The sequence below is a fragment of the Schistocerca serialis genome, chromosome 3, assembly GCF_023864345.2.
Source record: "Schistocerca serialis cubense isolate TAMUIC-IGC-003099 chromosome 3, iqSchSeri2.2, whole genome shotgun sequence".
NCBI classification, from domain to species: domain Eukaryota; kingdom Metazoa; phylum Arthropoda; class Insecta; order Orthoptera; family Acrididae; genus Schistocerca; species Schistocerca serialis.
The window spans coordinates 95,583,054-95,727,232 of NC_064640.1; the positions used below are offsets into that span (position 1 = coordinate 95,583,054).

The window sequence follows — 144,179 nt, forward strand, 5'->3', positions numbered from 1 at the left end:
TCCACGTGCGTTGTCTAGGCTCTGGTACAGCGTAAGGACTAGATTTGGCAGCTAACATTAGACAGACAGTTGACCGCTGTGGGAAGTTGCCGCCTGCCAAAACCACCCCTCTTGGCAGAGAAGTAGGCTCGTTGTGAGAGCTGCAGTGAGAGGGGTCACGGGAGAGTAATGCAATTTCCACTATCGGCTTGTGGTTGTGTAAGCAGATGGATTGCTACATTTTTTTTTGTGAACGCTACGATTATGAGGTACTTCTGAACATAATGTGTCATCTGCATAAAAAAAACTGACACGTAATAACGGACATGGAAATTTTTTGGGACATAAAGATGTGAGGAAACAAAGAATGGTTCGACTTGATACGATATTTGCTATGAACTGTTCCTGTTTTTACAGATTATTCAAGTCCACAGAGAAAATTTTGTGATAAGTACACTGGTGAGCCAAAGCACTATTGACTACCTCCTTGCCGGCCGGAGTGGCCGTGCGGTTCTAGGCGCTGCAGTCTGGAACCGAGCGAGCGCTACGGTCGCAGGTTCGAATCCTGCCTCGGGCATGGATGTGTGATGTCCTTAGGTTAGTTAGGTTTAATAAGTTCTAAGTTCTAGGCGACTGATGACCTCAGAAGTTAAGTCGCATAGTGCTCAGAGCCATTTGAACCATTTGACTACCTCCTTAACAGCTTCTTTGTTCGTCTTTGGAACGAAATACGTCACTGATTCTCCGGGATCCGACAGTGTTTTGGTAGGCTTGTGAAAGTATTTGGCATTAGACGTCTGTGAATAGGTCATGTAATTCACGCCGGCCGCAGTGGCCGAGCGGTTGTAGGCGCTACAGTCTGGAACCACGCGACCGCTACTGTCGCAGGTTCGAATCCTGCCTCAGTCATGGATGCGTGTGATGTCCTTAGGTTAGTTAGGTTTAAGTAGTTCTAAGTTCTAGGGGACTGATGACCTTAGCAGTTAAGTCCCATAATGCTCAGAGCCATTTGAACCATGTAATTCACGTAAATAAAGGGCCACCGATTTGTGTACGCAGTAATGGCACCCGATAGGCCGAGATGGGTTTCATAGTATTTACTGCAGGCCCATTTTGCCGCCGTGACATCAACATGAGTTCACTACAATGTTCCTCAAATCACTTAGCACGGTTTTCGCTCGGAGTTATATTGTTGGACAGTTATATTGTTGAAACATGACATCGCCGTCGGGGAAGAGATCAAGCATGAAGGGCTGCACATGGTTCGTAGCAGTCAGCGTCTCTTTGATTATTACCACGGGTCCTATGCAAGCGCAGGATAATGTCTCCCACGGCACAACACTGCTCCTACCAGCCTGCGTCCGTGGCACGATGCACGTTTCGAGCCGCCGTTCACCTCAATGACGACGTTTGTGGAGACTACCACCGACCATGTATAGCAAAAATGTGATTCACCCGAAGAGCCGATACGTTTCCAGTGATGGAGGGTCAAATCCCGATGGTCCCGTGCCGACAGCAGTCGTAATTGACAGTGTCGTTGGGTCAACATGTGAACACGTAGGAGTGGTCGGCTGTGGAGCTCCATGTTCAACAATGCACGATGAACAGTGTGCGCCGGAACAGTTGTGCCTGTGCCAGCATTGGGCTTTTTCAGCAGAGGTGCCACAGATCACCATTTATCCTACTTTACGGAGCAGACGAGCCGCTGAACCCCACGTTCTGTGAGGAGTCGTGGACGTCCAACAATTTAGCACCTAGTGGTATTTTCACTGTCCTTCTACCTCTTTCCGTAGATGCTCTCGACAGCAGCACGTGAACATTCGACCAGCTTCGCCGTTTTCGAGATACTCATTCACAGGCTCTGCGCTATAATAATATGCCCTTTGTCAAAGTCGCTTAACTCATTGGATTTTCCCATTTGCAGCCCATATCTTTCCTAGGGTTGTCCCCTGTCCTTGTTTGGTCCGATTACATACTTTTGTTACCGCGTCATATGCCCTCAGCGCCACCAGGCGGCGTCCAACGTCACGGTGGGCGGTGGTCATAATCTTTTGTCTCATCAGTGTATTTCTTCCCAACCTTTCATTATTAGTTATACACTAGCAAACCGCCCCAGCTTCGCACGTATAGCACCAAATGTCTAGGGCCGGACGACTTGCCTGGTGTAGCGGTAGTAGATTATATAAAAGCCTTTCTCGTGAATCTATCTATCTCTTAGTGAAAACAGTATCAAAGTCCTACAGTAGGGCCTGAGATTGGCCTTCACATGCAGTAAAATGCGACAGGGGATTTTAATTTATAAAATGAGTAGAAGATATGTGTAGATCCATAGATTCTGGTCAAGTTTCGCTGCCCTCTAAAGCTGTGGCAGCTGTATGCCCACTGCTTTTTCCACCAAATACCACCTCCTCTGCAGTCGACCAGCTCGTAGCTTCCATCATTGCCATGAGAAGTCACTCCAAACGCGAATTAAATATGGAACAGATAGCAATACATATATTAAACACATACCAGTACAATTATTATAAATTACGCAAAAAATTCTCATTATTCAGTCTATCAATTGGCGAAAACCGTATAACAATGTCCACAGTACTTCCTAAGATTAGTCTTCACATACAGGCAGAGAAACGCGGCGGAGGACATTAATTTATGATATGTGTAGATTATTCTATGATTATGATTATTTAACTCCAGATTGCAAAACCCTCGTACTTGCTCCCACTGCAACGCCAACCACCTGTACCAACACTGTCCCACCCTTCCGTCTGCAACCAATCCCATCTCATTTACTCCTGTAAGTGTAAAGCCAAACACCCCCCCCCCCCCCAAACCTGAACATAGTCCCAATCCGCCCTATCGACATATCACTTCACTCAAACAACTTCCTACGTCCTACTCCTATCTCTGAAGACATCATACTCTTCATCACCCCCCCCCTCCTCCAAACCAAACCTGAACATAGTCCTAGTCCTCCCCTATCGACATATCACTTCACCCAAACAACTTCCTACGTCCTACTCCTATCTCTGAAGACATCATACGCTTCATCACCACTTTTCTTCAAAGAATCCACACATTTGAGCGTCCTCATATCCTCTATCAAGTCAACCCAGCAACCCGTTCTGTATTTCATTTAAATGTCACTGCCACGTACTCCAAAACCGACTCTCACTTCCTATATTTCCGTGTGACCACCCTCGCCTAATATCTTCCTCACTCACCCTTGAGCAACCCTTTATCTCCACAGCACTCAATCCCACGGCACAGCATAGCTAGCTCCTACCCGTCACCTCATTACTCTCACAACCACACACTACAACTTTCCCCCCTTCTCCCGAACTTCGACGCCAGTTCTCTGTCATCATCTTCTGTTCACTGTCCACTGTGATGTCGTCCATCTACCCATTACCTGCAACTGGTCATCAATCAGAAACGACATCATAATCATATTTCTAAACTTTTCGTCTCCGAGGTGATTACCACACAGAGTAAAATCCACCGCCGGCCGGGGTGGCCGAGTGGTTCTAGGCGCTACAGTCTGTAACCGCGCGACCGCTACGGTCGCAGGTTCGAATCCTGCCTCGGGCATGGATGTGTGTGATGTCGTTAGGTTAGTTAGGTTTAAGTAGTTCTAAGTTCTAGGGGACTGATGACCTCAGAAGTTGAGTCCCATAGTGCTCAGAGCCATTTGAACCATTTTTTTAAAATCCACCACATCAGCATCATCTCGTTATTTTTCAGTACTCTCACTTTTTGTTCTTCTTTCTATGTTTCTTAATACTGTTGTTATGTTCTTAAAACCGTAGGCCGAAGGGCTACATCGCTGCTACCACCCTGCACCCCACATGGCGGAATTAAATTATAATAAAGAGAAAAAAGATTTGTCTACAAAATTTAGCGTTGTCCCAGTGGGAACGCCTGTGATAATAACCGCCTCTTGTAGAAAAAAGAATCAAAATTCAAGGAGTCTATAGAACAGTATAATTCACAAGGATCAAAGGGGAGGTAAAATTATTAACAACGAAGGGATATTCTGCGACATAATGAGAGGCAATAAAAAGTTGACCTTAGTAATTTGAAGTACCACAACCATGGCTAATATATTCTGCCAGGAGACAGTCCTAATTGAATGAAATTATAATTTATTTTGTGGAGGACAGTACAGCACCCTTCGTGAATTTCGGCTCAATCTTCTTAGGATTCTCAACAGTCGTGTATAGTCTCCTTTGCATTTCCGTCATTGTATTCTTCAGAGTCTCTCTGCGAAACGCAGGGCTGCCTCTTATACATTTTCCTAAATTCTTTGAAGAATTGAAACAACATTATGAAATTCAGTTATAGCAAATTCGCTTCTAACAGCAATCCACAACCGGGAATTACATGAAACTTAAAGACCGACTGAGAACTGAGCATCCACACCTGGTTTATAATACGCAGTGCTGGCCTGAGAGATACTGGGATATGTTGCACCAGAAAAATTGTTATTAAAAGGGACGAATCAGTAAATAATGAAAGAAATCCCATTATAAGGTATCCTGTTAACGCTATAAAAACAAAAGGTAAAGGAAACAAAAAGAAAAATACATATTACAGTTCTTGTCGCCAGATCGAACACAAGGAAAATGGAAGATTACCCACTTGCAGAGTTTTGAACGAGTCAATAAATTGACCGCGGTGTTTCGGAGAGTTATTAGACCCGTCTAGTAAAGATCTGTCTGCAGCTCGTGGTCTTGCGTTAGCATACTCGCTTCCCGCGCACGGGGTACCGGGTTCGATTCCCACCGGGGTCAGGGATTTTTCCTGCCTCGAAATAACTGGGTGTAGTTGTGTCGTCTTGACTATCATCATTCATCCTCATTACGGTCGGAGGAAAGCAATGGCGAACCACCTCCGCTAGGACCTTGCTTACAAGGGATCCTCCCCATCGCACCCCCCTCAGATTTAGTTATAAGTTGGCACAGTGGATAGGCCTTGATAAACTGAACACAGATCAATCGAGAAAACAGGAAGAAGTTGTGTGGAACTATGAAAAAAATTAGTAAAATATACAAACTGTGTAGTCCATGGGAAGATAGGCAACATCAAGGACAATGGGAGTCAAGGAGCGCCGTGATCCCGTGGTTAGCGAGAGCAGCTACGGAACGAGAGGTCCTAGGTTCAAGTCTTCCCTCGAGTGAAAAGTTTAATTTTTTTTTCAGTTTAAGTGACAAACTCTTGTTTTCATCACTTTTTTGGGAGTGATTATCACATCCACAAGAAAACCTAAATCGGGCAAGGTAGAAGAATCTTTTTACCCATTCGCTAAGTGTACAAGTTAGGTGGGTCGACAATATATTCCTCTCATGTGACGCATATGCCGTCACCAATGTCGTATAGAATATATCGGACGTGTTTTCCTGTGGAGGAATCGGTTGATCTATGACCTTGCGATCAAATGTTTTCGGTTCCTATTGGAGAGGCACGTCCTTTCGTCTACTAATCGCACGGTTTTGCGGTGCGGTCGCAAAACACAGACACTAAACTTATTACAGTGAACAGAGACGTCAATGAACGAACGGACAGACCATAACATTGCGAAAATAAAGAAAGTAAAATTTTCAGTCGAGGGAAGACTTGAACCAAGGACCTCCCGTTCCGCAGCTACTCACGCTAACCACGGGATCACGGCGCTCCTTGACTCCCATTTTCCTTGATGTTGCATATCTTGCGCATAGACTACTCAGTTTGTATATTTTATTAATTTTTTTCATAGTTCCTCACAACTTCTTCCTGTTTTCTCGATTGATCTGTGTTCTGTTTTTCAGGGCCTATCCACTGTGCCAACTTATAACTAAATCTGAGGGGGGTGAGATGGGGAGGTTCCCCTGTTAGTACATTTCATCCCCATCGACACGCAAGACGCTCCTCGGAGTATGGGACCTCATCATCATAGTAACAATAGGCAGTCGATGAGTGATCCTGACGGCGGTATGGAAGTCTGCAGCTACACGTGGACGCCCAGACGTTGTAAAAATATCAAAGCAAGGAAGCAGATTATCGGTTACTTACCTTATGTACACGCTGCCAACGCAAGAATCGCCCGAGCTTAGACTAAGGAAGTTAACATGCCATTCTTGGAAACCTATGCAAAGTAAAACGAATAAACGATTCGAGGGGTTCGTGAATGTCACAGATGTGACATTGACTAAACTAAGCGAAATGTTTGCCAGAGTTGTACAGAAACATATATCCAATATATGTCGAAGGCGAAAGAAGGAACTGCACTTGCGGAGCATAGTTTAACCAAGGGCTATGTCGTCGATTTTGAAAAGGTATTTATTCAGTTAACAATTTCTGTGACAGTAAATGCGAGGGTAATTAAAATACAAGCACAGCACAATCTCGTTAGTCGGTATTACGGATTTGCCTGGTGCCAGCTTGGTGACCTTTGTAAGGAAACTTCGATAAGGCAGGGACGTTGCACTGCTACTCACGTGGCAGTGGCAGCAAGCTGCCTCCCGTAAAGGGGGCATTGTACTGTGCTGGAGCGATAGTTAATGGTGTTTAACATCCCAACGCTGTCCGCCCCTGGTAGCTGAGTGGGCAGCGTGACGGAATGTCATACCTAACGGCCTGGGTTTGATTCCCGGCTGGGTCGGAGATTTTCTCCGCTTAGGGACTCGGTGTTGTGTTGTCCTTATCATCATTTCATCCCCATCGACACGCAAGTCGCCGAAACTCGAAAGACTTGCACCAGGCGAATGGTCTACTCGAAGGGAGGCGCTAGCCACAAGGCATTTCCATTTCCATCCCAGCGCCGTCGTTGCCTATTTTTGTAAGCAAACCATAAGCATCGGCACTTCGTCAGAAGATGACGGGAGAGAGAGTGTTAGCCGGAATGTCACAGGCACTGCAAAATTAAGGCGGATAGGTTGCATAAATCGAGGAGTAATTTCACTTTGTAGTTAAAGGTCTCGGTACTGCACGTTCCAAAGATGCCAAACGTGTAACTAATGGAGGGCAAGATTTCGTTTTGTGACTATTATTATTTGCAGGACGCCATTGGCAGAAGGTGAAGCGGCGATCGGTCGGTCCCGATCGGCCTATCAGCTTCTGAACGCGGAGCTTTTTTCTTTTTTTCGCTTTATATCAGCATTCTGCAACTTCGGAACACTTACAGTTCTTTCAAACGGTGTTTTATTGCAACGAACAAATATGAATGGATAGTTACTGGTCAACTGGTCGAAAGTACATAAGAATAGTCCCGTCAGTGGACATATGCATACAGATAGATCGAAGACTAATGAATGGACGGGATGACGAATGGACAGGATGTTTTTCTTTTCGCAATAAGAATTTCTTGAATACCAAGTAGTATCTCGTCTTTAAGGTAGCTAATATTCAAACTACGAGGGTAATCCCAAAAATAAGGTCTGCTATTTTTTTATAAGTACATAGACCTGTTTATTTCTACAATGGTTTACATCAGTTTACAGCTTGAAGAATGGTTCAAATGGCTCTGAGCATTATGGGACTAAACTTTTGAGGTCGTCAGTCGCCTAGAACTTAGAACTACTTAAACCTAAGTAACCTAAGGACATCACACACATCCATGCCCGAGGCAGCATTCGAACCTGTGACAGTAGCAGTCCCGCGATTCCAGACTGAAGCGCCTAGAACCGCTCGGCCACACGGGCCGGCCTACAGCTTGAACATTTAGCTATTTTTCGACTTAATCCCCATTTCTGTCGATGCATTTTTGTAGATGCTGTGGCAGTTTTTGTATGCCCATTTCATACCAGCTAGCCCTCAATCTGTTCAGAAAGTTATGAACCTCTTCTTTCACCTCTACATCTTCATCTACATCCGTACGCCGCAAGCCACCTGACAGTGTATGGCGGAGGGTACTCTGAGTACCTCTATCGGTTCTCCCTTCTATTCCAGTCTCGAATTCTTCGTGGAAAGAAAGATTGTCGGTATGCCTCTATGTGGGCTCTAATCTCTCTGGTTTTATCCTCATGGTCTCTTTGCGAGATATACGTAGGGGGAAGCAATATACTGCTTGACTCCTCGGTGAAGTAACTATGTTCTCGAAACTTCAACAAAAGCCCGTACCGAGCTACTGAGCGTCTCTCCTGCACAGTCTTCCACTGGAGTTTATCTATCATCTCCGTAACGCTTTCGCGATTACTAAATGATCCTGTAACGAAGCGCGTTGCTCTCCGTTGGATCTTCTCTATCTCTTCTATCAACCCTATCTGGTACGGATCCCACACCGGTGACCAGTATTCAAGCAGTGGGTGAACAAGTGTACTGTAACCTACTTTGCCGGCCAGTGTGGCCGTGCGGTTCTAGGCACTACAGTCTGGAACCGCATGACCGCTACGGTCGCAGGTTCGAATCCTGCCTTGGGCATGGATGTGTGTGATGTCCTTAGGTTAGTTAGGTTTAAGTAGTTCTACGCTCTAGGGGACTGATGACCACAGATGTTAAGTCCCATAGTGCTCAGAGCCATTTTTGTAACCTACTTCCTTTGTTTTCGGACTACATTTCCTTAGGATTTTTCCAGTGAACCTCAGTCTGGCATCTGCTTTACCGACGAATAATTTTATATGGTCATTCCATTTTAAATCACTCCTAATGCCTTCTCCCAGATAATTTATGGAATTATCTGCTCCCAGTTGCTGACCTGCTATATTGTAGCTAAATGATAAAGAATCTTTCTTTCTATGTATTCGCAGCACATTACACTTGTCTACATTGAGATTCAATTGCCATTCCCTGCACCATGCGTCAATTCGTTGCAGATCCTCCTGCATTTCAGTACAATTTTCCATTGTTACACCCTTTCGATATACTACAGCATCATCCGCAAAAAAGCCTCAGTGAACTTCCGATGTCATTCACGAGGTCATTTATATATATTGTGAATAGCAACAGTCATACGACACTCCCCTGCGGCACAACTGAAATTACTCTTACTTCGGAAGACTTCTCCCCATTGAGAATGACATGCTGCGTTCTGTTATCTAGGAACTCTTCAATCCAATCACACAATTGGTCTTATAGTGCATAGGCTCTTACTTTGTTCATTAAACGACTGTGGGAAACTGTATCAAACTCCTCGCGGAAGTCAAGAAACACGGCATCTACCTGGGAACTCGTGTCTACGGCCCTCTGTGTCTCGTGGACGAATAGTGCGAGCTGGGTTTCACACGATCGTCTTTTTCGAAACCCATGCTGATTCCTACAGAGTAGATTTCTAATCTCCAGAAAAGTCATTATACGCGAACACAATACGTGTTCCAAAATTCTACAAATGGTTCAAATGGCTCTGAGCACTATGGGACTTAACTTCTGAGGTCATCAGTCCCCTAGAACTTAGAACTACTTAAACCTAACTAACCTAAGGACATCTCACACACCCATGCCCGAGGCAGGATTCGAACCTGCGACCGTAGCGGTCCCGCGGTTCCAGACTGTAGCACCTAGAACCACTCGGCCACACTGGCCGGCTCCAAAATTCTGCAACTGATCGACGTTAGAGATATAGGTCTATAGTTCTGCATATGTTTGACGTCCCTTCTTGAAAACGGGGATGACCTGTGCCCTTCTCCAATCCTTTGGAACGCTACGCTCTTCTAGAGACCTACGGCACACCGCTGCAAGAAGGGGGGCAAGTTCCTTCTCGTACTCTGTGTAAAATCGAACTGGTATCCCATCAGGTCCAGCGGCTATTCCTCTTTTGAGTGCTTTTAATTGTTTTTCTATCCCTCTGTCATCTATTTCGATATGTACCATTTTGTCATCTGTGCGACAATCTAGAGAAGGAACTACAGTGCAGTCTTCCTCTGTGAAACAGCTTTGGAAAAAGACATTTAGTATTTCGGCCTTTAATCTGTCATCCTCTGTTTCAGTACCATTTTGGTCACAGACTGTCTGGATCCACTGTTTTGATCCACCTACCGCTTTGACATAAGACCAAAATTTCTTAGGATTTTCTGCCAAGTCAGTACATAGAACTTTACTTTCGAATTCGTTGAACGCCTCTCGCATAGCCCTCCTCACGCTACATTTCGCTTCGCGTAATTTTTGTTTGTCTGCAAGGCTTTGGCTATGTTTGTTTGCTGTGAAGTTCCCTTTGCTTCCGTAGCAGTTTTCTAACTCGGTTGTTGTCCCACGGTGGCTCTTTTCCATCTCTTACGATCCTGCTTGGCACATACTCATCTAATGCATATTGTACGATGGTTTTGAAATTTGTCCACTAATCCTCAATACTATCTGTACTTGAGACAAAACTTTTGTGTTGAGCCGTCAAGTACTCTGAAATCTGCGTTTTGTCACTTTTGCTAAACGGAAAAATCATCCTATCTTTTTTAATATTTCTTCTATTTACCGCTGAAATCATCGATGTAGTAACCGCTTTATGATCACTGATTCCCTGTTCTGCGTTAACTGTTTCAAATAGTTCGGGTCTGTTAGTCACCAGAAGATCTAATATGTTATCGCCACGAGTCGGTTCTCTGTTTAACTGCTCACCTCGTCGTTGGAGCTGAATCGCTTTCCGGCCAAATGTTCTTTTAACCTAGGGAACAGGTGACAGTCAGTGGGCGCCAAGTCAGGACTTTAGGGGGTGGGTGATTATGTTCCACTGAAACTGTTGCAGGAGAGCAACGGTTTGCCGAGCGATGCGTGGGCCGGCGTTGTCACGGAGAATGTGTACGCCCTTACTCAACATTCCTCTTCTCCGGTTCTGAATTGCCTTTTGAGTTTTTTCAGAGTCTCGCAGTACCTGTCAGGGTTAATTGTGGTCCCAGCGATTCATCTCCGACGACGAGGTGAAAGAAGAGGTTCATAACTTTCTGAACAGCATGGCGGCGAGCTGGTATGACATGAGCATACAAAAACTGCCACAGCGTCTACAAAAATGCATCAACAAAAATGTTGATTTTATCGAAAAAGAGCTAAATGTTCAAGCTGTTAACTGATGTCAAGCATTGTAGAAATAAACAGGTGTATGTACTTATAAAATATACGAGACCTTACTTTTGGGATTACCCTCGTATCTTGAATTTGTGAGCTTCACTCAAGTTTATTACGGAATCCTCAACGTTGAAAATGTCGCAGTTCGGACTGGCATGCCCACATACGATGAAATCTCACCAGGGAACATCCCTGACGTCATTTTAATTTCAGGAATCATGTATCGGACTAACCTCCCCAATTGCTCATAAAAGGAAGTGTAGTCAAATATTTATAGTAACAGTTTCTGATTATAATTTAATCAAGGACACTCCCTCCAACAATTTTATGATATTCAGTTGAGACCTAGTCGATAATGTAACTGAGACATAGTCGGCGCGTCAGTTAAATGTTATAATGCCTGTACAAAAATATTCAAATTTTTTAAAAACTTGTCGTGTAATCCCCCGAGTTTCAAGACTTTGCTGACAAAGAATTAAGTTGTGCTGCACAGCCTTCTGTATGCTTTCTCACAGATGTAATTGTATATATTGTAGTGAAATTGTTTAAGGACTGAGTTACAATATTTTTTTTATTTTAATATAGTGGTCTAAAAGCCTTTTGCATCTCCCGCGAATCTAAGAATGTGAATGGGCTTCGATTGAAGGGGAGAAGGGATTGAAATAGTTTTATGAAACTAAATTACATCTTTACTGCGAAATAAAATATATAACAAAAAAATTTCTTCGAAAGTGTAAATCTTTGCAAATTTCTGTAATAAATATTTGCTGCTAGACAACATTCAACACCGTGTTGCTACATTGTAACTTGCTTAGATTCTTTTTGGCAGGCTGGTCAATAGGTGGTCGAGACGATACTGTTGCAATCTTCAGTGGCATCTCTGCTGAGGTCATCCAGTGTATGAGAAGAGTTCTTGTGAAGATGCACTGCAGATTTCAACTGAACCCAAGCATACTCAGTGGGGTTCATGTTAGGAGGTCCCAAGGCTAGTGGTCGTCAAACTGTGACCAGCGGGCCGCATATTGCCCGAAGTATCCGTGAAGCCCGCAGTTCAGTCGCATTTTATCCATTATATAGTTATTAAGAATCTATTATCATTTCTACAATGAACTGAATAGCTTACAGTGTATCTTTTCCAATTCTTCGTACGACAGGAGAACTCTAAACGTTACAAGAGTGTGCTGTTACTTACAGCACCTAAGTTCGAATATTCCCAAGAAAACGAATTAATACTACAGGTTTATCTTGGGAGAAGTGCGCATTAAAAAAGCCAGGAACGTCCGTGTCTCCGCCCAACCGGCCCCTCAGCTCTGTCATGCAAAAAATTTGTAAATTTGTGGTAAGTTCCTATGGGATCAGACTGCTGAGGCCATCGGTCGTTAGGCTTACACACTACTTAACGTAACTTAAACTAACTTACGCTAAGGACAACACACACACCCATGCCCGAGGGGGGGGCGAACCTCCGACGGGGGGAGCCGCGCGAATCGTGACAAGGCACCTAAGACCGCTCGGCTACACCGCGCGGCCTTTGTCATTCCAGTCAGTGTCAGTCGCTCAGTGAGTGCCGGTGCTCGACGCTTTTAAGTGTGTGTGTGTGTACTTGTTCGGGTCGTGATTATTAGAATGAATAATGTCTGGTGTACCGCCAGAAATAGTTAACAAGAGAAAGATAGGTGAGGAGAAGAGAAATTTCCAAGAAAAATGGGAAGACGACTTTTATTTTACAAGTGGACACAAAGAACAAACTGCTATTTGCGTAGTACGCTGGAAAACGGTTGACTGAAAGTGATACAGTTTATTTCGTCATTATAGTAAGCATAGTTCATTTATAGTAGCTTTTTGCTTTAGAATCAAATGAAAGAAAAGAAAAAAACTGCTTATAAAAAATCAAAAATTCGTCGTCAATGAAGCGTTGTCGGTAACAGTCGGGTAAAATGAGGTTTCACGAAAGTCTCATATGACGCATGTAACATTCTTTCAAAAAAAAAAAAAAAAAAAAGTAAACTTATTTAATTTTTGCTTTTGGAACCAACTTATGGCAGCTGCGTAGAAGATATTTCAAAATTTATGTTCGAGGAAGTAATTAATTTAGTAAAAATATGCAAATACTTGAGTCTTGCATGTGATGCTAGGTTTGACCCAGTTGTTATTACGTGTTTGTACTGCCAAATGATGGGCTAGTAGAAGAAGATTTCTTGGAGGTCATACAAAAGGTTATGATTTTATGGATGTAAATAACGATTTTTCAGAAAGACATAGCTTACATACGAGCAGTTTTTTATGAGGGTGTACAGACAGCTGTCAATGGCTGGCGTAAAGAAGTGACAGCACTTATTACGGAGAGTTGACTGTAACAAATTTATTTCCCATTCATTGCTTACTGCATCAAGATAGTTTGACAGGTCAAATTTTAAATAACAGGTTGAAGGATGTTATGAAAAACCGTAATAAGCGTCACAAATTTCATTTGTGCACGTGAACTTAATCACCGAAAATTTAAAGAACTCTTGGACGAAATACAAACTTGTTACGGTGATATTGTCCTACATATCGCTGTATGATGGCTAAGTAAAGGAATACTACTGGAACGATTTGTCAGATTGAAATCTGAAATCATTTTATTCTTACAACATAATAGCAAAAATTATACTGAACTTGACAGTGATGAATGGTGGGCACTTGCAGCTTATTTGTCCAGTATTAGACAAAAATTCAGCAAACGTAATTTGAGATTGCCAGGACCAAACAAGACTATTGGGCACATGACTAAACTGTAATTGTAGATAAATTAACCTGAAGACAAATATATGTCTAATTTTCCAGCTGTCCTTAAGCTCCAATCTGACTTAACTACCGCCGAAAATATTTACCAAGTCATGGCGTCCTATTTCAAATAATCTTTGGAATTTTTTTTAAAAAAAAACATATTTGAATACTTCAGAAATATTTGAGGCTGTTTCATTCTCGTAGAGGACCCTTGGCATATTGAAGATGATGATCTCAGTTTATTCTGCCAATTTTGGTTTGATAAAACTTATTTGATGAATGAAATAATTGAACTTCAGCACGACACACAGCTTAAAGCTCTATTTCTAGTACATCGTGAAAAGCAGGATTAGACTGAATTCTGGAGATGGATGCCTAGAAATTGTAAAAATTTACGAGACTGTACACACCTTAACACTATTTTCTTCAACCTACCTTTCTGAAGCTTCGTTTTTCAAACTGAACTAATTGAAAAATAAATATGGTAATGGGTTGTCCAGACATTTAAAAGATGCAATAAGAATTGCATGCAGTTCTAATGACGCATACGCACTGTGGTAACAGTAGTCATGGGATACCCGCTAGTATCGTGTCGGACCTCCTTTTGCACGGCTTAGTGTAGCAACTCGACGTAACATGAATTCAACAAGTCGCTGAAAGTCCCCTGCAGAAATATGCGCCATGCTGCCTCCATAGCCGTCCATAATTGCGAAAATGTTGCCGGTGCAGGATTTTGTGCACGAATTGACCTCGGGATTATGTCTCATAATTTGCCTGAACTGTCCAGAATGTTCTTCAAATCGGCGACCTGACGCATTGTCACCCATAAAAATTGCATCGTTGTTTGGAAACAAAGCCCATGAATGTCTGCAAATGGTCTCCAAGTAGGCGAACATGGCATTTATAGCCAATAATCGGTTCAGTTGGACCATAGAACCAGTTCATTCCATGTAGACACAGCCACCACCATTATGGATCCACCACCATCTTGCACAGTGCCGCCGGCCGGTGTGGCCGAGCGGTTTTAGGCGCGCCAATCTGGACTCGCGCGACTGCTACGGTCGCAGGTTCGAATCCTGCCTCGGGCATGGATGTGTGTGATGTCCTTAGGTTAGTTAGGTTTAAGTAGTTCTAAGTTCTAGGGGACTGATGACCTCAGATGTTAAGTCCCATAGTGCTCAGAGCCATTTGAACCTTTTTTGCACAGTGCCTTAGTGATAACTTGGATTCGTGGTTTCGTGTGGTCTGCTCCACATTAGAACCTTACCATCAGCTCTTGCCAGCTGAAACTCATCTGAACAGGCCACCGTTTTCCAGTCGTCTAAGGTCCAACCGATATGGTCACGAGCCGAGGAGAAGCGCAGTAAACGAAGTCGTGCTGTTAGCGAAGACAGCTGCTGCTGCTGTAGCCCATTAACTTCAAATTTTGCCGCACTCTGCTAGCGGATAAATTCGTCGAACGTCCCACACTGATTTCTGCGGTTATTTCATGCAGTACTGCTTGTCTGTTAGCACCGACAACTCTGCGCAAACGCCGCTGCTCTCGTCGCTATGAGAAGGCCGTCGACCACTGCATTGCCGTAGTGAGAGGTAATGCCTGAAATTTGGCACTCTCGGCACTCTCTTGACACTATGGATCTCGAAGTATTGAATTGCGTGACAATTTCGGAAATGGAATGTCCCATGCGCCTAGCTCCAGCTACCATTCCGCGTTCAAAGGCTGTTAATTCCTTTCTTGCAGTCATAATCATATCTGAAACCTTTTCACAAGTATCAAGTGAGTACAAATGACAACTCCGTGAATGTACTGGACCTTTCATACCTTGTGTACGCAATATTGACGTCATCTGTATTTGTGCATATCGCTATCCCATGACATTTGTCACCTCAGTGTAAAGGCGAAATAGCTGAAAAATACGCATTAAATAACATTTTTATTTTGTACTTCAGTTTGCTTTGCAGTCAGAATACACAAAAATCTAGTTTCGAACACTGTAGCATTGTTTATGGCTTTTGGTATGTGAAGCCTATCGTGAATGAGAGGGACTCATCAGCTGTTTGTTGGTTTGAAAGTTTTAGGCTAATGGCAACAGAATAAAGTTTATGTGCCCGTTAGAAGAACGTAACATGATTTTTTAACGATACTGATGACTTACCTTGCATAAAAGTAGTTTCAAATCAACGTAAGGGTTCAAATGGCTCTAAGCACTATGGGACTTAACATCTAAGGTCATCGGTCCCGTAGAACTTAGAACTACTTAAACCTAACTAACCTAGGGACATCACATACATCCATGACCGAGGCAGGATTCGAACCTGCTACCGTAGCCGTCGCGCACTTCCAGACTGAAGCGCCTAGAACCGCTCGGCCACACCAGCCGGCCAACGTAAGGGACAAAATAGACTGATCTCAGACTCGGCTTTGACAGCGATTCAAATTGTCAAATTACTAATGAGTCCCTTCTTTTCCTGCACACTTCACACGCACTTGTCAAGCAACATAAGCATTATAAGACTGTGCACGATAGGTGAACTTTATTTTCACAGGGACAAGGTAGCCTGGACTCGATTAGACAGGCGCACTCTATTCTTCCTTTTAATTCATTGAGAACTAGTCAGCAGCGTTTTCTTATTTTACACGCTCGCGTACATGGTGGCAGACATTTTGTGAAATTCTGTCAGTGGCCAATCCCCGTCGTTGGCCCATGCTACCACGATTATTCCAGCCAGCGCCAACATTCGACTCCGGTGAATACATCACAAAAAGTCTAACTATTGTGAAAACGGCTCGCGGCAATTTAAAATTCTTATTCCCTATATTGGAGGATTGTAATATCACAGACAGGGTGGATCATTGTCAGAAAATGCACAACAGTTTTATACGACTGAAGAGTCAGGCTCAGCCAGCGACTGTCAATTGTAGGTATTTATTCTCTACCAATTTCGAAGATACATTTCCATTAGTAACAGGTGTTCATGTCCAATAACTTCTGAAGACGGATAATTTACGTATACCTGAAACCGGTAAAGAATTACATACTTCGCATTTGCAACTGTTGGCTGTACGTGACTACTTTGTCGACTGAAAAATATACTGAAGGAATTGTAGTAGGTGCGAGAAAAGTTGCCCGGTCCTCGGAGGGACGAAACTAAGTGAAGGGGCAGATAGATCTGTGGTTACGAGGTAAAAGAGAATGTTTTCCTGTTTGTCTTCCAATGCTGGGCTTGTGTGCCTCGTACTTATTAACTGCTATGGTATAAAATTCACACTGAAATACCACGGATTCGTGAATATTCACTATAGACAGTCTTCTTCAAATGTAGTATATATTCATAGCAAGGAATACGAATTTAAATTAAAGCTAGTATAATACAACTCAATGAAATAAAAATGACATTCATAACATTTGTGAACGTGTCTCGTATTGCCTAACGGATTTAAATAAAAATGCAGTTAGTGCTATCACTCAATTAATTATGCGCTCAGACGGACAGCACAACAAAACTTCGGCAGGATACAACAGTGTCACAATTTTTGGGCTGTTGAGTGTGGCAGTAATCTGAAACCGAACAATCGACAAGAAGTGTTTCGAATGCTGCCGACTTTTAACGATCAGTACGTGGGGGCCGGCTGCCAACTTATCGTCCACTTGCTATAGATAGTCTATTGGGGGTTCATAATACACTAATTTACGTACGTTACAAATTAATAATAAATTCAGTATGTGTGTGGCCTACAATATTGGCATTGTCTCTCGACCAAAAAAGTTTGACGACATTGCCCTAAACCTTTCGGCTGATTCCAGTCTTCTGTTGGAAGGTAGCCAGCCGGTGTGGCCGTGCGGTTCTAGGCGCTTCAGTCTGGAACCGCGTGACCGCTACGGTCGCAGGTTCGAATCCTGCCTGGGGCATGGATGTGTGTGATGTCCTTAGGTAAGTTAGGTTTACGTAGTTCTAAGTTCTAGGGGCTTATGACCTCAGATGTTGAGTCCCATAGTGCTCAGAGCCATTTGAACCATTTTTTTTTTTTTTTTGTTGGAAGGTATTCATGAGGTGGTCTTGGTGACGAGCCCATCGTCGAAATGGTGACTTGAAGGAAGTGCAGTAGGTTGGCGAATCTGTCCCGATACTCTACAGACCTCAAGTAATCGTTGATAGCCATGAGAGGCGTTCAAAATGCGTTCTGATCATGATCGGCCCAAAACAGGAATGAACCACCTCCCTGCTTATACCACGGGACAGCATGCCTGAGACTTGCGACGATACCTGGGCGACGAATCCTGCTTTTCCCACTCATTCATGTTCCATTCCTAGTGTTTCCTGTCTGGGTTGACACAGTTATCCCAGTTACCCCCAAAATGACAGCGAGCAGTTCTGTTTTGTTCCCTTCAGAGTACCTACGAGCCAAAAATTTTATGTAGCGGTATTCAGCTGGTGTTGTCAAACGACAGTGTATGGGTCAAATGGCTCTGAGCACTATGGGACTTAACATCTGAGGTCATCAGTCCCCTAGAACTCAGAACTACTTAAACCTAACTAACCTGAGGACATCACACACATCCACGTCCGAGGCAGGATTCGATCCTGCGACCGTAGCGGTCGCGCGGTTCCAGACTGAAGCGCCTAGAACCGTTCGACCACACCGGCCGGCGACAGTGTATGAATATTCGAATGACGCCTCTATGGTGTACGCCAATTCGGCGACAAACTTTTGTTATTGTGAAGTGTCATGTGTGAACAGTCTACGCTTGAAGTGAGATAAGTTAATCAGAAATTTTTACAAAAGACCTAACAGTGTTCATAAAGGATAGCTGAAATACAGTTGGTGGGGCAGTTTCAAAAGTAGTTTAACGTGTAGTGAAACTAAAGAAGATAGCTCCTGTGAGTTAGTATGGGCTGAGCTTATACTACACAACCGGAATGAAATAACTAGTTCCACTTACCGACCACCTGACTCAGATGATACAGTTGCTGACCAATTCAAAGATAACTCATTTCAAATAGGTACCCCACTCATACACCACTCGAAATGTAAACGGTTGTGAAGACATATTTGCGCTCTTAGCAACAAATAATGTTGAGCAAATAGGGTGATAATGACGGATACAGGAATTAGTGACCACATAGTTAGGTAGTGAGGCTGAATACCGCAACATCCAAATCCACCAAAAATAAACGCAAAATACTTTGACGGAAAATGTGGAGTAATGAAATTTCTGAAATAAATTTGCCTAGGTAACGTTTTTATGTGATTAACATTGCAAGATCACAGGTTAATGTAAGCATGGGATAAGCCATTGTAAATGCGAAATGCTGGTACATTAATAAACGGTATAACCTCCAGAATATTGAATGCAAGCATGCAAAAGTGCATGTATTGTGGTGTACAGGTGCTGGATGTCAGTTTATGGGATGGAGTTCCATGGCTGTTGCACTTGATCGATCGATACGGGAACGCTTAATGCTTGTGAATGGCGCTGGAGTTGTCGTCTGATGTCCCATATTTGCTCAATTGGAGACATATCTGATGATCTAACACGCCAACGCAACATGTCGACACACTATAGAACATGTTAGGTTACAACAGCGGTATGTGGGCGAGCGTTATCCTGTCCGAATGCACGCCCCGGAATGCCGTTCATGAATGGCAGCAGAGCAGGTCGAATCACCAGACTGACGTACAAATTTGTAGTCAGGATGCGTGGGATAATCACACGAGTGCTCCTTTTGTCATACGAAATCGCACCCCAGACCATAACTCCAGGTGTAGGTCCAGTTTGTTTAGCACTCAGACGGGTTGGTTGCAGACCCTCAACTTGCCTCCTATTAACCTTCACTTGGCCATCAATGGCACCGAGGCAGAACCAGCTTTCATCAGAAAACACAACAGACCTACACCATGCCCTCCAATGAGCTCTCATTTGACACCGCTGAAGTCGCAAAAAGCGGTGATTTAGGGTCAGGGGAATACACGATACGGTGTGTCTGGCTAGGAGCCGTGCGTTAAGTAACCCATTTGTAGCAGTTCGTTGCGTCACTGTGGTGCCAACCGCTGCTCAAGTTGGTGCTGCAGGTGCAGTACGATGCGCCAGATCCGCACACCGAAGACGGTGGTCTTCCCTCTCGGTAGGGGCCCGTGGCCGTCCGGAACCCAGTCCTCTTGGGACCGTACATTCTCGTGACCACTGCTACCAGCAATCATGTACAGTAGCTGCATTCGTGCAATATCACAGAAGGAGCTTCTCGATGCTCTATTACACGACCTCGTTCAAACTCAGTGAGGTATTGATAATGGTGGCTGTGTCACCTTAAAGGATTTCTTGACTAACACCAACTCACCACGTTCATTCTCAAAGATAACTGACGCCCACGACAGTTTCAGCGTGTATTTAAAGCAAACCTTATTTGCATTCCTATAGAGGCGCTACTAGCATCACTCTTATGTGACAGATGCGAAATTTGAGTTGACTTCACCTTTCAGATGTAGAAACACGCCTACCAACTTCCGTTCATCTCGCTCAACACCTTGGTGTCATGATTTTTTTGCCGTCAGTGTATATCTATTTAAAAAAGCAGATAGAAATTGGCCTGACACATTCCTAAGAGACAGACAACATTCCTTCAAAAATAACTATCTAACAAGGAGACGGCACGACCGTGGGGCCGGGGATTTGTCCGAAATTTTGTGTGGTGAAGGAGGACCCCTAACACCTCACGTGGTTAAAATATTAGGACGCACTACCCGGAAAATCCCGGGAAAAATCGATCCAAAGTTTCTTAGGTGCAGTATGAGTATAAAATATTAGTGCATTGCAGAGGCGCCGTCTGGCCTAGATGTTTAGGGCTCGTTCTCTTACGTCAGAGGTCTCGGGTTCGATTCCTCCTCCGACACTTTTCTCCCTTCTGTTTCATTTTCTTTTGTTATTCCACCAATTATTCAGAAAGTTTCCCAAACCTGCATTACCTTTAACAAATTAGTTACATTATTGAATAAAAATTATTTTCTTTTTGTCCAACAACACAATTCATGGCGGTGGGTTTTCCATTTTTCATAGTAAAGTATATGAGGAGAAACATTGGGTTTTTAATCAGAATAACAAAGTCGATTGGGAAACATTCAATTTTTATACATATAATAATTATAAACAAGAACCGCAGTGGTAATTATCGTAAAAACAAACAAAGCAATAGTTTTTGCGACATCTTGCGCAACATATGAAAGCGGATTTTTTACAATCACAGGGCGTTTGCAATAAATCTGTACAAAAACATGCCCCATTAATATTTACGAAAATGTTTTGAGTTTCTGATAATTTTGAGGCAAATCATGTCTCGGAATATTGGTGACGATAATTTATGGTGAATTATAGAATGAATTTTTATACAATCTTCCCGGGAATTAATTTCACGATTCTCCTGTAACAATGCGCTGCAATTTTGCAAGCAACAGAAGAAAAAAAATGTACTGGAGGAGGAATCGAACCCAAGACCTCTGGCATAAGGGTCCGAACGCAAACCATGTTTTTTTTTTTTTTCGTTATTGATCATTGTGTTTGGTCGTTGCGGACGTCGCAAGACATCCTGTTCAAGTTCGGTGGTTGATCATTCCACTCAGTTTTTTTTATTACAGAGGCCAACCGGCTCTCTGAACGAACACGCTGAGCTACCGTGCCGGCTGTTTTTATTTTGTTCGTTTCAACTGCTCGGGGCGGACGTCGCAAGACACCCGTTTCAGTTCGTCGTTGATCAATTAACTCAGTTTCTTTATTACAGAGGGCAGCTAACCCCCTGACCGAACACGCTGAGCTACCGTGCCGTCACCATGTAGGCCAAACGGCGGCTCGGCAATGGACTAACATTTTATACTCATACGGCACCTAAGCAACTTTGGATCGATTTTTCTAGGGATTTTCCGAGTAGTGAGTCCTAACATTTTAACCACGTGAGGTGTTAGGGGTCCTGTTTCACCACACAAAATTGTGGACAAATCCCCGTCCCCACGGTCGTGCCGTCTCCTTGTAAGCTTAGACCGGAGCTGATCACCCACGGTAAACAAAACTGGTCAGAAAACTGTTGCAGAAGCAACGAAAAAATCGCATGCCAAGTTTAAAAGAACGCAAAATCTTCTAGACTGGTGATGTTTTACTGATGCACGAAACTTGGCGTGGCCTTCAATGCGATATTCTTTTAATATTTTGTTTCCAGGACCAAACTCTTGTTTCCATATCTGGCCGAAAATCCAAAAAGATTCTAGTCGTATTTAAAGTACACCAACGACGAGACGCAATTAATATCTTCACTGCACGATAGCAGTCGTTATGTTAATGATGAGAGTGGCACTAAAACGGAGTAACTAAATACGGTTTACCGAAATTACTTCGCCAAAGGAGACGAAGTAAATATTCCAGAATTCGAATCAAGAACAGCTGCCAACATGAGTAACTTAGAAGTAGATGTCGCCGATGTACCGAAGCACCTTAAATCACTTAGTAAGAGCAGGTCTTCAGATCCAGATTGTATATCAATTAGGTTCCTTTCAGAGTAAGCTGATACGATGGCCCTTACTTAGTAATCGCTCGCTCGACGAAGGATGCGTAACTAAAGTCTGGAATATTGCACAGGCACACCAGTACTCAAGAAAGGAAATAGGAGTAATCTACTGTGTTACAGATCAGTATCACTGACGTCGATTTGCAGTAGAATTTTGGAACATATACTGTGTTCGAACATTATGGATTATCTCGAAGAAAACAATTTATTGACACACAATCAGCACGCATTCAAAAAATATCGTTCTTGTGAAACACAAGTAGCTCTAGTAATAAGGGCTATCGACAGGGGATCTCACATTGATAGCATATTTCTTGCTTTCCAAAAGTCTTTTGAAACCGTCCCTCGCAACAACTTCTCATCAAATTGCGGGCCTGTGGAATATCGTCTCAGTTGGCGGGTTTCGTGATTTCCTGTCAGAAAGGTGTCAGTTCATAGCAACTGAAAGTCATAGAGTAAAGTAGATTTTATATTTGGCGTTCCCCAAGGAGGCGACGTAGCCCTCTGCTGTACCTAATCCATGTAAACGAATTAGGAGGCAACCTGAGCAATCATGTTCGATTGTTTGCAGATGATGCTGTAATGTACCATCTAGTAGAGTCACCAGAAGATCAGAACCAACTGAGAAATGATTTAGCCAGGAAATCTGTGTGGTGGCAATTGACTCTAAATAATGTACAATGTGAGGTCATCCACATGAGTGATAAAAGAAATCCGTTAAAATTTAGTTCCACGATAAATCGCGAAAATCTAATGGCTGTCAATTCAGCTACATACTTATGGATTATAATTATGCTGCCGGCCGGGGTGGCCGAGCGGTTCTAGGCGCTACAGTCTGGAACCGCGCGACGGCTACGGTCGCAGGTTCGAATCCTGTCTCGGGCCTGGATGTGTGTGATGCCCTTAGGTTAGTTAGGTTTAAGTAGTTCTAAGTTCTACGGACTGATGAGCTCAGAAGTTAAGTCCCATAGTGCTCAGAGCCATTATAATTATGCATAACATAAATTGGAACGATACATGGATAACATTGTGGGGAAAATGATCCAAAAGCTGCGTTTTATTGGCAGGACTCTTTAAGAAGATGCAACGGGTCTACAAAAAAGTCTGCCTGCACTACGTTTTGTCGTCCTCTTTTGGAGTGACGGAGGACATCGAAAAAGTTCAAAGAAGGGCAGCTCAATCCGTATTATCGAGAAATACGGAGAGTGTCACGGGTATGATACGCCGACTGGGGAGGCAATCATTAAAACAAAGGCGTTTTTCGTTGCGGCGAAATCTTTTCATTAAATTTCAATCACCGATTTTCTCCTCCGAATGCTAAAATATTTTATTGGTGACCACATACAAAGGGAGAAATGAGTATCGTAATAAAACAAGACAAACCAAAGCTTACACGGAAAGATGTGTTTTTCTTTTTCCCGCGCGCTGTTCGAGAGAGGAACGGCAGAGAAAGAGTCTGACGGAGGTTCGATGAATTCTCTGCCAGGCACTTAACTGTGAATTGCAGAGTAGTCAGGGATATGTAGGTGAGGCATGTTGATAAACAGAACAAGCCGATTTCTCCCGTTCATGATTTATGACACAGCGTGCGCTGCTGAAGTGCACCGAGAATACACGTTTATCCATATACCCATGACACCCGCTGTGATTTCCTGTAAAAGAAATGCAAGTCACGACACAGTCGACAAAGATTCTTGAGTAATTTATTTGTGTTGACTGTGTTTGCACACTGTTGTAATTTTACAGTGACACGTATTATTAACTTTATTAAATGTTTCATTCATTATGGGCTCTTCTGTGGGAACTGCTACTGCCAGTCTGAATTAAAGTATTATTATTTCTGCGTCAGTCACTCCTTCTTTATCCACTACGTGTTTCGACGGTTACTGCGTCGTCATATTTTGGAATGACTGTCAGTACGGAAAGGGGCTAGCGGCTTCTTCCAGCGACATTGGTTGTTCCCAGAAGGGTATTTTGTACCATGCATGTACAAAAATCATACGGTGTTTGCTGCATTCTGATGTTTTCCCCGTACCTTAAATGACACAGTGTTATGTTTGTTTTGCACCTAACATGTTTTTGTGGACTGCAGTACAATTAAACCCGAAAGTAACTGAGACCTTATTATACGTAAGCTACTTATGCTGCGTATACAGATCGAAAGAGTGTCTGAGATGATACTAATGTGAGGAATTTAAATCATATTCCGACGTAAATGATCTGCATTACTGCAGGAGGTGAGGTAAATATCGTACCGTTTTGATTACTTTTCATTGAGGTGTTTTTTCTTCGTGTGTCTAGTTCGGAAACAATGTCACAAGAGCCAATGTAATCAGTTTTACAGCTTATTCTGTACGACATTTATTGCAAGAAAATATATGACGTTCATCTTAATCCAAGCTGAATGACTAATTGGGAAGGCAAGGTGGATTTGTCTGGGAAATGTTGAAGGAATGGGAACAAGAAGATAGGAACGAATAGTCATCCCTTGCGTAACAAATTGACAAATACCCACAGTGTTGGAATATCATTTATGCAAGAATACGAGACTAATATTTTGGAAATAAATTGGAAATAAAGGGTCGTGGTTTAACAGATGTCTGCGACCGACGGGTGCAGAGCCTGGGTGCTCTCAGCGTCAGAGCTCTGGCCCTTGCGTGTACTAAAAACACAAATGATGTTCGTGACAACCCTTCAGCACGTACGAAACATATGAGTAGTAATGGGTGAGATCCGTTGGCATTGTAGATGGGAAACACTCAAAGTCTAGAAAAATACAATCCATCTTCACTCAGTTTGAACGGTACTTACGTGCTGGTAATCATTTTAAGTAGTAATGACTACCAGTTTCTAAAGCATATTAAAGAATTATTATTGGTGCAATTTAGAATCTTCATCCTGTGTCCTTTATTCGAACCCACTACGTTTCCGACATTGATAATGTGGTGAAGCTAGCCTCAGATGTGTGTGGGTCGTACACTCGAAGACAAAAAAATGAAAACTTCAGAAAAATTCGATACTTTATTTAAGAGAGAGAATTTCACAAAATTAGAAAGTCAATAAAAATTTGGTACACCTCTGGCCGCTATGCAAGCAGTTATTCGACTTAGAATAGGTTGATAGAGTTGTTCGATGAGCTATTGAGAGATATGACGCGTCAGTTGTAGGGTCCGGCCCATCATGCTCCAAACGTTCTCAAGTGGGGAAGATCCGGTGACCTTGCTGGCCAATGTAGGGTTTGACAAGCACGAAGACAACCAGTAGAGACTCTCACCTCGTGCGGGCGGGCATTATTTTGCTGAAAGATAAGCCCATGATAGCTTGCCATGAAGGGTACTAAAACGGACGAAAATATTGTCGACGTACCACTGTGCTGAAATGTTATTTTGTCTTTCGAGGCGATATCACACGATAATAATTAAGGGAAAATAATCGTCTGTGCTTTTGTAAGTTAATGTTCCCATCTACCATGTTTACACGACGCTAAACTATGTTCTCATGTTTAACTCAAGTGCTTTCCTTTTCTATGACAGACAAAACCACACGAAGACAGGAAGAAAACCGCTCTGAAGTTAGTACTGATCAGTGGGATTCGTGATTGGTTTTTCCATTGCAGGCACACCGTGAGACGTACAGGAGATGGACAAATATAAGGAAACATCGCAAGTAATGCATGCTTCAACATAAATGCAGATGCTTGTCAAGCCTGCTGATTGCACTGCCGTATTTGTTCATGAACGGCACCTGAGTAATGTCCTCAATACATTGAAAGTATCAGTCGTGAGCAGAACAGTGTTCTATGTAGTTGTGAATGCATTATGTCGTAGCTAAGTGAATTCTAACTCGGGCAAATTGTTGGTGATCGTACTGTGGGCGCTTCCGTAACCAAGAGAGCCGAAGTGTTTGACGCTTCAAGGGGCACCGTACCGAAGATTTATATAATATATGGGAAATCGAAAAAGCACCATCCCTTAAGTCACAACGCGGACGAAATTGTTTGTCGTATGACAGTGAGAGACGGCCATTGAAGTCGGCCGGTGTGGCCGAGCGGCTCTAGGCGCTGCAGTCTGGAACCACGCGAGCGCTACGGTCGCAGGTTCGAATCCTGCCTCGGGCATGGATGTGTGTGATGTCCTTAGGATAGTTAGGTTTAAGTAGTTCTAAGTGACTGATGACCTCAGATGTTAAGTCCCACAGTGCTCAGAGCCATTTCAAACATTTTTGAACGGTCATTGAAGAGAGTTGTGACGACAAATACGAGAACGAAAACTGCAAAGGTCACCGCAAAATTGAATATAGCATTTGCGAACCCTATGAGCACCAAAACAACAGGAAGAGTGCAACATAGGCAGGGAAGTGCTGGGCCTGCTGGAATCCCAAAACCACTTATCAGTGATGCTAATGCCCATACTAGGAAAATGTGCTGCTGAAGTTCAAAAATGGTTCAAATGGCTCTAATCACTATAGGACTTAACATCTGAGGTCATCAGTCCCCTAGACTTAGAATTACTTAAACCTAACTAACCTAAGGACATCACACAGATCCATGCCCGAGGCAGGACTCGAACCTGCGACCGTAGCAGCAGCGCGGTTCCGGACTGAAGGGCCTAGAACCACTCGGCCACAGCGGCCGGCGCTGCTGAAGTCATAAAACCTGGAGTATGGTGATATGGAAGCAGGTCATTTGATCGTATGAGTCTTGTTTCATACTGTTTCGAAGTTCTAGTCGAGTTTACGTCCAAAGAATGAAACATGAAGGGAGTTCGGTAATTATTTGGACATCCATATCGTCGTATTCTAGGAACCCCGCGGTTCCTCTGCAAGGTCGCATTACTGCCAACGATTATGTGACCATTTTGACTAATCAGGTCCATCCCAAGGCTCAATGTTTGTTCCCCGGTGGAAATGATGTAGTCCAGGACAACAGGGTCTCTGTTCACACACCTCGCATCATCCACGATTGATTTTATGAGTACGGGGACGGAGTGTCGCAGCTCCTCTAGTCAGCACAGTCACCTGATCCCAACATTATTGAGCTTTTGTCGTCAACTTTGGATGGAACCGAACTGGACCAGTAATTATTCATTCCGAGACGAATGGAAGCTATTTTGAATGCCAATAGGTTTCCTACAGTGAAATAGGTATGGTAATGTCTTGTGTTTTTAGTGTTTCCATATTTTTTTCCTTCCTCTCCATTTGCGACATTGGCTGGTGCGCGGAGCGAAAGGCTTATCGCCTTTCACGTCCCGCTGCCGACAAGATCCCCAGACACCGAGTACAAGCTCGAACAATACAAAGACGGGGGCGGAAATCGGTTCTAGCCCTTGCAAAGAAACCATCACGCAGTTTCTCCTACCGGTAGTAGATTCAGTAACGTACACCACTGGCCATTAAAATTGTTACACCAAGAAGAAATGCAGATGATAAACGGGTATTCATTGGACAAATATATTATACTAGAACTGACATGTGATTACATTTTCACGCAATTTGGGTGCATAGATCCTGAGAAGTCAGTACCCAGAACAACCACCTCTGGCCGTAATAAAGCCCTTGATACGCCTGAGCAACCAGAGCTTGAATGGCGTGTACAGCTACAGCTGCCTATGAAGCTTCAACACGATACCACAGTTCATCAAGAGTAGTGACTGGCGTATTGTGACGAGCCAGTTGCCCGGTCGCCATTGACCAGACGTTTTCAGTTGGTGAGAGATCTGGAAAATGTGCTGACCAGGACAGCAGTCGAACATTTTATGTATCCAGAAAGTCCCATAGAGGACCTGCAACATGCGGTCGTAACACATCTGCAATGTAACGTCCACTGTTCAAAGTGCCGTCAATGCGAACAAGAGGTGACCGAGACGTGTAACCAACGGCACCCCATAGCATCACGCTGGGTGATACGCCAGTGTGGCGATGACGAATACACGCTTCCAATGTGCGTTCACCGCGATGTCACCAAACACGGATGCGACCATCATGATGCTGTAAACAGAACCTGGATTCATGCGAAAAAATGACGTTTTGCCATTCGTGCACCCAGGTTCGTCGGTGAGGCGCTCCTGTCTGTGATGCAGCGTCAAGGGTAACCGCAGCCATGGTCTCAGAGATGATAGTCCATGCTGCTGCAAACGTCGTCGAACTGTTCGTGCAGATGGTTGTTGCCTTGCAAACGTCCCCATCTGTTGACTCAGGCACCGAGACGTGGCTGCACGATCCGTTACAGACATGAGGATAAGATGCCTGTCATCTCGACTGCTAGTGATACGAGGCCGTTGGGATCCAGCACGGCGTTCCGTATTACCCCCCTGAACCCACTGATTCCATATTCTGCTAACAGTCATTGAATCTCGGCCAACGCGAGTAGCAATGTCGCGATACGATAAACCGCAATCGCGATAGGCCACAATCCGACCTTTATCAAAGCCGGAAACGTGATGGTACGCATTTCTCCTCCTTACACGAGGCATCACAGCAACGTTTCACCAGGCAACGCCGGTCAGCTGCTGTTTGTGTATGAGAAATCGGTTGGAAACGTTCCTCATGTCAGCACGTTGTAGGTGTCGCCACCGGCGCCAACCTTGTGTAAATGCTCTAAGAAGCTAATCATTTGCATATCACAGCATCTTCTTCCTGTTGGTTAAATTTCGCGTCTGTAGCACGTCATCTTCGTGGTGTAGCAATTTTAATGGCCAGTAGTGTAAAACGTGGACATGGATCTGAGAAAGAGCTCAGTGCCTTAAAACACTACGCCTTCTGGTGGGTGGAAGCACGCCCTCACACAATGGCGGCACAAGACGAAAACTGGACTTCGTTGACAAATCAGCTATGCGAAGCATCTTTCATTTTCCAGTCAGAAAGAAAATGTTAAATTAAATGAGCTGAATTAACACTAACAACAGTTATACACAAATTTTATTGGTATACTATACAAGTAGTACTGCAATCACAAAAAATACAATAAACAAACACCATTTATAATAGACGAACTTTTCGGTTTTTCGTCTAACTGTATTTTTTTTATAGATTACGTAATAATTAATACTATCCGCTATTTCCACTTCAATTGACAGGACTTACAACGTAGAGAGTCTTTCTTGGCTCAACGTGCTTCTCAAGTAGGTCTTAATCAATTTAAACTGAGCAGCTTCTCTCAAACGAAGGTGTGATGAGCGGAACTGGTAACTGTGAGCATGATTCTGACTGTTATTTAAACATTTCGATATACTTCTTCTAAATTATTTTCTAAAATGTACTGAATAAGTTTTTTAGCGTCTTCGATTGAGTCCAGTGGATTCGATTTTAAAAGCTGGCGTTTCTTATAAAGTTCGAAAGGCTGTATGTTGTTGTTTTCGCATTCTCGAAGTATTCTACTTACATCATTACAGTGTTTCAGTAGGTTCTCCTTGGGTAAAGACTGCAAATAACTGATATCGTAAATAAAACCAAATTGTTCAAAATATTCGTTAAACGCTTAGAATCGATATTCAGTGTCAACTATTATAGCATGTATCATCGTGTAGAAGCACTGCGTCTTCAGGCCACAAGTGGCCCATCGGGACCATCCGACCGCCGTGTCATCCTCACTGAGGATGCGGATAGGAGGGGCGTGTGGTCAGCACACCGCTCTCCTGGTCGTTATGATGGTTTTCTTTGACCGGAGCCGCTCAGTTGGCATCACGAGGCTGAGGTCACCCCGAAAAATAACATCAGCGCTTGGCGCCCCAGATGGTCACCCATCCAAGTGCCGGCCACGCTCGACAGCGCTTAATTTCGGTATCCGACGGGAACCGGTGTACAACTGCGGAAAAGGCCGTTGCCCATGTATCATCGTGTTAAAAAGTTAATTCCGTACTGAATTTCAACAGACTGCATAGGCTCATCAGTTCTTTCATAGCTTCTGCAACACTTGTATCAAATCTTGTATTATGGAATTCTTTAAATCAATCACGAAATGAACGTGTTGTATCAATAGCAACTTTCAAGTTCACTTGAATGGATTGCCATAGTTCACTTATATGGATCACACGAAGTAAAATCACGTACATTCCAACAATAAACTCAAAAGTTAACATTTCGTTCAAGACTGCTTCACAGTCGCTAACAGTTTAGAAACCATCAATTTTATATTTGAAGTCATTCTCTCTTTCAATGATATCATCAAACTGCAAATATATTGCTTTTACTTTTCCGATTCTATTTACCAGTCGTATTTCAGACAGATTTCAATGTAGATTTTCATTTAGTTTTTATTAGAGCCAAGCGCTTCTATGATTTTGTGAAAAGCACATGAACTTTATTCATGAAGCAGAAAAACGTTTTATCTGTTTTAGAACTGTTAGCTGCATCTATCAAAAGCAAGTTCCAAAAACGGCATCCGCAACGGCGTGAAGAATGCTGGTGGATTAATATTGAATATTCTTGTTCTGGCACCTTTATTAATGCCAACCATATTTGCGCAGTTATCATACCCCTGCCCTCGACTGTTTTGGATATTTAGGCCAATATTTTGTAGTTCCTTAAAAATATCATTTGTTAAATACTCTCCGGTTGTTTCTGCGACGGCAATAAACCCAACGAAACGTCCTTCTCTCTCTCGGGTTGAGGAATTCCAAAATCTTAACATTATTGACTTTTTGTTCCCCACGGCTCACATCCCCGGTACTATTGAACATTAAGGCATAGTATTTTGCTTGTTTCACTCTGTTTGTAATTTCATTAGCAATAAATTTTGGATATTAATGTAATTAATTCATTTCTGATTTCGTGGCTCAGATAATGTTGACAAAGCTGTTTTTTATTAATACCTTGCAAGTGTTAGATAATATTTGGATAATAATTTAAATATGTCAAGAAAATTTCCAAAGTTTCCGCTGTTGTTCAGGTTAAGGGATTCTCGATGAGTACTAAATGTCAGATTGTGTCAGGCTACTTAGCTGATAATATCGATAAATCTTTCAGACAAGTGTACCGCTACTTTTCTGATTCCTTAATCAGTCTCCCGTTTTCTTTATCTATTGTTTTTCCGTATTTTATCCCTTTATAGAATTCCATCCATTTAATCATACACTCCATGTATCCTTGAGTTTGTTCATATCTTTGCGATGTACTGCTCAGATCTTTTCAGTCACAACATCCTTCTTTTACCACATGTGGCTGCAAATGTGACAAAGGTCTACATGGAAAGCAACAAACTTTATCTTGAGATATGGAGTAAGCTAACCATCTGCGATGTTTCTTTTAGCCGTTACTCAGTTTTCTAGCAAAATGAAATTTAGTAAAATATCTTTTTTTGCGTCTTTGAGGTGACTTTCATCAGATTTCTCTTGGTTTTCTTGGGGACCATTTTGAATTAAGTCATGACGCTGCGGATCTGTTACTGGAAATACCCACTTCCTCGTATTTAATTCTATGAATGACTCTCTTATATGAACAGTTTGCTCTTGATTTTCTTAGTCACAAATCTTTTCAATTTTTAACTCTTTACTCGGCCCAGAATCTTGGATTACAGCAGTTTCACAACTCTGATGCTATATCAGTAGGGTAACATTCATTCGACCCTGAAGCTGTGCCGTTTCAGAAACTAAATAACTTGGAGAAGAGATTCAAAAATGGTTCAAATGGCTCTGAGCACTATGCGACTCAACTTCTGAGGTCATCAGTCGCCTAGAACTTAGAACTAATTAAACCTAACTAACCTAAGGACATCACACACATCCATGCCCGAGGCAGGATTCGAACCTGCGACCGTAGCGGTCACGCGGTTCCAGACTGAAGCGCCTTTAACCGCACGGCCACACCGGCCGGCAGAAGAGATTCATCAGAGGCCTCTGGACCAGTCACAACTGAAGAAGGTTTCTTAAGAAATTTCATCATACTCTAACTCATAGTTTGGTTGGATATAACCGTCTCAGCGTTTCTTCCTCTTTTTGATGCGCCGGGTTCCCATTTCGTCCCTATGTCTCTGTCCCTTGAGGATCATCCAGACATAATGATCTAAGACATATTTTTTGTTAAGTAGGCTGATAAGCACAGTACTTACAATATTTAAAGCTATAGTATAGAGAGAATAGGATGCACGATGGCAGAATAAAATATGTTAAAATATAAAAATCATTTGCGAAATACTTACCTAAAACTTATTACAGTAAAATAAATGACGTTTCATAGAGAAATAAACATGCTTAGAAATGTACGAGGGCAGTTCAATAAGTAATGCAACACTTTTTTTTTCTCGGCCAATTTTGGTTGAAAAAGCCGGAAATTTCTTGTGGAATATTTTCAAACATTCCTGCTTCGTCTCGTATAGTTTCATTGACTTCCGACAGGTGGCAGTGCTGTACGGAGCTGTTAAAATGACGTCTGTAACGGATGTGCGTTGCAAACAACGGGCAGTGATCGAGTTTCTTTTGTCGGAAAACCAGGGCATCTCAGATATTCATAGGCGCTTGCAGAATGTCTACGGTGATCTGGCAGTGGACAAAAGCACGGTGAGTCGTCGGGCAAAGCGTGTCATCATCGCCGCAAGGTCAAGCAAGTCTGTCTGATCTCCCGCGTGCGGGCCGGCCGTGCACAGCTGTGACTCCTGCAATGGCGGAGCGTGCGAACACACTCGTTCGAGATGATCGACGGATCACCATCAAACAACTCAGTGCTCAACTTGACATCTCTGTTGGTAGTGCTGTCACAATTGTTCACCAGTTGGGATATTCAAAGGTTTGTTCCCGCTGGGTCCCTCGTTGTCTAACCGAACACCATAAAGAGCAAAGGAGAACCATCTGTGCGGAATTGCTTGCTCGTCATGTGGCTGAGGGTGACAGTTTCTTGTCAAAGATTGTTACAGGCGATGAAACATGGGTTCATCATTTCGAACCTGAAAGAAAACGGCAATCAATGGAGTGGCGCCACACACACTCCCCTACCAAGAAAAAGTTTAAAGCCGTACCCTCAGCCGGTAAAGTCATGGTTACAGTCTTCTGGGACGCTGAAGGGGTTATTCTGTTCGATGTCCTTCCCCATGGTCAAACGATCAACTCTGAAGTGTATTGTGCTACTCTTCAGAAATTGAAGAAACGACTTCAGCGTGTTCGTAGGCACAAAAATCTGAACGAACTTCTCCTTCATGACAACGCAAGACCTCACACAAGTCTTCGCACCCGAGAGGAGCTCACAAAACTTCAGTGGACTGTTCTTCCTCATGCACCCTACAGCCCCGATCTCGCACCGTCGGATTTCCATATGTTTGGCCCAATGAAGGACGCAATCCGTGGGAGGCACTACGCGGATGATGAAGAAGTTATTGATGCAGTACGACGTTGGCTCCGACATCGACCAGTGGAATGGTACCGTGCAGGCATACAGGCCCTCATTTCAAGGTGGCGTAAGGCCGTAGCATTGAATGGAGATTACGTTGAAAAATAGTGTAGCTCAAAGATTGGGGAATAACCTGGTGTATTTCAATGCTGCATAAAATAACCCCTGTTTCAGAAAAAAAATGTGTTGCATTACTTATTGAACTGCCCTCGTATTTGGATACTGACTTACCTTACAAATATGAAATAAATCACAGCGTATGGTAAATGTTTCAGAATATGAGTAATAACTTATTTACAATAAACAAATAACCAAGATTTCACTTATTGATGAAAAGAAACGTAATCAGAAGTTTTGTACATGCTAGTCTCTGACTCCAGAGTTGCGCGCTTTATTGCCTTCTAATGCGCAAGCGCAGTATTTGCGACAGATATATCCCCCGTGTCTCGTATAATCGGTCTACCTGAACTTGTCTGTAGTTCCAAACATGTGTGCTTGGGACGCTGCTGCGTAGATGTACACCTCAGGTGCATCGTGTAGTAGGGGCTTAACTTTCATAATGGTGCCAGACCATCCTAGATAAATACTACTACACTTGTACAGAAGCAAGTACGGATAACTAAATAGCTAAAATTTTAACAACATGAACAATTTTTGTGCGAGGCCTCCACAGGCGTGAGGCTGTCAGTGGTCGCCGATTTCTTACGCACTCTCTTCGTGATAAATACAGACCTTAGCGCAGAGATGGCGGATACACAATCGGCTGTTCCGTTGAGCTGGTGGATCGTAATGACTAGCGTGCATTTCTATGTAGTTTCCTGTTATTTTTCTTTGGTAGATTACTTATAAACCTGCTGCAAATCTAATTATTACAAAGGAAAATATATCTCAATTTTTCTTTTTATTCTAATGAAGGATAGAAGAAGCAGTGGCTAAAAACAAATTCCAAGGGAAAGTCTCGTAGTTACAAAGAACACAGGAGTTTGCAGCCTACATTATCCTGAAGATAAATTTTTTCGGGAAATAAGAGAGACTTGAACTGACGTGAAGTAATTATTAACAGGGTCCTAGCTTCCAAAACGTTTTATATAGATACAAGCAGCATTCATAATGGTACTGAAGATAGGCTCATTCTCTTTAAGGTTCTGTAGTCCCCCTTGTAAAATGTTGTTTTTGTGAGGTAATGCTGTACAAGCTGATTTCCAAATTTACCTACATATTTCTCCTCTCCTCTCCTGATATTTTTCAATGCACACACTCATAAGTCCAAAGAAAAGTTCAAGGATAAGTAATCAGCGTGTATTTGGATCATTATATAGGTAGGCCTACCAATTCTGATCCGAAACGTAGCTTACTGACGCAATCAGTGTGGTTACTTCTTTATTTTACGTTTACTGTCTGTTAGTTCATAGCAGCTGCGAGTGTGTACATATAAATGATATAATATGTCTTATTAATTTTGTTTATGTTTAAATGCCAGGCAAAACATTCATTGCCATACCATTTACCTGGAGAGTACACATATTATAAGGATATACAGAATCCTGTTAGTAAGCCACTAAAATAATTTCAAACAAATTTGTCATACAACGATACAAATAAATACATGTTAACCTTCCCTTAAAAACCGTGTTTTTCAGTTTTATGGCATTTACCGGACATGCTAACGACTGTTCCATATATTGTATATCATATTCTGTCAAGTGCATTTTACCATTTCTTTTTAATGTGGACATGTATATGTATGCAATATTAAATCGTATACCATCATGAAAACTAATTACAAAGTAGTTAATATACATGTATCCTATGTACCACAAACAGATAGCGGTGTAAAGTCTATCACTGTATGTTACTGCTCTTAATTTCGTGTGAAAAATCATTTAACAGTAGTTTAAAATATTGGGAATGGAAAACCATATGAGTTACAGTTAATCTGATATTTTTAACCGAAAACACAATCACACTAGTCGAACTGAATTCACGTATGCTTACGAATCTGCCGCCTCACCGCCGACTCAAAGCGTGACGTCATCAAAGCTGTGCTACGGCGTTGATTTCACGAAGGCAGTGGCTTAAGTTGCCACTGGCCTCACAGATAGGCATAAATATTAAATCCGACACTCTGCTTGGGTAGTTGGGGAAGTTTAGTTTTAGATTTTCCTCGGAAAATGTTGTATGACCATTTAGTTGATTAAACACCGCTATTCAATTTCTGTATTTGTGCTTGAGAAATAGTATTTTCAGTTTCAATAAAGTGATGTTTTTCTGCACCAGTTCTTGTATCAAACAGTAGTGCATTTCTACCTCACTGGCAAGTTCGACATTGTGTCCAGGAGTACGATTAATAACACAATAATGCAAATTGTGAAATGCAGTTCGTAAAAGCGGCGGAAATGTGGCAAATCAATTGCCTGTCGACGATTGGGTGGTACTTCCCGTGACGTCAAGTCCAACGGAATATCTGAGGGTACTTGTGTCACCTAATAAAATCTTTGGCGCACTTGGTAACACACGCTTGTCGCTTGTATGCCGACGAGGTTGTGTTTCACGGAACTGAAAATGAAATTTACACTAGAAATAGCTGAAGTATGTAAAAGTTAAGAGTGCTCTAGTCCTGCGGGAAAGCAAATCAGACAAATTTTTCTCACCATGGCTGGAAACACAGATGACCCAGTAAGTAACTGTAAACGATTGGGAATACAAGAGTAACTTATTTTTCCTTTTTATGAATAACTCGTTCCTTACAGTTTGAGCACTTGCTTAATATGTACCGAAATATTTCGGAGATGTGTGTTCTGCACTGCGTTTCGAAGCGAAGGCCAGGGACACCCAGACGTGGAGAGGTAATTATTACTAGTATGATTTGTAACTTTGTGCTGTGAAATGAAAGTCTTTAGTTTATACGTCTTTTCAGCATGAAAAACGGGTGATACTGTTTAAAGCGTCAAGATCGCACTCGTAGCTTTTGCTAACTGCGTAGTTCCCTGCTTTCATTATTAGTAGTACGTCACTGTGATGTAGATTCTTGTGGTTTTTAAACGTCCCACCCACTGTACACAAATGCCATTACGTATAGATAGTTTTTCACGGAAACAAATTAGTACTTAGTACGAAAATCGGCTAATCAGGCAAAAAAAAAAAAAAAAAGGTCGCGAACTTAGAAATGTACCACATAGCGTACATAACCATGCCGGAAAAGTGGTGTGGTTCAAAAAATTGCCGATAGCACAGGAAATCGAACTGGGATCCCCTCTTGTTTGAACTGAACTTCGTTGCTACTTCTCAGCGTAAAACAATTAAAATGTTTTATTAGGCCTACCCGTTCTGTTGGAGCAACCTCAGTGTGAGATCGTATAGGTGAGGCTCTACGTTTATGAACATAAATTTTCCTCCGTTTCTGTCATAGGTTCAGTACAGTACGGTACTTAATTTTGGAGAGCCTGATGATTGCGAAAGGGAAAGCTTTCCCTGGTGTGTGTCACGCTCTAAGTCGGTACGTTACTTATGAATATAATTTATGCTTGATTGCTTTCATCATGTATGGAATCCAAATAACGAGTAAAGGGCAGGCCTACCGAAATAGAACTCAAGCTTGTATTTATGGATTTTATCGTTAGTGCACTCTTACACACATTACCAGAATCCGTGGAACTACATAATTATTAAAATTGCACCTTGTGCTGTTTCCTTCATTATTACTAAGTTCTAGAGTTCTTGGCGTCGTTTTTAGCAGATACTAACATTACTGCTCTTCGAGAATTTAATCTTTAGCTTTTTAATTGTACACTTGGTTTTTTGGGACTCTTGATGTGAAATGTCAGTTTCTGGAATGAGACAATATGTATGAGAGGAAATTTTACGTGGAGGAGTTTAACTTGTAAAATAGCCATAATTTCAAAGATAAATTTCAGTATCCCTGTCCCGTAGAACATATTTTCTTGTTAGAAGTGTATACCTTCTGCCTCTCTGCATCTTGTAACACTGACTCATTACCCAGACTACTGTTTTACTGTGGAATGTAAACTATGGCATAAATTTAAATTTACATCGATTAAAAATTATATTATGTTCACATATTTAAAATATATCTACAGTTGTGGATAATGTTGTGCTGTCAATCATTAAAAATTTCAAGTATTTTGTACACCGAAAGACAAACAATCAGTATATAACATGACTTTTCCCAAGTGTGTATTCTTATCCAATGAAACTTTGTTATAATGTTGTGTCCAGTAAGTTTGGATTCATATGGACATTATTAAAATTATAGCAGGTGGGAAGGGGATATTGTTATACATGTATAGCTTCATAACAACTTAGCCTTTTTGCAAAACACAGACTCACACAGATCAGCAAGTAACTTTTAAGATAGTCATTAGATAATTTTACATATAATAGAAGGTACCAGATATTTTCATAAAAATCTAAACTTTGTTTTAGGTGCATTAGGTAGGTGTACAGTTCCTGTGCCTCTACAAATTCTGTAGAATTTTGCTAAAAACAGATTGAGTCAATTTCTAATTGCAAATATGAATATATGTTGCAGGAATTTAGGAGTGCTAGGGGTGGGAGGAAGCGATGGAGGAGATGAAACTTTCATTTCAGCTAAGATTTCATTAATGTGCTGCAAGTGTGTTTGTAGACAGAATGGTGAATTCTGTCATGAGCTGTAATATTTTTCAAATGTTTTTAGCAGCTGTGCTTTGCATTCTCTGTTGCTATTGGTCAGCTGAAGATGTTCATGCAAACAAACATACTAATAATTTTAGTTTCTTGTTTATGGACTACTGTCAGGAAGACTAAATTAAATCTTGTTGTAAGTGATTTCGGTTTTACTTCATGAGTTCCACCGGTAGGTGGTTTTGAAGAGAATTCCATTAGTTCTACACTTTCCATTTGTTGTCTGTTAAAAAGCACTACTGATCATTTTGCTTTAGTTTTGGAGTTTTTAATATTTTGTGTAGTGAAGTCTTTTATATTTTTTATACTGAACGGAAGATTTTGCTACACAGTGTTCACTGTTGTTTCAGTTGTAAATTACAGTATAGAATAGCACAAAGCTCTCTATTCTTACAGTATGCTTTGATTCAAAACACCTATTACTATTTCCCTCATTTGAGTTTGAATGTAACTATATTCCATTTCCTCTACACTGCCCATCATATTTTACAGTACAAAATAAAACACTGTTTTTGCGTAGTTTGTCAATAATCTCACCATCTAACTAATCAAGTGTGAAAAATCTGTTGTTAGTGGTATGTACACAGTCAGAACAACTGTCCTGAGTAGGCCTACTTTAATATTGAGTAATGAGACTGTGTGTTATTCAAAGCATTACCCCAGGTGCAGTATTCTTTACCATTCATGACATGTAATAAATCTACACTGAGGTGACAAAAGTCATGAGATACTTTCTAATATTGTGTTGGACCTCCTCTTGTCCATGCTGCCTCTATAGGCACCCATGATTTCAAAAATATTGCCAATGCAGGATTTTGTGCATAAACTGGCCTCTCAATTATGTTCCATACATGTTTGATGGAATTCATTTTGTGTGATCAGGGTGGGTAAATCATTTGCTCAAACTGTTCAGAATGTTCACCAAAGCAATTGCAAACAATTGTGGCCTGGTGATATGGCGCATTGTCATGCATAAAAATTCCATCGTTGTTTCGGAACATGAAGGCCATAAATGGCTGCAATGACCTCAAAGTAGCCAAACATAACAGAGGAGCCAGTACATTCAATTTAAATGTAGCCCACGCCAAAATGGAGCCATCACCAGCTTACACACTGCTTTGTTGACAACTTGGTTCTATAGCTCTGTGAGGTCCGTCCCACACTCAAAACCCTACCGTCACCTCTTATCAACTGAAATTAGGTCTCATCTGACTGGGCCACAGTTTTTCAGTCATCTTGGGTCCAACCAACATGATTGCGAGCCCAGACGAGGCGCTGCAGGTGATGCCATGCTGTTAGCAAAGGTACTCACATCGGCTGTCTGCTTCCGTAGCTGATTAATGCCAAATTTCACGCTGTTGAAACAGATATATTTTTCGTACATCCCACATTGATTTCTGCAGTTATTTCATGCAGTGCTGATTGTTTGTTAGCACTGAGAACTCTATGCAAACGCTGCTACTCTTGACGATTAAGTGAAGGGTTGTCTGTGGTGAGGAGTAATGCCTGAAATTTGGCATACTCGGCATACTCTTGACACTGTGGATCTTGGAATACTGAATTCCCTCATGATTTACAAAATGGAATCTTCCATGCATCAAGCACCAACTGCCACTCCATGTTCAGACTGTGTTAATTCCCTTCATGCAGCTATAATCATGCCAGAAACCTTTTCACCTGAGTACAAGTGACAGATCAGCCAATGCGCTGCCCTTGTGTATGTGACACTGCTGCTATCTGTGTATGTGCATATGACCATCCCATGATTATTTACCATCACAGTATATGTAGTTTATGTCTATAGCTATATGTTCATTTCTTCACTTAATTGTGCCGACAGGAGTTTCTTTCCCTGTCTAGAAAAATGTTCAGCTTCTGCAACTTCTAAATGATGATATGACAAAATAATGTTCATGCAGGTTCTTAATTCGCTCCAGCACATTACTGTTTGAAAATTAATAGTCTTCTAATACTATGATGAGACATACTAAATTAATGTTAGTGTATAGCTCTTAATATGTACAAAGAGCAAATGTTCTTAAGAATAATTTATTTCAATGTATCAAGAGCCATTCTGTACTTCCTCAGTCACAAATCTTAGCTCTAATAGACATCTATCATCAAAATTACAAACTTTATGTAGTTGGGAGGTACTGTGATGATCACACTACATTTAGTAACTCATGTAGACTTATAACACATTTCAGAAGTGAATGCTCCAAACCAGCCGTAATAAGGTAATATGTTTTTTAATATTTGACATGACAGGCCTGGTTTGGCTTATTGCCACTATCAAGTTATGTCTAGTTGAAAGTAGAGACTGTACTGTACCTATAGTGAAGTCTCTCTGTCATGTCTTGGTAAGTATAATAGTTCTTGTAGTTATGAAACATAAAGATACATTTTTGTCAGATATTTTATGAGTCCCCCCATGAACCATGGACCTTGCCGTTAGTGGGGAGGCTTGCGTGCCTCAGCGCTACAGATGGCCGTACCGTAGGTGCAACCACAACAGGGTATCTGTTGAGAGGCCAGACAAACGTGTGGTTCCTGCAGAGGGGCAGCAGCCTTTTCAATAGTTGCAGGTGCAACAGTCTGGATGATTGACTGATCTGGCCTTGTAACACTAACCAAAACAGCCTTGCTGTGCTGGTACTGTGAACGGCTGAAAGCAAGGGGAAACTACAGCAGTAATTTTTCCCGAGGGCATGCAGCTTTACTGTATGGTTAAATGATGATGGCGTCCTCTTGGGTAAAATATTCCGGAGGTAAAATAGTCCCCCATTCAGATACCAGGCGGGGACTACTCGAGAGGATGTCGTTATCAGGAGAAAGAAAACTGGCATTCTACGGATCGGAGCATGGAATGTCAGGTCCCTTAATCAGGCAGGTAGGTTAGAAAATTTAAAAAGGGAAATGGATAGGTTAAAGTTAGATATAGTGGGAATTAGTGAAATTTGGTGGCAGGAGGAACAAGACTTTTGGTCAGGTGAATACAGGGTTATAAATACAAAATCAAATAGGGGTAACGCAGGAGTAGGTTTAATAATGAATAAAAAAATAGGAGTGTGGGTAAGCTACTACAAACTGCATAGTGAACGCATTATTGTGGCCAAGATAGACACGAAGCCCGTGCCTATTACAGTAGTACAAGTTTATATGCCAACTAGCTCTGCAAATGATAAAGAAATTGATGAAATGTATGATGAGATAAAAGAAAATATTCAGGTAGTGAAGGGAGGTGAAAATTTAATAGTCATGGGTGACTGGAATTCAAGAGTAGGAAAAGGGAGAGAAGGAAACATAGTAGGTCGATGTGGGTTGGGGGTAAGAAATGAAAGAGGAAGCCATCTTGTAGAATTTTGCACAGAGCATAACTTAATCATAGCTAACACGTGGTTCAAGAATCATAAAAGAAGGTTGTATACATGGAAGAAACCTGGAGATACTAGAAGGTATCAGATAGATTATATAATGGTAAGACAGAGATTTAGGAACCAGATTTTAAACTGTAAGACGTTTCCAGGGGCAGATGTGGACTCCGACCACAATCTATTGGTTATGAACTGTAGATTAAGACTAGAGAAACCGCAAAAAGGTGGGAATTTAAGGAGATGGGACCTGGATAAACTGACTAAATGGCTCTGAGCACTATGGGACTTAACATCTGTGGTCATCAGTCCCCTAGAACTTAGAACTACTTAAACCTAACTAACCTAAGGACATCACACACATCCATGCCCGAGGCAGGATTCGAACCTGCGACCGTAGCAGTCGTGCGGTTCCGGACTGAGCGCCTAGAACCGCTAGACCACCGCGGCCGGCAAACTGACTAAACCAGAGGTTGTACAGAGTTTCAGAGAGAGCATACAGGAATAATTGACAGGAATGGGGGAAAGAAATACAGTAGAAGAATGGGTAGTTCTGAGGGATGAAGTAGTGAAGGCAGCAGAGGATCAAGTATGTAATAAGACGAGGGCTAGTAGAAATCCTTGGGTAATAGAAGAAATATTGATTTTTAATTGATGAAAGGAGAAAATATAAAAATGCAGTAAAAGAAGGAAAATTAAAGCGACCTTTGGAGAAAAGAGAGCCACTTGTATGAATATCAAGAGCTCAGATGGAAACCCAGTTCTAAGCAAAGAAGGGAAGCAGAAAGGTGGAAGGAGTATATAGAGGGTCTATACAAGGGCGATGTACTTTAGGACAATATTATGGAAATGGAAGAGGATGTAGATGAAGATGAAATGGGAGATACGATACTGCATGAAGAGTTTGTCAGAGCACTGAAAGACCCGAGTCAAAACAAGGCCCCGGGAGTAGACAACATTCCATTAGAACTACTGACGGTCTTAGGAGAGCCAGTCCTGACAAAACTCTACCATCTGGTGAGCAAGATGTATGAGACAGGCGAAATACCCTCAGACTTCAAGAAGAATATAATAATTCCAATCCCAAAGAAAGCAGGTGTTGACAGATGTGAAAATTACCAATCTATCAGTTTAATAAGTCACAGCTGCAAAATACTAACACGAATTCTTTACAGACGAATGTAAAAACTGGTAGAAGCCGACCTCGGGGAAAATCAGTTTGGATTCCGTAGAAATGTTGGAACATGTGAGGCAATGCTGACCTTACGACTTATCTTAGAAGAAAGATGAAGGAAAGGCAAACCTACATTTCTAGCATTTGTAGACTTAGAGAAAGCTTTTGACAATGCTGACTGGAATACTCTCTTTCAAATTCTAAAGGTGGCAGGGGTGAAATATAGGGAATGAAAGGCTATTTACAATTTGTACAGAAACCAGATGGCAGTTATACGAGTCGAGGGACACGAAAGGGAAGCAGTGGTTGGAAGGAAGTGAGACAGGGTTGTAGCCTCTCCCTGATGTTATTCAATCTGTATATTGAGCAAGCAGTAAAGGAAACAAAAGAAAAATTTGGAGTAGGTAATAAAATCCATGGAGAAGAAATAAAAACTTTGGGGTTCTCCGATGACATTGCAATTCTGCCAGAGACAGCAAAGGACTTGGATGAGCAGTTGAACGGAATGGACAGTGTCTTGAAAGGAGGTTATAAGCTGAATATCAACATAAGCAAAACGAGGATAATGGAATGTGGTCGAATTAAGTCGGGTGATGCTAAGGGAATTAGATTAGGAAATGAGACACTGAAAGTAGTAAAGGAGTTTTGCTATTTGGGGGAAAAATAATTGATGATGGTTGAAGTAGAGAGGATATAAAATGTAGACTGGCAATGGCAAGGAAAGTGTTTCTGAAGAAGTGAAATTTGTTAACATCAAGTATTGATTTAAGTGTCAGGAAGTCGTTTCTGAAAGTATTTGTATGGAGTGTAGCCGTGTATGGAAGTGAAACATGGACGATAAATAGTTTGGACAAGAAGAGAATAGAAGCTTTTGAAATGTGGTGCTACAGAAGAATGCTGAAGATTAGATGGGTAGAGCACATAACTAATGAGGAGGTATTGAATAGAATTGAAGAAGAGGAGTTTGTGCCACAACTTGACAAGAAGAAGGGACCAGTTGGTAGGACATGTTCTGAGGCATCAGGGGATCACAAATTAAGCATTGGAGGGCAGTGTGGAGGGTAAAAATTGTAGAGGGAGACCAAGAGATGAATATACTAAGCAGATTCAGAAGGATGTAGGTTGCAGTAAGTACTGGGAGATGAAGAAGCTTGCACAGGATAGAATATTTTACATTTGGTAACTACAAGAACTATTATACTTACTGAGATATGACAGAAAGACTTTACTGTAGATGCAATATGGCCATCACTTCCAATTAGATGTCACTTGACAATGGCAATAAGCTGAAACAGGCCTGTCCTGTAAAATATCAAAAAAACATATTAACTTTTTGCAGCTGGTTCGGAGCATTCATTTACATAACGTCTTATACCAACGTGTACTATGCTGCAGGCCCAACACGACATAAGATATCACATAGACTCATTGAATTGTGTAGTACTGTCTTTAAGACAATACCTACATAAGTAATTTGCAATATTAAAAATCTCATTGGAGCAGTGACTTAACATATACTGGTATGTACTTGATGGGTTTGGAGTCCTTTGTCACCATTGCATTGGTTTTATGCAACACAAGTTAATTCAATAATTCATTTCAGTATGACCCATATAACAGGATGCAACACATTGCTGGCCTTAAAATACTGACTCCGGGAAAGAACAGAAATAACAAAATTATACGTATTGTGCATACAAAGTATAGTAAGAAACAAAAAGCAAGCAAAGCTCTGCCATAATGGGCTGAGACAGGCCTTTTTGAACACACTGACTGCCATGTCATTCACAGCTAATGACATTATTTGGTTGTGGTATCTATGGGCATGAGTTCAGCAGTCTTTGTCATTGGCAGTATTGCAGGCCTTGAAGCTGCTACTTCTCATTCAAGCACCTATTCAGTTGGCATCACAAGGCTGGGTGGACCTCATTTATGTCCTTACACCAATGAAAAATCCCTGGCAGTACATGGAATTGAGCCCGACTCCTCCACCTGGCAGGCAGCCACGTTGACCACTCAACTACAGAGGCTGACATAGTAGGAAGAACACATGAGTAATTTCTAGATGATTTAGGGCACATTGGCTGTAAAATTTTCCATCACTATATGGATGACCCGGGTTCAATTTGTGCTACTTACAGTGATTTTTCCTTGGCATGTAGCAGAACTGAAACGGTGCACTCAGCCTCATGATGCCAATGGAGGAGCTGCTTGAGTACCAAGTAGTGGCTGCAGGGGCTGCGAAACTGATAGTGATCACCAGGAGAGTGATGTGATGAATCAATACCGCACCCAAATGATATCTTTGGCAATGGGTAACATAGCAGCTGGTCAGTACTGAATGACCTGTCAGGGACAGTATGAAAAACCGGAGCTAGATGTAAAATTTAATACACACAACAGCCACCGCTGGTCCCACCAATGGCTCCAATCCATCAGGACATCAGATTGGACTGAGCGTGGTTGGCAGCTTCACATGTATCATTTCATGCTGTTTCAGTCTGTGCCAGAGTTCAAAAATCATAGTTGCATGCCGCATTCTCAGATACCCATGACTAGAAGTTTTCAGTGGGTGAGCAGTCTGGAGAATGTGCTTTTCAGTGCAACAGTTGTTCACTCTTTGTGTCATGGTAGTTCAGAATAGCACGGGCAACATGTTATTGTGTGTTGTCTTGCTGAAACATATCATGACAACCTCAGAGGTGGGGCACAGGCATATGAGACTTAAAAGACCAGATATGTAGTACCTGCTGTTCAAATTACATTTTCTTTTAACTCGAAGTGGCAGTGTTGTGAATCCAGTGGCACCATGTATCATAACACCTTGTGCTGGGCCCATGTGATGATGATTATGATGACAATGAATGTAATCTGTGTAGGTTCTTTGCCTCAGAGACTGTTCACACAGATATATCATGATGCTGTATGCAGAACCAGAACTCTGCTTGACTTGGTGCTACTCCTGTGTCCAGTATTGTCATTGGGTGCACCACTGTCAACAAACCTATCTTTGCTGCACATCAAGGGAAGCAGCAACAATGGTCCCTATGCTGACACTCTGTGGTGGTCCCCATGTTCTTACACTGTCTCTATGGACACTTGTCAAGCTGCAAACAAGTCCATTTCATGACCCATGATTTATGATGATCCTGCATATTATGACATACATTATGTCTTTCCTATCAGGCAATAGTCACAGTGGAAAAATCAGAAACTGTATGGTGCTGACTACGGTCCTCCTGAATCTGCCAACTTCATATTCATGTGACAGTATCAGGATCCTGAGTTACACCAGCTGCAATATCACAGAACAACAACCAGCAGCATCCATATGCCACTAACTTATTGCTTTTGAATTCTAATACGTGATGGTATATGTTTTTACTCCTTACATAAGACATGTTCTTATCACAAATAACCAACACTGAAATGTGATTTCTGAATGAGAAATTGACTTTGTAATCTTTCCTTGAATACTGAATGTACATGGTGATGCATCTGCCTACTTTGTGCAGTTATGCTGAAATACTAATCATTTGGATATCCAAGCATGTAGTACACTCCTTGCCAAATTGACGTCCGCAACTCGTGGTCGTGCGGTAGCATTCTCGCTTCCCATGCCTGGGTTCCCGGGTTCGATTCCCGGCGGGGTCAGGGATTTTCTCTGCCTCGTGATGACTGGGTGTTGTGTGATGTCCTTAGGTTAGTTAGGTTTAAGTAGTTCTAAGTTCTAGGGGACTGATGACCATAGATGTTAAGTCCCATAGTGCTCAGAGCCATTTGAACCATTGAAACAAATTGACATTTATTGCATGCCATCTTCATGATACTGCAGTTTCAATAGTCAATAATGTCGGAGTGTTTCTCATGACAATACAGACAGCTGTTGTAGTGATTAACAAAAGTTTGATGTACACCAGAGTGTGCAGCTTGAAAATTCAATGCAAACGTTAGTGATAAAAATAAGGTTAAAAAAAGCCTGTCTTAAAAAATGATATCTAAGAGACATATGTGAAAAAAGAACAACTTCTTTCTTTTGTAGGTATGGATCAGTTCTTCTCTAGTTATAGAAAAAACATAAATAACCTAAGAGAATAACATAACATGGAGGTTAGAAGTCACTGAAGTGTCCATAATGGATGGAAGACTTCCATACTTCATCACATTGTGTATATGAGTGATGGAGGTCATTAGGGCAAGGACTGGGAAAATACTCAGGATTACTTTTATTAAAGTATAACCTACATCCAAATTTCCTCCTCAAGTGATTCAAGGAAACAATGGAAAACATATCCAGGACATTCATGTTTGCCATTCTCAACAGAGAGCAGGGGCATTACTTGAATGGTGATACTTCATATATTATGCTGTTTCGATAGGTTGACCTTCATACCATCCTAGCCAATATTGAAAATGACTTCCAATTTGAAACTGATATAACTGCAGAAATATTTTGCATGAGTTCCAAATGTGAACAAAAATAGTTTGTAAACAGGATGGTTAAAGCTGTCTTGTTAACATCACTGTTCCATTTGAGTCCCACTCCTTAACTACCTAGCCACTTTTCCCTGTCACATGACATCAGCGGAGTTTTTGTGATTTCCATGAAGCTGAAGGAACTGACACATCTTTCTAAGTGATGGCAGGAGCGAGGTCTGTGAATAAATATGTCATGATGACACTGCTTTGTTTTCGGAGAGGTTGTAGTATACTAGAATGGACCCACAAACCAAATAAAACAACAGTATAGAAAAAATATCTAATGTGGAAAAACTGTTACTACATGTACTCTGAGAAAGAGTATTGCAGTTTTTTACCGACCTTGAACTAGAATGACTTATTTTTTCCCTTTCACCTAACAGTTTATGTAAGAATTTTGTATTTTCTAACTGTTTTGTTCACAACATATAATATGTTTCTAAACATCTGAAATCCTTAAACGTGTGTTAGTGAACTGCTTCAGTACTTCATTGCAGCAGTTCGCAAAGTGGATGATTCTCTTTTATTTCACAAAATGTTTTGCTACAATTTTGATGAGCAACATCATGCTGCTCATTTTGGTAATAATGGATAAAAATTCTATTGTAAATACACACATCGATAAAAGTTTTGCATCACCCCAGTTCCAAGAACTCCTGAAGATAGACGTTGACTGTGGATATTATATCACAGTCACAGTCACTTTGACTGTTCACAGATGTCACTAAACCCACCCAAAGATGTAAACAGCCATGCATAAGCAGCACCTGTTAGATGGAGGGGGTCTGGCAGCTGATAAGTTCCAGTCATTCGACCAGGAAGGAGGTATAAGGCTGATGTTGTCTGTAGTTCAATCATGCCTAGTTGGTCAATACCACAGTTTGATCATGTCTGCATTGTTACTTTGTCCAGGAAGGGCTCTCAATGAGGGAAGTGTCCAGGTGTCTTGGGGTGAACCAAAGCAATGTTGTTCGGACATAGAGGAGATACAGAGAGACAGGAACTGTCGATGACATGCCTCACTCAAGCCACCCAAGGGGTGTCAGTGGATGACCGCTACTTACGGATGATGGCTCAGAGGAACCCTGACAGCAACACCGTTGTGTTGAAAAATGCTGTTTGTGCAGCCATAGGACGTTGTGTTATGACCCAAACTGTGCTCGACAGGCTGCATGATGTGCAACTTCACTCCTGATGTCCATGGCAAGGTCCATCTTTGCAACCACAACACCATGCAGCACAGTACAGAGGGCCCAACAACATCCCGAATGGACTGCTCAGGATTGGCATCAGGTCTTCTTCTCCTGTCAGTGTCACATATGCCTTCAACGAGACAATTGTTGGAGATGTTTTTGGAGGCAACCTGGTCAGGCTGAATGCCTTAGACAAACTGTCCAGTGAGTGCAGCAAGGTGGAGGCTCCCTGCTGTTTTGGGGTGGCATTATATGGCGTTGATGCATGCTGCTGGTGGTCATAGAAGGTGCTGTAATGGCTGTACGATACGTGAATGCCATCCTCCGACTGATAGTGCAACCATATCAGCAGCATATTGGCAAGGCATTCGTCTTTGTGGGCGAAAATTCACATCCCCATCGTACACATCTTGTGAATGACTTCCTTCAGGATAATGACATCACTTGACTAGAGTGGCCAGCATGTTCTCCGGACATGAACCCTATCGAACATGCCTGGGATAGATTGAAAATGACTGTTTATGGATGACGTGAACCACCAACCACTCTGAGGGATCTACGCCGAATTCCCATTGAGGAGTGGGACAATCTGGACCAACAGTGCCTTGATGAACTTGTGGATAGTATGCCACAATGAATACGGGCATGCATCAATGCAAGAGGACATGCTACTGGGTATTAGAGGTACTGGTGTGTACAGCAATCTGGACCACCACCTCTGAAGGTCTCACTGTATGGTGGTACAACATGCAATGTGTGGTTTTCATGAGCAATAAAAAGAGCAGAAATGATGTTTATGTTGATCTCTATTCCAATTTTCTGTACAGGTTCCAGAACACTCGGAGCCAAGGTGATGCAAAACTTTTTTGAGGTGTGTAAAATAATTGGTTTATGTGACTTGGCTGTGGTCATGGCAGCAATAAGTAACACATTATCAGCATTTTATATGACACCACAGAAATTAATTTTAACCCTCTCCACCTCTCCCCCCTCCCCCCCCCCTCTCTCTCTCTCTCTCTCTCTCTCTCTCTCTCTCTCTCTCTCTCTCTCTCTCTCTCTCTCTCTTTCTTTATTTATTTCTAATCTAGCATTATTCCAAGACAGGATCTCAGGTTCTGTTTTAATTGTTCCATGATCATATGTGCCCTTTAGTTTATTATTAATGTATTTTTCATATCCTGTTTAATTCATATTAGTTTGTCTTTTTCCTTGGGTCACTATTTTTCACCATTGGACCCCTTCCCTTTGCTGACTTGCCTTGTTTCATGCCTCTCTCCATATCCTGCCAAATGTTGGTGGCAATTTATTTACGCATAAGCAAGTAATATTCTATGCTCAAAATAAATTTCTCACAGAGTGATTGTGGGATAGTGATTTTTATTGGTCCCATAATTTGACTTTTGTATAGCAGTGTTCTTGTAGCAAGGACACATCATTATGCTTACAATCTAGACAAGTTGGTTGGTTGGTTGGTTTGGGGAAGGAGACCAGACAGCGTGGTCATCGGCCTCATTGGATTAGGGAAGGATTGGGAAGGAAGTCGGCCGTGCCCTTTCAGAGGAACCATCCCGGCATTTGCCTGGAGTGATTTAGGGAAATTGCGGGAAACCTAAATCAGGATGGCCGGACGCGGGATTGAACCGTCGTCCTCCTGAATGCGAGTCCAGTGTCTAACCACTGCGCCACCCCGCTCGGTCTAGACAAGTATGTAACACAATAAATACATATAATATTGTGCACAGTATATTCATAATGTTACATAATACGCAGTTATTTACAATAAATATACCAGAGTTAAAAAATGTAACTTCATCACATGATATTGCCTTCTATTGTGTATGAGCAGTTTTAATTCTAGTTTATTTTCTAACTCTTATTTTTAATTTATCTTAATGTGGTATATAAAATATTCGCTCACAGGATTAACTGTTGCTCACTGTCTGCTAGTCTACTCTGCCACACTACAGAATTCCTCTTCTGCTAGAAACTTCTGTAGAACTGCAGGGAACATGTTCTCAGTTATGAAGCTTTGTAAATCTTTTGGCAATAATTGTATTACCTTGATACCAGTGTAGGTCCTTTTTAAAAAACCTGAAGTCTATGTGAAATGCACCACAAGTTTTTGTTCCTCGTGTTATGAGGATGAACAGTCTCATTGGTCTCCAGTTTTGCATGATCTCATAATGCAGTCACAATGGTCTTGACTATACAAGGTGTTTCTGTAACAGTATGCACAAATTTAACAGGACATAGAGGATGCTCCACTGAACAGTTTGAGGTATGGATCCTGGGGATGGAGAAACCAGCTTAAGGAATAAAATCACAGTACTGTGGAATTTTTTATTTACATTAGTTATAGTTAACTGCAGATGCCATCATTGACACAATGAATGTACCATTTGTACTGTGTCTTACAAAATATGCTGAAACTGACGGCCATCAACCTCAATGCAACCTTGACATTGGCGAAAAAGAGTCTGATGCATCCTGACAAATATTCCTGGCATGTTTCGAATCATATCACTGGCAGCTACAATTCTGGCATCTAATTCTATCTCCATATCCACTGGGGTCCCATACAAAAGTGGCTTTGGATATTCCCATAGGAAACAATCAAGAGGATGCAGGTCAGGTGACTTCACAGGCCATGGAATGGGACCTCCCCTTCCAATCCAGTGACTGGGAAATACTTCGTAGTAATCAGGCTCATCCTCCCTAATTTCCTTGCAGAAAATAAAGAATGTACATGTAAATAAACAGCACAGTATTTATAAACTTATACACATATTAGTTGTAAATAAGCTGGAAATTAGTAATGCTTGACAAAGCGATAGACAAGTTTACTTCCATATCTCCTTAAACTGGCTTCCCTGACCCCAGGTTTCCTACCTCAAATTGTTCAGCAGAGCATTCTCTATATCCTGTTATGCTTTTTCCATGCTCTTACAGAAACACCCTGTATAAAGTGATGGAAATGTCAAAATAATACGACCTATGAAACAGTTTCCACAAGATTCTTTTTCAGTATAATTCAAATGGCTTTCCTCTGTTGTGTGAATATTCTTGTCATTCCTGTGATAGTTGAGTTCTCCCATATTGTGAATCCATAGTGTTTGACTGGTTCAAAAAGTCCTGGATAGACAGTGCATAAGAGGTCTTGGTGTGCATACTGAGACAGTTGTTTCATTACAGGTACCACTGTGCTTAGCTTATTAGAAACAGTATTTATCTGCTGCTTCCAATTTAGCTCACTGTCTATTGTTATACATAAAAACTTAACTGAAATGGCTCTTCCAGTTCTTTTTCACCTACAAAATATCCATGTGCTCTTCTTTTTGTTTATTGTTGAAAACCATGTACATAGTCTTCAGATCAATAATGAACTCATTTTCCATGAGTCATTGCTCTGTCTTAGTGGTTGATATGAAAGTGTTGTTCTCAGGTGCTTCAGAATTGTTGGAAGGAATTAGTACAGTTGTATCATCTGCATACAGTATCTTATTTTCATATGTTTGTATATTATTTACAAAAACACTGAAGAGCATGGGTTCCATTGCAGACCTATGAGGACTCCATATTTATTGCTTTTAACTACTGATCTGTGTATGTTGTTGATGGTTACATACTGCCTCCTTTTACTGAGATATGATGTTATCCAGTGTACTGCTTGTCTACAATAGCACTATTCCCTAGTTTCTTTCCTAGTACTGCATGATTAATTTTGTAAAATGCCTTGGATGAGTCAAGAAAAACTCCAGACGCTACCATCATGTTGTCCAAGGCCTGTATGATAAATTCTGTTAATGATTCAGTTTCTGTTCCTTTGATTTCCCTTTCTGGTATCTGTGCTGTGCTGGAGTTGCTATATTATGCTTTTCCAGAAAAGCAGTTAGTCCATTGAGCATGAGCATTTCTAATACACTCCTGGAAATTGAAATAAGAACACCGTGAATTCATTGTCCCAGGAAGGGGAAACTTTATTGACACATTCCTGGGGTCAGATACATCACATGATCACACTGACAGAACCACAGGCACATAGACACAGGCAACAGAGCATGCACAATGTCGGCACTAGTACAGTGTATATCCACCTTTCGCAGCAATGCAGGCTGCTATTCTCCCATGGAGACGATCGTAGAGATGCTGGATGTAGTCCTGTGGAACGGCTTGCCATGCCATTTCCACCTGGCGCCTCAGTTGGACCAGCGTTCGTGCTGGACGTGCAGACCGCGTGAGACGACGCTTCATCCAGTCCCAAACATGCTCAATGGGGGACAGATCCGGAGATCTTGCTGGCCAGGGTAGTTGACTTACACCTTCTAGAGCACGTTGGGTGGCACGGGATACATGCGGACGTGCATTGTCCTGTTGGAACAGCAAGTTCCCTTGCCGGTCTAGGAATGGTAGAACGATGGGTTCGATGACGGTTTGGATGTACCGTGCACTATTCAGTGTCCCCTCGACGATCACCAGTGGTGTACGGCCAGTGTAGGAGATCGCTCCCCACACCATGATGCCGGGTGTTGGCCCTGTGTGCCTCGGTCGTATGCAGTCCTGATTGTGGCGCTCACCTGCACGACGCCAAACACGCATACGACCATCATTGGCACCAAGGCAGAAGCGACTCTCATCGCTGAAGACGACACGTCTCCATTCGTCCCTCCATTCACGCCTGTCGCGACACCACTGGAGGCGGGCTGCACGATGTTGGGGCATGAGCGGAAGACGGCCTAACGGTGTGCGGGACCGTAGCCCAGCTTCATGGAGACGGTTGCGAATGGTCCTCGCCGATATCCCAGGAGCAACAGTGTCCCTAATTTGCTGGGAAGTGGCGGTGCGGTCCCCTATGGCACTGCGTAGGATCCTACGGTCTTGGCGTGCATCCGTGCGTCGCTGCGGTCCGGTCCCAGGTCGACGGGCACGTGCACCTTCCGCCGACCACTGGCGACGACATCGATGTACTGTGGAGACCTCACGCCCCACGTGTTGAGCAATTCGGCGGTACGTCCACCCGGCCTCCCGCATGCCCACTATACGCCCTCACTCAAAGTCCGTCAACTGCACATACGGTTCACGTCCACGCTGTCGCGGCATGCTACCAGTGTTAAAGACTGCGATGGAGCTCCGTATGCCACAGCAAACTGGCTGACACTGACGGCGGCGGTGCACAAATGCTGCGCAGCTAGCGCCATTCGACGGCCAACACCGCGGTTCCTGGTGTGTCCGCTGTGCCGTGCGTGTGATCATTGCTTGTACAGCCCTCTCGCAGTGTCCGGAGCAAGTATGGTGGGTCTGACACACCGGTGTCAATGTGTTCTTTTTTCCATTTCCAGGAGTGTATTTTGAAGAAGCCTCATATTAAGGATACTGCTCTGCAATTCCAATTTTGTTTACAGACACTACTTTCATTAATTTAAGTTGATCAGGAAATACTCCTCTTTGGAATGAGTGATGTAGTTAGTTCTGCACCCACCTGCTTGATTAGGTAGTTTGACACTTTGTCATGTTCAGCACTTTTTCCCTTAAGCTTTCTTATAATCTTTGTGACTTCCTCTTTAGATATTGGTTCCAGGAACATTTAGTGGCTTGACTTATCTGTCACATTGGCCTGGTGACTTATGTGGTTGTTACAACCATGCTTTAGATTTTCTACTGTATCTTTGCAGTTATTATTAAGGATGTTAGCAATTTCTGTTTTATCTGCAATGATTTTGTTACTCACTTTCATACTTTCTATTTCATTTCTATTCTGTGTGTATTTTTTGTCACCATTCTGAGTTAATTATATCCCAGACTGTTTTAATTTTATTCCTTGATTCTTAAATTATCTCATTAAGTAATTTGGCTTTGTTATTGTCTTATCAACTGTCTGTTGTCTTCAGTGGTTTCCCTCTGTTTTATTTCTTTCAAAGTAGCCTTTAGTTCTGTTATTTCCTTCATGATCCACTGCTTGGTTTGGAGAATTTTTCTTTTCCTCTCTGTTCTTGGAAATACTATACTGAAGAAATGTGATGAAGTTGCATGAAAAGTATTGTATCTTTTATCTGTTCCCTGAGCTTTAAGAGTGTCTGCCCACTGTTCTTTTTTCAACATTCCTTTAAATATATTGTTGTTTTGTTGGTTGTAAAGGCTAATATCTCTTTCTATATTTTCGTCTTCTGTCTGTGAGTTTAGCTTTCCATATACTTAACACAGATGACAAAAATTATCAGAAAGCCCTGTTTGTCAAACCATTGTATATGCATTGCTACCCACACTGCCGAAAAAAAAAAAAAAAAAAAAAAAATTACACCAGAAAAGACAATGTTGATTTTCATCAGATGATGGCATATGCCACCTGGGGGATGGTAGATGCATTGATAATGGTTTCAACATCATCCACCAACAGATGGTGCAGTGATATAGCTACCAAAGTGCCATATGTGTCTACTGTTAATCACGAATGCTCACAGACAGAAGCTCAGTGTGGTACAAGCGTGTGAAGTAGGCAGGTAGTCATGCCATGGAGATACACTCGTGCTTCCTACAGGCAACTGAGCCGGTTTGAAAGGGGTCACATTGTGGCCTTCCAAGTGGTGAGATGGTCCTTTTGGAGAACCACCATACAAGTTGGACATGCTGTTTCAGTTCTGCAACAATGCTTGTGAACATTCTCACACCCATAGACAAGGTTATGGCTGTCCACACAGCACAGGTGCCCACCAGGGTATTTGTATTGTAAGGACAGCAAAAGAGATGGTACAGTTATCACAGCACAGATAAGAGGGCTTGTGAGCCTGGACATGTCAATATGAACTGTTATAAACTGGTTATTAGCTGTGGGACTAGTGGCACACACACCTCTAGCCTGTCTTCCACTCACACCACAGCACTGATGTACTCAAGTCAACTGGTGCTGTCAGAGGATCACTTGGAGGATGGAGTGGCATGCCATGGTCTTAAACAATGAAAGCATTTTCTGATTGCTTGCAAGTGATGGTCATTTGTGTGGATGATATAAACATCGTAAATGTTGTCTTGTGGCATGCATTCATCCGAGACACACTGTTTGCACTCCAGGCATTACGGACCCTGGTGCAATAAGCTACAACTCTCACTCACATTCAGTGTTTCTAGTGGCAATGCTAACCAGTGCTTCGTATGCGTAGAATGTTGTTAGATCCATTCTTTTGCCATTCTTGCAACAGGAATGTGATGTGTTGTTCCAACAGGATAATGCTCACCCACACATTTCCCATGAAACTCGACATGCTCTGCAGGATGTGCAGCAACTTCCCTGACCATCAGGATATCCAGAATTGTTTCCAGCCAAGCACATGTGGGATATGATGGGATGAGAAATGACTGGTGCAACTCGCCAACCTACAACTCTTACAGAACTACATGAATAAATCAAGCTGGCTTGGCATAACATATCCCAGGAGAGTATTCAACACCTGTATGATCAACTGTACATCAAACCCAGCACCTGCATTACCACACATTGCGGCACAATACCTGTAATTTCAAAATCTTCCTTTACTTTTGGGTAAATTTTTGTATGTATTGCTCGTACTTCTATATGATGGGATTTGATTCATATTTGATCACTATTCCTACTCCACCACCCTTATATTCTGATCTGCAGAAATAGTTTGCAAGAACATAATCACTTATAGTACAACTGCGTATTTCATTCTCTTTTGACTGATGTTCACTCACACACATTATGTATGGCCATATTTCATTTGTAAGTACTTCTTCCCTAATTTCTTATTCCTCATGTATTGTACAGTATGAAGCAGAATTATGAGCTTTATTTTCTTCTTTAATGATAAAATTCTAGTCTCTATTTGATAATCATTCATATTTCTTGCTACCAAATTTGTAAATTCTAATTTCTTAATTTCCCTGAGTGTACCAAACAAATCCTTGGCCAAATGTTGGTATGCAATTTTTTTTACTGGTGTTCTTGTAGGCACCATTTCGCTTAGCTTTTCTTTCTTACTTTGTGCAACTGCTGCTTGCTGTTACTTATCAGCTTTGTCAGTTTTGTTTTTTAGAGTAAGTTCTTGTGATACGAGGGTGGTTTCAAAAGTTCTCAAAATGGAATAGAAAAAAAGTACTTACATCACTGAAACTTCTTTTATTTTTCAATGTAGTTTCCTTGTAGATTAATACATTTGGTCCAACGATGTTCCAGTGCCTTGTTCCCATCTTGAAAATGAGTTTCCTCCAAGCCTGCAACTCCGGCTATCTGCTCTTCATTTGAAGCGAATCTTCATTTTTCAGCTTTGGGAAGAGATGGAAGTCTGACAGAGCCATATCACATGAATAAGGTGGGTGTGGCAACAATTCATACCTTAGTTTGTGTAATTTTGCCATGGCGACAGTACATACAAGGGGGGACCCAAAAGTAACCAGAATCGTAATGCTGCACATCATGTTGTACTTGTAGTAGCAGGTTGCACCGCCAGAGGGTTGTAGTAGGAGCTCTGCTGAGTCATTCTGCCACACGGCGTCACCCAACAGTGAGAAGTGTAGTTTCTTTGGCAGTTCTTTGAGTGTGCGTACAGTGCAGACATGACACGAGGAAATGGCTAGTTATTACGAACAACGTGCGGCAGTGAAGTTTATTTTCTTGCTCGGCAAGAACGCAGCAGAAACTGTTGCGATGATTCAGTCAGTCTACAAAGACCATGCTCTTAGTAAAACGCAAGTGTGCGAATGGTTTTCTTGGTTTAAAAAGGGAGAAATGGTGGTTGAAGATCAGCCCCATTTCGGTCGACCTTGAACAGCTCTAAGCGAAGACAACGTCAACAAAATCCATGATCTCATCAGTGAAGATCGATGCAGGACAATCGACCAACTCAAGAACTTGTCCAAGTTATTCTGGAGCTCAATTCAGCGAATCTTGACCATCGATTTGGGGATTTAAAGAGTGGCAGCAAAATTAGTGCCGAAGCATCTTACCAGAGATCAAAGGGATCATTGCGTTCAAGCCTGTCTTGACATGAAGGACACGTTCAAAGATGATCCACATTTTTTCAACAAAATCAGTACAGGTGATGAGTCATGGTGCTATGGGTATGATCCAGAAAGTAAACAACAGTCATCACAGTGGAAGTCACCTGGCTCACCTCGACCAAAACAAGCTCGACAAGTGAAATCAAATGTGAAAACGATGTTGATCTGTTTCTTTGGCATCAAAGGGATTGTACACTCTGAATTTGTCCCTGAAAACCAACAATTCTATTTGGAGGTTATGAAATGGCTTTGCAGAAGTTTGTCGCGAAAATGTCTGGCATTGTGGGAGTCTGGCGTGTAGTTCCTGCATCACGACAATGCTCCCGTGCACACGGCTGTCAGTGTTCGCCAGTTTTTGGCCTCAACAAAGATGACTACCTTGACCCATGCACCCTATTCGCCAGATTTAGCACCCTCAGACTTCTTCGTATTCCCGAGGATGAAAAGAGACTTGAGAGGGAAGCGTTTTGCGGATGTGGAAGACGTAAAACGCAGTGTCATGAAAGTGCTAGCAGGTATCAAAGAGGACGAATTTAAAAGGTGCTTCGAACACTGGAATGAACGTTTGGACAACTGTATTAATGCTAATGGACAGTACTTCGAAGGAGATTAAGTTTATATTTGAAAACAATAAAGTATATGCTTTCTAGAAAGAAATTCCAGTTATTTTTGGGTCCCCCCTCGTATGTGCAGGCGTGTGTCAAGTCGTGGCACCCGTCTTGCAGATAATTTTTTCATTTCTAATTCTTCAGTTAAAATGTGATATACCCTTTCATATGACATCTGGCAAGCGTGAGAAATGTCATGCACTTTCAATCGATGACTCTCCATTATCATTTTGTGCACTTTTGCAATGACTTCTGGAGTAGTGACACATCTTGGCCGACCACTATGCAGATCATCATCTAAGCTCTCCTGACCAAATTTAAATTCATTTGTCCACTAGGCAACAGTTGAATATGAAGGAGCAGAGTCCCTCAATGTATTCTGTAAATCAGTATGAATGTCCTTTGCTTTCATGCCTTTCTTTATGTAGTACTTAATCACTGCTTGAACCTCGATTTTTTTCCATCTCTGCAAATCACTATGTGGGAACAACAACAGAGCTACATCACCACCACAGTTCTCTTCCAAGAGCACTGATGTGGCATGCGTTTACAGGCAACAGTCCAATGAATATCACGTGAACAACTTGTTGCACTACCACTGACCTCTAGTGGTGATGCTGAGAACTTTTCAAACCACCCTTGTGCATTCCCTTCTTCTGCAGTGGATTTTGGGCTTTTATTGATTGTCTTCATTTCTATTGTGGATATACACTGAGGTGACAGAAGTAATGGGATAGTAATATGCACAAATACAGTTGGTAGTAGTATTGTATATGCAAGGTATAAAAAGGCAGCGCATTGGCAGAGTTCTCTTTTGTACTCAGCTGATTCATGTGAAAAGATTTCTGACATGATTATGGCCACATGACAGGAATTAATAGACTTTTATTGTGGACACTCCATTTCAGAAATCATTAGAGAATTCAATATCTTGATATCTGCAGTGTCAAGAGTGTGCCAAGAATACCAAATTTCAGGCATTACCTCTCATCATGTGCAACACAGTGGCCATTGGCCTTCACTTAACAACCAAGAGCAGTAGCATTCGCATAGAGTTTTCAGTGCCAGCAGACAAATAACACTGTATGAAAGAACTGCGGAAACTAATGTGGGACATACAATGATTTAATCTGCGTTAACAGATCAGGGCAGCAGACGACCAATGTGAGTGCCTTTTCGAACAGCACAATCTCATCTGCAACACCTCTCCTGGGCTCAAATCCATGTTGGTTGGACCCTGGACAACTGGAAAAGCATATCCTGGTCAGATGAGTTCCAATTTCAGTTGGTAAGAGATGATGGTAGGGTTCAAGTGTGGTACAGATACCATGGAGCTATGGATCCAAGTTGTCTACAAGGCATTGTACAAGCTGGTGGTGGCTCCATAATGTTGTGGGCTGTGTTTACATGAAATGGACTGGATCCTCTGGATGTTTGGCTACTTGGAGACCATTTCCAGCCATCTGTGAATGTCATGTTCCCAAACAACAATGACATTTTTATGGATGACAATGCTCAGTGCCACTGGGCCACAATTATTTGCAATTAGTTCGAAGAACATTCTGGACAATTTGAGTGAATTGTTTGGCCTTTGAGATTGTCCATAATGAATCTCATCAAACCTTTATGGGACAGAATCGAGAGATCAGTTTGTGCACACAATCCTGGACTGGCAATACTTTTGCTGTTATGGGTGGCTTTAGAGGAAGCATGGGTCAATGTATGTGCAGTGGACTTCCAAAGATTTGTTGAGTTCATGTCCCATTGAGTTGCTGCACTACATCAGGCAAGAGGTGGTTCGACATGATACTGGGGGGTATCTCATGACTTTCGTCACCCCAGTGTGTTACAGTTTGGCTCAGTCTAATTAAGCCTAGCTATTTGTTGCTGATCTTCATAACTGGTTTTGCTTTTGGATTAATTTTCAGTGGTATTGTTTCTTCTTCTGCAGCAGATTTTGGATTTTGATTTGGTTTCATCACTGTGGAGATCTCACAGTTTAGCTCATTATTCTGAGACAAATGTTCTTTGCCTGTTTATATATATATATATATATATATATATATATATATATAGAGAGCAAATTTTTTTTTTTTTTTAAGAAGAATTTTTCTCTGTCTCACTTATCAGTTTTGTACCATGACCATGCTTGGCTGCTTCTTTCATTATTTGGCTGTTTACTTTATAAATGGACTTGTTTTTGCTTGGAAGATTATATCTGTATGGGATTGTACACAATATTAATTTCATCTAAACTGTGTTGTGCATCACTTCATTAACAACTTTTCGAAACAGATATTGTTTCTCTTCATTGTAGCTGTCATTTTGCCAGCAATTATTATTACACTGTTAGTTTTACTGTAACATATGGTCTCTTCATTAATGTTTTCTGTAATTTGGAGTAATGTGCACCTGGCTTTAGAAATGAAATGTTGGGGTAATTCTTTTGTAGAATATTATTCAGAAGTGTTGAACACTGTCTCCCACGATTGTGGATACAAGGATACAAGTTTAAGTGAATTCACTTTGTTTGAGATTCAGCATGTGCCCTTTTGTTGTATGGTGTTCCACAGTCGAATTTAATCATTTCTTCCAAGAAGATGTTCTGGGTTTTTCAAACTGGCAAACTTGTCATGGAACTCCTCTTTTCCTAATCTCTTGTTATTATGTATTTTTGCTCTGTTAGCCTGTATTTTTACAGAGCCCTAGTTCGTATGAGGTAATTAAAGTTTTCATTAGCTTTATAATCTCATTTTCTGTTTCATTTCCCTTTATAGTTAAAAATATGGATATTTTCATGAATTCTGTTGCAATGGGCCTGATTCTGAACACATTTTCTCATGTGATATGGAGTAGGCCTATACATTACATTTGAAGTCTTTGTTCCACAGAAGCGAGTTATCAGGATTATGAGTAGAGTGCATCCTAGATATTCTTGCAGAAATTTATTCAAACAGCTGGGAATCCTCACCATGCCTTGTCAATACGTCTTGTCACTAACGTGCTTCGTGAACAAAAATTATGCAATTTACAAAATGAATAGTGTGTACCATGATCACAATACAAGAAGAAAACATGATCTTCACAAAGATTTAAAAAATCCCAGCACAGTACAGAAAGGAGTTCATTATTCAAGTATAGAAGTGTTCGATAAACTTCCTGTCCATATCAAATCAGTCATTGGGGATCTTACTAAATTCAGAACAGAGCTAAAACTTTGTCTTTTGGATAATTCTTTCTATTCTTTACAGGAATTCTTTGATAATGTGTAATACTTCTTGAATTTGTGTTTGATTTCATGCTTTTCTAAACTGATTATGTAGATTAGCATATCACTTGTTGGCAGAATATTTTTTAGATGATTTACTTTAAATTTGTTTATGTAATCATCTACGTCATTACTGCACTATTATTTATACAATCATCTATGTCATTACTGTACTATTATGTGTGTTGTTATTTGAATTTTTGGTGTAATTATTTGAAATGTGGATGTCCTTTTTCATGTATCTGCTTATATATGTTAAATTGGTTGCCTCATGATAATCTACATGTAGCTATTACTGTAATAACGTGACACGTTCCACATCCTAGTGATACATTCATGTCAAGGATACATGAAACTCGAAAATAAAAAAATTAAAAAATAAATGAACAGTGCTATGTGCTGTCATATTACAAGTTATTGTGTATTCACAATATTCTCATTAGCCTGAAAATAATACTTCATTACATAGTAATCCATCACACAGCATGTAACAGGACAGCCCACTCTAGCATTACTTCTCAACAGTAGTTGTCGATACCAATATTATTTTTCGAATTTAGGACAGGTCATTATTATCTCAGTTGCTTTTCTGAAAACTTTCATATAAGTTTATACACAGTATGTTCTATTTCAAGCTGAGATTTATGTAAGGAAATTACTGTACAAAATATTTTAGTTTTTATGTTATAATCGATAAGTACTAGTTCTGAGTGTACTGTTAAAATTACTTTTTAGGAACATTTGAAATTATGAATCATTTCCACATTTAAAATTGCTATTATTAATTACACAATCTTGTACTGTTTGCTATGTTTATTTCTGGATTCATTTCTGAAATAATAACTGAAATTAATAATGTAACAAAACTAGAAGGAATTCATTTATTAACAATTGTAAACCCTTTGGAATGTTGTTATTTCTGCAGAGCAAGGAAATCATAAGCTTGCCTCTGATGTGATCGGGTGTATTTTTGAATAATAGGTGTGAACAATGTAATTTTGGCTTTGTTAATGTGAAAAATTGAAATATTCTATGGTATACTAAAATGTGAGAAAATCAGTAAAATATATTTACGTAAAAAATTCTGCAACAACAATCTTCCAATTCATTTAGTTCAAACCAACCATGAGGACCTGATGTTAGACTTTCAGCTTCAAGAATCAGACTCCTAGACAAGAAGAACTGGAGCCCTTTGCTCCTCTCAAAACTTCATAGAAGACTTTGCTTATTAATTACTTGGACTGGCCATTGTTTAATGTGGACAATGAATGGAAGAATGAAGGAGGGGGGAGATTACAAGCATGAAACACAGTGAATAAATTACCCACATCACAGACTATTGTGATAAGGAAAGTACACTAGTCTCCCTAATATTGTGATAAGGAAAGTACACTAGTCTCCCTAATATTGTTGCTATCAGCAACCACAAATGAAGCAGTAGAAAGAGACTGTAGCATCAAATTTGTAGTTCTTTAGAAGAAAGTAGTGATTTTGTATGTCACAATACATAATCCACTAAGGTCAAGGTATGTATATTGCATACAGAAGCTCTAACAGTTTATTAGGGGGAGAAGAAAATGGTCATTATTATAAAAAGAATAGATAATAAAGGGCAAAAGAGGAAGGAGGTGGTGTCAAAGATAGAAATTTGTGCTGGTGTGGACTGTTCATATAAGACAACAACCCCGTATACTAATGAAAGACACAACATAAAGTGACCCAATGGAAAGAAAATAGAAAAAATAAGAACAGTTGAAGTTGTGAGCCAGATAAAGAGTAGGAGGTTGACCAACAATACAAATAGCCAGAACAGTAAAGTAAAAGATATAAACTGTAGTGTAATTACAAATAATGATAAAAGTAATACACAAAGGCACTGCAATACAGGGAAGGAAGGAGCATAATGATGGATGATATGAGTTATCACTGCAGTGTAATTTATTCTGCAGATACTATTTACCCTTACAGAGTGCAGGGATCTGCTGCTGCTTGGAGAAATTCAAATGCAATGGTTGATTTTATGATTGTGATATTGAGCAGTATTTTTAATTGGTCTACTCTAAAAACCTGTTGTATGTGCTTGTTCATACAGCTGGAAAAATGATGGGTGAAACTGGATGCATAACATGCTGATCAGCTGTAGTAATACGGCTGATTTCATATAAAGATCTGCCTTTAGTAGAAAATAAAAATACTCAAGTTGTGACAGAGCTGAAAGTGATGAAACCATGTGAGGCATCTCTTGGCTCTTGGCCATCAATTTGGATACACCCCATAATCAGGGGTTGGTGTATAGTGCATCGACTAACTGTAACATATGTTTGGTGAATGGTGGAATGCAGCTGAAGGTTCTTCTACGTACTTATTTCAAAAAGCACAAAAAGTATCTACAAATATTGAGTTATTTGGTACGCTGTGATCCAAGATTGTAATAAAAATACTGTGGCAGATTAATTGTTAAGGACAGGAATATTTTTGGTTTAAGGAGAGTTGTTATGCATGGCAGAAGATACTAGCCCATAGATTAGATCTGAGCATTCTTACATTATGTGAAGGTCCTAGAGTGTCATGAAACCCTTAAGACAACAGTTCTTTACCTACGTAAATGTTGCATCTCAAGCTACAAGAGGCACTTTAGATGGAAGAGTGTGTGTGTGTGTGTGTGTGTGTGTGTGTGTGTGTGTGTGTGTGTGTGTGTCAATTCACTTCCCGTGTGTGTGTGTGTGTGTGTGTGTGTGTGTGTGTGTGTGTGTGTGTGTGTGTGTGTGTGTAATAATTCACTTCCCCAGAGCTTTGTCTATAGCTTCAAGGTCTCTAGAGGATACACTTTCAAAGTTTCCATAGAGATAATGTGTTTGATAGAAAATTTGAGATGAGTATGACCAGTATTACAGCATGTGGCACCAATATTGTTAATGAATTTCAACAGTTGTCTCCCTTATTTTCTGATAGCTCTTTAAATTAATATTTTAATGCATATTTGAACAGTGGCCAAATACCTGTTTAAAATGTTCTTTTCCTAGTCTGTGGACTTCTCATTGTGAGTGAAAAAGTTTCACACACATTTAACACTCTATGTATTGCGGGTGTAATATGGCTTAAGCCTCATTATTAATGTTCTCGTATCTATGTTGTTGTCTTGAAAAATATCATCAGGTACTTGGCGGAATGTTTTTGTATAATGGTCTATAATACACAAGATCAACATCTGCATCACTACTCTGCATTTCTCACATAAGTGCCTGGCAGAGGGTTCTGTGAAATACTTTCAGACCATTTCTCTAACTTTTGACACTCTAATAGCACATTGGAAAAATGAACACTTAAATCATTCTGTACAAGCTCTGACTTCTCTTATTTTATTATAATGATATTTCTCCCTATGTAGGTTGGTGACAGTAAAATGTTTTCACATTTGGAGGAGAAGTTGGTGATTGAAATTTCATGAAAAGATTTCCCCACAATGAAAATGCCTTTCTTTTAATGACTGCCATCAAATTTGTGTATCATATCCATGACACTTTCTCCCATATTCCGTGTTTAATGACTGCCATTAAATTCGTGTATCATATCCATGACACTCTCTCCTCCATTTCTTGATAATACAAAGTGAATTGCACATCTTTGAACTTTTTTGATGTTCTCCATCAATCCTGCGTGGTAAGGATCCCATCCAGCACACCAGTACTCTAGCATGGTTGAACAAGCATAGTGTAGACAATCTCTTTAGTAGACCTATTGTATCTTCTAAGTGTTGTGCCAGTAAAATATAGTCTTTGGTTTGCCTTCTGCACAACATTATCTGTGTGATCATTCTCACTTCATTTGTTTGTGATCGTAATTCATAGGTATTTAGCCAAATTGACACTGTTTAAATTTGTTTGATTTATTCTCTAATTGAAATTTAATGACTTTGTTTTTGTACTCATGTATGATGACCTCACACTTTTTCTTATTGAGAGACAATTGCCACTTTTTTTCAGATATCATGTCCAAACCAATTTGCAATTGGTTTTGATCTTCTGATGACTTTAGTAGATGGCAAATGACAGCATCATCTGCAGAAAATCTAAGAGGGCTGCTCAGATTATCTTCTAAATTTTTTATGTAGTCTAGGAACAGCAGAGGACCTATAATGCTTCCTTGGGGAGTGACAGATATCACTTCTGTTTTACTAAATAATTTTCCATCGATTAATACAGACTGTAAATTTTCTGAGAGGATCCAGTCTCACATCTTAAGCAGTATTGTATAGGCATGCAATTTGATTAGAGGTCTCTAGTGAGAAATGGCATCAAAAGCCTCTAAAAATCTAGAAATGTGGAATCAGTTTGAGATCCTCTGTTAATACCCATCATTGCTCTGTGTGAATAAAAGCTAGTTGTGTTTCGCAGTTTGTTCTGTTGTCTAAATAAATAAAATGTAACTCCAAAAATGAATCTTTTTCATAATCCGGTTTTAATGCCTGTCATATTACTTTATTATTTATTGAGACTTTCCTCAATACAGATGATTCCCTTCAATGTAACAGTACACTTGGAACTTATTGCAATGAGTATTACACAAATACTAAGGAATAATTCTTCAAAATGTTCCTTCAGGTGGTTCAGTCTTGTGCATTCTCTTCTTCTGTACCAAATCTTCTCACTGTCTCATTACATTTTGGAGCAAGATAGTCATTAGTCATCCTCTTCTTCCTAATCCACCAGTTTCCCACCCCAGGATCATTTCTGGTCTTCTTGTTTCGTCCAGTCTTCTTACATGTCCATGCCACTGTAATTTTCTTTGATCCATCACATCACACATTCCTTCTTCCACTTCCATTACCCTTATTGAGTCAGTGTTCCTTATAGGGTCTTTCCTTGAGATTCTTGCAGAGCTCCAGAAATCAATCTCTAAAGCTTTCAGCTTGTGTATATGTCTGATTGATTGTCCCAGTCTCTGACCCATGTAGGACTGTAATCTCTAATATTGACTTGAATAGGAGCCTTTTTTCCTGTTCATCACATTTGTGCTCCATAAGATTGAATTGAGCATCCCAATAACATTGCTTCCAGCACTAATTCTTGCATTAATCTCTAAATTCAAATATCCCTCTTTTTCTAAAATGGACCCCCAGGTAGCAAAAATTGTTGATATATTTGATTTTTTCCCCTCTATGTACAGTTCATCCAGATGATTAGTAAAATATTCTGTCTGATGATGTTTAATGTGCAAATTAATCTTTCTAAGATGGATAGGATGTGTGCATGCTGTGTGCAGACATAGGAGGAACTGGCTGCAGTTTGTGAACAGCTGAATGTGCTGTTGGCTATAGTCGGTCACCTTCAGGCTGCTGCCTTGGGGTGTAGTAGTGGTACAGAATCTGGCATATCTCCTGCAACACCTCAGGTGTGACTTGTTTTTCCCATAGGCTCTAATTCCATGGCATCTCCTAATGGACCCGACATGGTGGATCTGCTCTCACAGCAGTGTGAGTGGCGGGTGGTAACATGTTCGCCATGTGCGTGGTGTACAAGCAGAGCTAGCAACATACAGCATCATTCCCAGAGGTGATTGTAGTCCTTTGGTCTGAAGCGGAACAGAGGGTCTCAATCAAAGGCTTCATTGAATAAAAAGTTCTCAGATTTCCAACCGCGTCAATTGCTTAAAACTACATGAGCTTTCGGCCAAGCACTCCTTGGCCATTGTCAAGTGGTGTGACTGCCAGTGGGCTGTTGGTGTGCCCTTATATATGCTAGCTGCTGGCTGTAACGTCACTGGTGCCTGTGACATTGCCATATATGGGCATGTTTTGAGCCGGCATTCGATGTGCCCTCTTCAACCGAGCGATCACTGGATCCCATGCAGCGCTGAGCTGCAAGCCACCGCCTCTATTCAGGGTGTTTGCGGTAATTTTTATTTCAATACCTTTCTTTATTAAACTGTCCCAGAAGCCGTTAGTGCGAGCCATGACAGAGCTATCATCAAATTTTATGTGGTGACCGTTTTCTAACGCATGCTCAGCTAACGCAGATTTTTCTGGATAGCATAGGCGATAATATCTCTCATGTTCTTTCCTGCGATGTTCCACAGTGTGCACTGTTTGTCCGATGTACTTCTGGCTGAAACCTAAAGTAGAAGGCTCTGAGATGCTTAGCGAGTTGTGGAACATATATTGGAAAGACAGATTAGGAGCCATGGGAATGGGAGTGTTCATTGCAGTTACCAATAATATTGTCTCTATTGAGGTTAAAGTTGAGGTGGCAATGAAGTCATCTGGTCACACATAAAAGGTGTAGGTGAAACTAAGTTAATTGCTGGATTTTTTACCAGCCATTCTATTCTGCTGTGACAGTTTTAGAGTCATTCAAAGAAGGTCTATGGTCAATAGCAAGTTAATGCCCAGATCAAGCAATACTAGTTGGAGGTATCTTTAACCTGCCAAGTATATACTGGGATGTCTAAAGTTTAATAACAAAATTCAGCAGAGGCTGAGGAAGAAGAGGCTGCTGCACTCTAGATTCAAAAGCGGGTGCACAAATAACAAGAGAAGGTTAGTAGAGATTTATGTATCTGTGAAAAGATCTATGCGCTAAGCACACAACAGCTACCACCATCACACCTTAGCAAAACATCTGGCAGAGAACCCAAGAAAATTTTGCTCATATGTGACATTGCTAAGCGGTTCTAAGGCTTCTATTTAGTCCCTTATTTACCAGTCTAATGTGGCAGTTGAAGATAGCAAAACAAAAGACTAAGTTTTAAATTTCACATTCAAGAAATTGTTCACACAGGAGAACCATACAAACATACCATCATTTGACCATTGGACAGACTCCTGTATGGATGACATAGAAATAAGTATAACTGGTATACAGAAACAACTGAAATATTTGAAAACAAATAAATCACCAGGCCTGGATGAAATCCCAGTTTGATTCTACAAAGAGTATGTATGGCATTGGTCCCTTACCTAGCTTGCATTTATTATGAATCTCTCACCCAGCACAAAGTCCTAAGCAACTGGAAAATAGTGCTGGTGACTGCAGTATGTAAGAAAGGTGAAAGAACAGACTCACAAAATTACAGACCAATATCCCTAATGTCTATTTGCTGTAGAATCATGAATATATTCTCAGTTCGAATATAATAAACTTTCTTGAGACTGAGAAGCTTATGTCCACAAATAAGCATGATTTTGGAAAGCATCACTCATGCTAAACTCAGCTTGCTCTTTTCTCATGTGAGGTACTGAGAATCAAGGATGAAGGGGAACGGGCAGGTTCCATATTTCTAGATTTCCAGAAAGCATTTGACACGGTGCCCCATTGCAGGCTGTTAATGAAGATGTGAGCATATGGAATAAGTTCACAGATATGTAAGTGATTTGAAGACTTCTTGAATAATAGAACCCTGTATGTTGTCCTTGATGGCAAGTGTTCATCAGAGACAAGAGTATTGTCAGGAGTGCCCCAGGCAAGCATGGTAGGACCACTATTGTTCTCTATATACATAAATGAATTGGCAGACAGACTGGGCAACAATCTATGGTTGTTCGCTGATGATACCATGGTGTACAGTAAGGTGTCAAAGTGGAGTGACTGTATGAAGATGCAAGATGACTTAGACAAAATTTACAGTTGGTGTGATGAATGGCAGCTAGCTCTAAATGTGGAAAAATGTAAGTTAATGTGGGTGAGTAGGAAGAACAAACCTATAATGTTTCAATACAGTATTACTAGTGTCCTGCTTGACACAGTCAAGTCATTTAAATATCTGGGCATAATGTTGCAAAGCAATATGAGGTGGAAGAAGCATGTGAAAACTGTCGTAGGGAAGGCAAATCATCGATTTCAGTTTATTGGGAGAATTTTCTGTTGCGGTGTGAAAATATTGTCTATACTTGTGTTGCAACCCTAAAGTGTGGGTGCACATATTCAAAAAGTGGACAATACATGTGCCTCCTTGGCCAGCCTAGGGAGGTGGCCCTCGCAACCTGAACAGACTGCACTGTCATGTGCACAATAGCTCAACATAAGCCTGGCACGCCAGGCCCCTGGCCTTACTTATATTTACTTGCTTATTGCAAGCTCACCTACAAGACTGTATACTGATGTGTTCTACAGTTATGAGATTTTGTTTGATTCTATACTTCACCCACTGTTACTGTGAATCTCTTCATGTTGAAACAGAATAAAACTTGGCTGGTTTTACTTCTGGTATTGTGTCTGTACAATGTTACACCATACTTGGTGAGATGGATGGTGTTCTACTTCATGTATTTCATTTCTTTGGTTCAATATACAGCCAACATGTCAGTGGAAGAAATTCTTCAGTCTCTTGTTGAACAACGGAGCTCTCACCGACCAGAAGCATGATCTTTCCTTGTCACTAAACAATTTTTCAGTCTCTAGTTTGATGAACTGTGTCAATTACTCTCTAATTATCACTGCTAATGTACTCGTGTTGTTGAGTTCTGCCTTTGTCAAAAGTGGCTGCAACAGCTGTACAGATCTTGAGCAGCAGAACTTCATGGGCTTAGCAATCATTGCCAGTTACTGAGGCCCACCAGGAATCATATGCTGCTTCACTGTTCCAAGCAGCAGCAGTCAGCATGACAACAGCAGCCTCACTCTCTTTTCATTATAATTTGTTCTTACTTTTTATGATTTATCATTCAGTCACTGAGTGGATGCATTCCTTTTTTTTTTTTCTTTTATTGCTGTTTCTGTTTCTTCTGACCACAATTCTGCTTTTTGCTTGTGGTTGTTTTCCTGCATGCTGAGCACCTGTGCATTGGTCACTATGTATTCATACATATCTTTTGTATCTCCTTCAAAGGATTCATCCAACATCCTCCCCATTTTTGTAGCAAATAATGTTGTTATACTTTTATAATGTAGCTGTTGATATTTTGTAAATATTTATTGTCATCCTTCTGTGATTCATTTTTATAGCACTAACATTATGCTTTCTTATTGTTTCCCTTAGCCATAAAATTTCAGTTTTAGTAAATAGTGGTCTGATCCACAATGGGCTCATCTATAAGCTGTTACTGCCAAGTATATTTGTGAATGTATTTGTGTTCAGAAAATGTTGACAATTTGTAGATCAGATATTTCACAAATTCCTATCTCTCATTTTCCATTGTCATTATATACTGCTTCTTCATGTTTATCTCTATTCTACATGATTCCTTGATTCCTAGTCTTGCATTTATGTCTCCCATGATAATCAGTGCCTTTCTTCCTGTAAATTTTTCTGTAGTCTCTCAGACTTGTCCAGAAACCACCTTTCTTCTGGTCTTTTGCATGAGTGAATATTCTCCAGTAATCACTTTTTCTTTATCATACTTGAATCTCTTGCTTTGTCCCTTACTGCTTTTGGTACCCCATTACAAATGTGTAATAATTGCTAGTTTTGGTCCACCCTGGGCATTTATTTCCCTTGTAAAAAGCATATCTTGCAAACATTCCTTTATCTGCCACCTGGGGAGACACCCAATGGAAGACTAATGACTCCACATGGCAGTCATTAATTATAAATAGTGTTCATAATAGGTAGTAAACTTTGAATTATTTATGCAAAGATGTATTTTCCATCTTACTGTATACTGCTTTACCAATGATGAAACCTTGTGATGTGCACATCTACTTTTTCCTATGTTTCTTCATCAGTAACTCAATTTTTTTTAACATTTCTTTCCTGTCCAGATGTACCTGGCACCAAATAGTTGCCTGTCATACATAACTGCACCTGCCCCTTTCTCTGTTCCGATATTTGTGTTATCTTTGATTACATATTAAATGAGGTGAGGATAGGGGATGATCACTTGATAGAATTTACTCAAATGTGTACAGGTGACTGGTTGTTAGAAAGCCACACCATTTTATCTTCTGATGGACTACTGTACATATATGACGAACCTTTGACTTATTTGCTTAATTTTCTGCATCCATTCCAAAATATATTATGCACTGGATGATGTATTTTGACACAAATTCATTGGATTTACATGTTTTTAGGTGCTGTGTGTTGAATACTGTATAGCAGATGAAATGCAGCATTTGAGGAAGTCTACAATAAACAGATTACCAAACTACAAGAAAGTCTAATTATCTGAATTGTTTACATGTGAATATGTAATTCTTAATAAAGAGTGATGTTGAAAATATAATAATAATAATAATAATAATAATAATAATAATAAAATATATGTATTCATAAATATTAAGATGTGAACAATGTTTCAGAGTTTACTACACCATATGAGCCAAAACTGTCATGTCATTGTTTGCTGCCAGTTGTCAGTTAGTGGAATTAGAGTAGAAATCTCTTTAAATTGAAGGTAAATGTGAAAAGATAGAGTTAAGGTTTGTACATGTTTCAAAACTACAGAAATATCAAGCCTCTTAGAAAATATAGAAATTACTGTTAAGGTATTCATCCATTCATTCAAAGGAGATCAGCACAAATTTCTGAATGAAATAAGAATAACTAAAAACTATAACTTTTGTAGCTTATTATTATTATCATTATTCCTATTACTTTTAATATTTGTATCTCTGAACAGTAATTACCTAGATTTAGTCATAGGTTTCTGGGAAAATTTTTGCCACTGTAGCTCATCTAACATCTTTATGTTTATTTGAACAAGTGAAATGTTTAAATGTTTGTAAAAGGAAGTAATAAAGCAAAACAAGTGGAAAAAGTGAAAACTTTACAGAAATTTTCAGTTCTTGAAGTATTTACATGTCACTGTGTCTTACTATTGCTGATACTGGGTTATTCTAAGTAGGTACTCATGCAGTTACATAATATAGAATCAGAAAATTCAAAATTGAACTATTCTTATTTAATATTTTAACTTTTGCTAGTCACTCAGAAAACCTATTTTCATTTTATGCTGTATCTGTGCCTTTAGTGGAGGATTCTAATACTCTTGTGGGAAACATCAACCCGCAATAAGTACAATAAGTACTGGTTGGTATTGAAGGCATACACTTTAACACACAATGGGATATGTATGAGACATTAGAATAGAAATTGCTCAAACAGAACATGCCAGTCCACAAGGGGGGAAGACAGAGTCTAAAAAACAAGATATTTGACACTTCACTGCTTTAGAGATAGATTTTAACCCTTGCCCCCCCCCCCCCCCTCCCTCCCTTCCTCACAGAGTAGATTTCCTGGAATGAATGGCTATTTGTGTCACACAACTCTAGCAGTCCTAGAGCAGGTTGGTAGTAACACCAGAGAAGCTGATTGTCAGATGCAGACTGGTCTGGTGATGGCATATTCTTGGCGGCAACATTGGCATGAACTGTAGGTACTGGGTGATGGTAGGGGCCCAACTCAGTGCATTGTCCTCTTGGAGCAGTTAGGGCAGTTTGACACATTCCAAGAAAACTGCGGTGGGTTTGTCATTAACTATCTGCATCACAATGAGTTTGTTCCATAACAGTACAGGATAAGGACCCGTGTAAGGTGCTTGCAATGGAGCATCGACAGAATCAGTATGTAACAGAACATGAGAATATGTACGTAGATCCTTGTATATGAAGATATCAGGGTCCAAATACCAGAATGCCAGAGAAGGACTTAATTTGGATATGATATTCTTGACTTGTTGCAATAAGAATGAAGGGTCCCGCAGTGAGTGGTCATGTTGCTGTTTGAAAAATTCTGAAGGGAGTCTGAGTGATTCACAGTACATGAACTCTATTGTAGGAGCTCCAATGTTGGGTTTAGTTGCAGCATGCACCAGTAGTCCCAGTAACTTCAGTGGCACAGCAGATAGCCATGAAGAGCTATGGCACATGAGGGAACATTTTTAAAGTATGACATTCTACTATCCCATTACTTGCTGAAATACCCATAAGAGGCACTACTTCTGTGCAGCATTAGCGGAAAAAGAATTATTCAGAACCTTGTAGAGGAGTGAGAGGCCCTACCAAGTTGATAAGGATGTGTGCAAACTGTTGTGTAGGCTCACTGAAAGAACCAATAGGTTCCAGATGAGGTGCCCCACCCTAGCCATTTAGCAAATACAAATAAATAAATACAAATGTTTTATTCCATCTTTAAGCACTTTTGCATGCAATTGGTGTCATAAGTGTTAACACAATAATAATAAAATAAACTTGAAAAAATGTCATTAACTACAATATAGTAATCCAAGATAGATACAATACATATTTATGCAACCCTTGCCAGTCTTTAGCAATGGTCTGCTATCATGTTTGATACCTGGCATTGCATATCTATTGGTCCCCATTCAGATTGTGCAATCAGCAGTGAAAGTGTGAGTCCCTGGATAGAATAGAAAACCTGTTTTGGGAAAATCATTAGAACAAATGGGGGAATTAGCATTTCAAAAGTTTCACACCACACTAAGGAATTATCCATTGGAAGGTTCTGTAGCTGCAACCCAGTGTGGTCCCTGATAAGCTCTTGTAATGCCAGACCACTGTTGTTCTCTTCTTCCTGAAGGTCCTCCTCCTCCTTTGTCTTCTTCTTCTTGCTCATCTTGATAGCATATCTAGATGTGACGCAAGGACCCAGTGCCTGCGGCTGCCCCCCACCACGCGACGCCGTGCCAATTCCTCTTGCTCCTCATTGACACAATCGGCGCCAAGGATGCAGAGAAGCCCACATGGTCCAGTGGCTATAAAGATCCGGATGAGACGTGAAACCAACACTTCTCCTGAAGATAGCAAGTAAGAAACTAGCTGAAATGTTCCTGGAGAACAGCGCATTGCTGAGAAAGCCTGCATTCTTATATATGAACCAACAAGTGAAGTACGGACTCATTGATATTGAAGACACATACATTACTAGCACCAAATGAAAAATACGTTAAACACTCCAACAGAAATTACTCAAATGAAACTTGCCAAGAAACAAGGTGGTGAGACAGAGAGCCTAAAAACAAAGATATTTTACACATGATTGCTTCATAGACTGTTTTTGACTAATTGTGTCACCACATTCTTAGGTAGCTGCATTAAACTAGAAGAAAACTTGTTAAGATTCTGGTGGTTCAAAAGTTTTCTTCCCTAACATTGGGCCAACAAGAGGAGGAGAGTAATAATCCAGCTCAGTCTAAAACAATGAATGTAGTATTTCAGACCAAGCATAGTGAAAATTATAATATAAATGTTAATATAAATGGAAAGACTATTAAAGAAGTAACCAGCACAAATTTTCTAGGAACTATAATAGACAAACATTTGGCATGGGGGGAGCACATAGATGCGCTGTGTAAAAAGATAAACAAACAGATCTTCATCATGCATAAAAGAGCTAAGACTGTGGATGATAAAGTCCTCAGATCAATGTATTATGGACTTATCTTCCCACATTTGTCTTATTCAGTTCATACATGGGGAAGTGTACAAGCTGGCTACTTAAAAAGAATATTCACAATTCAGAAAAGGGCAGTGGGATGCATTGCAAAAATACCACCAAGACAGACCTGTAGGCAAGCTTTTGTACACTATAATATTATGACAGTATATTCACTGTACATATACCAAAGCATAATGGCGGTAAGGTCAAGCGATAAACACCTCCTAAATAAAGATGTACACAAACACGGTACAAGAGGAAATGAAAATTACTACATGATAAACAGAAATCTAAAACTGTCTATGACTGCCCCTGAAGAAGCAGGCAAAAGGTTTTTTAATAAACTCCCCAAAATCATTAAAAAAGAAACAGACCTAAAATGTTTTAAAAATCAGTTGAAACTATATCTCACAGAGAAATGTATATAAAGTTTGAGTGAATACTAAGATGGTGTTTAAATATGTTATATCATTACTGAAATGTGCCTTTAAAAATTATCATTTCTGTATGTTGTTTGGATTTGTGTGTATACATAATGTGAAACATGTAATAACTTTGTATGCTTATGGACTATTTCTGTTTAATTATTTGTTTCATTTATATACACTCCTGGAAATTGAAATAAGAACGCCGTGAATTCATTGTCCCAGGAAGGGGAAACTTTATTGACACATTCCTGGGGTCAGATACATCACATGATCACACTGACAGAACCACAGGCACATAGACACAGGCAACAGAGCATGCACAATGTCGGCACTAGTACAGTGTATATCCACCTTTCGCAGCAATGCAGGCTGCTATTCTCCCATGGAGACGATCGTAGAGATGCTGGATGTAGTCCTGTGGAACGGCTTGCCATGCCATTTCCACCTGGCGCCTCAGTTGGACCAGCGTTCGTGCTGGACGTGCAGACCGCGTGAGACGACGCTTCATCCAGTCCCAAACATGCTCAATGGGGGACAGATCCGGAGATCTTGCTGGCCAGGGTAGTTGACTTACACCTTCTAGAGCACGTTGGGTGGCACGGGATACATGCGGACGTGCATTGTCCTGTTGGAACAGCAAGTTCCCTCGCCGGTCTAGGAATGGTAGAACGATGGGTTCGATGACGGTTTGGATGTACCGTGCACTATTCAGTGTCCCCTCGACGATCACCAGTGGTGTACGGCCAGTGTAGGAGATCGCTCCCCACACCATGATGCCGGGTGTTGGCCCTGTGTGCCTCGGTCGTATGCAGTCCTGATTGTGGCGCTCACCTGCACGGCACCAAACACGCATACGACCATCATTGGCACCAAGGCAGAAGCGACTCTCATCGCTGAAGACGACACGTCTCCATTCGTCCCTCCATTCACGCCTGTCGCGACACCACTGGAGGCGGGCTGCACGATGTTGGGACGTGAGCGGAAGACGGCCTAACGGTGTGCGGGACCGTAGCCCAGCTTCATGGAGATGGTTGCGAATGGTCCTCGCCGATACCCCAGGAGCAACAGTGTCCCTAATTTGCTGGGAAGTGGCGGTGCGGTCCCCTACGGCACTGCGTAGGATCCTACGGTCTTGGCGTGCATCCGTGCGTCGCTGCGATCCGGTCCCAGGTCGACGGGCACGTGCACCCTCCGCCGACCACTGGCGACAACATCGATGTACTGTGAAGACCTCACGCCCCACGTGATGAGCAATTCGGCGGTACGTCCACCCGGCCTCCCGCATGCCCACTATACGCCCTCGCTCAAAGTCCGTCAACTGCACATACGGTTCACGTCCACGCTGTCGCGGCATGCTACCAGTGTTAAAGACTGCGATGGAGCTCCGTATGCCACGGCAAACTGGCTGACACTGACGGCGGCGGTGCACAAATGCTGCGCAGCTAGCGCCGTTCGACGGCCAACACCGCGGTTCCTGGTGTGTCCGCTGTGCTGTGCGTGTGATCATTGCTTGTACAGCCCTCTCGCAGTATCCGGAACAAGTATGGTGGGTCTGACACACCGGTCTCAATGTGTTCTTTTTTCCATTTCCAGGAGTGTATAATGAAATCAAGTTTGATGTTAACAGCCTATTGTATGACACACCCAATACTCTCAGCTGGATTTTCAGCTGGAGTCCATGGGCAAAGAATAAATAAATAAATAAATAAATAAATAAATAAACCTTTTTGACCAGAAATTTGGCTCTGTTCAAAGAGAGTAACTTATGAGCAAGCACAATGTTTCATCCTCTCACTTTTCTCAACACCATGAACAACAACAACAACATGATCATAATGCTACACTATTTCAAAAATTATTTGCTGACAGCAAATTCTTTGCCATCAGCTGTGTTAGTTATAGATGTACTACCTATAAGTAACATTTGAAAATTTTTTCTGGTGTGACTTAAACCTTGATCTCTCACTTATCATGAGTCATCACCCTAACCACTTCAGCTGCTGTGTAAATACCCTGGACTGACCCAAGTCTTCATAAATCACAATGTATTCTTCCTATGACAACATAGGCCCTGTATTTATCACCCAGTGCATATTAGCATTATGAACTGGATCCCTAGACAGGGAGAATAAGACTATGTGGAATCAATACCACTATTGCCATTGTTATATAGCCATCTAGGCTTGTAATACTTTACTTGCATATCTGTAAAACCGAGCGAGGTGGCGCAGTGGTTAGCACACTAGACTCGCATTCGGGAGGACGATGGTTCAATCCCGCATCCGGCCATCCTGATTTAGGTTTTCCGTGATTTCCCTCAATTGCTCCAGGCAAATGCCAGGATGGTTCTTTTGAAAGGACACGGCCAACTTCCTTCCCCATCCTTCCCTAATCCGATGAGACTGATGACCTCGCAGTTTGGTCTCTTCCCCCAAACAATCCAATCCAAATCCATATCTGTAAGAATGGACATTATAATGTTGGTGAGTATTAGGTACTGAATATATGAGTAAGGCATAAGATATAGACAAGGTGAAGCATTGAGGCTTAAGTCAGTCCAGGGATAATGCACAGATAGCCGAAGTTGTTAAGGCAACTGCACATGATAGGTTATAAATCTGGGTTCGAGTACTGGTCCAGCACAAATTTTTATATGCCAGTAATAGGTAGTACACCTATACCTAATACAGCTGATGCTGAAGAATTTCCATTTAGTGAATAAATTTAGAATTATCTCAGACCACTGTGGATCGTCAATAATGTCTGGTTCTTCAGACGCCCAAGTAAGGCATTACAAGTGTAGACTGGTACATGACGATAACATTCATCATGATTCCTTGCAGTTTCATTCTCCCTGAGTGGGAATAAAGTTCATAATGTTGGCAAGCAGTAGGTGATAAATATAGAGGACTATGGCACAGAATATACACAGAGTTATACATGGAGGCTTGGGTCAGTGTGGGGAACATGCATGAATAGCTGAAATGGTTATGGCAACCACTCGCGATACGTGGGAAGTCCAGGTTTGAGTACTGGTCCAGTACAAATTTTGATATGTCACTAATAGTTAATACATCTATACCCAATACATTTGATGTTAAAGAATTCAAGTCAGCAAATTAATTTGGAGTTATCTCATACAGCTGCAGATTGTCTTGTATGTTCTTTCAGGTATGCAAGTAAATTAATACAAGCCTAGACTAGTATACAATGATAACAGTGGTATTGATCCCTTGTAGTCTCAATCTCTCTATGCAGGAATCAAATTCATAATGTTAAGCATTACATGATAAATATAGGGACTATGGTGTAAGATGTAGACAATGTGAAATATGGGGGCTAGGTCAGTCAGTGGTGGGTGCACAGGCAGCTGATGTAGTTAGGGTGACCAGTTGTAATAAGCAGGTAACCCAGGTTTGAGTTCTGGTCTGGCACAAGTTTTAATATGTCACCAATAGGTTGTATATCTACACCTAATAAAGCTAATGTTAAAGAATTTACAGACAGCAAATAAATTTTGAATTGTTTCATACAGATTCTGATCATGTCTATTGTTTCAGACATGTAAGTAAAGCTACAATATACACTGAGGTGACAAAAGTCATGGGATAATATCATATCAGACCTCCTTTTGCTTGGCATAGTGCAACAACTCAATACAGGATGGACTCAACAAGTTGTTGGAAGTCCTCTGCAGAAATATTTAGATCTGGTGTCACTATAGCTGTCTGTAATTGCCAAAGTGTTGCCAGCACAGTATTCTGTGCACAAACTGACCACTTGAATATGTCCCATAAATGTTTGATGGGATTCATGTCAGGCAATCTGGATGGCCAAACTATTTGCTCAAATTGTCGAGAATATTCTTTAGACCAATTGATGTGGCACGGTGACATGGTGAATTGTTACACATGAAAATTCCATTGTTGTTTCAGAACATGGCATCCATGAATGGTGGCAAATGGTCTCCAAATAGCTGAACATCCATAGGCTCAGTCCATTACATGTAAACACAATCCACATCATTATGGAGGGTCATCTGCCATAACCCTTTAACACCAATTTTCACTGCACTGTAATAACAGATACTTTGATTGTACACCCCACACTAATTTCTACAGTTATGTCATGCAATGTTTGTTTCCTGTCAGCAGTGACAGCTCTACGCAAATGCCACTGCTCTTGGTTGTTAAGTGAAGGCTCTCAACCACTGCATTGTCTGTGGTGAGAGGTAATGCCAGAAATGTGGTATTCTCAGCACACTCTTGACACTGTGAAACTGAGAATATTGAATTCCCTAATCATTTACAAAATGGAATGTCCATGCATCTAGCTCCAACTAACATCCCATGTTCACAGTCTGTTAGTTCCTGTTGTTTGGCCATAATCACTTTGGAACCCTGTTCACATGAATTGTGTGAGTGCAAATGACAGCTGTGCCATTGCACTGCCCTTTTCTATCTTGTGTATGCAATACTACTGCCATCTGTACATGCACATATCTCTATCCCATGACTTTTGTCACTTCAGTGTTTATCTGTTAATTTCATTCGCCATTTCATTCACCCAGTTACAAGTTTGTTGTTGTAACTCGTTTTATGTAGCTTTCCATGCTAGTTTATCCTCTGCAAACCTCTTCATCTCTGAATAACTACTTCATCCTACATCCATTTGAACCTGCTTACTATATTCATGCCTAGGTCTCTCTCTACAATATTTATTGCCTACATGTCCCTCTATTAACATATTTACTACTCTGTGAGGCCTTAGGACATATCCTGTTAACTGACCCCTTATTTTGGTCATGTTGTGTCATAAACTTTCCTTTTTCCCCCAACTCTATTCAGTCTGTCATCATTAGTTGTTTGATCTGCTCACCTAATCATCAACATTTTTCTGTAGCAGCACCTCATTTCAAAAGCTTCTATTCTTTTCTTTACTGAACTGCTTATCACATTTCACTTCTGTGCAAGTCTATACTCAAGACAATGACTCTCAGAAAAGGCTTCCCATCATGTCTCCTCTGTTCTTTACCCTGTGCTCTACCCACCACATCAAGACCTCAATAAATAATGCATGATCTCATATTTAAGAGAATATCCTCTGAAGGTGGACAGGAAGCTTAAATCCAGGAACTATAAAACATCAGTGTATGTGCACAAGACCACTGGACACTTTTTTCACAGTGGTAAGGACATCATCTCAGTTTTGGAAAAGAATGGTATATATAAAACCTCTTGTATTTGTGGGAAATTCTACATAGATCAGTCTGGCAGGGCAGTATTCACCCACTTGAAGGAGTACCATTGCAGATGGAGATTTAGAAAAGGAGACTCTACTTTTGCAAACCACCTGTTTAAAGAAGTCCACAGTCACAACATGCAACATGAAGTCTTACATAACATCCACAAAGAAAGGAAGCCGAACACCCTTGAAATAATGGAATTAATAGACATATGTCCAATTGTCCATGCTTAGTACTTAATGATCAGGCATAATTCGTTTACTCACTGCTTGTAACTATAGATACCACTAGTAATGTCCTCCCAGCCACTTTGTAAATTACATTTTTTACTCACTTGGCCCATTGTTCCCTTTATTTCAGTTACCATAGTTTCACTTGCTTCATTAAAAATATTTTACATTCTATAATAACTGTTGTTTCATTATCTGTTAGACTCCTGCACTATATTGTATCTGTTTGTAATAATGGGACTTTTAAGGAGAAAATTATCTGTCTCAGTCATCCCCTTGGGACATATCACCAGATTTCACTTTATGTTGTTGATTTTTTTTTTCTTTTTTTTTTGTCTTAGAACAGTCTGTAATTTATTATGTTGTTTAATATATGTGTCACATATTTCACATTACCTAAATATTTTGTAACATTTCTATGGAAAGAATCCCTCTCATTTGTTCAAGCATTAACAACTGTCAACTTTGAAACCAGCTGAGATACTCTGTAACTGTGCTATTTTAAAATTTTTCATGCCACAAAAATTTCACAGCCACACACATTTATCTTTGTACCTTAGAAAGGTGTAACAAATGAGAACTGGTTTGTAAAGAAATAAATATTGTAGAATATTACACCAGTGTTGTATGTTTTTTCATTTACAATCTAACACTTAAATTTAAATTAGACCAGTGACCTGCTCTGACTTCAGGTGAGTAGCGCTAAGAATGTACGGCCAGAAATGTGGTTTAGTGGTAATAAATTATACACAGAAACTTTCCTCATGAATCAGTCTATCTATTGGCAAAAACTGTATCATAATCCCTGCAGTAGTCCCTAAAATTAGATTTGAGATACAGAAAATCCATTGGGGAATTTTAATTCATCATAGTTCAGAAAATTGGCACAAAATATTTATAAATTAAATTCACAAATCTTCCTCATGAATCAGTCTATATAGTAGTGAAAACCATATCAAAATCCCTATAGTGGTTCCTGAGATTAACCTAAACACTGCAGAAGGGAATTTTAATTTATATATTTATAGAAGAAGATGTTAACAAGATATACCTCTTGCAGGAATGTTGTACTTGCTATTGCCAGTTTGTATTTTATATCCTCTGTACTTTGGCCATCATCAGATAATTTGCTGCCCAAATGGCAAGACTAATCTGCTACATTTAATGTATCATTTTCTAGTCTACTTCCCTTGGCATCACGGGACTTAGTTTGACAACATTCCAAGATGTTTTACTTTTGTTTTAATTTTATAATATCCTTTCAAGACACTATCTGTTCCATTCAACTATTCTTTCAAGTCCTTTGCTGTCCGTGACATAATTACAATGTCAACAGCAAACTTAAAACTTTTTAGTTCTTCTTCCTGAACTGTAACACTCTTTTTCAGATTTCTCCTTCCATTCCTTTACTGTTTGCTCAATGCATAGAATGTTTAAAAATATCTGTACTCAAGCCAGTACATAAGAATGGAGAAATAGCCTCTCAAGATAACTATCGACCAATATCATTTGTACACATCATATCAAAAATTGATAGAATCTGCATGCATAAACAGATGAGTCAATATTTTGAACATAATGATATACTTACCTCCTCACAGTATGGTTTGAGATCCAGCCTTTCTACAGTCAAAGTAGTTGAGAGTACGGTAGCAAAAATATACAATTGTTTTGAAAATAAAGATATCTGTGCAACACTGTTGGACTTCAAGAAAGCTTTTGATATGGTCTCCCACAATATTCTCATAAAAAAGCTTTACCACTGCGGAGAGAGAGAAAATGCTCTATGCCTAATGCAGTCTCACTTGGACAGTAGAAAACAGTTAGCCTCAGACAGAGGTAGGTGTAGAGAGGGCACAACAAACAATCAGTAGAAAATTGAATAAGAATGTAGGGAAGTCAGCATAGAGAAAGAAAGTTTTGTTGTTAGGTAGTTCACATGCCAGAGGTTTAGGCCAAATTTTGCAGGACCAGTTAGGATCAGAATACCAGGTCACAATTTTTTTTAAACCAAGTGCTGGTCTGGGTCAGGTGACAGAGGAAATAGGTTCACTCTGTAAAGATTTTACCAAGGAAGACACCATGGTTCTTCTGGGTGGGCCAGGCAATAGTATTGACAGAGATCCTGGGCACAATATAGAGTGTGACCTGGCAAAGATTGCATCAGCAACGAGACAAACCAGTGTTTGAATTTGTGTCTTTTATGAGACACCATGACCGACCTCATTTAAACTCTTCTGTTGGGAGAGTTAAATTGGAGTTGGAACGGCTGCTTGGGTCGGGTGCGGGGTCACATATGGATTTGGTTCCTGTCAATTCTCACCTAGCTGGCCTACACCTCAACAGGAAAAGGAAGGGTAAAGTGGCTGGGCTAATAGCAGGAAATGTAAGGAGGGCAAGTGCTGCCATGAGTGATAATATACCAGTGGTCGTAGGTGTTGGAGCAGCACCTTTTTTAGGATAGGTAGGACAGAACAAAGTCGAGTTCTGAGAGAAGTAGATTGAAACAAACCTTCAGTTTGATAAAGAAATCAAAGAGCATAATCCTGGCACATTGGATCAGCGAACACAGCTGTTGGTTAAAAATTTAGAGCAATCAGCCGAAATTTTATTTCCACCCGATTTCATCTCGGTAAATGTGAAACGCCAACTATCTTTAGTGCATCAAAATATTCGAGGGCTCAGAAGTAAAATTAATGAACTACTTTTGTGCATTGATGAATTAGTCATAACCCAGTTGATATAATCTGCCTCTCTAAACATCATGTGATTACTGGTACAGATATGTTAAACCTTACAGAATTTAAGTTAGCCTCCTACTTCTGTAGACAAAAGATGGAGAAAGGAGGAGTTGCCACGTTTGTTAAAAACAGTTTTAAATTTAAGAATACTGACATTAACAAATTTTGCTTACAGCAGCACATGCCGGCCACGGTGATCTAGCGGTTCTAGGCGCTCAGTCTGGAACCGCGCGACTGCTATGGTCGCAGGTTCGAATCCTGCCTTGGGCATGGATGTGTGTGATGTCCTTAGGTTAGTTAGGTTTGAGTAGTTCTAAGTTCTAGGGGACTGATGACCACAGATGTTAAGTCCCATAGTGCTCAGAGCCATTTACAGCAGCACTTACGAGCATGTGCAACAGAGATAGAATTTCGTAGTAGGTTCTTTATAATAGTAGCCATATACAGAGCACCTTCAGGAAATTTCGACCTGTTTATAAACGGTCTTGAAGATTTATTATCTCATCTAAAATTTAAAAAACAAAGAACTAGTGGTTGCTGGTGATTTTAATATACAGGGTGTTACAAAAAGGTACGGCCAAACTTTCAGGAAACATTCCTCACACACAAAGAAAGAAAATATGTTATGTGGACATGTGTCCGGAAATGCTTACTTTCCATGTTAGAGCTCATTTTATTACTTCTCTTCAAATCACATTAATCATGGAATGGAAACACACAGCAACAGAACTTACCAGTGTGACTTCAAACACTTTGTTACAGGAAATGTTCAAAATGTCCTCCGTTAGTGAGGATGCATGCATCCACCCTCCGTCGCATGGAATCCCTGATGCACTGATGCAGCCCTGGAGAATGGCATATTGTATCACAGTCATCCACAATACAAGCACGAAGAGTCTCTACATTTGGTACCGGGGTTGCGTAGACAAGAGCTTTCAAATACCCCCATAAAAGAAAGTCAGGAGGGTTGAGGTCAGGAGAGCATGGAGGCCATGGAATTGGTCCACCTCTACCAATCCATCGGTCACCGAATCTGTTGTTGAGAAGCGTATGAACACTTCGACTGAAATGTGCAGGAGCTCCATCGTGCATGAACCACATGTTGTGTCGTACTTGTAAAGGCACATGTTCTAGCAGCATAGGTAGAGTATCCCATATGAAATCATGATAACGTGGTCCATTGAGCATAGGTGGAAGAACATGGGGCCCAATCAAGACATCACGAACAATGCCTGCCCAAACGTTCACAGAAAATCTTTGTTGATGACGTGATTGCACAATTGCGTGTGGATTCTTGTCAGCCCACACACGTTGATTGTGAAAATTTACAATTTGATTATGTTGGAATGAAGCCTCATCTGTAAGGAGAACATTTGCACTGAAATGAGGATTGACACATCGTTGGATGAACCATTCGCAGAAGTGTACCCGTGGAGGCCAATCAGCTGCTGATAGTGCCTGCACACGCTGTACATGGTACAGAAACAACCGGTTCTCCCGTAGCACTCTCCATACAGTGACGTGGTCAAAGTTACCTTGTACAGCAGCAACTTCTCTGACACTGACATTAGGGTTATCATGAACTGCACGAAGAATTGCCTCGTCCATTGCAGGTGTCCTCGTCGTTCTAGGTCTTCCCCAGTAGCGAGTCATAGGCTGGAATGTTCCATGCTCCCTAAGACGCCGATCAATTGCTTCAAACATCTTCTTGTCGGGACACCTTCGTTCTGGAAATCTGTCTCGATACAAATGTACCGCGCCACGGCTATTGCCCCATGCTAATCCATACATCAAATGGGCATCTGCCAACTCCGCATTTGTAAACATTGCACTGACTGCAAAACCACGTTCGTGATGAACACTAACCTGTTGATGCTACGTACTGATGTGCTTGATGCTAGTACTGTAGAGCAATGAGTCGCATGTCAACACAAGCACCGAAGTCAATATTGCCTTCCTTCAATTGGGGCAACTGGTGGTGAATCGAGGAAATACAGTATATACTGACGAAACTAAAATGAACTCTAACATGAAAATTAAGCGTTTCCGGACACATGTCCACATAACATGTTTTCTTTATTTGTGTGTGAGGAATGTTTCCTGAAAGTTTGGCCGTACCTTTTTGTAACACCCTGTAGATGTCCGGAAAAAAACTTGTCAGTAAACAGTTACTGAAATCAGTTACATTGTCATTCTATTTAATTTCTACTGCAAATGTCCCAACTAGGGTATACAAATGTTCTAAGACTGCCATTGATAATATATTTATAGACAATTCTAGGCAACTAAGCCACATTACAAAACCAGTAGTAAATGGGCTATCTGACTATGACATGCAACACCTAACATTAAATTTTGAAAATTCTCAGGATAAAACATCTATCACAACTGAGTACAGAAGGCCAATAAAATAGTGAAAACTGAGAAATTTTGGAGATCGCTCAAAGAAATTAATTGGATGGATGTTTACAGCATCCAAGACACAAATGGAAAATACAAAACATTCATTAATAAAGTTAGCACCTTATTTGAAAATTGTTTTCCCCTGAAGGTAACTCAAATTAAGCTGAAGTCTAATAAGAAACCACGGATCACACAAGGGATAAAGATATCATGTGAGACAAAAAGGAAACTCTATCTGATATGCAATTGTGGCGTAGAGCGCCATAAATATCGATATTTGTTCTGTGCGTAAGTGTGCTATCTTGGAGGAGAGGGCTTTGGGCAGGATGCTGGACGCTAACGGCAGTTAGCCTCCGGACTTGTATCTGTGTAGAAGCTAAGTGTGAATAAATCTGCATCTGAGAGAATTCTAGTTGTTTACCTACAACTATTCAATATTCCCTCACTGGTGACACCGTTTTTTGTGTAATACGTGTCCGAGTTACCGCCTGAAGGTTGTTTACGCGCCTACCGCGTCGGGTTTCTCCGCGATCGCGAGGGGCCTTTGTTCAGCTCCAGACAATGGCCTTTCAGCATTCACCGCCGCCCGGATTTCAGCAACATCTTTCCAGCACCCCTGCCGTCATAGTGGACATGCCGCAAGAATCTTCGGAATCCTTCAGCCAGAACATGCAGTGGAATTCATCGAGTGCCGCCAATTTCTTCGAACCGCCAACGGTCGTGGACTCTGGCTTTGTTAGCCTAGACCTTCCCACGTGTTCTCCACAGAGTGTTGGTCGGAACATTCCTACTCCTGTGTCGAACGCACAATTCAATACAGTTCGTGGTGTCGAGCGAGGTTTTGCTACTTTGGAAAATCCAGTAGTAAATTCAAATTCTAATCAGTTCCCGCCATGTGTGTATCCCTCCGCACCGGCTAGTGAACAGGTGTTCAATGCTCGCCAAACAGCAAATATCACACCGAGCGTGCATCCTAGTGGACGTGTGTGGGATCCTTGTGTTGCTTCTAACCAAGTCAACAATTCTGTGCTGGACATTAATTACTCCAACATCTACAACCAGCCCCACCACTCACAGTCGAGTGAATACTGTGTGCATAACGGACATTCACCGGCGTACTTAAGCACTTGTGGCTTCTCTCCGAGCTACCACGTCAATGAGAATGCACATTTTGACTACGATCCTCACACAGTTTGAGCGTCCATTGCTTCTCAGCCGCCCCCCCCGGCGTCAAGTGAATTTCGCGATTCCTGCATTACGGGACGCCAATAATTCGGGCTTGCTATCTTCTGCATGCTCTACTTTTGTCCGAAGTAATAGGCGCACCTCCACAGTGACTGCAGTGCCGAATCTGCCGAAATTGCCAGACTTCAAACCCGCTCACCTGGAGTTCTGGTTTAACCTGGTTGAGCAAACATTCAATGTCTGTGCTTTGGACGACGACACACGTTTCGCCTGCCTCATGAACCATCTTCACGACCGCGTCGATTTAATTTATGATCTGGTCAAAGCACCCCCCCTAGCAGGGAAGTATGCTGTGGCGAAACAGACGGTACTGGAGCCCGCCTCTAAAACCAGGAGAGAAAATGTGTGACAGCTCATCTATGAAGAGCGTCTCGGTGACAGGTCTCCGTCCCAGCTGTGGCGGTGCCTCCATCTTCTCGTCGATGAGCAAGTTATGCCTGATGACACGCTCGCAGAAATCTGGACTGAAAAGCTGCCTTTGCCTGTCCAGACGGCAATCTCTGTGTATGAAGATAGGCCAGTAAATGAACGTTTACGCGCCGCCGACAGAGCATACTCCGCCAGGCAACGTGAGCTCCGTGCACTGCATTCTGGACGTGACCGCACTAAGACGCTTTCTGACGCCATGCCCTTGTCTGGTGCTGCTAATAACAAGTTTTTTAAACTAGCCGCCCTGCCTGCACCTTCAACTCCCCACAACGACAGTGCATCGGCCTCTGTGGAAGACTCTGGGGCACATACTCCGTCACCTAGCAACTACCCACAGGAGCACAGGCCCGCCCAACCTTACTGTTTCTTCCACGTGAGATTCGGGGAGCAAGCTCGCAAATGCCAGTCACCGTGTTCTTACCCAAACTCCAACCGCAGGTAGGCTACGGTGCCACCTCCTGCAATGTAAACAACGGGCACGATCCCACGTTGCACTCCGTTTCGGACAACAACAGTAAGTGTGGTCGAGTCTATGTTAACGATTTACGATCAGGTGTATGTTTTCTGGTAGACACTGGCGCAGACGTCTCTTTGCTGCCGGTTTGCCTAGCAACCAATAAAGTGCAATCACAGAAAACAGTACTTCGTGCAGTGAACTTGTCTACCCTACAGTGTTCGGGTTCCACTTTGTATACAGTGAAACTTTCGCCCAAGTGCAAGCTGGAGTGGACGTTTCTAGTGTCAACAATTGAAGAACCTATTCTCGGAATTGATTTCCTCAAGCACTATCAGTTGTCACTAGATTTTGTGCAAAATACCGTGTTTTACCCTCCCCCCCCCCCCCCCCCGCCCCTTAAAAAACATATTCCTTTCGCTTCGCCGAGTGACAGTTCGGCTAACACCAAAAGTGTGCTGTGCTAAGAAGTGTGTGAACCTATCCTTGGAGCTGCAATCTTGAACAAACAAGTGGCTAGAGGAGTGTGCCAAGTCTTCAAAGTTGCAGATGGAACGTACGGAAATGCTGCTGCATCTCCGCGACATACACCACAAGTTGGCCTCCACATAACAACGCCTTGCGGCACTACAAGCAGACGACTCGTCGGCTACAGACAAGGTCAGTCCATGCCAATCTGGTGTTCCCATGCCCGCGCACGTTAATGACAATATTGTGAACTCTGTAAACTGTATCAGCACCCCCTTTTGTAATGATAGTGTATGCCCGAGTGCTCATGCTCCTTGTGTTCCGAATGGACAATTAACTTGCCAAGCTCGTGGCAATGAACTATGGCCATCTGCTGTTTGGCCACGCCCACTCATGCCTACAGCGCTCGTAGCGGCACGGCCCGCTACCAAGAACCAGTGTACCAACCTCGCCCATGTTAACCCATGTGCAGCCTATACGCAGCCTACAAGCGGTTGGCACACCTGTACTTCCGTGCCCTCAGCGCCACAGCTTTGCCCGTCCACCGCTGCCTGCTCCGCTTCACGGACATCTGACTGTCATGCCGCGCCACACATTGCAGTAGTCACTAATGGAACAGTTCATCGGTTATGTCTAACCGATGGGCCGCCCATATTGCAACGCCCACGCCGCCTCAAGCCGGAATTTATGAAAATTGCAAAAGAACAATTGGATGATCTGTTACAAAAGGGAATAATTGAACCTTCTTCCGGTTGCTGGGCTAGTCCTATCCTGTTTGACCAAAAGAAAGACGGTACTTGGCGTATGGTCGGAGACTATAGGCGTTTAGATGCCCGCACCATCATTGATAAATATCCGGTCCCACACATTGCAGACTTCAATCATGCGCTCGCAGGTGCAAAGTACTTCTCTGTTTTGGACTGTAAGCACGTATTTCATCAGATTCCTATGGCTCCGGTGGATATTGAAAAGACTGCCATAACCACTCCCTTCGGGCTGTTCCAATACAAATTTATGCCGTTTGGGTTGAAAAATGCCCCCCAAACGTGGCAGCGTTTCATCAATCAAACTTTATCCCATCTATACTTTTGTTTCGTATACATGGATGACATATTGGTTTTTGCTTCTACTTTGGAACAGAGTGAGAAGCGTGTTCAAGTCGTGCCAGATATTTTAGCAGCCACTGGTATTGAACTGAACAATAAAAAGACTCAATTGCACCAGTCATCCGTCACATTCCTCAGTTATGTTATGTCATCGGATGGTCTGACACCACCACAGGACAAGATCAAGCCTGTTCTCGAGATGCTACGCCCTCAGAGCTAAAGGGAATTACGCAGGTTCATCGGAACAGTTAATTATTACCGGAAACATTTGCCAGCCGCTTCTGCGGTGCAGGCTCCTCTCACAGATGCTCTCGCTGGCCCACAAACTTCTGGCACCCGCCAGGTACCATGGACACTAGACATGGACAAGGCATTTAATGAACTCAAACAGCTGTTGGCCTCCGCTGTCACTATTGCTCACCCACGGGCGGACGCCACAATGTTTATCACTACTGATGCTAGTGACAATGCTATCGGCGCAGTACTGAGTCAGACATACAACGATGTTACGACCCCCCTGCAGTTTTTCTCAAAAAAGCTAAACAACGCGCAGAAGAAATACTCAGCATTCGACAGAGAACTACTTGCAGTTTACGAGGCCATAAGGCACTTCAGAACTGATGTTGAGGGACGAGATTTCTATGTGCTCACTGATCACAAGCCGTTGGTTCCTGCCATAAAAAATCCTGCGGCTGATCCGCCCCCACGACGCTTTCGTCACATCGATTACATCTTGCAATTTACAAATGACATTTGCTACATCCGAGGAGCGGACAATGTGGTCACTGATTTTCTCTTGCGTGTTGGTGCTGTCACAACCTTAATTGACTTAACGGACCTACCTTGGTCGCAATCGGCAGACTCCGATACCATGCAGTTAATTTCGGACCACAGCTCCTCTCTCCAACCGGTACGCTCTACTTTCCCTGGCATATCTGACTTAGTGTGGTGTGATGAATCGACTGGTACGTTGCAGCCATTCATTCCTAAGCCCCTTCAATGCCAGGTCTTTGACAAACTACACACATTAGCACACCCCGGTGTCAAAGCTTCCACCCGTCTGGTAGCTGAACGGTTTGTCTGGAGAGACATGCGCCGTGACTGTCAGTCTTGGGCAAGGGCATGCATGGTGTGTCAACAGAACAAAGTTTCCAGGCACACTTCTCCACCCCTTGGCTGTTTTTCCCAACCGCCAGGCCGGTTTCACTATGTTCATGTCAACCTCGTAGGCCCTTTGCCCCCCTCCAAGTGTTTCCGTTACTTGTTTACAGCTATTGACAGGATGACTCGGTGGGCTGAGGCTGTGCCTATTGCAAACATTACCTCTGAGACAGTAAGTCGAGCATTCTTAGATTTGTGGATCTCTAGATTTGGCTCACCTGTGTACCTCACCACTGACCAGGGGCGACAATTCGAGTCTTCAGTTTTCTCTGACTTATGTAAAATGTGTGGTATTGTCAAAATTCATACTTCTGCATACCACCCCCAAAGCAATGGGCTTGTTGAGCGATGGCATCACACCTTAAAGTCTGCCCTGCGTTGCCATGACTCACTATGGACAGAGGCACTGCCCTTCGTGCTTCTTGGCCTTCGTGCGACTTTCAAGGAAGACCTCAAGGGTTCCGTAGCCGAGTTTGTGTATGGCCAACCTCTGGTTTTGCCTGGAGAATTAGTCACTCCCACCCCACTTCCACGGCCCTCTGAACTCCCTTCACTTCTCGAGCGGGTGCACCTGCACTGCAGCAAAATTCAGCCGCCACCTCCGACTGCTCATACACCTCCGCACGTGTACGTACCGTGCACGCTAGACTCTTGTGAGTACGTGTTTGTCAGAGACGACACAGTCAAAGCCCCGCTTCAGTCGCCCTACACAGGTCCTTACAAGGTCGTCAAACGCTTTGAGAATAACGTGGATCTCCTCATAAAAGACTCTGTAACCATGGTCTCACTCAACCAAGTGAAACCAGCTTTCATGGAGCCTCAGGTGAACCTCCCTGATTCTGCCCCTATTTCTCCCACTCCTGCTTCAAGCGGCCATCCATCTTCCCATACCATGCATTCGGGTATTGATTCTCCACAGCGTGCCTCTCCACCGAGCAGTGCTCCTTCTCCACGTTCATCTAATTCGAGTGACGAATCTTTTCGGGGCTTCACTCCTCACAGCCCTCGCAGTCGAACTGCCAATCACTCGGATTCTACCATTGTGTTACCATCTTCGTGTGACAGCTCTTTGTCACGCCGTTCAATCCACGCTGGCTCCTCGTTGCCTTTGGTCATGCTCCCTCGTCTGTCAGCTGATCGCCAGAGGTTGTCTCCTGCGCAGTCCAGGGCACCGGCCACCCCCTCCTAGCAGATGCTTCCCCCTGCCATGGCTTTCCCACACCTCCCTGCCTCCCTACCATTGCTCGTACAGGTGCCATCCAAGAATTCACAACACATGTGCATCCTGATGACATACATAAATTATCTGTTGTCATAGATGGCAATACGGTGTGTGTGGTACTCGCATGTGACAATGTTGAGGGAGGAAGTGCAGAATCTCGTGTGGTGCGCCGCTTTAAATTGAGCAGAAGTGCTGTGTGTGGCAATTTGCGTGCCTTTGTTAGGCCTTCTGGCAAGGTGATTCTCCACCTGCCAACTGACGAAGTGCTACACCTCCACTCCAGGACGGGACGTCGTCTTCAGCCACCGGCGTCGCTTGCTGACTTCACCGTCGACGTACCGGGTTTCACCCACCGGTCTCCTACCAGTCGCTTCCGCCTGACGCAGAGGAACTGTACGTTACCTTCCTAACTTCTCACCCCCCCCCCCCCCCCCCCCATTCACAGGGACGTACACCATACTGTGTGTGGGGGGGGGGGGGGGCGGCTATGTGGCGTAGAGCGCCATAAATATCGATATTTGTTCTGTGCGTAAGTGTGCTATCTTGGAGGAGAGGGCTTTGGGCAGGATGTTGGACGCTAATGGCAGTTAGCCTCCGGACTTGTATCTGTGTAGAAGCTAAGTGTGAATAAATCTGTATCTGAGAGAATTCTAGTTGTTTACCTACAACTATTCAATATTCCCTCACTAGCATTATAGCTCATTACAAAAATTACTGCAAAATATTGAAGAAGGTTATCCAGAAATCTAAACACCTGCATCATGAGAAGAAGATAAATACATCCAGCAATAAAATAAAAACAATATGGGATATAGTTAAGTCAGAGACAAGTAGGACCAGAAATGAGGAGGAACAAACAGCTCTAAAAATAAATTAAACCCTGGTAACAAACACATGTTGTGTTGTAAACTATTTAGACAAGTGTTTTGTCTCTGTTACTGATAGCATGGGGTTGTCAGGTTCAGTAAATAATGCAATGGAATACCTGAGACCAGAGCACACAAGCAATCTCAGTAAAACAGAATTGACACTTACTTCACCCAAAGAAATAGAATCCATCATAAAGTCCTTGAAATCAAAGCATTTTAGTGGTTATGATAACATATCAACAAAGTTAATAAAAGAGTGTTCATTTGAGCTTAGTCATATCTTAAGTTATTTGTGTAATCAATCACTTGTCACAGGAACATTCCCGGACTGGCTTAAATATGCTGAAGTTATATCTCTCCACAAGAAAGGGGACAAAGAAATGCTGCCAAATTACTGACTGATCTCACTTTTGCCAGCTTTTTCAAAAATCTTTGAAAAGGCTATGTTCAAGCATTTACTTAAGCACCTTAGCGAAAATAACATACTGTCAAAGTCACAGTTTGGGTTTCTTAAGGGTTCTGATATTGAGAAAGCTATTTACACTTACAGCTAAAATGTCCGTAATTCATTGGACAACAAATCAGAGGCAACTGGCATATTCTGTGACCTGTCAAAGGCGTTTGACTCTGTGAATCACAGTGATGATAAGATACTCGTTACCAGGTATGTGAGGAGCTTCAGGGATGGTTTCTTCACTTCGGCTTCCAACATCATCCACATCAAGGTTATCAATTCCACTATGTGTTCCATTTTCAGAATTCTACAAACAAATTATCAAACATTAATTCATCATCTCCATCAGAATCGGAAACTGCACCTAGACAACCTCCACGATATAACCATGAACTGTTTGACAAAATACGAACTGACTTCCTACTCATGTTCCCATGGTTTACAGGATTTAATAATTTATGTGAGGTCCCTACCAGGTGGTACTACAGTGATGTCATTGTCACAGAAAGACTGGGAGATGCTGACATCTTGCATAGCATCCTAGGACCTATGCTGTTCCTGATCTATATAAACGACCTGGGTGACGATCTGAGCAGTTCTCTTTGGTTGATCGCAGATGATGCTGTAATTTACTGTCTAATAAGGTCATCCGAAGACCAGTATCAGTTGCAAAGCGATTTAGAAAAGATTGCTGTATGGTGCGGCAGGTGGCAGTTGATGCTAAATAACAAAAAGTGTGAGGTGATCCATATGAGTTCCAAAAGAAATCTGTTGGAATTCAGTTACTTGATAAATAGTACAATTCTCAGGGCTGTCAATTCAACTAAGTACCTGGGTGTTAAAATTATGAACAACTTCAGTTGGAAAGACCACATAGATAATATTGTGGGGAAGGTGAGTCAAAGGTTGCGTTTCATTGGCAGGACAATTAGAAGATGCAACAAGTCCACTAAAGAGTCAGCTTACACTACACTTGTTTGTCCTCTGTTAGAATATTGCTGCACAGTGTGGGATCCTTACCAGGTGGGATTGACGGAGGACATCGAAAGGGTGCAAAATAGGGCAGCTCGTTTTGTATTATCACATAATAGGGGAGAGAGTGTGGCAGATATGATACGCGAGTTGGGATGGAAGTCATTAAAGCAAAGACGTTTTTCGTCGCGGCGAGATCTATTTACGAAATTTCAGTCACCAACTTTCTCTTCGGAATGCGAAAATATTTTGTTGAGCTCAACCTACATAGGTAGGAATGATCATCAAAGTAAAATAAGAGAAATCAGAGCTCAAACAGAAAGGTTTAGGTGTTCGTTTTTCCCGCGCGCTGTTCGGGAGTGGAATGGTAGAGAGATAGTATGATTGTGGTTTGATGAACCCTCTGCCAAGCACTTAAATGTGAATTGCAGAGTCATCACGTAGATGTAGATGTAGATGTAGATTCTTTTAAGTAATTTAAAATATTATAGCTTCACTGGTAGTGCTGCAAAGTGGTTTCAGTCATATCTTACTAATAGAAAACATAGGGTGTCATTATGTAACACTTCAGCAGTAGGCAATCAGACTAGGAAGAAATTACATGTGGTGTTCCCCAAGGTTCCATACTACGTCCACTAGTTTTTCCTGTGTATATTAATGACCTGTCATCTGTTACATTACCAGATGCCAAGTTTGTGTTATTTACAGATGATACAAATATTTCAATAAATAGTAAATCAAATAGAAATTTTTAAAGGGCAGCTAATCAAATTTTTACTGACCTTAATAAGTGGTTCATAGCCAATTCACTGTCATTAAACTTTGAAAATACCCACTATATGCTGTTCAGAACTTCCAAGAGATTTCCTTCTGGTGTGTGTATAAAATATGATGTCATGGGAAAAGGAGAAGTTCAGAGTGCAAAATTCTTGGGATTACAACTTGATAATAAATTCAGTTGGGAGCAACATACTAATGAACTGCTAAAGCGCCTAAACAAGTCTGCGTTTGCAATGCAATGATGTCAGACATAGGAGATATAAATATAAAAATACTGGCATATTTTGCTTATTTTTACTCCATTATGCCATATGGTATCATATTTTGGGGTAACTCCACAAACAGAGAAAACATTTTTAGAGTACAGAAGTGTATAATAAGGGTAATGACTAGTGTAAATCCAAGAACATCATGTCGAAACCTATTCAAAGAATTGGGCATATTAACCACAGCTTCACAGTATATTTATTCCTTAATGAAGTTTGTTGTAAATAATACATCTATTTTTCCAACTAACTGTTTAGTACACAGTATCAATACTAGGAATAAGAACAATATACATAAAGATTTAAAATCACTTACTCTTGCCCAGAAAGGAGTCCAGTATTCAGCAATGCATATTTTCAATAAGTTACCAGCAACAATAAAGAGTTTAGTTTCAGACAAGGCATAATTTAAACATAATTTAAAAGAATTTTTGGTGGCCAACTTTTTCTATTCCATCCATGAGTTTCTCAACAAGTGCAGCAGACCATTTAAATGAAAATGTATTATACTTCAATTTTTGACAGTACTTGGTTGTAACAGCCAAGTAACTACCTACTGCGTGAATGATGGATGTATGGAAAGCAGATGTAAGTCTTAAGTCTGTAAATAGTGGACCTTTAATTTTAAATCTTGTGCATAATCTGACTGTTCTTAACTGAGGATCACTGAAATGAATAATTTACTTTAATTTTTGACAATACTTGGTTGTAATAGCCAAGAAACTAGCAAATGTCTGAATGGTGGATTTAATGAAAGCAGATGTAAGTATTAAACCTGTAAATATTAGAAATTTAAATTTAATTCATGTACGTAATTTTACTGTTTATTGACTGAGGATCATTAAAATTAATGAAACTCAAGTTTTTCTAATTACATTTTTGTAATGTGTTTATCTGACAAGTTCCACACCCAATAGGATTCCCTCTTTTATGGGTCTATGGTATGAATAATTAATCTTATCTAATCTCTGGTAAATAATCAAAAGTCAGAATGTCTCCAGTTGTAAAGGATGTACCTCAGGGATCTGATCTTGGACCTTTCCTTTTCATTATTTATTTAAATGATTTACCTGCAGTTCTACCATGGTATGCATTTAAATAAATGGGACAAATCGCTGCTCAGTCAAAAGATCAAAATGTTAGTGGATAGTGTTTCTCCTACATGTAAGAAAAGTGATCCTATTCCACTACCACTGGTAAAGGACGCCTGCAAAGTATCTTCCCTACCATGTACTCCAGTTGCAGCAGTAACACAACATCAGGTATCACTGATTACAAAAGAATGTGCTCGGAGAGAAGAAGCTGTAACTACAGTTACAACAGGTAGAACACCTCATTCAGGAACTAAGATAACAGAAACAGCAAAAGTGGCAGCATATTCAGCAACAAGTGTACCAGCAGGTGATCCAGCTGTCCAGTCTGCTGCAACATTTGAACTAGCTACAGTGGGAATCCAGCCACTTAGATCATGTCATGAACAAGAAGAAGAGAAGAGACCTCCAAGAGTAGAAGCAGTATCAAGTGTAGCGGGCAAATGGAAAACTGTACCTCCATTACGTCTAAATGATTTTTTAGTAGAAGGCAGCAATTGGAAGAAGCCCATAAGATAAATAGTGCTAAAGATTTAATAGCCTCTCAGCAAAATAGTGCATCTGTAAAGAAAGACAGTTTTGATTTTGTAATCTGTTATCTTAACATTGAAGGAGTAAGGGATAAAGAATTTATTGTCAATGACTTTGGATTAGAAAATAAGTTTGATATCTTTTGTTTAACTGAATACTGGGCTAGTGAGAGTGAAATTACATTTATTAAATTTGATAATTATAATCTAGCCAGTAGCTACTGCAGAAAATTGCATTTAAGAGGTGGTGTGGCAATATATGTTAACAAGTCACTTAGCAGTACAGTCAATAGATTAGATCTAGATTTTCTGTGTGATGAACAAAACTTTGAAGCTGCTGGTCTAGTAATAGACAGTTTTAAGTTAGTTGTAATTTCCCTGTACAGGTCACCTAAGGGTATAACCAATGTATTTTTAGAAAAACTGGACCTGCTGTTGCATGTACTTACAGATACTAGACGGATACATTATGATACTGTGATAAGTGGAGATGTGAACGATGAATTCGATGTTACAACACAAAAACGTACTGTTACTGAACTCCAAAACCTACTAAGACAGTGCAATTTACATTCAGTCAATAACAAGCCTACAAGAGAACTTGCATGTCTTGACAATATTTTTGTAAATTTTAAAACAACAGAAGAATCATGTGTTTTGTGACAGTATTTCCATATTCTGATCATGATTCAGTATCTTTAAATTATACAAGTAGGTTCCCTCTCGATAAGAGTAATGTAAATAAGCTTGTCCCAGAAGTTGTGGTCACTAGACCAGTCACAGATGAGAAAATTGACAGGTTTCGTACGTCCCTTTCTAACAGAGATTGGTTTGGCTTGTGTTATGATGAGACACATTATACTCTAAGCAATTATCTGCCAGCAAAGGTACTATTTGATAGGTTTCTCAAAGCACTTTTGGGACACTTTAATGACTGCATTCCAATAAAGAAATGCAAAGTAACTGACAGAGTCCTAAAAGCAAAAGTTCCAAATAGACAAAATACATGGTATACAAAACAGCTGTCTACTATGAAAAATCAAGTTATGTTGTTGTACAATATTTATAAAAATCTGAAAACCAACCATGCTAAATTAGCCTATGTTAGATTTAGGAATGAGTACAAAAAAGCAATTGTGGAAGCCAAACAAGCACACAATCTCAGAAGTATTGAGAAATCCACCAATAAGTGCAAAGCAGCATGGACACTAATAAATAGTGTCACCAAAGATAAAAGAAGTGACAAAATTAGTATCTCTCCACAGGAATTTAATGACTTTTTTATTCAATCTGTTGAGGAAGTAGGAAGTGCTATAATTAAACCTGAAATCAGCTCATCACAGTTACTGTCAAAAAATATTGCTAGGTCATCAACAAACACAAATACCTTTAATTTTTCTGAGGTCTCACCTGGTTTTGTGTTAAGAATAGTGAAGCAGTTAAAATCATCAGACAGTGTAGACATATATGACCTGTCTTGTAACATGCTGAAGAAAGTAATAGACTGTATAGTGTATCCCCTAACATATTGTATAAACAAGTGTATACTTGAGGGTTTTTTCCCTGATGAACTTAAACTGTCTAGGGTAGTTCCAGTACATAAAAAAGGAGATAAAAATTCTGTCTCAAGTTACAGGCCAATATCCATAGTCCCAGTTTTTCAAAAGTTCTAGAATGCATAATTTACCAACAATTATCTGTTTACTTTGATAACATAGGATTAATAAGTGGATCACAGTATGGTTTTAGGAAAAACCTGTCAACCATTGATGCCATAGACAATGTTGTTAAATACATCCATCAAGTATCTGAAGATAAATGCTTTGCTCAAGTGACTTTTTGTGACCTAAGCAAAGCCTTTGACTGTGTAGAACATACACTACTATTCGAAAAAATGGACAGTTATGGTGTTAAAGGTAACAGCTTTAAGCTATTAAGATCATATTTACAAAACTGTAAGCAAGCCGTCTGTGTTGGGAAAGAAATGTCCAGTACAGAACAAGTTAAGGTAGGTGTTCTGCAGGGATCTGTGCTGGGCCCTTTCCTTTTCCTAATAATGATAAATGACCTGCCATCATTTATTAAATCCAGAACAGTACTCTATGCTGATGATACAACGTTTCTGAACAGCAGTAATGATCTTAACAGCCTTAAAACATGTGTTACAGAGATAATTGAGCAAGCTTCACTCTGGTTTAAAGTAAATGGGTTCTTGCTTAATGAAAGCAAAACCCAGCAGATGGTATTTAGTTTAAAAGACAAGTTTCCATCAGATGATCCTAGTTGTGTTTAATTTTTGGGGGTATATTTGGATGATAAACTTTCTTGGAATCCACATATTAAGAATATTAGTGGTAAATTGTCTAGGGTAATCTATTTGTTAAGGCGATTGATGCACTGTGTACCTAAAAATTATGTTAGAGTATCTTACTACTCATTTTCCCAAAGCATCATATCCTATGGTATTATTTTATGGGGAAACTCCACTTGTGTGCATGATATACTATTGCTGCAAAAGAAAGCTCTTAAGATAATTACAGGCTCACCATACAAGGCTCATTGTAAACCTTTGTTTACTCAACAAAATTCATGACAGTAATAAACCTATATATTTATTATGTTTTAATCTACACAAAAAAGATCTCACCTAAAGTAAAACGCAGGGCAAATACACATTGTTACAGCACTAGGACAAACAGCTCTATCTATACGCCCTACCACAGACTGTCAAAATCAGTTAACAGTTATGAATTTAAGGGCCACAAATTATTTAACAAACTTCCACAAGCTATACAAAATTTACCAGAGCAACAATACAAACAAACACTTTATGACTGGTTAGTTGTAAACCCATTCTACAATGTAAAGGATTTCATGACCTGTGATATTAAACTGTAACGTTCTTAACAACTCTGCTCTTTTATAGCACGTACTGTACTGTATTGTATTATGTGTATGACTTTGTCTATTGCTGTAATGGCTTAAAGACAATAAAATTATTGTTATTATTATTATATTATTATTATGATGATGACACAACACTCATACCATGCGATACCAACCTTGAAAATGTGCAACACAGTATGGCAGTGGCAATGGAGAGATGCAATACTTGGTTTGAGGCAAACGTACTGCAGAAGAATGATAGTAAAACTGAAGCTATTGGATTCAACCTGAATGCTCCCAGTAATGATAACAAAGCAGTAAAATTATTAGGATTTCATTTAGATCAAAAGCTCATCTGGGATACCCACACAGGGAAGTTATGTGGCATGTTGGCAGATGCCAACTATCGGCTGTATAAACTGAGGAACAGTGTCAGTAAAGAACTTCTGTTATAAGCATATTTTGCATTCTTCCATTCCCACCTGAGTCATGGAATACTATTATGGGGCAATCCTGTAGGCTCAAAATTAGTGTTTAAATGGCAAAAGAAAACCATAAGGTGCATAGCAGGACTTAGTCCATATGAATCATGTTGAGATTATTTTAAGAAACTAAATATAATGACAATGCCTGGCCTATATCTTTACAACTGCCTTGTCTTCCTTAAAAGAATCTGAATAAATCTGACTTAAGGAGGACAGTTCATGGCCATAACATAATAAGTGGACATACAACTAATATGCCATATGCTAGGCTTGCAAAGACACATAACGGTTACAAATATATTGGCCCTGTCTACTTCAACAAATTACCAGAAAATGCCTACACAGTGCCAGTTCAAAATGGTTCAAATGGCTCTAAGCACTATGGGACTTAACATCTGAGGTCATCAGTCCCCTACACTTAGAACTACTTAAACCTAACTAACCTAAGGACATCACACACAGCCATGCCCGAGACAGGATTCGAACCTGCGACTGTAGCAACAGCTCTGTTTCAGACTGAAGCACCTAGAACTACTTGGCCACAGTGGCCAGCACACACAGTGCCAGTAAATAAATTTAAAACTTGTCTTTTGAGATGGATGAAAACTAAAGTAATTTACTCTGCTCAAGAGTTTCTTGGGTATGTTACAAATGATCCACTTTCCTTATGAGAACGAACAATAAATTAACTTCAAACTATACATATGCCACACTGTTACTGTTTCATGTACTTGTTGTTCATTATCTGTAGGATTATTTATTTGTCATTCACTGAATTAGGTAGATCATTCATCATGTAATTGATCTATTAGGAAACTTTTTGGTGTTATTGATATTTGCATAAATATGTATTGTATCCATCTTGGATTATTATATTGTAGTTAATGACATTTGTCCAAGTTTATATCACGATTATTGTGTCACAACTGACGACACTAATTGCATGTAAATTGCTCAAAGGTGAAATAAAACATTTGTATTTGTGGTTGTAAATAACGTTGGGGAGAAGCTGCAACTCTGTCCTTTCTTCAGAATTCCAAAGAGTCTAGTCCAATCAAGTTGCTCAAAGGCAGTCTGTAGATCTAGAAACAGGTTTTTACCTTTCTTCTACCTATCTCATAAGATAAGGAGGAGGATAGGAATTGCTTCGCATGTTGTAACATTTCTCTAGAACTCAAACTGATCTTCCCTAAGGTAAGCTTCTAATGGTTTTTTTTGCCATTATTCAGTAAAAAATTCATGTCAGTATTTGACAACCATGAACTTTAAACTAATGGTATTCTGTTCACACCTGTCGATACCTGCTGCCTTTGTAAATGGAATTATTACATTCTTCTTAAAGCTTAAGGATGTTTCCTCTGTCTTATAAACACTATATGATCAAAAGTATCCAGACATCCCAAAAAACATATGTTTTTCATATTAGGTGCATTGTGTTGCCACCTAGTGCCAGGTACTTCATATCAGTAACCACAGTAGTCATTAGACATCATGAGAGAACAGAATGGGGCACTCCATGGAACTCATTAACTTTGAATGTGGTCAGGTGATTGGGTGTCACCTGTGTCGTACATCTGCATGTGAGAGTTCCACACTCCTAAACATCCATAGGTCCACTGTTTCCAATGTTATAGTGAAATGGAAATATGAAGTGACATGTACAGCACAAAAGCATACAGGCCGACCCCGTCTGTTGATTGACAAAGACTACCGACATAGCTTCAATTTGTATCCACATATAACTAACCCTACAAGAATAACAAACTCTTCAAAAAGTCTCATAGATAATATCGTCACAAATATAGATGCCATAGATATAGATGTAATAAATGTTGACCTAGGAATATCTGATCACAATGCACTTATCCTTAAATTTCCCATAGCCCCTGTGACCAAAAATAGTTCATACCAAATGTACAAAAGAACCTTCTCCACAAATAGTTGCAGTCGCTTCATAAATACACTGACTAACCAATCATGGGCAGAAGTACTGTTACAAACTAGCACAAACACTGCATATAATGTTTTTTCTTCCCTGTTTATGTTGAGTTTTGAAATGTGTTTTCCTAAGAAACTTGTCAAAACAAACACATATGGGCATACACATGCTAATTCCTGGATCACACCAGGTATTAGAAATTCCTCCAGAACCATGAAAATGCTTAACTATAGACTGAAAAGTTGGACTGACCCCAAGTTTAAAGAATATGTAACAAATTACAAAAAAATATATAGAAAAGTAATTACAAAAGCAAAATTACTAAGTAATGATAAATTAATAAGAAAATCAGGCAATAAATCAAAAACTATTTGGGAAATTGTGAAAAGGGAAACAGGTAAGGGCCTCAAGGATCAGGAAATAGTACTAAAAAATAGTGAAAATATTGAATTAAAAGATGAAACTCTGGCAAATTACATTAATAATTACTTTTTAAGTGTACCAGTGTCATTAAGTAAAAACTTTACTAAACATGAGAAATTAACAGCCCCAAAAGTAGACAGTAGTATGTTGTTAATTCCCACAAATGATAATGAAATATTAAAGGTGATAAAGAGTCTAAAATCAAAAATGTCTGCAGGTGTGGATGAAGTGCCTGTGTCAATAATCAAAAAAGTTGCCCAACAAATTATAAAGCCCCTGGTACATATTGCCAATTTGTCTTTCAGCGAAGGTGTGTTTCCTGAGAGGTTGAAAATCTCTAAGGTTAGACCTCTGTTTAAAAAAGGAGATCCATACAAGGTAGAAAATTATAGACCAATATCCATTCTCCAATCATTTTCAAAAATTCTAGAGAAATTAATGAAAACCAGACTCATAAATTACTTAGATGCTCACAAACTTCTAAACTGCAATCAACATGGCTTTCACTCAGGCCACAGCACAGAATCAGCTATCCATGCCTATACCAAAGAGATTGTCAGGAGCCTCGACACTAAAAAATGTGTAGTGGGAATTAAATTAGATTTATCTAAAGCTTTTGATACAGTAAATCACAAAATTCTGTTAAACAAGATGGAGGCAATTGGTGTAAGGGGAGTTGTGAAGCAGTGGTTTGAATCTTACCTTCAAGATAGAACTCAGGTGGTAGAAATCATCGCAGAGCATAAAAATCAGAAAACCAAGTGGGTCTCAGATGCAAAGAAATTGGAAATAGGTGTCCCACAGGGCAGTGTTCTCGGTCCTTTATTATTCTTGCTTTACATAAATGACATAAAAAATCCAAATATTTCTACCAAAATAATGTTGTTCGCAGATGACACTAGCATAATTATAAGTGATGATAAAAAATCATTAACCACCACAACTGATATAGTCCTGAAATATATTCAACATTGGTTTAATGCTAATGAGTTAACACTTAATCTAAGTAAAACAAATTATATACAGTATGGTAAAGCAACTCAAGATATGGACCTCCAGTTAAAACTAATGGATAAGAAGATAGAGAGTGTACAATCCACAAAGTTTTTGGGCATGCACATTGATCAGAACTTAAGCTGGAAAGACCATCTCAAGTACTTATCCCACAGGCTCAATTTGGAATGTTTTGCATTGAGGATATTATCTAGAGTATGCAGCACAGACTGTACTAGACTAGTGTATTTTGCTTACTTTCAATCCATCGTGTCTTATAGCATAGTGTTCTGGGGTAAAACTAAATCAAGCGTAACAGATACCTTCAAATTTCAGAAAAGAGCTGTACGAATCATAACACATAACTCTCCAAGAACTCACTGTAGGCCCCTTTTCAAAGAACTGCAAATACTCACAATACCATCACTGTATATTTTTAAAAGCATTCTGTGTACAAGAGCACATATGAAAAATCTACGTACAAATGAGGACTGCCATAATTATAATACCAGAACTCGTAAGAATTTGTATGTAGAAAGGGTAAGGACAACAGAAACCCAAAAGCATGTAAGTTATTTTGGAATCAAACTCTACAATGCTCTGCCAGTGTACATGAAGGCAATAATAGATGAAGTAAAATTTAAGACTGAACTTAAAAATTATCTTTTAAGCAAAACTTTCTATGACGTAGATGAGTACTTTGATTGTGTGTAAATTTATTGGCAAAAATTTTAATTTGTATGTCTAAACTTGTACTTTTAAAAAATGTCTTGAAAGTGATATTCCATTATTATGTCTGTAGTACTTGTACTAGTATGATAACTTTGTTGTGACAATTCCTACATCATGTAAATGATATACAGGAAGATAATAAAATGAAATGAAATGAATTGAAGAGAGTCGTAATGTGTAATAGGCAGACATCTATCCAGACCATCACACAGGAATTCCAAAATGCATCAGGATCCATTGCAAGGACTGTGACAGTTAGGCAGGAGGTGAGAAAACTTGGATTTCATGGTCAAGCAACTGCTCGTAAGCCATATATCATGCCGGTAAATGCCAAATGATGCTCCGCTTGGTGTATGGAGCGTAAACATTGGACACTTGAATAGTGGAAAAACGTTGTGTGGAGTGATGAATTATGGTACACAATGTGGCAATCTGATGGCAGGGTGTGGGTATGGTGAATGCCCAGTGAAAGTCAAAACAAAGATGATGTGACTTACCAAATGAAAGTGCTGGCAGGTCGACAGACACACAAACAAACACAAACAGACACACAAAATTCAAGCTTTCGCAACAAACTGTTGCCTCATCAGGAAAGAGGGAAGGAGAGGGAAAGACGAAAGGATGTGGGTTTTAAGGGAGAGGGTAAGAACTCATTCCAATCCCGGGAGCGGAAAGACTTACCTTAGGGGAAAAGAAGGACGGGTATACACTCACACACACACACATATCCATCCACACATATACAGACACAAGCAGACATATTTAAAGACAAAGAGTTTGGGCAGAGATGTCAGTCGAGGCAGAAGTGCAGAGGCAAAGATGTTGTTGAATGACAGGTGAGGTATGAGTGGCGGCAACTTGAAATTAGCGGAGATTGAGGCCTGGTGGATAACGGGAAGAGAGGATATATTGAAGAGCAAGTTCCCATCTCCAGAGTTCGGATAGGTTGGTGTTAGTGGGATGTATCCAGATAACCCGGATGGCGTAACACTGTGCCAAGATGTGCTGGCCGTGCACCAAGGCATGTTTAGCCACAGGGTGATCCTCATTACCAACAAACACTGTCTGCCTGTGTCCATTCATGCGAATGGACAGTTTGTTGCTGGTCATTCCCACATAGAATGCGTCACAGTGTAGGCAGGTCAGTTGGTAGATCACGTGGGTGCTTTCACACGTGGCTCTGCCTTTGATCGTGTACACCTTCCGGGTTACAGGACTGGAGTAAGTGGTGGTGGGAGGGTGCATGGGACAGGTTTTACACCGGGGGTGGTTACAAGGGTAGGAGCCACATGGTAGGGAAGGTGGTTTGGGGATTTCATAGGGATGAACTAAGAGGTTACGAAGGTTAGGTGGAAGGCGGAAAGACACTCTTGGTGGAGTGGGGAGGATTTCATGAAGGATGGATCTCATTTCAGGGCAGGATTTGAGGAAGTCGTATCCCTGCTGGAGAGCCACATTCAAAATCTGATCCAGTCCCAGAAAGTATCCTGTCACAAGTGGGGCACTTTTGTGGTTCTTCTGAGGGAGGTTCTGGGTTTGAGAGGATGAGGAAGTGGCTCTGGTTATTTGCTTCTGTACCAGGTCGGGAGGGTAGTTGTGAGATGCGAAAGCTGTTGTCAGGTTGTTGGTGTAATGCTTCAGGGATTCCGGACTGGAGCAGATTCGTTTGCCACGAAGACCTAGGCTGTAGGGAAGGGACTGTTTGATGTGGAATGGGTGGCAGCTGTCGTAATGGAGGTACTGTTGCTTGTTGGTGGGTTTGATGTGGACGGACGTGTGAAGCTGGCCATTGGACAGGTGGAGGTCAACATCAAGGAAAGTGGCATGGGATTTGGAGTAGGACCAGGTGAATCTGATGGAACCAAAGGAGTTGAGGTTGGAGAGGAAATTCTGGAGTTCTTCTTCACTGTGAGTCCAGATCATGAAGATGTCATCAATAAATCTCTACCAAACTTTGGGTTGGCAGGCCTGGGTAACCAAGAAGGCTTCCTCTAAGCGACCCATGAATAGGTTGGCGTACGAAGGGGCCATCCTGGTACCCATGGCTGTTCCCTTTAATTGTTGGTATGTCTGGCCTTCAAAAGTGAAGAAGTTGTGGGTCAGGATGAAGCTGGCTAAGGTAATGAGGAAAGAGGTTTTAGGTAGGGTGGCAGGTGATCGGTGTGAAAGGAAGTGCTCCATCGCAGTGAGGCCCTGGACGTGCGGGACATTTGTGTATAAGGAAAAGGCATCAATGGTTACAAGGATGGTTTCTGGGGGTAACGGATTGGGTAAGGATTCCAGGCGTTCGAGAAAGTGGTTGGTGTCTTTGATGAAGGATGGGAGACTGCACATAATGGGTTGAAGGTGTTGATCTACATAGGCAGAGATACGTTCTGTGGGGGCTTGGTAACCAGCTACAATGGGGCGGCTGGGATGATTGGGTTTGCGAATTTTAGGAAGAAGGTAGAAGGTAGGGGTGCGGGGTGTCAGTGGGGTCAGGAGGTTGATGGAGTCAGGTGAAAGGTTTTGTAGGGGGCCTAAGGTTCTGAGGATTCCTTGAAGCTCCGCCTGGACATCAGGAATGGGATTACCTTGGCATACTTTGTATGTGGTGTTGTCTGAAAGCTGACACAGTCCCTCAGCCACATACTCCCGATGATCAAGTACCACGGTCGTGGAACCCTTGTTCGCCGGAAGAATGACGATGGACCGGTCAGCCTTCAGATCACAGATAGCCTGGGCTTCAGCGGTGGTGATGTTGGGAGTAGGATTAAGGTCTTTAAGGAGGATTGAGAGGCAAGACTGGAAGTCAGAAATTCCTGGAAGGTTTGGAGAGGGTGATTTTGAGGAAGAGGAGGTGGGTCCCGCTGTGACGGAGGACGGAACTGTTCCAGGCAGGGTTCAATTTGGATAGTGTCTTGGGGAGTTGGATCACTAGGGGTAGGATTAAGATCATTTTTCTTCATGGCAAAGTGATACTTCCAGCAGAGAGTACGAGTGTAGGACAGTAAATCTTTGACGAGGGCTGTTTGGTTGAATCTGGGAGTGGGGCTGAAGGTGAGGCCTTTGGATAGGACAGAGGTTTCGGATTGGGAGAGAGGTTTGGAGGAAAGGTTAACTACTGAATTAGGGTGTTGTGGTGCCAGATTGTGTGCCCTCCAAAACCTCAAAATTCTCCCACTTCCAGCTCCACTCCCTCCAAAACCTCAAAATTGCCAATCAACACAACATACATATGTTTGTGTTTGTTTGTGTGTCTATCGACGTGCCAGCAGATTCGTTTGGTAAGTCAGTGTGTCTCTGTGTGTGTGTGTGTGTGTGTGTGTGTGTGTGTGTGTGTGTGTGTGTGTGTCCTTGTGCTATTGAGTCAAAATGTCTCAGAATGGTAGAATTACCTCCAGTTTCAAATAAACAACTACATGTTAACCTTCTTACATGGCCAATTAACAGAGCACAATAGTTATGATAAAACATATCAGGTATTAATAATTTTCATTATAAATTAATTTTGTAGTGGACATTACTTATGGGATTACAATTTATAGTGTTTACATTTAACAGTACCATAGTACCATTATACACTAATAAGCCAAAACATGACTGCTGCCCACCATGATGATGTACGCCATCTGGTGGCATCTCGGGTACGTATGATGGTAAGAAAACTATATAAGTGGAGCAGGAATGGACGTGGAGTCACCCTAGTGGAGATATGGGTTGCAAATGAGGAAATCCACTGAGATAAGCGACTTTCACAAAGGGCAGGTTATTATTACACAGAGCCTGTGATCGAGTATCTTGAAAATGGCAAAGCTGGTCAAATGTTCATGCGCTGCTGTCACGAGCATCTACGGTGAGAAGAAGAAGGACAGCAAAACTACCAATGGGCGCTAAATGGTTGGATATCCACAACTCTACAGAACGTGCAGATCAGAGGTTTGTCTGCTTTGTAAAGTAGGACAGATGGAGATATGTGGCATCTCTGCCAAAAGAGCACAGTGCTTGTACATGCACAAGTGTTTTGGAGCACACTGTTAATTGTAAACTGTTGAACACAGAGCTCTGCAGCAAACCACCCACATATGTTCACATTTTGACTCAACATTATCATCAGTGGTTTGAGGAGCATTATAGCGAACTCATGTTGATGTATTGGCAACCAAATTCACCTGATGTAAATGCTATGGACCCATCTGGGTCACTATCAGGTGCCATCACCACATATGCGAATCAGCCGCCCATTATTTACACAAATTACATGACCTGTCATACATATATAGTGCCACATATATCCACAAACCTACCAACAAACTGTTGGATCCCTGATATGCTGAATCAGTGATATATTTTGTTCCAAAGATGGACAAACAAGAAATTAAGCAGATGGTCATAATGTTTTGGCTCATCAGTGTAGATAATTTCACCAAAGTTGTTGTTTCAAAAACATGTTCACAAATATATATTTTAAGTTATATATTGTGGTGATGGTACTCATGACTCCAGAGAGTACTGCTTCACAGTCGATAATCCGCACTCAAAAAACATGTAGTGCAGCAGCTGTATGGGTTGGCAGTGTGAACTATACCGAGGTCTGCCAAGGGCTGCAGTTTGAGGATAGTGATTGATCAATGCCTCATTAAACACCAGAGCACTGAGCTACGGTGGACAGTTCTCTTCAGTGCACTGAGCCATGTACAGTACCCACTTACTGCCAAGTCTAAAAGCTGCAGTGTTTGTCTGTCGTCTCTGAGACTTAAGGCTCTGTAGGCATCATAGGCCAGCTCTGGACTCTGCATATGCATCACTCAGATGCACAGCGACAGGACTTTAATAGTTTAGAGGACTTGCAGTAATTTCTAATTGTGGCAAATATTTTGCAAGAAGAAGCATCATTTAAGTTGAATACTTCTTCACATTTAATAAATATAATTTTATACTAATTACTAGGAATATTTTTGATTGAAGATAACCTACACTGTTCTCCTGCATTTCCAGCATAAATTTTGTGCTTGACATTCTTTACCTAAGCAGACAACCTATATTGATTTGAAAAATAAGTAAAAAACTTGAAACAGCCAAGAGCATTATTTTACAACATTAATTTGGAGTACCAGGTGTCAGCAAACTAAGTTGCCATTGTCAGGTATTACACATTACATTTCAGTGAATCTCAGCCATGTACACATTATACCATGTCATATCATAAAAAGACATCTGAAGAACATGAAAACCATGGTGTATCAGCATGTCAGGTATAACTCTTAATACTTATACTTGACATGACTGGTGTACCATGGTTTTCATGTTCTTGAAATGTCTTTTTATGATGTGACAGTATAGTTTACACATGGCTCAGATTCACTGAAATGTATGGCATAAGTACCAAAGAGGCAACTTAGTTTTTGAAACCAGTAGTTGAAATAAATGCTGTGAAATATTGATCTTGGCTGTTTGAAGTTCAACAGTGTATAGATCTAAACAAAATTATGGGATTAAAAAAGAATTATTGCACAATTTAAACAATCATATTTTGATAAAACCTCAGTCCAGTATAATGTTACATATCCCTTACAATCAAAGTGTTTGTAAATGTACAGAAAGTAGATATCCTACATTGAACTAACTATTCTATTGTTGTCAACATTTATGTAATTTAATAAGAGCAGAAGCATTATATTAGCAGAGAAATGTTATTTATCTTACTATTTCTGACTTGTCTAGGGTGCCAGTTTCTGTTTATGCTTTCCAATTAACAGGTCCAAGGTTTTCTTGTTTCTGTAAAACTAACTGAAAAATAGTTGCTTTTTAACATCATCAGTATTTATTCATAAAGTTGTTGCACCTTTTAAAACATCACTTGTTAAGTAAATGCATTGTGCAACATTTCAACACAACACAAAGAACTTGATAGCTATGTGGACCAATCTCAACAACAAGTGCAACTATTATAGCATGTTTGGTGCCTAAAATTTCTATAAGCATTATATACATAGCTTTCAGATTCTTCCTGAGCTGGATGTAGTTGAAATGAATTTTATTATGACTGTTTTAATCTAAATTACTTTTCAGATATAATTTTTAAATTACTTTTTGGGTATTATTTACATAATTTTTCTAGGAATAATAATTTATATACAGATTTATGCACATAGTAATTAATAATAAGGGTTGCAAATTTTGACAATATAGAAGCTATTAGCTTCCTGTCTCTGTACAAATGTCAACTGAATTATTAATAACAAAATTAGAAAAATGAAAAATGAAAACAGAAATTTTGTTTATATGAAAACTAAAGCATAATAATATTAGCTTCACTCTAAAGTGGTTTCTGACTCATTCAAGTTAACAGTTGTGATTAATAAGGTACATGGCTCAAAATCGACGTTGCTAAATGGATTGATATGAAAAATAAAATTATGTTATCAGAAAAATAGTGTTCTGGTGATCAAATATACGATAAATTACATTTAGATGTGGAATAAATTTTTATACTTACATTATAAACTCAAGTCAGGCTGAAATTTAGACAGAATTGAACATTTCAATTGAAATACTCAAGGTCTGAGGAGGTACGATTCATTACACCTGCAGGACTGGCAAGGAATAAAATGCATTCTGGGGCCTCCATCAAATAAGCTTCCTGATGGACTACAAATTATGAAAAGGTATTTATTTTTAATGAGTGAGCACAATTGCAAACTATCTTTTTCATTAATTAGTATTTCATAAATTAGGGCATATTTCATAAATTAGGGCAAGAGGGAACAAAAGGTGTGACAAAGAAGTGGTTCAAATCATACTTGGAAAACAGAGTTCAATGAGTTGAGATATCACAAGGTTCAAACAATTCCCTTGTAAAACACCTGTCTGACCCAGAACATGTGAATATAGGCATCCCACGGGTAAGTGTATTAGGCCCAATATTGTTTCTTATATACATTAAAGACTCCCCACAAAGTATCAGACATGGAGAAAAAATACTTTTTGCTGATGACACCAACATAGTAACAACAGGTGAAAATCCAACACAACTGTCAGAAAGAGTAAACGAAGCTCTCAATGATGTCCACAACTGGTCATTAAAAAATAAAGTAACCCTAAATGTAAAGAAAATTAACTATATTAACTTCCAATTGAACAAAAAACACAATGCCACTAGAATAAAAGTTAATAATAATGAATTAGAATGTGTAACACGTACCAAATTCTTAGGGATGAATATAGACAGCCAACTAAAATGGACAAACCATGTCAACATTGTGGCAAAGAAATTACCCACAGTATGCTATGATCTTAGAATCCTTGCACTGGTATGCAATAATACCTGTCTTAAAATAACATATTACGGATATCTACACTCAGTCCTCAGCTATGGGATCATGTTTTGGGGAACAAGTGCCAGTAACATACAAATTGTGTTCAAAGTACAAAAAAGAGCCACAAGGATAGTAACAAACAGCAACAACAGGGCACACTGTCTATAATTATTTAGAAAGCTAGGCATTCTAACTGTTTCTTGTGAGTATATCTTTCAGAACATAATGTTCATTAAGAAAAATCTCAACATGTATAACACAAACAGCCTAATACATGACCATGAAACAAGATCTTGTCGCCACCTCCATCTAGATAGAAAGAACAAGGCAAAGACACAAAAAAGTATATTTTATAATGGGATAAAACTGTATAACAATTTACCATAAGAAATTAAACAAATAAACGAGCCCCTCACTTTCAGACAAAAGCTTAAAACCTTCTCAGTAAGTAAAAGTTGTTACACTGTAAAAGAATATTTAACATAGATGTAGATTATTAGCAACATATGACATTATCACCAAAATATGATGTAATTATAGATGTGTGTATGACTAGTTATAAAAACGACACGAAATATGAGAAATCTGTTTCATTGTAAATGTAAATGTGTGCTCATGTATTATAAACTGACGACATCCATACAATATATATTGTTCCACAGATGAATAAATAAATAAATAAAAAATAAATTTCTTTAATTTCCTGTACAGGGACAGTTTAAGGCCCAAGCAATACTGGCTGCCGCATGGGTTGCCAAGCTGAGAGGTGCAACATAAATGTTAAATCTAACAACTGTGTCATTCTGTCACTGTCAGGTGAGAAACTGAAGCATATGTAACTGAAGCATATCCATACAGTCATTGAAAATGGATTTCTTGCTTCAAAATGTGATGGACAGCAGTTAGAAAATAACATTTGTGATTGATAACAGAATATTGTTAATTAACAATCCCTAACCTACAAGTTACACTTGCAGGCAGTCTATGATCAAATGTCTATTAATAATGGACATTGTCCCTTTGAAAAATGACTCTACGGTACTGTCTCATGGTAAAACATGAGGACACATGAGGTCTGTGTTATACTGTTGTCCCAACAATGTTCCATCAATCACTATCATCTATGACCTGAAGGCATACCCAGTAGTTCCCCACAGCATGGCACCCACAATACAAGCCACATGTTCATGTAATAATTGTGCTCTCTCTCTCACACACATACACACGCACATGCACACATACAAATGTCATCTACTTACTGACCGTTTTCAACATCTTTGTAGGTAAGGGGGAGAGCAGTGTTGGGGACTGTTAATGATGTAGTGATGTTGATGAATTTAAGATGCCATAATCACCAATTATAGATGAAAAACAGCAATATAAGGAGCACTGAGTCAATTTTTAAATAATCAGAGGAACTTTATATGCAGAAAGTACCTGAATTTTTGGCAGCACGTTATACCCCTAATGGATGCAAGCCACTTGTATCTGAATCACTTTCACTATCATCAGTGTTGTCACTAGAACAGCTGTCAGAATTTAATGAAATAATATGCTGTTCAGAATCATTTTCCACTACACATTCAGTGACTCCCATACTTTTGTTATTGCTTCTTTTGTGTGCCTTACAACATTATGCCAGTCTGATGATGCAGTCTGGTACACAGCATCATTTGTCAGTCTTTCCACTTCTGCTAATGTACATTTTCTGTTGTTCCTTGGAACATAATTTTTAACTTGAGCCCACATGAGTTCAACTGAAATGAAGTGACAGTGGTATGTTGGTAGTCTGAGGACCCTATGTTTATTCTGAGCTACAAGTTCCAGTAATTCACCCTGTCTATAGTTATCTAGTATGGGAATGTTTCTTTGTTGTAGCCAGTCAATAATGTCTTGTTTTCTGAAAGCTGCTGTGGGCAACTTATGAAGGATAGTAGAACGATATGAAGTGTTCTCTAGAACTATCACTGAAGGCTTGCTCAAGTTTTTCGAAAGTGAGTTTTTAAACCACCTCTGAAATGTGTCTCTGTTTATTTCCTCATGGTAATCAGCACTTTCCCTCTATCTAAATAATAACATACAGCTTTCCACCAAACCTGCAGATGTACCTGCATGGAGAAGAATCAGTCTGTGACATTTTCCAATGGGTTGTGGTGTGGTGCCTGTTACAGAATCTTCTGTATAGCCTGTACCCATTGAATGGCTTCCATTGAACCATGTTTCACTGATCAAAATGATATCATCAAAGTTTTCTCCTGATACTGTCCTCCATAACTGACAGTGCTATGCTACAATATCACCTCTCTCCATTGTGACTTCAGTTAATGTTTTTTTATTTTTTAGTTTTGAAGCCTAAGCCATGGAGTACATTTGCAGTGATGATTTGCTGCCTCTGGAAACTTCTATTCCTTCTAAGGAAGCCTTCAGTTTATCAAAAGTTGAATATTCCTTCCCCTAAAAGTAATCATCAATATGATATCAAATTGTACTCCCCTAAAAATCATCAATATTCATCACATGTATCTCAAATTGTCTCTGTATTCTCAGAGTGATTAAGTGAGATGGTCCAGTTTCACATTCTCCTGCTCCATAATTTTCCTTCCCTATTCTCACAACAGTATTATTATGAATTTTTAATGCATCCACAGTTTTGTCTATCATTTTAGTGACAGGTAGCAAGGGTCCACCATTGTCTTTCTATCATTTGAAGTATTTCTTACCATTGTTGCAGTATTCATTAGCCTGCTCTTGTAGTGAATAAATATTGGCTTCAATGGTCATAGTTATTGTGATGTTTCAAAATCAAGAAAACTATGTGGAGGAAGTGTAATTTGCATAGTAATGTTATGCAGCTGTGCACCACAGTCAGAGTTGTCACCACATGCTATGCTGAATACATTTACGTGTTTCGCGTTTCTCTTTCTTATGCAGTTCAGCAGATCAGCCACATCTGCAGTCTAAGTTGCCATGGAAGTTGGCATTACAGTTACTGTGTACTGTGAAAGATTAAACAAAATGAAATTGTCTGTGTAACACATTGGTGTAAGATTAAAGCACTGGACTAGTAGTGAAAAGATTGTTAGTTGGAACAGAGTACACATCAAAACTCTTTTTAAGCTTATTTGTTATTTTTTTGCTAAGAAAGCTATGTTCTCACAGCAAGACAGCCGTAAAATTAATGGCACTCATTTTACTTAGTACTAATATTTTTATCAATTTAAGAAACTAAATGCTTTTTTACTTTATTTCTACATGCATGAAGGTAAAAAACTGACACTTCATATAAATCACCATTTCTAAATTTTAGTTGTTGAATGTTATATTAAAACCCTTAGGCATGAAGCCATGGCTAAGCTCTACAGCCCATGCAAACAAAATAGACATCACTGTGAGCATGTTGAGCCCAAGAAGCAGCTGTGATTGGCTGACACCAGCCCCTGCCACTCAAGTCACTGAAATGTCAATCACAAAGTAATGTTAATCCATATATAACACCACTGTCCCTCTCTAAAACATTAGAAGACTGGGACCTTTCCCCAAGTTGCCATCATACTTTCTGGTGATGATCATCCTGGTTTAGTGCGGATCAGTAATTCATCACTGAACAAAATGTAGTGCTATTCATCAGCAGTCCACCCTTGCTGGTCATGGCACCGCTCTAAATGTAGCCATTTGCATTGTGGTGTTAATGACAACTTACAGAAGGGATGGTAATTCCCTAATCTTTCTGTTGATACTCTCTGGCCAATGGTGTGGGATGATGCAGAATGTTGCACTGAGTTCTTCTCAGATGGCAGGTACAGATGTGAAGTTGTTACAATGTGGATGGTCCACAATATGGTGATCCTCCCATGTGGTGGTTGACTGGAACCTTGACAATGGGCATTTCTGCCATAAAGTTCCCATGGAGTTGAACACTGGGCCACTGTCACAGCTGAATGCCCCACATATCTGCATATGGCATGACTAGACCAGCTGGCCAAATGGAGACCCACAATAAGGCCCCTTACAACATTCCTCCCCCTTCCCCTCCACCCCCTCCCCTCTACAGCCTCACCGCTTACCTCTCACCCCCAACCCCACACACCCCACACCCTACTGCATACACAGGTTCACCACCAGAACTGATTCCAGCTGATTTGTAGCCATTATCTATGGATGTCAAGGAAAGAACACAGAAATCCTATTGGAAACTCCTCTTTTTGGAATGTGTTTTCGTAATAAAAGCTTGTTATGGAAAGTGCATTTTCTAGCACAAAGGTACCTCAAGAAAGAAAAGAGGGCTATTCCAGTGCCATTCCTTTCAAACTCCACCAGCTGCTGATGATGCTAGATCACACGAGTAAATGGCGTCACCATGTCCTTCACAGTGATGAGACAACACCTGATGCTGGTTGTACTCTTAATATATCCTTAAAAAACTGCTGATAATACTAAAAATGAACATGACTAATATACTCTGTTGGCCGTTCTACCTACCACAGAGAATTGCAAACTGTAATCAGTTACATAGCAACAATGGTGTGTATGTGTATGACCATTTCTTCTGTGTACTTCACTTTTTTTTTTCTTGTCAGGCTGTGTATTGTGTTGCCATTGAGTTCATTTTCTCTGTATACTCCTCCTACATATTTCTTACAACTTTCAGTTTTATATACAGGTAAGACAACAGTAATGCATCCTGTCTGGATGGCATCAATTAAAATGACAACCGGACTTTGAGACATATGAGTATTATACTATGGTCTGTCCGTAGTGTTATCCTCTTTAAGACATAAATATTCAGTAATATTTAATAATAAGCCAGCCTTCCTGTTACTACCTACATGTTTATTCCCCATTCAAAATTTAAATTGGTTACTACAAATAACATGTAAGTACTCAGCATAATGTACCAATTTAAAATAATTGATATTGCTCTTAAAATAATAAATATTTTATGTTTCACAGTTCTGTCATATCATAATTTAACAGACTAAGCCTACTAAACAACTCAGAAGAAATGGTAAAGTTCATGGGGTACTGATAGAAGATTTCATGGATTTAAATAATGAATTGTGTATGCACCATGATGTATATATAACTATAACACATTATGCATTTTGATGTCTATATACAGCTTGGCTACACATTTACACTGTTATCACCTGCTTCCGGTAGTAGAACAGAGCTGACACAAAATACTGTATTAATTTTTGGTCACCTCCACAGTAAAATCATCTGCATTTTGTATCCTATGGGCCCTGGCTGGTGGACTGCAAAGTATGCTGGCTAGTAACTAAAGGTGTGTTTCCTTGGAGGATCCTAATGTTTTTTGTGTGTATCTCAGTAGCAGACTGCACAGTGGACATTGCTTGTGGGCACCCTAAGTGCAAGTATAATCTCACCATAGTCAAAAGCCAGACAAGTGTAGTAATATAAAAAAAAGCAATGCAGTCTCCTTGCATACCCAGTAATATATAATACCACTGACTTACTTGCAAGCTAAATTTCTCATAAATTAATTTTCTGTAATGAAATTCAGCATGTCATGAGCACACACTGAAAAATCATACCTGCAGTGTCACAAGTATAAAAGGAAATTGTATTTAGTTTACACATATGTTCTTATTTATGTGAGGTACAGCTTTTATCCATTTATGATGATAATTTGGCCAGAGACACCAACAGAGAGCTACTGCTTGTAACAGTAGAAGGTGGTGCAAACTAGAGAGCTACTGAGTTTGAAACCAAAAATCCTATTATTCCCTGTATTTAGCACTAACATTTTTTATGTCATGAACATTATGATACCTTAGTAAGTCCCTAAGACAATGGATTACTTATTCCCTGTGAATACAGTTTCTTAGAATAACAGTATTTAGGCACCAGATCTCAGTTCAGTTGTAAGTGGTACCACCAATGTAGCTTTGTAGGAAATTTTGCAAGCAAAGTTCTGTACTGGAACTGGCTGCTAACAAAGCTCTCATTTCATTCCACACACTTTCTTCAGCTTTTCAAAGCCAGTTATTAGGCTTTACTGACAAAATTTTTTACTCCTACTGATGTAAAATCTGGGGAGTGAATATGTAAATGACAGTCTCAGTACAGCAGGTCTTATGAAATCCTGACAGGAATTTACTGAGGATGTTATTGTTGCTCAGGTTAGACACTGTTCTAGAATGCATTACCTTCTCAAAAGTTTTGAAAATGATGCCAGCAGTGAAACAGGTTGGTAGTTATTGACATCTCTCCTGTCACCTTTCTTAAATAGGGGTTTGACAATGGCATATTTCTGTCTCCCTTGAAAAATGCCTTGAGTTAGTGACACATTATGCATATCAGGTAAGACAGGACTTATTACAGGGGAACAGATATTTAGTATTCCATTGGAAACGCCATTAAAACCACATGAGCTTTTATTTTTGAAAGAGTATATAAATTTCTTAATTTCAGAAGGAGAAGATGATGATAAATACATATGACAGAATTTTATGAGAACTGATTTTTCAACATATTGCTGTGATTTTTCTCATATACTGTTTGTCTCTATACTTTCCTCTATGTTTAAGAAATGATTATTACATATATTTGCTAATTGTGACTCTTCATTTATAACCTTTCCAATCAGTCCAGTAGTGAAGTTATCCTGTTCTGTGGCTTGTTATCCTGTCTCTCATGTCACTGCATTCAATATAGCCTTAAGTCTGTTGTCAGAATTACTGATTTCTGACATTATGTAAATATTGCTTGGTTTCTAATAACCTTTCTTGGTAGTTTTGAGTAGCTTTTGTAGTGTGCAACTACTGCAGAATCTCTGCTTGTTCTTGCCAAAAGATACATTTCCCTTTTCCTTTCACAAGATACTTTAATCCCTCTAGTGATCCATTGTTTTTCACATGGCTGTTTAATGTCCTTTCTGATTAGCAATTAGCTTATGCAGAAACCTATTTTCAAATAATGATATGAATTTATCATGGAATAGATTAAATTTTAGCATTTGGTTCATTATAAATTTCGTCCCAGACTATTACTTGTAAACTAGTCCAAAAATTCTGTTCTCTGGAGCCATTAATTATTCTTACTGGTCTCCACTGAAGAGTATTCATACTGTAAGGCAGTATGTTGTTTATTACAACTAACTTTGCAGTACAGTCAGAGAGAGCATTTGTTACTGGGTAAACAGTTATTTTCTTTCTTTGAGCTTCACAAAAGAAAACATTATCAGTTAAGAAAATACTGTCTTTATACACCCACGTTGGAAAGTTAATCCCTGAGGTGGAATTGTAGGATCCAAATAAGGTTTTCAGATCATTTTTCTAATTCTAATAGTAAAAAATTCTTCAAGCCAGTCACTTATTTGTGAAGACGGTCATTGTGGCACCATACTGGTTATCAGTCACTAATACGGTGCAATATCAAATATATTTTGGGAATCAAGGGAGACTGAATTTAACAGTTCTTCTGTTTTCGCGGTCCAGAAGATGAGGTGTATGAATAAAGCAAGCTGGATTATGCACTGAGATGACAAAACTCATGGGACAGCAATATGCACATGTACAGATGGTGGTGGTATCACATACACAAGGTATAAAAGAGCAGCGAATTGGCAGAGCTCTCACATGTACTCAGGTAATTCATGTGAAAACGTTTCCGATGTGATTGTGGCCGCACAGTGAGAATTAACAGATTCTGAACATGGAATGGTAATTGGACTACATGTACAATACATTACATTTAGGAAATTGTTAGGGAATTCAATATACCAAGATACACAGTGCCAAGAGTGCACTGAGAATACAAAATTTCAGGCATTACATCTAATCACAGACAATGCAGTGGCCAACAGCCTTCACTTAACAATCAAGAGCGATGGCATTAAAAAAGAGTTTTCAGTGCTAACAGACAAGCAGGACTGCATGAAATAACCACAGAAAACAATGCGTGATGTGAGATGAACATATTGATTAGGACAGTGCAGCAGAATGTGCCCTTAATGGGTTATGGCAGCATACAAATGACATGAGTGCCTTTGCTAATAGTACCACATCACCTGCAGCACCGCTGATGGACACTAGATGATTGGAAAACCATGGCCTGGTCAGGTGAGTCCTGATTTCAGTTGGTAGGAGCTGATAGTAGGGTTCAAGTGTAGTGCAGATCCCATGGAGCCATGGAGCTAAGTTGTGGAAAGGCACTGTGCAAGCTGGTGGTGGCTCCATAACGGTAGGGGCTGTGTGTACATAAAATGGACTGAATCCTCTCGTACAATTAATTTGCTCCTTGTCTGTAAATTGTTACGTTCAGGAACCTGAAAACTATTTGCAGCCATTCATGGATTTCATGTTCCTAAATAATGATGTCATGTCATCTGGCCACAGTTGTTTGCAGTTGGTTTGAAGAACATTCTGGTCAGTTTGAGAGAAATATCTGTCCACCAAGGTTGCCTGACATGAATCCCATTGGACATTTATGGATCATAATCAAGAAGTCAGTTTGTGCACAAAATCCTGCAGCAGCAACCCTTTCAGAATTATGAACAGCTATATATGCAGCCTGGCTAAACATTTCTGCAGGGGACTTTCAACAATTAGTTGAGTTGATGCCACATCAAGTTACTGCACTATTCCAGGCAAAAGATGGTCTGACACTATATTAGGAGGTATCTCGTGACTTCTGTCACTTCAGTGAGCATGTGTGTTATTTTTTCTTAATCTATGGTGATTCCTTGGGGTAAGTTTAATTATTACCAGGAGAGTCATAATGTTTGAATATAAATTTGCTCTAGGATCTTGTTACAGAAAGGCAGTAGTGATAGTGGTTTGCAACTCTGGGCATCCATTCATGTATTCTTATTGTAAGCAGGAATGACCGTCACTCTTTTTTGGTCATGTTGGACCAATAGGGGTGTGAGAGGTTTCCAACAAATATGAGCAAGGAAAGGGGAAAATTAACAGAATACTTAATATTAAGTCTAATAGTAATGCTATCAGGGCCTTGCAAACTATGTCATTAGTGATCTTCAGCAGAGGATGAATATAGAGTTTCCTCACACTGGGTCACATTGATATGGTTAAATATTGTATTGGCTTATCAAACAAACTTATTGTGCCCCACTTAAGCATTTATGTACTATTTCATGTAATGCAATCTATTTGTTTCGACATATTGAAATTTCCTGTAATTATTATTTCATTTAAAATCCTTTGACTCTACTGCAAATGACTTCTCTTTCATCTGCAAATGTCACAAGTATAATAAGTTTAATTCTGAATGATCATTCAATTTGGTTTTCCATTTCCAGTTAGTGTGACATGAAAAAATGAATGAATTAATATATTCATCTTAGTATTTCTTTGACAATTACGAGAATTGATATCTATGTGTCATTTATTTCCATGCAAATCTTTTAATAAGCATACACTCATGTCATTTAACTGTGTTTCATGATTAACTTTGGTTTAATGAAAATTTAATTATCCTTCAAGTCTCAAAGATACTAACAGCAAAGATTAAAAAATAATTATGCAGGTTGTTCTGTTCATCAAATAACCTTGGCATTAAAGGTAAATGCAACAGGAAGGGGATACCCTAACACCAAAGGTAGTTGCTGTTATTGAGGTGATTTGCTTGCACATAGCAACTGTACAACCTTGTCACAAGGCCAAATAGGTTTAATCAAACTATAGCAGGCACTATGATAGCATATATTAGCAACAATTTACAATAATTTATTAATATAAATTATATGTCATGTTACTTGCATAAGGATGATGCCTGGCAATATAGCTTAAGAGTCACTTGTCCTGATCAACCTTTGAACACTTATCCTGTCATAAATACAGCGAACAATAGCTAATATTGCTCATAAAATGAGCAGTTTGGCTCTTTTTGATGATGACTGTAGATAAATTCTGATGTTGTCATGAGGCACGGTGCTAGTACTGCCAAACTAATTGTTGATACATTCTGAGTGGAGCTGTTCACCCATGTATCCAGCATTCCATGGATAGATGTTTACTTGGGAACTATTTGCATAACATAAGGTGGAAGCATAACATAGCCCATGTTCTGTGTGGCCTCTATGGCATCTGAAAATAACTATGTTATGCCTCTCTGTGAATGGCTGTGTCTTTTGGCTTCTGGCAAACATGGCATCCCTCCCCTGGGGGAAGGAGGGGGGCAGCTGATGATGTTTTCTTTATTAGCTTCATGCTTCCTCGTTTTTGCTGATGTGCAATTTGTGATAAGTGCACTGACGCTGCATCCAAGGAAAACCATACCTAAAACCAGGGCAAGGAAATGGTCACTCAAGCTAATCTGCCATGTCAAGTCCATATATTCACCTTTAGGGTGAGTCATGATGTGCACCTCCAGTTGGGTGTCTTCAGTTTACTGCAACTGAAACCCACTTTTGGTAGAGAAGATGGAGATGACTGCTGACAGCAACTGCAGATTTCCATGATGGCTGGCTGCATTGAAGTCATGTAAGCCTGGTTAAGGAAACAGCCTAAGGAATCTGTCTATATATGCCTGTGCGTGGTGCAATTTCCTTTGGTTTCTGTGTCACATTGTTACACCATTATTAGTTCGGACTTTGGACATTATGTTTCCAAGCTGTTACATTACCTTAGCTGGTATCCATGCTTTTCTCCATTTTTTTACATGTAATAAGTGCTTGATCATTGACTTTGAAAAACTTTGTTGTTGACTGTTTTTAGTGCTCAGCCTGTGGATGCACATGTAGCTTATCATTGACATCAGCATACAGTATCGTCTCCATACAATATTTTACACTGTAAATTTTGCATCATGGGGAATGGTTCTGTACTGGCAAAGAAAAATTAATAATGCATTATCATTACTGTACTAAAATGTTAGCTTTATCATATGAGACATGAATGTCCTTACAAATCTTTCAGTGAGTCAAATTACCTCACAGTGAAAGAGTGTCATTTTGAAATGAGGTCTGCCATTGCATTCACGGAAAAGTTTGCACTGCCAGAGTTTGCACTGTTTCCATAAAGGTTAGAGACAGCATTTGTATCACATACTGAAATTTAGAAAATGTGTCTACAATACTCAACCATTAACTTCCTAAAAGTGGCCCAACACAGTCTATGTGTAAACATGACCAGGGTTGAAGCCTGTGACCATGGAAATTATTGCAAAGTGGTAATGTACTGGTATTTCTGGCACAAGTGGCATTTAGTCAGCGCCAAATTCATGTCTTTATCATGTTTTTGCCCATAGGAATACTCTGTGGCAATGTGGTTGATACGGACTGTGCACCAGGCTCATTGACTTGACATTTGAAACACTTTGTGTTTTGACACTTTTGGATTCACCACACCTGTCTTTCCTGATACTAAATGTATCAGAATGACATCTTTGTGGACAGTGAGAGCATGTCTCATATGCCAGTATGATTTAATTTTTTGTTGATTGATTAACTTTTAATCTGAAGGCCATTCCCATTGAATGTATTGTTTTAATTTGTATAACACAGGCTCCTTTGACACATGTTTTGGCATTGAGTTGGCATTTAATGGAAATTTTCAACAGTGTCTTGACTAATTATAGCCAAAATGAAACATATCAAGAGAAGAATTGATATTTTTATCCTGCTTGATTCATAATCTCGATAGTAAGTTTGCATTTGTATGTTGTGATGTAGACCTGCAAATTATATCAAAATCAAAGTTTAATAAAAGTAGTGTTCATTGTCATAAGCACTGAGCTGTTCAGGAAGGAACATTATTATTGGGTCGAAATATAGCCACCAATGGCTTGTACTCACAAAACTTTTGATACCAAAAATAATAGAAAGAGATTTCTTTTCAGTTTCACTATAATTCTTCTAAGCAATCATCAGTGTTTTGGATGTGGACATGATCAGCTTTTCTAAACCATGCTGTCTATATGACAAGACTATCTGAGTCCATATTCAGAAGCATCAGTTAAAAAAATTGTAGTAGGACTGTGTGTTGGGAAACATTCAACATCCAGTAAACTTTGCTTCAGTTTTTCTAATTTGCATTGGCCTTCATTGTTCTGGATTCATTTTGTTACTTTCCATAGTAGTGGTTTGTGTATGGAAATGACACACAGAATGAATTTTATACAGTAATTAATTTGGCCTAGAATAGTATGTAATTGGTAAAGATCTTTGGGAGCCAGAACGCTCTTAAGTACTTCAGTATGTAGTGGCCTAATGCCTTGTTGTGGCAGATGTGTCCTAAATATTGAACTTCTCATTGGAAAGATATGAACTTTTCCTAGATACATATCAAACTGGCTACTTGCAAGATCTTTGATATACGTTTCAAATTATCTTACAGTGTTAGGTGCTTTCCAAATTAAATTTTCTAAATATTGCTGGAACAAACTTGATGCACTGGCAATCCCAAAGGCAGTATTTTGCATCTGTGAAGACCAAATGTTGTAGTTATCAGATGGGTGTGTAATGAGCATGTCACAAACGTGAGAATCAGTGTAAGACTTTTTACATTTTTGATTTTTGCACAGAAATTTGTCACTAGTGAGCTCCTATTATTATATTTTAAATACAAATATTGTTCAAAAAATGGTTCAAATGGCTCTGAGCACTGTGGAACTTAACATCTGAGGTCATCAGTCCCCTAGAACTTAGAACTACTTAAACCTAACTAACCTAAGGATATCACACACATCCATGCCCGAGGCAGGATTTGAACCTGTGACCGTAGTGGTCACGTGGTTCCAGACTGTAGCCCCTAGAACCACTCGACCACACTGGCCGGCCACAAATATTGTTGTTGTTGTTGTGGTCTTCAGTCCAGAGACTGATCTGATGAAGTTCCACATGCTACTCTATCCTGGGCAAGCTTCTTCATCTCCAAGTAACTACTGCAACCTACATCATTCTGAATCTAGTTAGTGTATTCATCTCTTGGTCTCCATTTACGATTTTTGTCCTCCATACTTCCCTCCAGTACTACATTGGTGATCCCTTGATGCCTCAAAACATGTACCACCAACCGATCCTTCTACTAGTCAAGCTGTGCCACAAATTCCTCTCCACAAATTCCTCTTCTCCCCAATTCTATTCAGTACCTCCTCATTAGTTATGTGACCTACCCATCTGATCTTCAGCATTCTTCTGTAGCACCACATTTTGAAAGCTTCTATTCTCTTTTTGTCTAAATTATTTATCATCCATTTTTCACTGCCATACATGGCTACACTCCATACAAATACTTTCAGAAAATACTTCCTGACGCTTAAATCTATGCTCTATGTTAACAAATTTCTCTTCTTCAGAAACATTTTCCTTTCCATTGCCAGTCTACATTTTATATCCTCTCTACTTCGACCATCATCAGTTAATTTGCTCCCCAAATAGCTAAACACATCTACTACTTTAAATGTCTCATTTCCTGATCTAATTCACTCAGCATCACCTGATTTAATTCAACTGCGTTCCATTATCCTAGTTTTGCTTTGGTTGATGTTCTTCTTATATCCTCCTTTCAAGACACTATCCATTCTGTTCAACTGCTTTTCCAGGTCCTCTGCTGTCTCTGACAGAATTACAATGTCATTGGCAAATCTCAAAGTTTTTATTTCTTCTCTGTGCATTTTAATATCTACTCCAAATTTTTCTCTTGTTTCCTTTACTACTTGCTCAATATCCAGATTGAATAACGTTGGAAATAGACTACATTCCTGTCTCCTACCCTTCTCAACCACTGTCTCCCTTTCATGCCCCATGACTCTTATAACGGCCACCTGGTGTCTGTAGAAATTGTAGATAGTCTTTCATTCCCTGTATTTTAGCCCTGCCACTTTCAGAATTTGAAAGAGAGTATTCCAATCAACACTGCGAAAGCTTTCTCTGAGTCTACAAATGCTGGAAACATAGGTTTGCCTTTCGTTAAAAAATCTTCTGAGGAAAGTTGTAGGGTCAGTATTGCCTCATGTGTTCCAACATTTCTAGGGAATCCAAACTGATCTTCCCCGAGGTTGGCTTCCACCAGTTTTTCCATTCTTCTGTACAGAATTTGTGTTAGTATTTTGCAACTGAGACTTATTAAACTGATAGTTCGGTAATTTTCACAAGTGTCGTCACCTGCTTTCTTTGGGACTGGAATTATTATATTTTTCTTGAAGTCTGAATATATTTCACCTGTCTCGCACATCTAGCTCACCAGATGATAGAGCTTTGTCATGGCTGGCTCTCCAAAGGCTATCAGTAGTTCTAATGGAATGTTGTCTACTCCCGGGCCCTTATTTCCAATTAGGTCTTTCAGTGCTCTGTCGTATTTCCCATTTCGTCTTCATTTACGTCCTCTTCTATTTCCATAATATTGCCCTCAAGTACATCACCCTTGTACAGACCCTCTATATACTTCTTCCGCCTTTCTGCTTTCCCTTCTTTGCTTTGGACTGATTTTCCATCTGAGTTTTTGATTTTCATACAGATGATTCTCTTTTCACCAAAGGTCTCTTTAATTTTTCTGTAGGCTGTACCTATCTTACACCTCATGATATATGCTTTTACATCATTACATTTGTGCTCTAGCCACCCCTGCTTAGCCATTTTGCACTTCCTGTGGAGCTCATTTTTGAGACGTTTCTATTTCTTTTTGCCTGGTTCATTTACTGCATTTTTATATTTACTCTTTTCATCAATCAAATTCAATATATCTTCTGTTACCTAAGGATTTCTACTAGCTCTCGTGTTTTTACTTACTGGATCCTTTGATGCCTTCACTATTTCATCTATCAAAGCTTAACCGCTTAAACATGCACTGTTGGTCTGTTGACAATCCCCATTGGCTTCGTCCAGTGGAACGTCAGCGTCGATGGAGTGTAATCTTGTGGCGTGGCATAGTGAACCATTAGACCTTTCTTCATAGACAGCACAGTGAACGTGCACAAGTATTGCAGCCTCCCAACAGACTTTCTTCCACGGATGCTAGAAGACGTTCCTCTGCAGACTAGTTGATACCTGTGGTACCAATATGATGGCTGTCCAGCCGATACTGCACGAAATGCTACAGCATTTCTTCTCGAATTGTTTCCAAGTCATTGGACTGGATGCAGCACACCTGTATCTTGGTCGGCCCATTCCCCGGATATAACAACTGTAGACTTTTTCTGTGGGGAAAGCTGGAAGATACTGTCTTCAAGGACATACCAACAACACGTGATGATATGCAACGACGTGTTACTGCAACCCGCTTGAACATCTCCACTGAAATGTTAGCATGTGTGCAGCAGTCGTTCCATACCAGACTCTAAGCGTGTATTGTTGTTGCCGGTAGTCATTTTGAACACAACCTATGATGATCAGTTGTCTCGTTGCTGGTCAGAATCCACATAACTTGTGTATGCACTTGTGTGCTACCATAGGTATTGCACAAGTGTCAATGTGGGAACTTTTCAAAATGAGATATCTCGTAAACGACTCGCACTAAATCCTAAAACAAAAACCACTGACAATCTAATTTACCCTACCTTTAGTTAGTTAATAGTAGGAGGCATTGTTCCATTTCAAGAAGGGTATGTTAGCACAAAAAAATACAATTTCTAAGTATTATTACACTCCATTCTGTGAAAACCACACGTCAATAGCACTTCCCATATCCGCAATATCTGCGGTGCTACATGATTCACCCTGTATATCAAACTTGCGACTCGATGACTTATCACACGACTCTGGTGGCGCGAATGATAATAAATGATTTTACTTCGGCAAGGTAATATAGTTTATCATGTGAATAGCAATGTGTGAAAGCGTTGGAGTTTCGACTACCGATCATCTCACATGGTGAATCTAATGCTTCAGTTATGTATCGAGAAGATCATCATTTCAGTTTCTTGTTGGATAACAGATCATACGCTACAAGTGACAGCTTCTGAAATACAGTCGTCCACGAACACCTTGTACGACTACTACGGTTTCTACCGAGAAGTCTGTTACGTCCTAATCACGAACTAGAACGTTTTCCAATCGGTGGACAAAACAAGGTTGTCGAAACAGACGAATCACATATAGCTACTAGGAAATACCACAGGCCGATCGTTGAAAAATGATGCTGAACCTGTTTTGGGATTTGGCGGCGTTTAAAGAAAATTCCTGAAATGCTTTATAAGTCGAATTTATTCAAGGAGAAAGAGAATGTTAGTCTCTCTGATACAGCACTTTAAACTGCCGGGCACGAAAGCGATAACAGAAAGCTTTAATTCATACAACACCGTGAAGAAAGAAGGATTTCAACACGAATTTTTGAATCATTGTGTTGAATTTGCGTCATAGGACAATCCGTCTGTTCACACACATCACATCGAACGCTTGTGGAAATCTGTGAAATCGTCGATAAAAAGAAACAGGAATCCTGTATTTCCACAACTTGAGATTGCGTGGAAAATTGTATCCTCTTGTTACTCTCCCGATATTTCTGACTGACATGGAGAGAGTGTACCCGAAAAGGATTGCTGCCAGCGGCTTATACAACACGAGGAATAGTGCGTGAAGAATACGTGGCTTACGAGCAAAGTAAGTAAAGTTACTGCTTTCATTTGTAATTAATTGCAACTTAGTAAACATTCGGCTTTTGCCGTTGCTCTAGTGAATGCTGTAAAATGTATCCATTTCTCGCACTAACAGAGTCACGTGGTCAATATCGAGTAGCACGTTCGATATATATCGTTACGGGTCCGTGCGTTCGATAGGCAGTAATTGTTGAGAATTACCGTGGGACACACCTGGGAACAATGACTCAAATGAGGTGTAAAATTCACAGCTATTTTACATTTGCGTGAGGTACATTCTTTTTAACGCAGGATAAACAACTTTGACTTCTTACCAGATACCAGAGATTATACAATTTATGCAATGTAATCGCAGATGACTGCTAGAACGATCTTTGGCGCAACAGTTGAAGCACTGCCTGTTATTTTTCTAACGTACGACTATAGAGGTGGGATTGGTGAACAAATTAAAGCATTGACCTAAAGCCAAAAGAAGGAGCTTGTTGCACCTCATTATGGCGACAAACAACGACGATTCGGTAAGAAACATTTAGACTATAATTTTTAAGCATAACTGATTCAGTTTTTACAGTTGATAATTGTCTCGTTTGTTGCAGACTGATCGCTTCATGCGGGAGTACGCTAAAATACGAGACAAATGCGTTCGGGAGTGCATTCCCGCCACCAGATTGTATTCGGAGCTAAGACCCATAGAGGTAGGTACAAATAATGTATTTAGTAAGTTTTTTACGCATAAAAATTTTTTAGTTTCAACATTTGTTTCGATTTGCGTAATGAGTGATAGGATTGAAAGCAACATCATTATTTCTGCTGTCGCAAACAGACGTACTGCAGCACTGTTTTTATATTTACCAACTTTTGTCAACTGAATACGTTACTTAGTCACTTCAGTAATACCCACTGTGAGTCGTAATGGTTAATTATATACAACATATTCGGAACTGTTAAACGCATACAAGACAAATAGGACTAGATAATTTCATGCAATAAACGGAAGAGGTCGAGAAATGAGCGTTAGTTCTAGATCATAAAGTTCCTACTGAAAGTAATCTGATTCGGCGAAATGGCTAATCTAACGTAAATTTAGATAATTCATAACCTTTCAAATAGGCATAATTCAGCAATTTGAGTTTGTGCTTGTATACCACCAGATAAAACAATTCAAGTATGGTAAATAATTATCTATGCTTTTGATCATTTTCGGTGTTTCCTGTATTAACAACAGAGGATAAACGCATCCAGTACCAGTAATGGAATCATTCTGTGTTATTTCGCTGTTTTCATGTGTGAACAGCGATCTTGCACTTCTCTTTAGGCAGGCATTCTGTACTACTTAGTTTTTTTCATGTATGAACAGCGATCTTGCACTTCTGTTTTTCGAAAACATTTGCAAACAAACGTCTGTCAAGAATCTCAAAATCTCATGCGGTTGGGAGAAATTGTTGTTATTACACTGCATATGAAGGAATTCAGCATACAGTATCACTGGCTGTGAGAGAAAATGAAGATAATAGTTTCCTTAATAAGAAATAACATTTATAAACGTGCAAACACATATTTACTTAAATATATTCAGTGTTTTTGACCTTCACCTACCGGTTGGTTTCTTGGGAACGCTGAGGTTTTTTCATTCTAACAATGAATAATACCTGAGATGCCATTAGTGCAACTTACATATAGTTAATGTATTCGTGACACTATGGATAGCGGTTGCGTGATTTAGCTGTAATGTGAGAAATATACTTAGATATTCTCATTTAAATAGTTAATTCATCTCTTGGTAATGGAATTTTTCTCTTATGTGTTAAAGGATGCCAAATTACAGGTCTATATCCCAACTCAACACATTTCCAAAAATATCTGAGAAATAGTTTTATTAGAAATGAAACACTTTATTGATAAATTTTATTTAATGTCAAATTACCAGCATGATTTCACAAAATTAAAATAGAAGAACACATCAATACATGAAATCTCAGCACAGCATTAAATTTTTACCTTATAATAATTGGCAACGATTCTGTTTTGGTCTGTCAATAGGGTGGTGGTTCTTCTGCAATACCTGGATTTCTTGGGGGATTACATTTTACTTGGAAAAATCAGGGAAGCTTCAGGGATCTTCATTGAGTTTTTTACCTAGAATTGGAATTTAATTTTATTTTGTTTTATAAACCACAAGTTTAATATACTTCATATTTGAAAGTGAGTTAATTATGTGCATATTATTCTATAGTAATTATTTATGTTTAAAAACTGCAGTCAAACTACTGCTTGTGACCAGTGTATCTGAACTGTTACTGTGAAATGGTCCCTGCTCCCCGTCAACGTTATTTTATCAGGGACTTCTTAGAATGCCCTCTTCCTTCTCATCCCTAGAATTCTCAGGGAAATTATTTTTCAAGTTTTGAGTAGCCACTCTGTTCAAATGCTTTTATAACTGTGTTTCTTCAATTACTCCTGACTTAGTTTATGATGAAATAGTACACTGGTGAATGTCTGGAAGCCAATTTCCAACAGGCATAATATTTTGACAAGCAAACATATTGCTGTCATTTGGTCCACTGATGAACTGAGGGCCTAGAAGCTGGTTTAGGGCTTATATATATATATATATATATATATATATATATATATATATATATATATATATATATGGCCTGTGTGGGCTCTTAGGTAATCAGTTCATCAGTGCACCTGATGACGGTAAAGTGGGGTTGCTTGCGGAAGTATTGAGCTTATTGGACATTGACATCCATTCATTCACCTGTGAACTATATTGGTTTTAGCATTATTATTTATGTATACATAAGAAACCTTTTAAACAGAGAACAGTAAGATGAAATATAAACTGAAGAAAGGCATACTAACAGTCATTATTATGTTGTCTACCTATCTGGAACAATGCTACTTCAGTACAGTATGCTACAGGATCAATCCTGGGTTCCATGTTTGTTTGATTATACACTCAGGACATGAACATAGGGCTTGCTTCCCAGCATACTAAACTATTTACTTATTCTGGTAATTGACATTGTCAAAACTGGCTACAGCCAAAAAATAAGTACATAAATAAAATAAACCATGTTTTTCACCACTGACTGAATGGTTCAGTGAGAAGAATGTCTTTTAAAATCTACAGAAATCAATTCACACCAGTTACTGTTATATCCTTTGTAATAATGCACAGGCCTCTCATGTAACCCCTTTAGTAATAAAAATATGTCTTTGATTAGACAAATTTAATATGTGTGGTTTATTTTATCACTAAAATACAACACATCACATAAAAATACTATTCATTTTTTCTAAATAAAACAGTTGTGACATGTGTAGAAACTGTAAAAGAGGTAGTCACAAAGTTTACCATGATGTTTATGAATTTTATACCTATCAGTTTCATGACCGCTGTTACCCAGCAGGATACGTCAGTCTGTTGGGCTGCAGTAATAATGACTTACAGATTTATGGTGACACAGTAACAAAATTCAGTTTTATTATGTGTGTTTACTGATAGCCAAATTAGGTAGAAACTATCTATTGTACTGGATATCTGTGTCAGAAGTCACCTACACACACTACAATACGTGCCTACACACCATCCAACACACCTGACATCTTGTAACATGGATTTCATAACATTGTAGGATTAAGTTTTCAACAAATTATTATGCAATATGAGAGTGAGTGGTTACAATGGCTGTGTTGTGTTTGGAAACAAGATTTTGACAAATCTGGTATATTGGCTATATATGTTTTCCAGGTTCGGTGTATAAAATACTGTATGGTTAATCGCCTACGGGAAGCAGAGAAGGCAAAGACCAAAAAATCAGGAAAATCAGAGAACAAATCAACATGTTGTGTGTCTTAATCAAAAAAGCAGTATTTAATTCAAATACACTTCACAATTATGTCACTCTTCTGTTTGGAATAATGAGTAAAATGTATTCTCTTTAGTGTTTTAAAAAAGTGTACTACTAAAATTTGTTCCCAAAATTTTTGTGTTCTATCTCTTAAATAACATAGTGAATGTGTAAGTAAATTTCTACTCAGCAGATTACAAAAGTATGTGATGTAATTATCCTTACGCATAGACCTTTCCTCATTCTCATAGAGAAAAAAGAAATGTTCCTTGAAAATATAACATCTTGGAAAATGTAATAATTATCAATAAATGTTACTTGATATGTGTGTAAAGTTGAACAGTTTACTTTAATCTTTAAATCTACAACTACATGTTAGCATACTTTCGGAGATAAGGCATCAGGTATCAGCTATAGGAAATTCCAATACTAATTATTAATAGGTTAGGTTAGTGTTGTTTTAACGTCCCGTCGACAACGAGGTCATTAGAGACGGAGCGCAAGCTCGGGTTAGTGAAGGATGGGGAAGGAAATCGGCCGTGCCCTTTCAAAGGAACCATCCCGGCATTTGCCTGAAACGATTTAGGGAAATCACGGAAAACCTAAATCAGGATGGCTGGAGACGGGATTGAACCGTCATCCTCCCGAATGCGAGTCCAGTGTGCTAACCACTGCGCCACCTCGCTCGGTACTAATTATTAATAATTGATATAAGTATCATATCTCGATATCAAAAATTTAAGACGTGTAGCACTGATTCCCAAAATACGAAAAAAATACAAAGCTAATAAAGAATGAATAATATTTTAATTGTTTTCAGTTAGTTAGCATCTTATGAACACAAGGCTCATACATTTTATAATGTAGAAATAATATTTCATTTTTATATTTTTGTACAATTTTAGAATCATCTTTATATTTTTGTCTTGACTCAGCCAGATAAATCCTTCTCATGTTGTGATGTGGTCTTTTACGTTTAACTTTAAATTTTGAGATGAGTACATGAGAGAGAAGAAAATTCTTTGGCAAACAGTGTAAAACTGTGTCCTTGTATGAAAATGGATTCATTTCTTCATACAGTCTTTTTCAGTGTAATTAATATGATCAAATGTTTTTAGGTGAAATGAATTTATCTGTGAAATACAGTTCTTTAAGGTTTGCTCCTACAATGCTTTCAGTACACTCATGTTTTACAGGCACAAGTTTAGTTTAGTGTTCATGTAGGTGGAAGTCAGGAGGTGGTGGCTAATTTGTGGTAAGGGACCAAACAGCGAGGTCATCGGTCCCATCAGATTAAGGATGGATGTGGAATGTGGAAGGGAGTTGCTGTGCCCTTCCAAAGAAACCATCCTATCCTTTGCATGAAGCAATTTAGGGAAAACATGCAAAAATCTAAACAAGGGTGGCCAGACAAAGGTTAGAGCTGTCATCCTCCTGAATGTGAGTCTAGTGAACTAACCATTACGCTGCCTCGCTTGGTCAGGTCAGGAGGAAGTACATATGATTAACTTGAAATTTGAACAATACATACATAATAAATGAGTCAATATGTCCAACTATTTAAATACAGATGAGTACCTTTAAGGATCTTTAACCATTGACTGCAGAATCACTGTGCCATTTGTCAATGTATCTGCTCCACGTCTTGGGTAGGAGGGTTTTACAAAATGCTGAAATACGGAAATATTTTGTTTTCAATTAAAGCATAAAATATAGGTATTGCAATAAGTTAATTTGGACATTAGCCAATGAAATTATTTTGATTAAACAATAGCAGTACATTCCTTGAATGGCTTTTTTGCTAGGCTCTGTTCGATAGAGCTGATTTCTAGCTGTGTTCTTTCCTCTCCATCTGTTTTTAAAGCCTACCAAGAATTTTCTGGAGCCCAAGTTTTATATTTCATCTATGTCCGCATATTTCAACTATGTCAGCAAGAACCACACTATCATTCTAAAAATTCCAGTATACAGTTCTGAACAAAGGACAACTAGGACCACACACAGTAACATTGCATTATGAATGATCTGTATTCTGAGATTTGAATAATACCACTACATCAGTCAGTAGTAATATTTTGAGAATTGCAAAATTTAGAGAAAAGAAAAGAACCTGCGGGCTAGGCTCTACTGAAGCTGGTGTTAGAAAATTTCAAACGTAATGAAGTTAGGGATAATATCAAATCAGCTACACACTTATCAGTAATAGCTGGTGATAAGTACTGGTGCTCATTTTTTCTTAAGAAACGTATCTGGAATGCTGGGTTGCCCAAAAGTTGCAGAATAAAATGTTACATAGCTGCACATAAAAAAGGAGTAATATTAATGAACATTTCATTAGATCTTTCGAAATAGTAAGTACGGTGTTACCACAATTCAGACTTTTGAGTCACTTTTCAACAAAAACTTTTAGAGGTGAAGGGAGCTGCGAAGTTGTAAAAAACAACATTACTGCCACATCACTAGACAAATAAGGTCGACAGATCTTTGAAAGAGAAACAGAGCTGTCATGTGGACAGCTTACAGACTAGAATGTTTATATAATAGCAGATAACAGATCATCCTATGCCAAGACGCGCTTTTTCCACAAAAATATAGTGTTGTATATCTAAAAACAAAGATGATGTGACTTACCAAATGAAAGTGCTGGCAGGTCGACAGACACACAAACAAACACAAACATACACACAAAATTCAAGCTTTCGCAACAAACTGTTGCCTCATCAGGAAAGAGGGAAGGAGAGGGAAAGACGAAAGGAAGTGGGTTTTAAGGGAGAGGGTAAGGAGTCATTCCAATCCCGGGAGCGGAAAGACTTACCTTAGGGGGAAAAAAGGACGGGTATACACTCGCACACACACACATATCCATCCACACATATACAGACACAAATGTGTGGATGGATATGTGTGTGTGTGTGCGAGTGTATACCCGTCCTTTTTTCCCCCTAAGGTAAGTCTTTCCGCTCCCGGGATTGGAATGACTCCTTACCCTCTCCCTTAAAACCCACTTCCTTTCGTCTTTCCCTCTCCTTCCCTCTTTCCTGATGAGGCAACAGTTTGTTGCGAAAGCTTGAATTTTGTGTGTATGTTTGTGTTTGTTTGTGTGTCTGTCGACCTGCCAGCACTTTCATTTGGTAAGTCATATCATCTTTGTTTTTAGATATATATTTCCTACGTGGAGTGTTTCCCTCTATTATAACCAAAATATAGTGTTGGTTAGAGAAAAATTAAATAAAGGAAAATCTTACGGTATTTTAATAAGTGACGGTTTTACACAAATTTTCTCTCAGAAGACACTAACTATATAAGCTTCAAAAATTTTGTGAACAACTAAAAACTTTGACCTAATGGTCAAATTTGCGACTAGAGTAACAAACCATAGTAATAGTTATCTGGACCAAGTTGTAAGTAATAACAATTGCACAGTATCCTCAGCAAATTTAGGATTCTCAGACCACAATGCATTAATTATGCAGGTTAATGTACCGATGATCATACCTCAACCCCCCCAAAAAATTGGTGTTCAGATAGGAAAGTTCAATAAAATCAGCTGGCAAATTGTATATGAGGCTCAAAGTGTATGCATCAAATATACACATTCCTAGAAATCTTCTGCTATTATGTGAACTTCCCCCTACAAACATAAAGTATTTGCAGGGACAGAAAACTCTCCAACTGGATCACCCTAGGAACCATCAGATCATCTCAGAGGGAAAGAGATCTTGTCTCCTTTAGCCAAACTAAACTTCACAGTATTGGAGAATATAAGAAATACTTACTTCATATAAGCAGGTATTTAGGAATATAGTTAGTGAAGCCAAAAAGCTACAAAATGACAACCTCCTCAAACAACTGTAAAATAAAAGCAAATGCATATGACAAATCATTAATACGAACACTGGTAGAAGAAAATGATAACCAAGTGACATTAATGTAAAAGTAAATTGAAAACTATTCTTCAGTAAAAAAGAAATAGCAGGTGAATTTAATCACCACTTCACAAAAACAGTTAATAACCTGACCTGACCACCTCAAGAACAATCGTCTCCTAAAATTAGAAGCAAATTTATGCCCTAACACACTATTTTTAATGCTATCATCAGAAACTGAGGTAGAAAAAATAATTGACAGCAAAATAAAGAAAAAAGTCGTCTACTGGACAAGACCAAATCTTTCCTTTGTAACTGCAGTAACCTTATCAGTAAACCATTGGCTCACATAATCAACCTCTCGTTCTCGAATGGTAGTCATACAGGAAGCAAAGAATTAAAAATGAATGTAAAATCTCTTTTATTAAAACACTATTTCCACCATCCAGAAATTTTTGGAATCTGCCCTGTTATAATAAAAGTATATCAAAACAGTCATCACTTAAGCCATTTTCATGCACACCTTATGTTATCTGTAGAAATAACAGTAAATGAATTAGAAAATGCTACTGTTTCAATAGGTAAATCATCCAGCCCACTCACACAGCACATAAGGAAAAAGATAAACTGAATGATATTATAGTTATTAGTATCTGTGTTATATAGGTAAAAATAACATTATCAATATCATAAAGTCCATGTCTTCTGTTTGTAAAGAGCCTTTAATAAAATTTTGTGAAAATGCTGTATGATATTCACACTGTCTATGTTGTAATACAGTAGAGTCGCATTAATCAGAACTAATTGGGACTAGACCCTGTTCGGATTACCGATTTGTTCAGATTTGCTGGAATTATGGTGACGAGATTCTGGAATGAAGTATACCAAGCATGTGAGTACGTACACCATGGTAACAAATGGGAACAAGTGTGGAAACAATTTATCACTCTCACTCCCTGCCCTCGTTGTTGTGCATCGTTAAGACGTTTGTAGTGTCTGATGTCAGTGCACTGCCAGTTGACTCGCAAAGTGCTTGGTTATGTTAGTTATCGATCGCTGGCACACGCAACAGTTGTATTGTAATCGTTCAGGTGTAGTGGTGTACGTATTTTCGTCATGAGTAAACGGAAACATACAACTTTAACTCTCAAAGAAAAACTGAATGCTTCGAAGCGGATAGACAATGGTGAGAATGTATCTAAACCGGCAATGGAACTGGTTATTGGTAAAGCAACAATTTGCAATTGGAAGAAGAACCGAGTGAAACTTGAACTGTCCTGTGCAACGACTTCGGGAAAAACACTTGAAATTCGGCAGACTTCGAAACAGTCCTAGTACGATAAACTGGATGAAGCTCTTTTTCTTTGGTTTAGTAGGAAAGAGAAAGGGGAACTCCTTTGAATGGAGCACTGGTTCAGGAGAAGGCTGTTTACCTGAACAAGTTGTGATAAGTCTTTTAGTGTGAGTACAGTTTGGTTGGGCAGATTCAAAAAACGCCATGGAATCTATCAGCTAACAATTACTGGAGAGAAGCTTTCTTCTGAGCGTGATGCATCGAAGGAATACTTGGGTAAGTTTGAAAAAATGTTAAGAGAGAGAAAGTATGCTCCCCAACAAATTTATAACGCTGACACGACTGACCTTAATGTTAGGGCATTGCCAACAAAAACCTAGCATCAAAAGCAGAAGACCATGCTCCTGGTTTTAAAACGTACAAAGATCGTATGACTTTATTAGCGTGCAACAACGCTGCTGATCCGCAAATCTGCTAGGCCCAGAGCTTTTAAGAACTGCAACATCAAGACCCTGCCCATATATTATCGCAACCAGAAAAAAAGCATGGATGGATGGTAAGCTGTTCATAGAATGGTTTCAAGGACAGTTTGCTCCCTTTGTTCGAAGGTTTTCTAAGGAAAATCATTTGCCTCCCCATGCAATCCTTTTGACTGATAACGTGCCATCTCACCCCAGCACTGGGGAATTATGTGATGGAGAAATTGTGGCGAAGGTTTTGCCCCCAATTTTACACTACTTCTACAGCCGATGGACCAGGGCGTACTGCAAACATTAAAACTGATTTACACAAAACAATTTGTAAGAATACTGATCCAAGATGATAGCATTCCTTTAGTTTACAAAATAAAAAGACCAATGTGAAGGATGTTGTTTACTGGGCCACTGAGGCATGGTAGAGTATTTCAGAAAGTCCTCTGAGAAAATCGTGGAGAAAACTGTGGATATCTCTTGAATATCAGGAAAATCTATTTGAAAATGAAGAGAAAAGCCTACTACAAATGATACATATAATCCCTGGATGTGAAGAAGCTAGTGAAGGAGACATAGATGAGTGGATGGTAGCGGATGGGGCATGTGTGGAGAACCTTACTGACGCTGATTTAGTTGCTGCTGTGTCTCCAGACCAGGAAGAAGTGGACTGCTGTGACGGAAGTGACAATGAGCCTGAAAGCGACAAAGGGGAGCTAGTGCCACAGAGTGACGCAGCAGAAGCCCTTGACCTCGGGCTACGTTATTTGGAGCAACAACCCACTGCTACACCTGCTGATTTGATGTTTTATGAGACGATGGCGCAACTATGCGTCATACACCAGACTATCTTCATTACGCCAAAAACAATGACTGAGTTTTTTTCATCTAAAAAGTAGGGATAAAATGGACGCTGTATTTTAGTAAGTTCGACAGTTGTTCTTTCATTGTTATGCATTGTTTAAACCTAATGTTTTCTTGCCAATTGTTCTAATACATGTTTACTGTACTGTTTAAATTAAAATAGTGTGTATGTACAGCAGTTTACCGTACAGTTTTCCATACTTAGACTAACATTTTTCATGTTCGGATTAATTGAACATTCGGATTACCAGGTTTGGGATAAGCTGGACTGTGCTGTATATATTTTTGTACTGAACTATCCCATATCAGTTCTACAAGCTACTGTACTGGTATCATCTGTAGGACAAATAACAATAAATAAATATTTCAGTACTGTTGCAAAAATGTGAATATATCTAATTAACAAATTGTCCAATATTTTGCTCTTAATACAATGAATTTCTTATCATCTTATAAATTTTGATTACATATGATGTTCAGATGTGGCTTTGTATCTGAGTAAGTGTTGGACTACAAATCCAAAGACTCAGATATCAAGAGTTGTCGAGGCATAAGATTTCATATTCGGAAATTTTCTTGTATATATGGGTAAAATGCCAATATACTGTTTTATATGCATATCACACTGAACTTAAAAAGTTTCGCATTTGCTACCTTTGTGGGCCAGTTCTTAAGTTGGACGTTCATGAACACATCCCACTTAATTAGAGACTATGATGTTCAGATCAAGCGTAGTATTGTTGACTGATTTATGTTCTTTCTTAAAACGGTCACGTGTGGTTTAATGCCAATGGTAAAGTAGAACACTCCTAACGGCGCTGCAGATGCCATGTTAGCTGGAGTTCGATGCATCGGTCACTGTCTCATGTCTGGCAAGGAAGTATAGGTGATTTCTCGTAAGAGCTCATATAAAAATGATAGTTTGTGACTATTTTTTAAAAGAAAAAATAAATGTTTAACCCTTGAGCACACGCACTGCTTTACAGAGTACCACATGTTTAGTTTTTTGCTAGTGGCAACACAGCTGTTTGTCAGAGATCACTGGCACGCTAACCATTCCTCTCTTCTAGTCTCGGCTATCGATCATTGTAGTTCGCTTTTCTGTGTCACTTTCTGTATGCCTGTTTTTCCGAGAATCTGTTGGCTGAACCTTGTTGGTGTTTACGGTACCCCACTCACAGGTATGCTCCCATAAATAAATGCGTATTTGTTATGTACACACAAATGTGGGTAGTTATTGGCTCCAGATCTGTAGTTTGAATGAACTGATTACTTAGTTACTTGATCAGGGAAATGACGCCAGGGCTGCGCGGAGTGGCCGCGCGGTTAGAGGCGCCATGTCACTGATTGCGCGGCCCTTCCCACAGGAGGTTCGAGTCCTCCCTGCAGGTGTGTTCTTCTTAGCATACGTTAGTTTAAGTAGTGTGTAAGCCTATGTACCGATGACCTCAGCAGTTTGGTCCCTTAGGGATTCACACACATTTGAACAATTGAACAGCCAACGCTATATTTTTGTGGAAAAGCTTGTCTTGGCATAGGATGATCTGTTATCTGTTTTGTAGTTCTAGGCGCTACAGTCTGGAACCGCAAGACCTCTACGGTCGCAGGTTCGAATGCTGCCTCGGGCGTGGATGTGTGTGATGTCCTTAGGTTAGTTAGGTTTAAGTAGTTCTAAGTTCTAGGGGACTGATGACCTCAGAAGTTAAGTCCCATAGTGCTCAGAGCCATTTTTGAAATGACGTCGAAAGAAATATCCATAAGTTGGCAGTGGTTGTTGGAGGTATCGGTTGAATCAGATCGTGAATTGCGTGGCATTGGCGGTGGTGAATACGACGAGGAGGTGGAAGTAATTGAAGGCAGTGAGCATGGCAGTGGTTCTGAACAAGATGTCCTGTCTATTATTGAAGGTGACAGTAGAGATTTGAGTGAACATGGAAATAGGAGTTACAAAGTGGAGAAAAAAGTGAATACTTCAACCAGACTAAAGCTATAAATAAGATTACACCGTAGTGAAAGTGTTTCCTGGTCCTATAAGCAGTGCAGATGAACTCAGTAACAAAATTTCTGCTTTTCATAAAGTAATTAACAAGAGTATGACACATCATATTGTCACCCATAAGAAGTTGGATATTCTGAAGAAAAATGAATTATCACAGGACTCTCGTAATAGAGCTGCAAAGGAGACATCACGAACTGAAAATATTGCTTTACTGGGATCTTAATACCTGATTGGAATAAAGGAAGCGCATCACACTAACGCACTCAAACTGTGGAACTCAGATGGAACAGAAGTGGAAGTTCTAAGAGCATGTGTAAGTTACAAGAGATTTTGGTTTTTACTCCGATCTATGTGATTTGATGAGAAGGACACAAGAGCTGAAGAAGCTGCCATTTCTTGCAGCCTTTTGTTTTCAATTCAAGAAATTCATACAACCTATTGATCTATGTGGTTATTGATAAGAAACTAGAGGCTTTCCGAGGGATCTGCAGTTTCATACAATACATTCCCAAAAAGCCTGCGAAATATGGAAGCTTCTAAATATTTTTTACATGCAACCTGGTAGTATACTATGGAAAAAAGACGATGGCCCATATCAGACTTCAGACATGCCACGCGACGTAGCGATGCGTCTGATTCCTGACAGGAACATCACATTTGATAACTGGTACACCAGTTACCCTTTGGTAACAACTGTCCTCAAGAGCCAGCTCACGTTATCGGCACACTAGGAAAGGACAAAAGAGGAATACCTGTTGAAATTCAGGTATGCAAAAATCGAGAAGTTGGGTCATCAAGTTTTGGATTTCACTCTAACATCATACGAGTACGTACTAAAGCAAAATGAATCCGTAATATTCCTATCCACAGTGCGTGGACTACAAATATTTGACGATAAAACAAACAAAAAATGGTTCAAATGGCTCTGAGCACTATGAGACTTAACATATGAGGTCATCAATCCCGTAGACTTAGAACTACTTAAACCTAACAAACCTAAGGACATCACACACATCCATGCCCGAGGCAGCATTCGAACCTGCGTCCGTAGCAGCAGCGCGGTACCGGACTTACGCCTCTAGAACCGCTCGGCCACCGCGGCCGGCGACGATGAAACAAGCAAGCCTGAAATAATAATAGACTACAACATGACAAGATGGGGTGTTGACAGTGTGGATCAGTTATGTGTGTTCATGAGCCTTACCATGTAGCAGACATGTACCGCACTACACGGAAAAAAATAAAATAAGTAATCCTCAGGTGAAACACTTCGTATTAAGATTTGCTGAAACATTTTAAGTTTATCCCAGAAAAGGTTCAAATAATCAAAAATGTCCACAAAAAATATATAGTTAAAATGCTCTGTAAGTATTCTCAAAATAAACACTATTTTTCCAATGTCTGAGATCGTGTTATGTAAATTATGTTGTGGGGTATAACATACCTCCACATATGCTCCACTAATGGAAATTTGGCGTGCCTGCTCGAAGGTTAAGTGTTACAAAATGCGGTGTGACTGTTGGTGGTTGCAATTAGGCAGAATAATGATATTAGGAAGATTGAGCCTAGGGGTAATGTAAAACTGAGGGACCGAAAGTAGGATATTTACACATTATTAGAAGTGCCCAGGCAACTTACACACTCTCTGAAACTCGTCTACCTCAGCTTCTGCGCCTGAGTATGTCCTTCTATCTTTTGACCCAGACTTTTCTCACTGCCTGTCTGTATCCTCACGAAGTTCTTATCTGTGAACGCCTTCCTTTAACTCGATGTAATGCGTCTAACAATTGCAACAAAAGAGAAAAGACATTTACGAATGTGTCTGACGCTTATGTCTGCATTGAAGATGTTCTCTAATATACAGACACTACAACTGCGCTCCTCCTTCACCGTTTTCAACGCATAGAACAGGAAAAGTATTCTTAATTATGCAAAGAGTGAAAGAAGAAAAGTTCGAAAAAATTAAATTTCTTTCTATTGAAAACACTGAAGGGCGCTGCAGAAATGCTGAAATCCGTGAAAGGACGTAGGTGGGACATTGCTTATAGAAACTGCCATAATGACAATAAATGCTAAATATGTTTTCTGTAACCCAACCATAACCAGTTCAAGGCAGTACAACATGACCTCTACCACCTACCTAAATGATGCCCTGATGACAAGTGTGATTCATCATCTCATGTGGTTTTTTACATACGCTGACACTAGTGTGTACCTAAGTGTAGGGCAACTGACCATTCTATGCGACTTTTTATCATGTTTCTAGCGTTCAGTGGAGGTGTCCCTGTGCTCGTGCTAAACTCTGTGCTGTGAGATATAAGTGTTAAGCCAAGGTACGCATTTGGGGGGGGGGGTGGCTTTTGTATCCAACAGTAGTCTAAGGAATTGATTCTGTACGAGGTGACTCCTCACCAGCAGCTGTCCAGCAACGAATTGGCGTGCGATTTACTGCACTGTAGCTCGTTCACACATTGATGGAGCTGGCGACTGCTTTCATTGACACCTTGTTGCCCAGAACATCTGACTCTTGGCAGTGTTTTACCCCAAATCGAGGTGTTCACAGTGAACCCTTGCCAAGTCATGGTGGCCTGTTAAAAGCTTAATGCGCGTTTGACCTCGAAGATAGGAGGCCTCATGATCGGGCTCCCACCATGTGGTCGAGCTAAGACTTGCTGTTAAAGAGCATCTCGCTCATCCTGCCTTCGGATGTGACGCCAGTGGCTAGTGCAAGGTCCGATGACATCCCTGTCACATGACACTTCATACTATTCGATTCGCTATGGTGAGAGGGGTGCTTTCTTCTCACCCTAGGACACATCTCAAATATAACTGTATGTAAATAATCACCTTTCTTTTACTTAAAAGGTGTTTTCCATGTTTTATATCTGCAGACAGGATTGGAGTTTTCACAGAAATCAATATGCCCGCTATTTCACGTTGTTTTGATATAATTACTAAACACGTTAACAACTGCAGACAGATCATGAGGACATGACAACAGGAAGCTATGTTTTGTTAATACCAGTGGCGTAGCGTGGTTGGAAAGGTTGGGGAGACTGCAGTTATTATAGGGAGACAAAATAGTACAATAAACAATAATTTAAACAAATGAAACAAAACGCGTCAAATAAAATAACAACAACTACTACTATTACTACTACCACTACCACCGCCACAAATAAAAATAATAATAACTTGTTCAAGAAACGATGACAAATTTGTAGAACTCCAGCAGCAAGAGAAGAAGCACTTATATTTTCTTGTACACAAGTGCAATGCGCCTGTCTTTTCTTTCCACGAATAAGTCTATAACTCGGTCTACAAAGATCTGATCACTGGATAGCTCTCCAAGTAGTGTCTTTTCTATTGCTAACGTGCTCAAACACGAAAGCCGGATGTTGGACATTGAATTCCTTAAATAATTCTTCACTGGTTTAAGAGTACTCATGCTTCGTTCACTGTTTGCTGTAGTTGCGGGTAGGGTCAAAACCAAACGCAGGAACTTCGTTGTTTCTTTATAATCGGAGTCTAAATCATTGTTGACAATGTACTTTAAGAGGCTTCTTGGAGAAGAGTGTTTTTTCTCATCAGTGTATATGTTACACAGTTCATTTTCAGGTTGTTCTTGTTTGAAAAAAGGGTACTGTTCTATTTGAAGCAGTTACAACTTTGGGAATTCTTTTTGGTAGTTCGGGAAACACTTTTCGTTCAAAAGTTCAACAAACTCAATTTGGGGAAAGTCTTGAAACCTTCTTTCTATCTGAA

General features: G+C 40.1%; 1 long non-coding RNA gene across 1 annotated transcript; it reads left to right on the forward strand.

Moving 5' to 3' along the window:
- The first annotated feature begins 36,085 nt into the window (after positions 1-36,085).
- On the forward strand, positions 36,086-72,266 carry LOC126471534 (uncharacterized). The gene is made up of 3 exons (XR_007586332.1): positions 36,086-36,252; positions 36,327-36,422; positions 71,369-72,266. It is a non-coding gene; the product is annotated as an uncharacterized LOC126471534 (long non-coding RNA).
- Positions 72,267-144,179: the final 71,913 nt, after the last annotated feature.